At 39.5% G+C, this 122,417-nt stretch overlaps 2 protein-coding genes and 1 pseudogene across 8 annotated transcripts; all 3 read right to left on the reverse strand.

The window, feature by feature from the left end:
• Positions 1-19,731: 19,731 nt before the first annotated feature.
• TAF1 (TATA-box binding protein associated factor 1) lies at positions 19,732-84,130 on the reverse strand. 5 transcript variants are annotated; one of them, XM_016207399.2, is made up of 38 exons: positions 83,947-84,130; positions 82,835-82,949; positions 82,581-82,697; positions 79,021-79,140; positions 77,691-77,869; positions 77,100-77,318; positions 76,266-76,484; positions 75,714-75,921; positions 74,905-75,081; positions 74,423-74,550; positions 74,218-74,325; positions 73,923-74,096; positions 73,297-73,470; positions 72,956-73,060; positions 71,053-71,253; positions 70,744-70,885; positions 70,240-70,370; positions 69,602-69,682; positions 65,003-65,152; positions 64,711-64,830; positions 64,251-64,426; positions 63,455-63,633; positions 61,386-61,599; positions 60,745-60,910; positions 59,280-59,491; positions 56,584-56,692; positions 56,266-56,364; positions 55,091-55,268; positions 53,393-53,460; positions 52,161-52,283; positions 51,306-51,398; positions 51,139-51,223; positions 29,176-29,243; positions 28,620-28,736; positions 25,445-25,570; positions 24,772-24,928; positions 23,747-23,924; positions 19,732-21,605 (listed from the first exon to the last, which is right to left on the reverse strand). In XM_016207399.2, exons 1-38 carry the CDS (start codon positions 84,124-84,126, stop codon positions 21,380-21,382), a joined length of 5,622 nt encoding a protein of 1,873 aa, XP_016062885.1. In that variant the 5' UTR covers positions 84,127-84,130; the 3' UTR covers positions 19,732-21,379. The 5 variants fall into 5 exon arrangements, with proteins under 5 accessions (XP_016062885.1, XP_016062884.1, XP_016062882.1 ...); XM_016207398.2 differs by having other exon boundaries at positions 61,386-61,596; positions 77,691-77,932; XM_016207396.2 differs by having other exon boundaries at positions 77,691-77,932.
• Positions 84,131-90,575: 6,445 nt separating this feature from the next.
• On the reverse strand, positions 90,576-96,005 carry LOC107532889 (rho-related GTP-binding protein RhoG-like). Of its 3 annotated transcripts, XM_087813614.1 has the most exons (4): positions 95,759-96,004; positions 92,816-92,882; positions 91,791-91,880; positions 90,576-91,613 (listed from the first exon to the last, which is right to left on the reverse strand). In XM_087813614.1, exon 4 carries the CDS (start codon positions 91,595-91,597, stop codon positions 91,022-91,024), a length of 576 nt encoding a protein of 191 aa, XP_087669740.1. In that variant the 5' UTR covers positions 91,598-91,613; positions 91,791-91,880; positions 92,816-92,882; positions 95,759-96,004; the 3' UTR covers positions 90,576-91,021. The 3 variants fall into 3 exon arrangements, with proteins under 3 accessions (XP_087669740.1, XP_087669741.1, XP_016062891.1); XM_087813615.1 differs by lacking the exon at positions 92,816-92,882 and having other exon boundaries at positions 95,759-96,005; XM_016207405.2 differs by lacking the exon at positions 95,759-96,004 and having other exon boundaries at positions 92,816-94,025.
• Positions 96,006-97,883: 1,878 nt separating this feature from the next.
• LOC107532890 (NHP2-like protein 1 pseudogene) lies at positions 97,884-98,339 on the reverse strand (annotated as a pseudogene).
• Between the last annotated feature and the right edge of the window lie 24,078 nt (positions 98,340-122,417).

Raw genomic sequence — 122,417 nt, forward strand, 5'->3', positions numbered from 1 at the left:
ATGAATTGCAAATATCTTTTGCCATACTATGTAGCCTCATGATATCTTTTGATGAACAGAGTTTTTTTTTTGTTTGTTTGTTTTATTTATTTATTTTTTAAAAATATATCTTTATTGATTTCAGAGAAAGGAAAGGAGAAGGAGAGAGAGGTAGAAACATCAATGATGAGAGAGTCATTGATGGAACCCGCAACCTAGGCATGTGCCCTGGCCGGAAATCGAACCCCGATCACCTGGATCCTAGGTCGACGCTCAACCACTGAGCCACGCCCGGCCGGGCCAGAGTTGTTTTTTAAACATTGTCAAATATATCAAACTTTCCTTTATGGTTCGTACTTTACATTTTTGTCTAAGAAATCTGTCCCTAAACTGAGGTTATAGAAATATTCTCTCATATTTTTGTCTAAAAAGTTAAAAAATTTTGCCAGCACATCTAAGTCCTTAATCCATCCAGAATTGATTTTTGTGCATGGTAGGAGGCAACGATCTCATTTCTTTCTTTCTTTTTTCCTATATGGAAAACCAATTGTCCTAGCACTGCTCACTGAATAGTCCATCCATTCCCCACTGACCTGCAGTGTCGCTTGTATCTTCTAGGCTCTCTGTTCTGTTCCTTTGCTACCTTTGCCTATTCCTGTGACAATTCCAAACTCTCTTGATAATAGCTTTATAATGAATCTTGATATTTCAAAGGGGAAGTTCCACTTCCTTCATCTTGTTTTTCTTCTTGGCTATTTTTGGTCCATTTCTCTTTCATATAAAGTTTAGAATTGTTTTCTCAAGGTCTGTGAAAACCCTTATTGGAATTCTGATGGAAATACATTGGAATACATAGATCAATTTAGAACATCTTTATAAGTTTCCAATATTGAATCTTCCTATTCATGAATCTGGAATGTCTCTCCATTTCTTTAGGTCTTTAATTTCAGTAAAATATTATTTTCTTCATAAAGATCTCGAAAATATTTTATTTAATTTAAATTTATTCCTAGGTATTTTATTATTTTTAAGTGGTATATATATGTGTATGTGTGTGTGTGTGTGTGTGTGTATAATTTTAAATTAATTTTGTTTGTCCAATAATTTTTTAGGTCACCATGGATCTATTTCCTACTCCTACCACCCCACTGATCTCCCCATTGCAAAATTCAATGAATACTTCTCAGTTCTTACTTGACTTCTCTGTTGCACTTTAAATACTGATTATTCACATTCTCTTCTACCTATGACTTCTGGTAGGTACACTCTGAGGTACTCTAGCAAAACTCCAGTTCCTCCAACACACCAATCTCTTTTCTGCCTGAGTCTTTGATTTTCTGTTTCCTCCTGCCTAGAACGAACTTCCTTTGGCTCAATAAAAGGCTGGTTCTTTCTCATCTTCAAGTCTTAGCTAAAATGCTACCTCCTCATTATACACCTTCCTGTCTATCCTATCTAAAGTAGAACCATCTCTACCCCAACCCAGTCACAACTACTAATATATCATCTTTTATTTCTAACAGTTTGTGTGTTTTTTAATCCTCATCCAAGGATAGGTTTTATTGATTGTTTTTAGAGAGAGGAAGGAGGAGGAGGGAGAGGGGTGTGTGGGGGAGAGAGAGAGAGAGATACATTGATGTGAGAAACAAACTTCAGAATGGTTGCCTCCCACAGCGCAGCCTGCAACCTAGGTATGCGTCCTGAGTAGAAACTGAACCCACAACCTTTCAATGCATTGGACAACAGTCCAAATGAGCCACCCAGCCAGGGCTGTGTTTATTTGTTTACTGTATGTCTCTTTTCTACTATAATAGAAACTCCATGAGAAGAAAAATTTCTACCCATGTTTGACACTGCTATGTCCCAGTGCCTGGCACGTGTTAGGCACATTATAAATATTTATTGACTGCATGACTGAATCCTACATGCCGCTTTATTTCTTACCTCCTATAACAAGTCACTAAACATGGTTGAGTCTACTTGCTACATATCTCCCAAATATATCCCATGTTCTTCAACTCAGGTAGCACTGTTTTACTTGAAGTCCTCATCACTTTGCAGCTGAATTAATGCAATAGCTTTGTAACAAGTTGACAAAGTTTCTCTGGTGGTGGGATTACAAATTTATATCTCCTTTTTGCTTATCTATAACACTCTCACAATAATAATTTTTAAAAGTTAAAAAAACATATACTTTGTACAACAGGATTACTATCAGGTAAAATGTAATTGTGAGAAAAAAGATTGGGAGGTAATATGCAAAAATAAAAAAGGTTATTGTGGTGGGGGGCAGGGGGAACCGTTGCTGCACAGGGAAGGGAAGAAGGTGGTGCTTCTGCAGTGCCAGGACCCACTCGCCCTCCCCACGTCCTCGGGTCCCTGCAAAGCCGCCTCCAGTGTTGGGTGCTGCACATCCAGGACGCAGGACGCAGGCACCATGGCCTTGCAGCCGTCCCACTCACTGGATGAGGACAAAAATCTGAAGGGGTGCAAGCTATACATCCAGAAGCCCGGTGTTTAGCAGGTACTCAAGGACTGCATCATGCCCCTGTGCATCTCCAAGCCCAAGCACCCCATGAAGTTCCTCCCCGAGCACTTGGAAAAGCTGAAGAAAGGGCCTCCTGTGGAAATGGAGCCCCTGGCCCAGAGGAATGTTTATTTCTTCCATTTAAAGCAATCTCTTAAAAAACATTTTTGAGCAATGCATGCCTTTTAAAGAAAATTGGAAAAGTTCAGAAGCAGAAAGAAGAAATAAAATTCATCTGTCGTCCTCTTAAAAAACAACAAAAGAAAGTTTTTGTGTTAGAGTAGTGGGGTTATAGCTAACTTTTTTCTTTTACCAAAATTTATTTTCAGTATTTTTATGATGAAAGTATATGTTTGTTACAGAAAATTCTCTAAAGAAAAAAATTAAAAATAAAAGGAGAGGGAGAGAGAGAGAGAGAAACATCAATGATGAGAGAGTCATTGATCAAGCCCGCAACCGGGCATGTGCCCTGACCGAGAATCGAAACCTGATCGCCTGGATACTACTAGGTCGACACTCAACTGCTGAGCCACGCCCGGCCGGGCAAGACGAAAATTCTTAAGGCTCTTGATACACAGTGTCAAATACATTTCAGCAAAGTCATAGTAAGTTACACTCCCATACACACAGTTTGTTAGTGCCTGCTTTACCACATACTCATCACAACATTGTTTTTCACCCTCACCCAAGGATATATATATATTTTAATCCTCATCCGAGGATATTTTTTCCATTGCTTTTCAGAGAAAGTGGAAGGGAGAGAGAGACAGAGAGAGAGAGAAACACTGACGTGAGAGAGACACATCGATTGGTTGCCTCCAGTACATGCCCCGACCAGGGCCAGGGATCGAGCCTGCAACTGAGATAAGTGCCCTTGACCAGAATCAAACCTGGGACCCTTCAGTCTGTGGGCTGACACTCTAACCACTGAGCAACACCAGCTACAGCATATTTTCTAAAAGCAATATTGTGGCCCTAGCCAGTGTGGGTCAATGGTTAGAGCATCAGACCGGGCACCAAAGGGTCTTGTGTTTGATTCCCAGGCAAGGGCGCATACCTGGGTTGTGGGTTCACTCCTCGCCCCTAGTTGGGGTGTGTGCGGGAGGTAACTTAGGTCCATGTGTCTCTCTCACATCAATGTTTCTTTGTCTCTTTCTCTATCCCTCCCTCCTTTCCTTCCAGTCTTTCTTAGAGGCAATGGAAAAAATATCCTCAGGTCAGGATTAACAAAATAAATAAATTAATTAATTAAAATAAAACCAAAGCAGTATTGTGTTGGAGACTGCCAGTCAAGATGGCACCAGAAGTAAACGCAGAACTCACCTCCTCCTACAACCACATAAAAACTATAACTAAATAGAACAATCATCATTCAGAACCACCCAAAATCTGGCTGAATGAAAGTCCTACAACTAGGGAATTAAAGAAGAGCTACATTGAGACTGGTAGGAGGAGTGGACAGGCAGAATGGGCTGGTCCCACACCCATGTGTGGTAGATAAAAACTGGAGGGACATCTCAGCTACAGAAGTCCCCTATGAGGAGCGAGGGGTCCCAGGCCCACACTAGACCTCCCAGCCCAGGGCTCCAGTGCCAAGAAGAAAAGTCCTCACTTCTGTCTGTAAAAACCAGCATGGATTGAGGCTAAGGGAGATAGAGGGCTTCTGGAGTCCCAGGCAGTTCCTTTTAAAGGGCCCATGCACAGACTTACTCAGACACTCCCTCTGAGCTCCAGTGCTGAGGGAGCAGCCTCAAGGGCACCAGAGACATATGGGAAGGAAATGAATTGTTTGGCATCAGGACGAGAGCTGGAGGGGCAGCATTCTAGACAGAAGTGCTGGCAGAGGCCATTGTTCCTTTGATGAGACCCCCCCCACACACACATACCTGCCAAGATCCAGAAAGCAGGTGCCATATCTGAGACTCTATCACCAGGTTCACACTGTTTGCCCCACCCTGCTGATTCCCTGAGGCCCTGCCCCACCCAACTTTCAAGCCCACCACCCAAGTTGTTTCCAGTGTCTTTTCCATATCAATGGCCTGTCTTGGCTCAGGCTTCAGATTTTCCTAAAATCTCTCAAACAAGCAGGATCTAGATTCAGCATGCCTCATACCTCTTGCTAAGGGGTCCTAGGCCCAGCACTAGCAGCAGCTGACCTTGGTTCACAGCTTGGCCTCACCTAGACATCTCCAAGCCCAGCACAAGTAGCAGCCATCTGAAGATTGCTTTGTAGCTCATGCTGGGTGGCCCTAGGCAAAACACAGGTGGCAGCTGACCTTGGCTTCCACCTCCCAGGAGGCCCCAGAATCAGTGCACGCAGTGGACAGCTTCAGACTATGTCAAAGCACAACCACTTAACTACCTCCACAAGCAACACACTCAAGGGGCAGTCTCAGTGAGCACCAGAGCCCTGCTGAAGTAAGTCCTGCTCTGTAGAGTGTGCCCCCCACAGCTGATCCTCCACGATGGTCGGAGGTTGGTGGTCTTTGCAGCTTATTGGCCTGGAGGTAAATCCCTTCCCTTGACTTGCCAACAACTATCAAGGTTCAACTACAAGAAAAAGATGTACACAGCCCACACAGGGGGTGGGCAGGGGCACAGGCACACCTTGAGTGCCCAGCTTGGGTGATTAAGGAAGCTGTGCCACTGGACCCTTACACAACATCTATTACATTAGGCTACTCTACCAAGGCTGGGAGATGTAGCTGCTGTACCTAATACATAGAAAAAAAACACAGGGAGGCTGCCAAAATGAGGAGACAAAGAAACATGTCCCAAATGAAAGAATAGAACAAAATGCCAGAAAAAAAATTACAAAATGGAGACAAACAACCTACTAGATGCAGAGTTCAAAACATGGGTTATAATGATGCTCAATGAACTTAGTGAGAACCTCAACAGCATAAAAAAAAAAAAAAAAAGGACCAGTCAGAAATGAAGGATACACTAACTGAAATGAAGAATAATTAACAGGGAATCAACAGTACAGTAGATGAAGCCAAGAATCAAATCAGTGATTTGGAATACAAGGAAGCAAAAAACACCCAACCAGAACAACAAAAAAAGAATCCAAAAAAATGAGGATAGTGTAAGGAGCCTCTGGGACAACTTCAAATGTACCAACATTTGCATCATGGGGGTGCCAGAAGGAAGAGAGAGAGAGCAAGAAATTGAAAATCTATTTGAAAAAATAATGACAGAAAACTTCCCTAACTTGGTAAAGAAAATAGACCAAAAAGTCCAGGAAGCACAGAGAGTCCCAAACAAGATGAACCCAAAGAGGCCAGCATCAAGACACATAATTTAAATGCAAGTTTAAAGACGGAGAATCTTAAAAGCAGCAAGAGAAAAGCAGTTAGTTACCTACAAGGGAGCTCCCATAAGACTGTCAGATGCTTTCTCAAAGGAAACTTTGAAGGCCAGAAGCAAGTGGCAAGAAATATTCAAAGTGATGAAAAGCAAGGACCTATAACCAAGATTACTCTACCCTGCTAAGCTACCATTTCTAATAGGAGGACAGATAAAGAGCTTCCCAGACAAGAAAAAGCTAAAGGAGTTCGTAACCACCAAACCAGTATTACATGAAATGTTAAAGAGAATTCTTCAAGAAAAATAAAAAATATATAAAAAATACGAACAATAAAATGGCAATAAATACATATCTATCAACAACTGAATCTAAAAAACAAAATAAATGGACAAGTGTAATGGAAACAGGCTCATAAATAGAGAATATTTTGATGGTTGGCGATGGGAGAGGGGTTGGGGTAATCGGTGGAAAAGGTGAAGGGATTAAGAAATACTAATTGAGGAGATTCCAAGATGGTGATGGATTAAGTGGGAGCTACACTGACACTTCCCAGGACCAAACTGGAATTACAAGTAAAATAGAGAAAAACCACCCTGAATAATCAACTAAAGAATACCTGGAGAGAACACTTACAACCAAGGAGGAAAAGTGAAGACTGCACAGAGACTGGTAAGAAGTGCAGAGGCACAAAAGGGCTGGCTGGGCTCCCACAGGCAGCAGCTGAAGTTCCAGAGAGATATCTCAGCTATGGGGGATTCCCACTGAGAACTCTGGAGTCTAAACCCCAAGCTGGGCTCCCCAGCCTGGAGCACCAGAACTGAGAAAGGTACCCACATAACAACTGGCTGTGAAAAGCAGCAGGGTTTCTGTCTGCCAGGGAGAGATGGCTGGTAATCCAAGCACCCTCTTAAAGTGCCAACACACAAAATTTTGTGTGCAGCCACTCACTTTGGGCTCCGGCAGAGGGCAGAGTGGAAAAGAGCTGCGTGAGGAAAATCTAGGGATGCTGGTTTTGGGGATAGAGCTTGGAGGGTGGCCATCTGGATTCCTGTGCTGAGTCATTCTCTCATATGCAGAGAACATATTTTCGCCTGGGGAGGAAGCAATTGCCTCACCTGTTAGAAAACCTCTCGCCCCACTCTGTAAAGATTACACTTTGCTGTGGTCTACAGCCTGAGGCTCATTAAGAGACAGAGTAACAATGAACCTGAAGGCAGAGGAAGATCTCTGGGTGCTTTGAGTCTCTGCCTGATCTGCTTCTGGACTTGGGGCTTGGAAAAGCAGACCTTGATGCACATCTTGGTGCTTTCCAAATGCACCCAGCCCCAGAAGAGGGAGCCACAAGCTGTGGATCACTGATAGCTCAAAACAGGGTATTCAAGGCCAGTCACAAACAGCAGCTGACACTGGCCTGCACCAGAGACCCTCCAAAAAGACTGGGAGACTTAGCAGATCTACCTAAAACATAGAAACAAACCAAAACAGGCAGCCAAAATGGGGAGACAACAAAGAAGCTCCAAATTAAAGAACAAGAGAATTCTCCAGAAGAAGAGATAAATGAAATGGAGATAAGAATCTATCAGATATCAAGTTCAGAATATGGATCATAAGGATGCTCAACAGCATGAGAAAAGATATGGAAACTATGAAGGAAATTAAGAATGACATAGCAGAAATAAAGAATACATTGGAAGGAATAAATAGCAGATTAGAGGAAGACAAGGATCAGATCAGTGAATTAGAAGACAGGGTAGAAAAAAATCACTCAATCAGAGATCCAAAAAGAAAAAAGCAATTAAAAAACAGGAGAACAGTTTAAGGGAGCTGTGGGACAACATGAAACATAACAATATTCACATCTTAGTGCCAGAAGAGGTAGAAAGCAAGAGTTAGAGAACTTGTTTGAAGAAATAATAGCAGAAAACTTCCCTAACCTAGTGAAGGAAAAAGTCACACAAATTCAGGAGACACAAAGAGTCCCAAGCAAGAAGAATCCAAAGAGGCCCAGGCCAAGACACATCATAATTAAAATGCCCAAAATTCAAGACAAAGAGAGAATCTTAAAGGCAGCAAAAGAAAAGCAATCTGTTACCCACAAAGGAGCTCCCAGAGGGCTGTCAGCTGATTTCTCATCAGAAACTCTACAGGCCAGAAGGGAATGGCATGAAGTATTCAAAGTAATGAAAAGTAAGGATCTGAAACCAAGACTACTCTATTCAGCAAGGCTATCACTCAAAATAGATGGTGAAATAAAGAGCTTCTCAGACAAAAAAAAGGCTAAAAGAGTTTATCACCACCCAACCAGCACTTCAAGAAATGTTAAAGGGATTGCTGTAGTAAGAAGTAGAATGCTTGGTGAAGCTCCCCTGTGAAGCCGTCCAGAATGGGGCTTTTGTTTGCTGGGAGTTCTTTGATTACTGCTTCAGTTTCATCGGTTGTTACGGGCCTGTTCAGGTTTCCTGATTCTTCCTGATTCAGTTTTACATGATCTCACTCATATGTGGAAATTAATGAACAAAATAAACTGATGAACAAAATAAATCCAGAAACACAGAAGAATGGAACAGACTGATGAATCTTAGAGGGAAGGGGTGGGAGGATGGGAGAATGGGTGGGAGAGATTAATCAAAGAAATTATATGCATATAAGAAGTACAAAATGGCCCTGGCCAGTTTGGTTCAGTGGTTAGAGTGTTGACCTGAAGGGTCTCAGATTCGATTTCCAAAGGCACGTACTTTGGTTGCAGGCTCAATCCCCGGCCTTGTTGTGGCTGTCGGAGCACATGCAGGAGGCAACCAATTGATGTGTCTCTCTCACATCAGTGTTCTCTCTCTCTCTCTCTCTCTCTCTCTCTCTCTCTCTCTCTCTCTCTCACACCCCTCCTCCTCTCTAAGTTCTCTAAAAAAAAAAATCAATGGAAGAAATATCCTTGGGTGAGGATTAAAAAAAAGTACAAATTGGTTGTTACAGAATAGGGATGTAAAGTGCAGCATAGGGAATATAGTCAATAATATTTTAATAACTATGTATGGTGTCAGATGGGTATAAGATTTATTGGGATGATCACTTAATAAGTTATGTAATGTCTAACCGCTGGGGTGTATACCTGAAACTAATACAATAATGTATGTCAACTGTAATTGGAAAAAAAAATTAACATATGGGTTTTAGAAACAGATAGACCTGTATCCAAACCCCGGTTCTACCATTTATAAATATGTGACTTTAGGAAAGTCAATTATTCTCATCTGTAAAAATAGGCATAGTACCACCTACCCTTGGGGTTACTATGAGGATTAAAGAAGATAATGTATTAAGTTGAACCATATGAAATTGCCAATATTCAATCTCATTTTCATGTACAAAAATGTTTTTCATATGGTTCAACCTAATACATAAAACATGGTATGTCTTATTACATGGTGAATAAATGGTAGCTATTGAAATTATTATTATGGAAGCAGGATAAGAGAAATGAATAGCATGCTTACTGAAACCCCCAAAACTTAGAAGAAATGAGCAGAAATAATCTCTTGAAGAAAAACTTCAGGCCTTTTTAGAAGCAGTAGAGGCTTCAAGTATGATAAAGGTAAAAGAGTTATTTGTATTTCGTTTTTAGCCATAAGAGATACACACTGAAGAATTTACTGGCAATACATGATATCTGGGATTTGTTTTAAACTACTACAACACCCCACTGCAAGAAAGGAGATAGGACAGATGAAAGAAGACTGACAAAATGTTGATCGTTGTTAAGCTAGATGAGGGGTTCTTCTACTTTTAAGCATGTTTGAAATTTTCCACAGTAAAAAGTTAAAAGTAAAAATCCACCTTACTGTCCTGGTTCTCATGTTCTCCTCCCTGACAGAGCAACATCCTGATTATAATAACTTCTTATAGAAATCTGTCAACTAGTAGAGAATGCACTAATGAACAAATATAAGTACTTGCTTGTTTGTTAAATTTCTCATTGCTGATTAATCAATTAGTAGGTGTTCATTTCAGTTTGATTTAAGGTTTGGACACAGCTGATTGTTGAGACTGAGACCATGGGTTGGGATGAAGGTTAACTAATTAGGTGGTCAACTGGTCTTCCCGGAGTGGATGTACTTGCTTCTAATAGTTTTGCATTCACTGGTTTAGCAGCATGCTTACTTTTCTACTTGAACTACAACACTGGTAGACTGTGATTTAGGAAATGATGAGCTGTGCAATTAGAACAAGGGAAGGTCCATCTCCCTTTTCCTATTCATTATTATTGGTAATAATAAAACAATAGTTAACACACACGAGTGCTTGCTGTGTGCCAAACATTAATCTAAGCACTTTATATTTCATTTACTTTTTATGATGATTCTACTATCCTATATTTACAGATGAGGAAACTAAGGCACAGGGGACTTGTCTAAAGAGCTGGATTGAGCATAGAGTTTGGCTTCAAAGCCGTATTTCTTAGGCACTATGGCATATTATTTTAATTTGAAAACAATGTCAGAAGTCTAATTATTTAGTAAATCATGCACATGAGAATCTCTAGACTGTATTTAGGCTCCAAAGCACCATATTACAGACTGGGCAAATAAGCATATCCCTGGCAAAATGCACAAAGATAGCATATGTTCATGGAAATTTACATTTTGTAATGAGTACTGGGGGGAGGGGACAAAGCAGCATAGCCTCTTTGACCTATACGTTGAGAGACTATCTTCCAAATCTTGTGGCCCTATTTATAGTAAGGCTTGACACCTAGGAAAAGCTCTAGACAGTTCTCTCTACACAGCTCCGACTGACATCAAAAGCCGTTTAAGTGCTTAAAATTTTACTAATTAGAAGTTTGCATGAAAAAAATATAGAATTTATATGTTATAAAATGAGGAGACCTTGAAACCAGAAGTCAATTGACTAAACTGGAATACAAAATGTATATTAATTGAATGGATGTATTACTATGTAATAACTTCTAAATAAGGATTTAAAAAGTTATCATGCTAGCCTGGACAGTGTTGCTCAGTGGTTGAGTGTTGACCCATGAACCAGGAGGTAACCATTCGATTCCCATTCAGGGTATATGCCCAGGTTGCAGGCTCGATCTCCAGTGGGGGGCATGCAGGAGGCAGCTGGTCGATGATTCTTTCACCACTGATGTTTCTGTTTCTCTCTCCCTCTCCCTTCCTCTCTCTGAAATCAATAAAAGTATATTTTTTAAAAAAAAAATTTAAGTCATCATGCTAGGATGGAGTTAAAGAGAACTTCTGGCTTTATTGTAAGAAATTTCTTTGTCTTTCCTTTTCAAGAATTTAATTACATTTCTGGTAAACAAATTCTGCCCAGTCTGATATTTATTGCTCAAAGTTAGGAGAATCCATACTTATTTGGTGATCTGAGTTAAATCTGATAACTTATAATCTAATTTTAAAGTAAAAAAAATAAAATCATACGAAGAAAAAATAACATGAGAAGCAAACCTTTTAAAACACAAAATATATATTCTAAACTTGAATTTTGGAAACACATTAAGAAACTTGGAACAAAAGCTAAAATATTTAAATTACAAAAGTTAGTGCTAGCCCGGCTGGTGTGGCTCAGCGGTTGAGCATCGACCTATGATCCAGGGGATCACAGTTCAATTCTTGGTGAGGGCATATGCCTGGGTTGTGGGCGTGATCCCCAGTAGGGTTCGTGCAGGAGGCAGTCGATCAATGACTCTCTCAGCATTGATGTTTCTCTCTCTCTCCCTCCCCCTCTCTCTCCCTCCCCCTTTCTGAAATCAATAAAGATATGTATTTTTTTAAAAGTTAGTGCTAAACAAATTCTTATGCCTTTTTTCACATCTGCAATATTATAGTATTTGGAGCTGTAAATCATGCACAGAGCTGTCTAGAGCCTTCAAGTATTTATTTTACTTTTATTTGTGTCATAAAGTTTACTTTAAGGCATGCCAATTAAATTGAAAGGTTCTGTTTTCTGACCCTGCCAGGATGGGAGGTGAAGTCAACATGTAGCTCTGAAGCTTTTCCCCACCCTTTCCACATTTTCACCTGTATCAGTGGCTCCCCAGGGCACTGGCTTTCAGCCAAGGGGATAACTCTGGGTCGTAGTGGAAGCAAATCTGAATGTGGGGAAGATTAATGGGGACAATGCGAATTCCAAGTCTCTCAGGTAATTCTGACAAATCCTCCTCTATTGAGGTTTTCTACTGAGCGGGGAATGCAGAAAGACTAACTGGTGTTTGGAATTTAACATTAAGGTTTCACTTTCAGGAGTTAGAATTACTTAAAGTGGTCTAAATTATGAACTTTTGTTTATTCAGAATAGCTAACATTTACTGAGTGTGTACTATGTGTCAGGCACTGTGCTAAGCAATTCATATGGTAAATCTTTACTTCTCACTACAACCCTGTCAGATAGCTGAGGAAACAGAACCTTAGTTAATTGCTAAAGGTCACATAGTAAGTTGTAGAAGCCACAGTATGACAGTCACGCCTGTATCTGAAACCACCACACTACACTTTCTTAAGACACTTGGATCTGAAATGTGGGTTTTTGTTGAAATGTTTTTTTCCTCCACAAAGAGATTCTACTGGAATCTGGAGTTATAGCTGGCATTTAGAAGGCTGAAGGAAGTAGCATGAATTGTAAATTTACCTCAAGAGAATGAAAATGTGCTGCCCCAACTTTTCTACTGTACAAAACTGGCAATCCTAGTTTTAACTTGCTTATGACTTTTTTCTTAAGATTTAGGAGTATTTAAATTAGGCTCTATTGTGCCCCGGCAGGGTAGCTCAGTTGGTTAGAGCATCATCCCCATACACCAAGGTTGTGGGCTCAATCCCTGGGTCAGGGCACATATAAGAATCAACCAATGAATGCATAAATAAGTGGAACAAATTGATGTCTCTCTGGCTCTAAAATCAATAAAATTAAATTTCATAAAATTATGCTCTATTGTTTGAGACTCAGACACCTTTGGAGAACCTCTCTTTTTAAATTTGTTCCTTAACCAGGAGTCCAAGAAACACTTGATATTATATACAAAACCTTGTATATACATTTTTTCTGGGAGATTTCACAGCTTTTACCATATTTTCAAAATTGTCCATACCCCCTAAACAGGTTAAGATCCATTATCTTAACCATTGTTTGATAGATTGAAAGCTGTTTAATAGAGCAGAACAAAGGTAAAAGGTTGAAAATTCCTTAATGATAAGGAATTGGCTTTGAATTTAAGTATTGAGACCTAATTATCTTTGCAATATTGGAGAAACTTCATCAAGTTTTCTAAATCAAGTATTGGGGAAGAGGGGGACAGTCCTCCCTATCACTTGGGAGGCTTTAAAAATTCCTCCTCCCAGACTCTGATGAGCATCCCCACCACATCTACAAGGTACCCCCCTTGAGATCTAGAACCTTTGTTTGAGGGGAAGAAACAAATAAAAGACTGGTTTAAACTCTTGCCTTCATGGTCGTAAATAATATGTGCACTATGCTGACATTATTTTAAAAAGAGGCAGGATGTCAAAATTTAGAATAAAGAAATTTAGGAAGTTGTCTAAAACAGCCTCTAATACACTTACTGCTGATATACTTTCTTCTGATATATTTACACAGTTGGTAAAAGTGAAGCAAAATATATCTGGCACCCTAGCAATCACTTCTCATTTATAGTTTCCTTCCTAAGTATTTAACCTTTTCTCTACTTTTGAACATTTATTTGCTCTCAGTTTTCCAATATAGCTTTTTCCTCCCCTTAAAATGTTCCTGATTTCATAAGAAGAAAAAAACACAGGAAGAGTGAATAATTTTGTGATCGTTAATATGACATACCCTCAACCGACTAAAATGCAATTTTTTAATCCTCACCTGAAGATATGTTTTTTATTGATTTTAGAGAGAGGAACAGGGAGAAGGAGAGAGAAATGTCGATGTCAGACAAAAACATTAATTGGCTGCCTCCTGCATGCACCCTGACTGGGGATCGAACCCACAACCTGGGTATGTTCCCTGACCAGGAATCGAACCCACTACCTTTTGGTGTATGGTATGACGCTTCAACCAACTGAGCCACACTGGCCAGGGCTAAAATGTAATTTAATTGTACTTTATTATTTGACCACTGCTTACATATACAGGGTGGGGCAAAAGTAGGTTTACAGTTGTTTGTATGGGAAATAATACAATAATTAATAAATAATAATACAAGAATAAACTCTGTTTTACGTACTCACAAATGTAAAGCTACTTTTGCCCCACCCTGTATTATAGATAGCTGAGTCAAATTTTTGGTTGATAAAAAGTCTTACTTGGACTATGTAAGTGAGAAAGAAATAGGATATAAGCATACATTTTTTTTTATTGTAAACTATGATGAATGGATAATTCTAAAAGTTGTAATGTAGAGTTGATTGAAAACACTGGATTCCAAGTCCCCAAAATGTGGAAAATCCCAATCTATATAAGCAAAATTTAAAAGAAATTATTTTGAAAGTATTACATCTATTTAAACCAATTTGCCAAATTTATAATTTGTATGTAAACTGTCAGTTTATGTATATTTATAAATGAGATACATAATATTAAAGGTAATATTTTTAAATCCTTGACTATTAAGTTATTAGGAACCAAGAAGCCAAGAATAAACTTGCAATATTATATGCCTGATAATTAAAAAATTATAATTCTGGCCCTGGCTGGTGTAGCTCAGTTGGTTAGAGCGTCATCCTGAAGGGTCACAGGTTCTATTCCAGGTCAGGGCACATACAGAAGTTGCAGGTTCAATCTCTGGTCGGGCTGTGTGTGGGAGGCAACCAATCGATGTTTCTTTCTCTCTCTACCCCTCTCCTTTCCTCTTACTCTAAAGTCAATTAAAAAATTATAATTCTCCACTTCTTCTAAAGAACTTGTTTACCAAAGGATTATTGTTTCTATTATTATTTTAATGACTACCTGAATCAGAATTATAGATGTGTGTATTAAAAATGCACATTCCACCCTAGCCAGTGTGGCTCAGTGACTAGAGCGTAAGCCTGTGCACCGAAGGGTCGTGGGTTCGATTCCCAGTCAAGGGCATGTGCCTGTTTCAGGTTCACTCCCCGCCCCGGCTCTAGGAGGCAACCAGTCGATGTGTCTTTCTTATATGTCTTTCTTACATTGATGTTTCCCTCTCCCACCTCGCTCCCTCCCCTCTACTTTCTGAAAAAACAATGGAAAAAATATCCTCAGGTGAGGATTAACAACAAAAAATGCACATTCCAAGCCCAGGATTTTTAATAGGCAACCTCTACTCCCATTTTGATGTGTAAGAACAGCTGAGGATAACATTAAATTGGAAATGTTGCTTGATCAGTTTCCCAGACTTCTCAGATAAGAATCACTTGGGACATCTGTAAAATAGACCACCAGCCTTCTTCTCCAGATGCTCTGACTCAAAATAAATTTTTATTGATTTCAAAATATGTTTTTATTGATTTCAGAGAGAAAGGGAGAGGGAGAGAGAGAAATATCGATGAGAAGAGTCATTGATTGGCTGCCTGCCTCCTGAATGTCCCCCATTGGGTATGGAGCCCAAAACCTGGGCATGTGCCCTGACCGCAAATCGAACCATGACCTCCTGGTTTATGGGCTGACGCTCAACCACTGAGCCACACTGGCTGGGTGGAAGTAGTATTTTTTAACAGGCACACCAGCTGTTTGTCTTCAAAGTCAGGGAAAACAAGTTAGATCATTATATTTAGGCAAATATTGCACTGTAATACCTAAGAACCTGGAATTGCAAAAGCTTAAACTAATAATAGGAGAAACTGGCTATTTCTACACTAATGTAGAAAAAAAGCCAGCATTTTGGCAACACAAACCTGAGGTTGCCTTTTCAAGCTCTGCCCCACTCCCAATGAAAAGTTTCCCACTACTTTTAGAATAAAGACAAAACTCTTTATTAGAGTCTACAGTGCCCAGAGGCGTGGTTTGTCCCCTTTCTACTGTGCTTATATATATCCAATATCCATCTTTCTGGTCTTAATTTAAAGGTGGTTCTTCTCTCTAGTCCAAGGCTAATCCCTCTCTCCTTTGTGCTCCTGGAACAGGTTTCCTCATCTGTAAAATGGGACTAATAATACCTATCTATGATGGTTCCAGATGAAATGAGGTCAGGTAAGAAGAGCTCTACGCAGAGGCTGGCACACTGAATGATAGCTATTATTTAATCAAATCAAGCTCTTTCTACTTCCTCATATTCAATTCTTTAATCCACTTGCCAACTGGTTTCTGCTCCCACCATTCCAAAGAAACTGTTTTCCTTAGGCTCACCAATTGCCAAGTCCAAATGACAAATTTCAGCCCTTATCTGACTGACCTTTCTGCAAATATTGGCCCTTGCTAACCACTCCCTCCTTTGGAATTCTCCCTTGTTGTCCCTAAACAATGTATCTTGGTTTGCTCATACTTCTCTGGCTGGTCTTTTAAAGTACCTTTTGTGGCTCTTTCATTGCTTACCTTTTCAAATTTATAAAAAATGTTTTAACTTTATCAAAGTAATACATGCGTTATTTCTATGCAAATGACAGTCACTCAGCAAGGGCTTCCTGGACCATTACATTAACACCCTCACTCCGTACCCTCTCACATCACTGTGTTTTTTTTCCACAGTACTTGTCACTCTTATTTACTTGTTTACTGCCTACATCCTCCACTAAAATTCTTAGCTCTTCAAGGGAAGGGGCTATGTTTTATTCGCTGCTATATTTGGAGCACCTAGAATAATGTCTGGTACCCACTATGCTCAATCAATATTTATTGACTAATTGACTGAAATATCTCCCATATTTAATCTGTCACCTGAGTCTAATCTCCTAAATTCTCTCAAATCTCTGCCTACTGTTCTTGCCTTACAACTGACTCACATCTTGCCTAAATGACTGCCACACCGTCACCAGTCCTATCTTCCTACAATCCATATTCCAAACTGCTGCTAAAGTCACCCAAAGTCCTTCAACAGATCCCTATAACCTTTAGGATTAAGTCCAAATCCTTTAGGAAAGACTGCCATGCTCTCTGTGATCTGGACCGTAACTAATTCATTTCAGCTCTCACCAGCCCCTTCCATGTGCACCATGCTCTAACCACCCCTAACTATTTAGTCGCATGCTCTTTCCTCTGCCTGGAATGATGCCTTCCCTACCCCCAATGCCTTCTTTGTTTGGCTAACTCACACTAGTCATCTCTAAGAAGTTCTGTCTCCCATGGTTCCAGACTTGGGGGTACATGACCTCCTCTGTACCTTTATAGGAAAGTGCATTTATCATTTCACTTACCACACTCTTGTGTGGACCTGTCCATCTCCAACACTGTATTCATAGCACCCAGCAAAGTGCTTGGTAGAGAGTAGTCAAGAAATGGTTATTGAAAGGAAATTAACCAATCTGTCTCTTTTATCCAGGTCTTCATCCCAAACTGCTTTACCTTTTCTGCTTCTACACCCTGACAGCTGTGTTGCTAAGTACCTTTGGAGAAAATCACGTAATAAAAGTACATTGGTATCATTTTAAATTAATGGTCTCTAACCTCATTGGTGCATTCAACACTCAGCAATCCTTTTATAGATTCTTAGCTAGCCCCAGTTCCCATTTCCCTCCGTGACCATTTTAAAAAAGAAACAAACATGAATAGAAGGGTTTACAGCGAAAAGAACAAGCCCTCTACTTACTCTACCTCACAGGTGTTAACAGTTTTAATTGTATAGAGGCAAATCTTTTCTGTGAATATGCAAACATGGATTTATATCTTCTTTGTCCCCTAAACAAATGAAATTAAATGCTGCCTACCATTCTATCACTTATTTTTTCAAGAATATCTTTGAGGGTACAATGCTAAGTGAAATAAGTCAGAAAGAGAAAGAGAAATACTGATGGTTACCAGAGGGGGAGGGGGTTGGGCAGAAGGGTAGGTGAAAGGGGTGAAAGGGGTCAACTGCATGGAGATGGATAGTAACTACTTTTGAGGGTGATCACATCATAGTGTATATGGATGTTGAATTATGTTGTACACCTGGAACTATATAATAAAAATATTATCTTCCCATATTAGCACATATAGATTTTTCTCGTTTTTCTAACAGTTACACATTTTTTTTACTGAATGGATGTAGCACAATTCAACATTAGTGTTTCTGAGGGACATTTAGCTGACCACCAGTTTTTCCTTATCTCCCTCAGTATTCAAGCTCCCATCTCACTTTTACTTTTCTCACAAGGATGATCTTACCTATTTCTCACAGGAAACTGAAGCTATGAACAATGAACTTCTTTGACTTCCTATCTCCCTTATCTACACAGTGATCTGTAACTATTTCCATCCTTTTCTCTATCTCAGGGGAAAGATCTCTTCTCCTACAGGAAGGAATAGTAACTAACATTCCCTCCTGTTTTCACAGGTCTTTCCCACAATTGTCCTCTCACTTTTTTCTAACCTCTCCTCCTCTATTGATTTCCACCCTAAGCCTATGTAAGCAGGCTTATTTATCTTCCATCTTAATACTCTCCCTCTTCTATTCCTCACAGCCTAGCTTCTTGAAAGAGTAATGTATGATCTCTATCATCATTTCCTCGTCATCCACCTGGTTCCTCACCCCGCTGCTGACTGTTCCAACTTTACTACAACTCTACAACTGCTTTTGCTAGCTAAGGTCACCAGGGACCACCTAGTTGCCAAAATCCAAGGGCTGTCTCTCAGGATTCATTTTACTTCACCTCCCTATGGAATATACGTTGTCTTTTTTATGCCTTAAAACTCCTTCCTTGGTTTGAAAGGTATCACTCTTCAGGTTTTCCATTTCTTACCACCCCTAAATATTGGTCTTCTCCAGGATTCTGTCCTCCATGCTCTTCTGACTCTGCACATGCACCCTGAGTGATCTCACCTACTCCCAAGGTTGCATAAATCCTAAGCTTTATACCTATCATACTTTAAACTTACATACTTCCAACTGAGCTCAGCTATTTCTCCTATCTTCTACCCTCAACCTATTCAGAGAATGGCACCACCATTTAGCCAGTCATCTAAGTCAGAAATTCAGGTTTTGCTTACTTTCCATTATCCAATCGGTCACCAAGATGCACTTCTCATTCCCCCTACTGCCAATGCCTCAGTCAGTTTAAGTCTCCATTATCTCTGCTCTGGCATCACTCTTCCCCAGTCCATCCATTTTCATGCTGTGGCCAGTTATCTAAAACGAGCATTTGATCCTGAGCCTTGTAATCACTATACTACCTATGTTCTCTATATTCCACCCATGCAAAACTACTTGTTCCATGAACAGACTATGTAGTTTCATGCCCCTAAGCACTGTTCACTCTGCCTAGAATGCCCTCCTCTCTCCCCTCCCCTATGACTGTCTGGTGAACTCCTTTCTACTCGTCATGATCCATCTCAAAGGTCTCCTTCTGAAGCCTTCCCATTCTTACTCCATAAACAGAGTTGGTACCTCCTTCCTCTCACCACAGCCCCTTGTAAATATGTATTGTAATGATCACTTTTTATTAAACTTAGTTATTTACATATCTACCTCTCATTCTAGACCTAAGTTCTCTGCAATCAGAAACTATATTTTACTTCTGTATCAGCATCTAGCAGACTGCTTGATAAAAACAGGTAGCTTGATAAATGTTGAATGAATGCATGAATACCTTGTATCCATTCACTCTCCCAAACCAAAATTCTAAAAGCCACCTTCCATTCCTCGCCCTCTTCCACCCCCCGAAGGCTAACTGGTCGTCAAGTCCTATTGATTCTAGCCCCTAAAGATCTCTTGAATTCATCCCACTCCTCCAATCTTAATGCCACAGCCCTAGTTTGGGCTCCATTACTACTTACTTGAACTAGATTTGCTCCCCTCCAAACCACTCTCCACACTACTGCTTTATTTTTTTTTAAATTTTATTACAAAAATAATACATACTGTAAAAAATTCAAACAATACAGAAATAAAAGCACAATACCCCACCCAGCATACAATCATATAAGCCCCCTCACCTCCAATCCCACTCCCCAGAGGTTATCACTGTGAATAGTTTAGCATATATTCTTTTAGACCCTTTCCTTTGCACACACAAGTATATATAAACACATATAAATATACACACATGATTTTTTCTTTTACAAAAATGGGATCACACTTGTCAGATGATTCAATTTATTTCTTCATTCAATATACAGAAAATTTCTAAAACACAAACCTGATTATATCACTCCTCTAGAGCTCCTCATTTCTTATAATATAAAATTCACTCATTAGCATCAAAATCAAAGCTCCTGATATGCTTCCTGCCCATCTTTCAGTCTCATCTCTAACCATTCCAGCATTAAAGGACTGGAACTAAGCCACCTTAAATCCTTTCTGGAACAAGGCAGGTACAAACAAACAAACAAACAAACAAACAAACTAGGAACACACTCTGCCATTTCTAGACTTTGGCCTTTCACTTCATGTTACATTCTACCTGGACTTTCCCATCTGGCAAGCTCCTACTAATTCTTCAACAATCAGCTTAAAAATTACCTCTATGAAGACTTCCCTGACTTTTTCAGACATGATCACTCCTCTATTTTCCCCTATACTTTATATCCAGCTCTTTAATTGCACTTCTCTCACAGAACTGTAATGCTTTATTAACATGTTTTGAATTTCACTCCCCCTCCCCCAACTTGATGGTGAGCTCTTTGGGTAAAAAAGAATGTGTCTTACTTAGCTTTGCATCCCAAGGATCTGATCGAGTGCTTATGATGAAACAGATGTTCAATAACAAATCTGTTGAGAATTTTATGATTCTAGGAACACTTACTGAGTACCTAATATGCACAGAACCATATCCTAAGCATGAAAAGAAACAGAAGACACAGTCTTTGCCCTAAGGAACTTACCATTTTCCTACCATTTCCCGTAGGGATGGGGGACAGAGCACATTTACATGGCAACATATCACTTCTGACAAACAGGCTGTTTCAAAGATTTGTAATCATTTGCCTCAAATCCATTTAGGAACAAGGCATTGCATAATCAAATAAATAATAAAATAATGGGCAGTTTGTTCAATAGGTTTATGTGTTCAGTGTGGCATAGAGACCACCAGAAAGAACCCAATTCCCTGTACCAGCAGGGGGGCTGTCACCTGTTCCAGCCTGCTAGAAAACTGAGATGATACCATGCTTAGAAAATTTCTAATACACCAAGAGGACATAAAGTTAGCAGTCCTTTCATAATTTCTCCTCCTTCCCCAGGGAAATATGATACAAAGAGCAATAAATGAAGTTAAAGGCGGGCACTGAAGAAGGAGGAGATTGCTCTATTTTTATCGGTGGTAGGGGGAAGGGGTTGCTTGATTTTAATTCAAAGGGTGACATTGCCCCAGGAAGATCAGGAGAGGCGTTTCATTCATTATTATTTACTTACTATTTTTTAAAGGCTAAGGTGTTAATCTGGTGATTTCAGGATCAGACACTGTACAAATATAAACAAATTGAATCACCTAGGCTGGAGAACAGGGAAGGCTGACCAAGGAGGCCCAAAGGAAGCCTCATTCATCAGAGTCCAAGTCACTGTCCCCAGCAATGGAGTGGAAATCCTCACTGTCCTCCTCGTCCTCTGACAGGTGGACCTGGCTTAGCACGCTCGGCCCAGAGCGCTGCTCTTCCTCCTCCTCCTCATCTTCTTCCTCCTCTGATACCTCATACCCACCGATGCTGCTGAAGCTTGTGTCTTGGGTGTTCGACTTGGGATCAGGCTCCTCATAGCTCCCATAACTGAGAAGAGAAACATGTCATCTCTCAAGCTCGGGCACCATCCTCTAGCTGACCAGTCCCGTTCTTCGTGCCACCAAGGGATCAGCCCATCTCACCTCCCCTGGACACTAAAATGACTAGTTCTGGACTGTTTACAGGTCCCTGAGAGAAAAATGATCCTGCTCAAAAACATCAACTTGCCAACTGCATATACACAAGAACCTGAATGAAAGAAACTCCCCTATGCCTGAACAACACACTGGCAGCTTATGTGACCGTAAATACTCTGATAGCCTCGCCTCATAGTTTCATCTACCACTTATGGTTTCACTCATGTACATATCCAATTAGTCAACAGTCCTAAAGATTCTATCTCTTCAGTATATCTTGTCTTTATCCCCTTCTTTCCATCCCTACTCTGCATGCCTTGCCTTCGTCCTTTGTTATCTCTGGCCAGCACAACTGAAATCAGTCTTCATGCCTCTAGTCTTGCGCTCCTCCAATTAATTCTTCACACTTCTGCCAGAGTGTGCTTTATTTTTTGTTTGTTTGTTTATTCTTAATTTTAGGTTTTTTTTAAAAAATCACACAAATAATGCACATTCACTGGTTTAAAAAAATTAGAATATACAACCAGAAAAAAGAAAAAAAATCACCAATAACTCCACTACCCAGAAATAATCTTTTGGTATAGGATCTTTAGATTTTTTTTTCTATGCACTTCACTTAGATGTTTAAACATTTTTTATTTACAAAATTAGAATACTCTTTAGGAATCTGCTTTTTTCACTAATGATTATAATGAACATCTTTATAAACATACATCTACAGAATCATTTTTATAGCTGCACGGTATTCCACTGCATGGCTGTAACATGATTTATTTAACAGTCTCTCACTAAGACATTTAATTAAGCTGTCTCCAATTTTCCCACTATTAGAAACAATGCTCTGATAAACATCCTTGTACAAACATCCTGATTGAAGGTGTTTTATTATTCCCATAGCATTTCCTAGACATGAAATTTTGGGGCCAAAGGGGAGGCACACTCAAAATGTTTGACTTCTGGTCCAGCTCAGTTTCCTTCTCTAACCAGCTTCCCTACCCCACTCCTACCCAAGTCCCAGAAAAATCCTGTGGTTGCCTATCACAGCACTTTTCATGTTATATTGTGACTGGTCATCTGTTGACCTGTTTTAGGTTTCCCATTAGACTGAACTCCATGGAGGAAGGGAACACATCATAGTGACTTTTGTACTTGTGATAAATATTTGCTGAATGAATAAATAAAGACTCTAACTGCTTCCTGGCTACCTCTGGCTAGATGGAGCATATGTACCTTAAATCCAACATGTTCAAACACAAATTCATTTTTTCCTCCTTTCCCACCCTATCTAGTGCCTGTTCTTCCTCTTTCCTATCTCAGTGACATTCCCATTCATTATATACCTAATCTCCTTACTTCCTAAATCCAGTCGATCTACCCTCTAAATAGCTCTTGAGTATGTCCCTTCCTCACCCCTCTCTAACAGATCCCAGTTGAGATCCTTACTGTTGTCCCAGGTTATTTAATACACAAATTTGATGTTACTTTCTTTTCCTTAGATAATGATTCCCATTACCCCAAATCGAAGTCTTAGCATGCCATTTAAGGTCTTCTGCAATATAAAACGCTGCTATTTTTGGAGCCACAACTCCCAACAATCTCCCTTCACTCTAGAACATACTCTGTTACATTTCTGTGCCTTTGAACATGTTCCATCTCTAAGGATCTCCTCACCTGCTCCCACTCATCTACTATTCATCTTGTAAGGCCCAGTTCAAATGTCCCCTGTGAAACTTTCCCTGATTACTCCCAAGAAGGGTGAGACACTCCCTCCTCACTGGTGACTTGGCACTTTGTACTTAACTTATGCTATAGCACTTATCACACTGTATTTGTAATGATTTTGTTTGTATCAGTCTCTTCCACTAGACTGTGAGCTCCTCAAGGGCAGGATATATCTTGCTCCTCTGTGTATTCCCAAGGGCCTAGCACAGTGCCTGGCCCTTGTAGGCGCTCAGGAAGTGTTGGATTGATGAAAGTAATCTGACGCTGGGCCCTCTGACATCATAGCTGGGCACTGATGCCACAGCCCTGTAGCATGTTGCTGTAGATTACCTGATGTTGCTATCCTCCAAACCATGAGAAGCCTCCCCACCGTCTCCCTCATAGGACATCATGCTTTCTTCATTTTCCATGCCCATCCTTGTGTTCTCCTGAAGCATGCGGGGCTGCTTGGGTCTTATCCCACCAGATTCCACATCAGAGTCACTTCCACTTTCACTCAGTTGTATAGCTGTGAAAAGAGGCAGATTCTGAGATAAACCTGACAGAATTAACATCTTTAGCTTGGTCTTCCAAAACTAGTTACCCCACACATCTATACAGGCATCTTGCCTGGACTCCTCACCATGCCTAGGGTCAACACTGGCAAGACCTGTAGTTTAGAAACTGAATCCAAATAATCATTTCCCTTTTCCATCTCAGTCCAATCTGTTTTTCTCCTATCATCTCCTCTTATACTTTTCTCCTGCCATTGCCACAGATCCATAAAATACCTCAAAGCAGGATTTTTTTTCTTAATTTTCCTTCCCTATTGCCACATATAACACTTCTTTTCTGTTTTTATCAAGTATTCAAATCAAAGGTGCTACTTAGCCATTGCCTTTTCCACTGTCATTTTGTATCTCCTGTTATATTTCTTCGCTTCCTCTAAGGATAATGAATTTGATCAATCTATGAGTGAGTGCTCTATACTCTGAGGTCTATTAATAGGACTTCAATAAAAGAGCATATATGGCCCTAGCCCATCTGGCTCAATGGTTAGAGTGTCAGTCCGCAGACTGAAGGGTCCCAGGTTCGATTCCAACCAAGGGCATGTACCTCAGTTGCAGGCTCGATCCCTGGCCCTGGTTGGGGTGTGTGTGGGAGGCAATCAATTGTGCCTCTCTCACATCGATGCTCCTCTCTCTCTCTCCCTCCCCTCCCTCACTCTACCTTCTACTCTCTCTGAAAAGCAATGGAAAAAATATCCTCAGGTGAGGATTAAAAAAAAAGAGCATATGTGGCTAAGAGCTTCCTATCCAGTCCTGAGGGTGCTATGGTGAGCTACACAGGAACAGAAGCAAAGGAGCAAGACTTACCAGAGAAAGGATTATCTCCTTCTTCATCACTCCCAGCATCCTCCTCATCATCTTCTCCTTCAGACATAAGCAAATCCTCATACAGGACACTGGCTTGAGGCTGTTGCACAGTTCCTTCCTCTTCATCTGCAAGATCACCATCTGCATCTTCACCTTCCTGAGTAAGACCAGTTGGGGGTCAAAGTCCAATCAATCACCCAAGTAAAGAGACCAGAAGCTACCACCAGCCCCCTCTTGGTGCGTCACAAGAAGTAATTTTGGTGGATAGACTTGTTTAGCTGGTTCCAAGGATTAAAGTCAGACTGGTACTCACTATGGACACCCTCTGATATCACCTGCCCTGTACTGGCTGGGCTCCTAGCATATAAAGGTATAATGTAACCATAAGCTTTCTGTAAGCATACTACACTGGGACTGGAGTCTTAGGTTTCCCATCCTCCTCCTCATCATCATCATACCCATCAACATCTATATCAGAGTCTTCCTCACACAGCCTACTTCAGCCCTGGAGTATCATGTGACCTGCCACCATCCCACCTTGAAATCACATTCTCAACTGCATTCCCAGGGCCAAGGAGTTCAATTATCCTTGACACACATCATATATCACCACCACCACTCTTCCACTCCGAAGTATACTACCAATCTCACAAAGAGAAAAAGAATATCCTACCTGTGCCACCTGCTTTTCTGGAGTGGTAGTGGGAATATCCAGGACAGACATATTGCTCTCATCTTGAAATACAGAGGCATCTCGAGACATACTGAGGGATGTGTTGGTATCATATAAATCAGGAGGCTGTGGCACAAATCATACAACTTAGCTTATATTCAGGAAAAGGAGTAAGAATTACAGAGAACTCCCCTGTAGAGCACTCACTGCAGAAAAAGGTCATGCAGACCAATCCATTTAGTGAGAAAACAGCTTGAAATAACTTTATCGACAGGTTTTGGGGAATCCTACAAATGTTGCTCATTCTAGCAGAAAGCACCAAAGTTATGGAACAATTCTATCTCCTAACAGCCTTTCTGGTAAATAACCTAGTTTTTTCTAAGCCCTGTCTAATTGTTTTTAGGTCCAGGACTTCATACCATTGCTACTTTGATTGGTTTAGAAATATCTAATAGAAAATGAGATCAAGAAATTTCAATACCAATAAGAGCTCACTGGAGGATGCTATGAGGCAAAATGGTGTGGTGAGAAATCATGGGCTTTGGAGTAAATTGCCCTGGGTTTGAGTCCTGGTTCCACTGCTTGCTAGCTGAGTAACTTTAACAAATTACTCAACCTCTCTAAACCTTGGTTTCCTCAATTATAAAACATGGTTGTTGGGAGATTTAAGAGATATGTGTAAGCGCCTTACCCAATGCCTGGCATTCAATAAATTATAGATACCTTCTTCCCTCTCCTGAAGAGAACAAGGATTTAGCAAATGGACTTATTCAGTGACAGCAGGGCAGGAGGGACCAATAAAGAATAGGCTGGAGAAATAGGAAAGAGTTCTCTGAGGGTAGAAACATTATGCAGCTATTAAAAAATCATGTTTTCAAAGACTAGTAACTAAAATAAAGCACTTGAAATATTATGTGAAGTGAAAACAAGACCCAAAACCATCTTGGATCACTTTAAAAGTTTGTCTATAAACACACACGTGAGTGCATGCATGCACGTTCACACACATCAAAGATTTAAAAGAAACACACTAAAATGTTCACAGTGGTTAGTTCTTAGTGAACTTTATTTTAGGTAACTCATTTCTTCTTTATATTTTCCAATTTTTCCCAATGAACATGTTACTTTTATCAACAAAAACCCAACATATGTTACTTTGTGGTTTTTTTGTTTTTGTTTTTAACAAGCAAGGTTGACTGAGAAGAGGATTTGAGAGAAAGAGAGGCAAAACAGAATTTAAAGGATTACAGAGCAGATAAACTAATTATGGGATAGAAGAGAAAATCTGGGAATGAAAGGCTATGTGGGAAACTGAAAAGTAAGCAGTTTTAAATAAAGTGTTAAGCTGAATGTATGATGCAATACAAGCTAGGTGGAAATGGCTGAGTGAAAATAAATTATTGACTATCATCATTTAGAGCTGGAAGTAAAGTATGATTACTGTTATATTTCTATACAACCAGAATTATACTATGACAGGTTAAACTTATGCAACACTCTTTAACAACATTTGGGTTTGATAGTAGTAATGAGTAAGGACAATCGCTCATGTGCATCTTCTTCCTCAGGTTAAGAGGTAATAAACTGGGCTTATTATTTTAAAATTTGTATATATGAGTAAAGGCAATGATAAGAGGGTGAACTGGAATAATGAAGAGGCACTATCTACACTCTATTCTTTATAGAAGACCCTCTAACTGCACCAAACTAACTGGAGGGAGAACAGTTGGCAGGTTTTCTTCAGTTATTTGCGATAGTGTGGGAGGGGTAGAGAAGAAAGGAAGAAAACTTTCAGGTCTAAAGTTCTGACTCACCAAAGAACTAGGCCCATGCTGTCATAGACTAGAACAAACCATGTGCTACTTTGTGGCTAGAGTCTCCTGGGGAATGATGGCTAAAACCCAGGCTTTAGTTTATCAGAAAGCACCTGGTGGAAGCTGTAGGCCTATTAGCAAATAAGGCGTTCCTGGGCAACATCACTCACCCAAGCCCCCTTGACCCAATCTGCCCACACATTCCAAAAGCCTTTCCTTGTTCTGGGCCTAGAAGAAGTATCTTAGGATTCTTTACACATGGCCCCTCAGTAACCTATGCTTTGGAATGAAAGAGAGTAAAAGATAGATAGGATGAGTGCATGAATGAAATATAGACAGCAATAATCCAATGGAAATCATATAGGTTGCATTATCAGTTCAGAGCAAAACCTGAGTAGAATGAAAAAAGTTTTCCAGTGGGAATTGGGAAAATTTTGCATTAAAATATTTGGTTAAATTTGAAAAGGTCTTTGAAAATTTTGTATACAGCTTTGTACAGATAAGAAAACAAATATTTACTGAATGTCTACTTAATGTGGCAGGCTAGAATGAATTCATTTCACATTTATAATAATCTTGAAAAGTATATTTTAGAGAAAATGAAATTCAGAGAGGTTAACTTCCCAAGTTCACAAAGGTAGATAGTAGCAGAGCTAAGATCCAAACCCAGGCCTATTTTATGCCAAACTTCATGTACTTTCCACTTTTCCATAGTGCCTCCAATATAGAAACCAAGCAGCAGCTATATTCTGGTAAGTCCTATTCTTCAAATATGCCATCTAAGAGTACAGTATATTCAAAGGTCAGAACAGAAGCACTAAAAATTTCTTATTAATCCTACTCTCTAGTCTTTGGGCTTATAAATTTAAGATTATAAATATTACCTGTCTTCATATACGAAGAGAGAGTCAATCCAGGAAAATGGGTGACATCTGAGCTACACTGAGACACATCTGAGGGAATGAGTAATCAGGAACAATGTGGCCCATGTCTATAACTGAGAAGTCTATACTCTGGGGACATGCCAGAAACCTAATTCGTAGGCAAGGGAGCTCCAAAGACTCAAGAGGAAGGCCTCTGGCCACAGTAATCAGGAATCTGGTATTCCTTAATACTGCTTAAACAACTAAGACCCCATCCCATTCATTCATCCCACACCTGCCTCTTCTGAATTCAACAAGGCCACCAAGACCCATGGCCCTCACTCACCTTAGCCTTTGAGAAGACAAGAAAGCACACGAAAGGCATATGAAGAGGAAGGACAGAGAAGAAGGGTATCTCAGTAAATATATCTGTTAACAGGCTCCCAATTACCCAAACCAATAAAACTGTAAGAGGAGGTTCCTAGTCCTCAGACTCACCTGGGGTGTGTAAGGCCCTGGGGTCATTGGGTCCAAGCTTTCTAATTCTGCTTCTTCCAAAGCTGCTTCTTTAGCTGTACAAATATCCTTCTCAAGTTGAGTCAAATGCTCATCATACTGAGAAATACAATTAGTGAATTCATTCAAAATGTGTTTTAGGTACTGGGGATACAAAAGTAAACAAAACGGACAAAATTCCTGCATTCATGGAGCTTCTATTCTAAGGGCAAGACACATGATAATTAAAGTAAATAATTACAGGGTGTCCCCCAAAAAGGTATAGCTCAATTTTGAAAATGGAATGTATTTTAATAAACACTGCCTTTATAATTATTCAAAGCATGTGTATACATTTTTTGGGACACCCTTTTTAGCTTGTTAAAAACATTTAGTTCTAGGTAGGAAAATAAAGCAGGGAAGGAAGTAAAGGCTGGGTGGGGGGGACGACAGGATGTTACATTTTAAAGTAGGATAGGCAGGGAAGGCCTCCTTAACCAAGGGAACAAAGGGATTCCATAAAGCTAGATCCCAAGGGGACCTCCTCTTTACCACCTACCTCAGTCAATGTCTGGTAACAGACGTTCACAATCTCCTGAGCAGTCTTAGTATACTGACTTTCAGGCCCTATAAATGAAAAAAGAAAATGCCATTACCTTTGCAGACTTCAGTTCCAAAAATTGACATTCTGTAACCAGAATGTGTTCCATTATTATCCTAGATCCCAAATATCATGCTTCAGCTTTAGCTTGGACTCTTGCTTTACTTTTGAAGGTAGAAAATTTCAAACATGTTAAAAAACAAGGACACTAATATAATGAACTCCCATGTATCCACTACTCAGCTTCAGTGATTATCAACACATGGTCAATCTTGTTTCATTTAAACCTGAACTTTCACACTCCTAAATTATTCTGAAGCAAATTCAGCAACATTTCATTACGTCCACAAATTGTTCAGTATGTATCTTTAAGGACTCTTTTTAAAAATAGGTATGTATGGCCCTGGCCGGTGTTAGTCAGTGGTTAGAGCATTGGCCCAAGAACCAAGGGTCATGGGTTCGATTCCCAGTCAAGGGCATGTATTTGGGTTGCAGGTTTGACCCCGGGCCCCAATCAGGGCCCGTGTAGGAGACAACCAATCGACACGTCTCTCTCACATCGGTGTGTCTCCGTCTCCCTCTGTTTCTCTCGGCCCCCTCCCTCCCTCCACACTCTCTAAAAATCAATGGAAAAAATATCCTCAGGTGAGGATTAACAAAAAACAAAAACAAAAAAGTATGTATGATACTATAATGCTGTCAAAACGCATAGAATGTACAACACCAAGATGTAAACTATGGGCTTTGGGTAGTAATGATGTGTCAATGTAGGTTCATCGATTATAACAAATGCTCTAATGCAGGATGTTGATAATGGGGGAGGCTGTGCATGTGTCGGGGCACGCGGTATGTAAGAACTTGTATACAGGAACTCTCTAAACCTTTAGCTCAATTTTGCTCTAAACTGCTCGAAAAAATAGTCTATAAAAAAATCTAACTATATTAGACCTAAAATAATTAACAATTCTTTAACATTATTAAACAGCCAATCAATATTCAAATTTCCCATAATTTCATAAATGTTCTTTTACATTTGATTTCTTTGAATCATAACCCAAATAAGGCCCATACATTGCATTTGGCTGGTGTGTCTCTTTAAGATACGTTTACATATTAGGTGATTCTTAACTAAACTACATACTTCCCCATATAGTCACAAGTTACAAACTGGTGGCTTGTAGGTAAACCCAGTTTTGTTTGGCCCATAAAAAAAAAAAAAAAAAATCAGCCCAGCCAGGCGTGGCTCAGTGGTTGAGCGTCGACCTAGGATCCAGGAGATCGGGGTTTGATTCCCGGTCAGGGCACATGCCCGGGTTGCGGGCTACAGCCGATCAATGACTCTCTCATCATTGATGTTTCTATCTCTCTCTCTCCTTCTCCCTTCTTCTCTCTGAAATCAATAAAGATATATTTTTTTAAAAAATCAGCCTAGTTTGTGAAAATGATTGAGCCATACACCCATAATGTATACACTTTTTGTGTATAAATTATACCTCAATAAAGTTTTTTAAAATCTGAATTTACAACATTTAACAATTGAGAGATTTCATATAAAAACCCAAATGTCTAACTTCTCTTAAAAATTTAAAAATATCTGGCAACACAGGGTCAGCATTCCCACAAGGTACCAATTGGCTGGAGCTAAGTAACAGCTGCCCCTTTTAGATAAGGCATGTATTCTCCAGGTTACCACAGTCCCTACCAAGTCTGCTTAACTCACTTATGCCTGGATCCTGAAGGCATCTGAGTTTTTAACCCCTGTCTTAAGTGCTTTATAATATTCTTTAATAAACTGTTTATACACCTACTCATTCATAAAACATTTTGAGTACCTTCTACATGCCAGGCATTATACACAAAAATGAATAAGATATAGACCATAACCTCAAGAAGACAGACTATACACAAATAGAGAATACTATGAAAAAACACATACAGTGTTCAGTAGAGGCACAAAGGAGGAAGTGGCCGATTCTGGGAGGTAAGAGGGAAAGATAAAAAGGCTTCACAGAGGCGGTGATCACTGAGTTAAACCTACTGTTTATCATGACATAAAGGATAAAATATATACCACATGTGCATGTAAAGCTTTCATGCCATACCCACTTTGTTACTATATGAACAAAGAAGTCTCTTTCAGTTAAAACCTCTCACAAATACATGCCATAAAAGATGTAAAATAAAGCTGTGTCCTCAACACAATCTGTGCCAAATACAAATAAATCAGAAAGAAAATTAAGTCAAGCATCAGGATATTTAGGGCACATAAATACAGCCAGAGCAGGCCCACAATCAAGAATAGTTTGAGCCCAGCTGGCGTGGCTCAGTGGTTGCAGGAGGTCGAGGTTCAATTCCCAGTCAGGGCACATGCCCGGGTTGTGGGCTCGATCCCCAGCAGTGGCCATGCAGGAGACAGCCGATCAATGACTCTCTCATCATTGATGTTTCTGTCTCTCTCTCCTTCTCCTTTCCTCTCTCTCTGAAATCAATAAAAATATATTAAAAAGAATAGTTTAAGTGTCCCCGGTCAGTGTGGTCAGTGTGGCTCAGTTGGCTGAGTGTCGTTCCATGCTCCAAGAGGTCGCTGGTTCAGTTCCCGATTAGGGCATATGCCCAGGTTGCCGGTTTGATCCCCAGTAGGGAGTGTGCAGGAGGCGGCTGATCAGTGTTTCTGTCACCGATGTTTCTCTCTCTTCTCTCTCCCTTCCTCTCTCTCTCAAATCAATAAAAACTTATTTTAAAACAAACAATAGTCTGAGTGATAAGAAGACTGCAGCTCAAGTTTCTAGAGCTCTAATCTCCTAGGGCCAGTAGTAGGTTGGTCCTCAAAATACTGATGGAAACAGACTACAAAGGTTATCAGACAAGGTTTCATGTTGATAGTAATGCATGATGCTAGAGAAAAAGGCTGTATACAGATTACAGGCCTCCTTCACCAAGCCAGTACAACATCAACTTCTCACAGTAGAATGGCTCTCCTTCCTACAAGGACCTGTCTCACGGCTAAAATTCTAGACTACAGATTAAGAATTCAGCCCTTAATTTCCAAAATATACAAAGAACTCCTACAACTCAAAAAGACGAACACAAACAATCCAATTAAAAAATGGGCGAAGGACCTAAATTGACACTTCTCCAGAGGACATACAGATGGCCAAGAGACTATGAAAAAATGTTCAACATCGCTAATCATCAGAGAGATGCAAATTAAAACCACAATGAGGCATCACTTCACACCTGTCAGAATGGCTACCATCAACAAATCAATAAATGACAAGTCCTGGCAGAGATGTGGAGAAAGGGGAACCCTAGTACACTGCTGGTGAGAATGCAGACTGGTGCAGCCACTACGGAAAACAGTATGGAGGTTCCTCAAAAAATTAAATATGGAACTGCCATTTGACCCAGTAATCCCACTTCTAGGAATATATCCTAAGAAACCTGAAAAACCAATCAGAAAGAATATATGTACCCCTATGTACATAGCAGCACTACTTACAATAGCTAAGATCTGGAAACAGCCCAAGTGCCTGTCAGTAGATGAGTGGATAAAAAAGCTGTGGGACATGTACACCATGGAATACTATACAGTTATAAAGAAGGGTCTCTTACTCTTTGGGACAGCATGGATGGACCTGGACAGTATTATGCTAAGCGAAATAAGCCAGGCAGAGAAAGACAAGTATCACGTGATGTTACTCATATGTGGAATCTAATGAACAAAATAAACTGATGAACAAAATAAATCCAGAGACATAGAAGCATTGAACAGACTGAGGGATCTCAGAGGGAAGGTGGGGGTGGGGAGAGATTAACCAAAGAACTTACATGCATATATGCATAACCCAGGGACACAGACAATAGTGTGGCGAAGGCCTGGGGTGGGGGATGGGGGTGGGGTGGGGGATGGGTGTGGGGTATAAGGGGTCAAGGGGGACATCTGTAATACTTTCAACAACAAAGTTAAAAAGAAAAAAAGAATTCAGCCCTTACTATACTTCTCTTTTGAAACCTAAACATAAACCAACCCTTCAACACCCCAATGCTATCATTTACAAGACAGGGAAAATTTAGTCTTATACAACTGCCAAGTTTTCTTATTTTTTGAAGATGGAACCTCTTCCCTCCCCATTTTCTTTGCAACACACAACTCTAAAGAAATACCCACTAATAACCCCAGAATATAAAAAAATACACTTATGTACATAGCCGATACACTTGTTTATGTGCTTTGATTACTAGCTGTGTCAGTAATCAGCTTCTGACAGTCCATGCTCTCAAGAGTTTCAGCTACTTAACTTTATTACTTTAAGTATTTTTAGTGAAAGATGGTGGTGGAGTTGGCAAACCACTGTTACCACCACCGAAAAAGGACAAAAATACCTAGGTGTTTTATTATCTCTACCTATATCAGGAATTTTTGAACAGGATGGTAATGAAAGAGAGAGATCCATGAACCTCTTGAAACTGTAAACAAAATTCTGTATGTAATATAAATTTTCTGGGTACAAAATCTGTTTCTTCATCAGACTCTCAAAAGGGTCCATAACTACCTCCATAAAGATAAAAATCTTGCTCTATATTCTGAAGAATCAGGAGCTCACTAAAAGTAAGATAATCAGCTTTAGGTTTCACAGGTTAGGAACAGCCGTCCAGTAAAAAGACATACAAAGATAACAGGGCTGTGGGAATAATAAAAGTGCTGAGGCTATTTGTGGGGGACGGGGGAAAGAGTAGAAATTGAATTCCAATTTCCCAGTCCCTGAATGGTTATTATTATAGAAAATCAGAATTAATTTATAAAGAGTAATTTTCAGGATAACATGAAAATGAATATGAAAAATAAGGCCATCTATGAATGACCACTGTGCCCTACGGGAGAATAAGGTACTCATTTACAAAAAGAAGTGATTTTCTGAATATATTTTGATGTCTCTCTCTCTCTCTTTTAAAATATATCTTTATTCAATTCAGAGAGAGGAAGGGAGAGGGAGAGAGAGAGAGAAACATCAATGCGGAGTCATTGATCGGCTGCCTCCTTCTCGCTCCCGACTGGGGAATCGAGCCCGCAACCTGGGCATGTGCCCTGACCAGGAATCAAACTGCAATCTCCTGGATCCTAAGTCAATGCTCAACCACTGAGCCATGCCTGGCTGGGTTCTTTCTCTCTTTATTAAAACATGGCTAAACAATCACAAATGTCTTATCAAAAAAATATTTAAGTAAAAGAGAACACATGGACAACAGTGTGGTGACTGTGGGGGGGGGTGGGAAAGGGCATAGAGGAGATAAATGGTGATGGAAAAAATAAAATTAAAGTTTAAAATATATTTATTTATATTTTGCCTCATTGTAAATAAGAATTAGCAATAACCTAAAGTATCATATATTTCAAATCCAAATGTCCTTAAACAGCAGTAATTCCAATGATAGCTTTGCAAAGTTGGTATTCCACTAAAATCAAGAAAATTCATTTTGTCATTTCGAAGTTAATTCACCTCTTTAGTGATGTAAGGAGAAAGAAAAGTTACAAGCTTCGTGCTTCTAGTTAGAGAGGAAAGCAGTATCATTGCTATCTGAAAGGTTTCAGAGAAAAATACCAGTCAACGCCCAGCTGGCATGGCTCAGCAGTTGACTATCAACCTACGATCCAGGAGATTACGGTTCAATTCCCGGTCAGGTCACATGCCAAGGGTGGGGGCTTGATCCCTAGCAGGAGGCAGCCGATCAGTGACACTCTCTCATCATTGATGTTTCTCTCTCTCTCTCCCTCTCCCTTCCTATGAAATCAATAAAAATATATTTTTAAAAAATACCAGTTAAGATGGTAAGCAGTCTTGCACAACTAAGGAGAGAGGTTGTTTGTGATCACTTCTAAGCTTACATTTCCTTTGAGAACCTTTCCACAAATGCTAAAAATAACCTCCCTACTAAGAAAATGAGTGCTGTGCCAAAACAAGCATAAATAATCTTGACAGTGAATGAAGAGTGTGGGTGATATGCATGTATTCCAATGTAAATCATCAAAATTTAAAAATAAAATAAAATCTCAATAGCATTAGATAGCTTTTAAAAAAAAGCAATGCCAGATTTTAAAAGAAAAAAAAAAGACCAAAAAAATCTGCATAGCTAATTCTTAAAGAAGCTAAAATTACTAAATTTAACTATGCATAGTCCATAGATCCCAAAGAGGTAAGCTTGGGCTCTCTCAATTCTTATATATTTATCTCATACTAGGTCCAGGAAAGGTGAAAAGGGAAGTGAATATAATCTTTCAGACTGTAGCTAGGTGTTTTTTTTTAAAGACCTTTTTAATTTTTTTTTTTACATATATCTTTATTGATTTCAGAGAGAGAGAGAGAGAGGGAGAGAGAGAAACATCAATGATGAGAGAGTCATTGATTGACTGCCTCCTGCAGGCCCCCCGACTGAGGATCGAGCCCACAACTCAAGCATGTGCCCTGACCGGGAACCGAAACACAATCTCCTGGATGGTAGGTCGAGGCTCAGCTGCTGAGCCATACCCTGCCAGGCTGTAGCTAGGCTCTTTACATTATGTAGAATGTAGATCAAATTAAGATGTTTAGTTTCCAAGATAAGAGGTTTGATGTCTCACATCAGAGTAACAGAACCTTGCTCAGAATCTGGACTCCAAACTCCAGAAGCCAGAAACTATCCAGAAAGGAACTGGGGAAATAAATTTCAATGGGCAAGGGTAGGATTTATATTCAGGACCTGTCTGATAAAAAGCCCCCCAAAACCTAAAAACGCTTCTCCAGTTCCAAATGATCCACCATTTCATTTAGCAAAATAAAATATTATATAGAGAGCGAGAGAGAGCGCGAGAGCACACGTGTATGCAAGAGAGCCTTGGCTAAACACACTAATCTCATATACCTGTAACAATCAGAAAAGTAACAATATAGACACTTCAAAACAACTTTTCTTATAGAGTAACATTTATAATAGGGCTTGACTCTTCATATTTAAGCACTTAATATAAGCCAGGCATAGTGCCAGGGTCTGGTGATACAAAAATAACACAACAGAACAAATAAATCAAAAACCAAGAGGCAGGTCCTTGTCTGTGATGCCCTTCATGGTGCCACAGAAGATGCATATACAAAAACTCATAACATCAATGATGGACAAAGTACTAAGGGACTGTACAGAAAACGGCAACTGTGTCACAGAATGAGGTGGTGTTAAAGAACCTTTCATGGAAACTGTTCTTACCAAGTCCACAGTGATGTGCTTGCTAACTGCCAAATCCAGTGAACATGTTTCAGACTTGACCCTAGAAGCCCTGTGCTGTATTTACAACTACCATTCACCTCTTCCTTGAAACTCTCTAATCCTGTGGCTTCTATAGTGCACTCTCCACTCTTTCCTGGTACTGTACCTCTTTATCTTTGGTCACTAGTTCATTCAACATATACTATGTGTCTACTAAGTGCCAAGTATTATCCTAAGTGCCTAAGCACTAGGGAAATAAGGCAGAGTTCCTGTCTTTTGGAGGCTTACAGCAGTCACTTACTAGATTTAGGCCACTAAGTCCACCTGTGCACATTTTTCTGTCCACACTCTTCGCCCAACTTTACATGATAACAACTATAATAGCTTACACAGAATAAACAAAGCGAAAGTTAACAATGATTTATATTCCTCATGGTAAGGTTTTGTTTTGTTTTTCCTGGAACCAGAGTTGCCTTGAAACAAATCAGAGAAACTCCAGGGCTAAAAGAAAGCCTTTTTTTCTGTCTCCTTTTTCTTTTAATAAGTAATTATCTTTGTTTTCTCAAATTATATATTTTTTAAATGTGAACTTTGTTGTATGTAGCCTTAATATTTTCTGGTGCATACTTGTTTACTGGCATATTGTACTATCTCACTCACCTCACGTACGGACTTTTGGTGACATGCTTGCTGCTTATACCAGACTGCTGTATCACTATCTACCAGCTCAATACAGTACATAAGAGAAGACGGCTAGTTAAGTTATGGACTTCAGATGTCTATTCCCTAACAAATTTAAGCAGAAACTGAATTAAGCAATACAGCAATATTCTCAAGAAATAAAATGTCAAATGACAAGAACCATTGGGCAATCTACCTCTATTTCAGCCACAGTATTTTTTTTTTAAAAGTGGAAATCCGATTTAGATTTTCTTTCAGAAACATTCATAATGACATTCATTTAACTACCTTGCCTTTTAAAGCCACATATGAATAGATTTTACTTAAATAAAATCACATACTTACATGAATAAAAAATTGTCCATAAGATATTGTCAAGTGAAAAAGGAAAATTATAGAACAGAATGTAAATATATTACTTCTTTAGTCAAAAAAAGTATGTTATGTATAGAAAAAGGTCTAGAATGCTTCATACCAAACCTGACATTGGATACCCTGGAGAACAGGATGGAAGGAAAAGAACAGAGATATTTTTCTTTTTCACTTTATGCAATTCGATATGGTTTGATGTTTTAAAATGAGCACGGAATTTTTTTAAAAATATATCTTTATTGATTTAAGAGAGAAGAAGGGAGAGGGGGAGAGAGAGAAACATCAATGATGAGAGAGTCATCGTTGATCGGCTGCCTCCTGCACACCCCCGACTGGGGATCGAGCCCACAACCTGGGCATGTGCCCTGACCGGGAATCGAACCATGATCTCCTGGATCCTAGGTCGATGCTCAACCGCTGAGCCACGCCTGGCCAGGCCAGCATGGAATTTTTTATGATGGAAAATGTTAGTTTAAGTTATATACTTGAATTTTACAGAAATAATTTGGCAATGATTTTTAAATATTGATAATTCCCAGTGTTTGGAGAGGCTGTAGGAAAAAAGGCCTTCTCCATCATTGTTATTTTTACTATAAACAGGCACAACCTTGTTAGAAACCTTTCAGAACACTTATCAAAATTTGCTACAGAAATATTCCTACAAGAAAAAGCTTCTTGCAAACCAACATTAAAGAAATATTTTATAAATGCTCAACAGAGGGGAGAGACTCCAAGATGGCAGCAGATTAAGTGGAAGTTACACTAACACTCTCCCAGGAACAAACTGGAATGAAAAATAAAATATAGAAAAACCATCGTGAATAATCAACTGAAGACTAGCTGGAGAGCACCCTCATAACCAAGGACATAAAGGAAAGACTGGATAGAGACTGGTAGGAAGTGTGGAGGCGTGAGAGGGCTGGCTGGGCTCCCATAGGCAGCAGCTGAAGGTCTAGAGGGATAGCTCAGCTGTGGGGGCTTCCCACTGAGAACTCTGCAGTCTAAATCCCAGGCTGGGCTCCTCAGACCAGAGCTCCAGAACCAAGAAAGGTTCCCACATAGCTGGGCATGAAAAGCAGTAGGGTTTCTGTCTGCCAGGGAGAGAAGGATGGAAATGCAGGCACAAAGTTTTGTGTGCAAACACTCACCTTGGGCTCTGGCAGAGAGAGGGTAGAGCGGACTAGAGCAGTGTGAGGAGAACCTAGGGTTGTGGGCTCTGGATACAGAACTCAGAGGGCACCCATCTAGACTCCTGTGCTGAGTCATTCCCCCATAGTGCAGAGGACCTATCTCTCAGGCACATATTTACTATCCAGGCAGCATTTGCCCTGGGAGAGAAGCAATTGCCCCATCCTGTGGAGTTTCTACAGCCTGAGATTCATTAAGAGACTGTGAATAAGTGCTCAACAGAGGAACGGTTATACAAATTATGGTACATATAGCTATACTATGGAATACATTAAAGAGAATGATAGATATCTATTTGTGCTAAAGAAAGACAGGATCAGTAAATTCTGTCCCAAACTGATCTACAGGCTTAATTCAATTCCTATCAAAATCCCAGCAAAACTTTTTTATAGATATACACAAGATTCCTCTAAAATTTATGTGGAAAAGCAAAAGAATCAGAAAACAATTTAGAAAAATAAAGTATGTCAACTGTAATTGAAAAATACAAAATGAACCCGGCTGGGCGTGGCGCAGCGGTTGAGAGTCAACCTAGGATCCAGAAGATCACAGTTCAATTCCTGGTCAGGGCACATGCCCAGGTTGTGGGCTCCATCCCCCGTCAGGGGTGTGCAGGATGCAGGAGGCAGTCAATCAATTATGACTCTATCATTGATGTTTCAACTTTCTCTCTCTCCCTTCTTCTCTCTGAAATCAGTAAAGATATATTAAAAAAAGAAAAGAAAAATACAAAATGATTAAAAAAAGTGAGGGGGAAATTACTCTACCTGTTAAGACTTACTATAAATATAGTTCCAGTAATCATGTTAGTGTGCAAAGGGATAGATATATAAGATCAATAGAACAAAATAAACCCAGAAGAAGACCCATACACTCAACTGATTTTTGACAAAGATGCTCAAAGCAATTCAATGGAGTACGGATAGTCTTCTCAACAAGTAATAATGGACTAACTAGACATCCACGGGCAAAAAAAATGAACCTAAGCCTCATACTATATACAAAAATTATTTCAAAATGGATCATGTATTTAAATGTAAAACACTAAAACTATAAACTTTTCAAAGAAATTATGAGAATCTCTGTGACCTTGGGTTAAGCAAAGAATTCTTAGGCACATACTAGAAACACAATACATAAAAGAAAAAACTGACAAATTGGACATCATCAAAATTAAATATTTCTGCTCTTCCAAAGATACTGTCAAGAGACTGAAAAGACACAGACCGGGATAAAATCTCTGTAAAAGGACATATCCCTAAAACATATAAAGAACCCTCAAAAGTCATTATTAATAAGAAAATAATACAGTTAAAACTGGGGCCAAGAAATGAACAGACACTTTACCAAAGAAAACACACAGGTGGCAAATAAGCACATGAAAAAATGTTTTAACATTAATAGCCATTTGGGAAGTGCAAAGTAAAAACCACAATGAGATAGAAGACTAGGTAAAAATTTTTAAAGCAGCAGTAATACTAATTACTATAAAGAAACTGGATCTTTCCTACATTGCTGGTGGGAATGTAAATGGTACAGGCACTCTGAAAAACAGAGTATGGCAATTTCTTATAAAATTAAACATACAGCCAGGCCGGGCGTGGCTCAGCAGTTGAGCATCAACCTAGGATGCAAATCTCGGTTCGATTCCTGGTCAGGGCACAAGCCATGGGTTGCAGGCTCGATCCCCAGTAGGGGATGTGCAGGAGGCAGCCAATCAATGGCTCTCACCATTGATGTTTCTCTCTCCCTCCCTCTCTCTGAAATCAATAAAGATATATTTAAAAAAAATTAAACATGTTTACCATCACACTCTTGGGCATTTATCCCAGAGAAATGAGTATTTATATTCACATAAAACCCTGTATATGAATGTTCACAGCAGCTTTATTCATAATAGGAAAATACTAGAAATCTTGAATGTCCTTCAGTGAGTTGAACAAACTCTGGTACAATAGAACACTACTCAACAATTTTTAACAAATGAACTACTGATACATATAACAATTTGGATGGATTTCAAGAGATGCTTAATGAAAAAAACGTATTATTCTTTATCTAACATGCTCAAATGTCAAAACTATAGAGAGGATCAGATAAATGGTTGCCAGGGAACAAAGACAGTAGTGGGAGTATGTCAGGGGTTGCAGATACAAAAAGGTAACATCAGGGAGTTCTTGTATTAGAACTGTGACAGAACAGTTCTAAATCTTGACTGTGGTGGTGGTTACATGATGGTATAAAACTACATAAAACTATACACACACATGCACAAATGAATATACTTTTTTAAAGGTACAAAGTGTGTATGGTCTGTAATCTAGTTAATAGTAATGTACCAATATCAATTTCCTGGTTTTGATTTTTAACTACAGCTATGTAAAATGTCACCATTGAAGGAAGGGTACACAGGACTGTATTATTTTTACAATTTTTGAGACTATTTTAAAATACAAGTTTAGGATATATTCATGAGCAAAGAGCAAATTATAGAATAATTATAAAAATGGCAATTTTTGTAAAAAAAAAACACATAAATTTAAAGACACTATTTATGTGTAATTATTAAATGTTCTGTGTAAGTACAGAAAAAAGTATAGAAGGATATACACTGTTACCTCTGGGGAATGAAACTATGGGAGACAGTAATAGGAGAGTGGGCAAAAGCTTTCAATTTTAATTTTATATATTTATTGTTTGACCTTTTTATCAGAAATATAACTTTTAATTTTTTTTAAAACTGGTCTACCTGACAGGAATGTGAATGATAGGTTAGAAAGAGGTTAAGTCTACAGGTTGAGACATTAGCCAGGTTACTATTTATAATAATAATCTAGGTAAAATAGAATGAGGTCCTTAGTGATATATTGGAAGCTGGGGATTTATTCAAGGGGAATAAAGAATAAATGAGGTTTCCAGATGTAGTTACTGGGTGATGTTAGTGCCCTATTAAACCCAGATTAGAAACAGTAAAAGAGCAAATTGAGTAAAGGACAGAGGGAGAAAGTTGGAACAGAGAAGGAAAAAGAACATTTAGTTTGAGGCGTGTGTGAAGTTCCACTGGGACATCAAAGTGGAAATGTTCAGCAGGCGGTTGGGGATATTAGGTCTCTGTCCAGAATTGAGTTGAGTCATCAGGAAAAAGGTAGTGGTTGAAGTTACAGGAATAGGCAGAACATTATTCAGCAAAGGAAATTGAAAAGGAATGGGCATGAGGTAGAAGAAAAATAAGAGTTGAAAGTTATGAAGCCAATCATACTAGTTTCAAGGAAGAATGGTCAATGATGTCAAATACTGGGGTGAGGTCAAGATAAGGACTGAAAAGTGCCCACTAAATCTGGCAATTATGTGATCCTGTTCACTTGGTATGTTGGGCAGTGTAGAAGCCAAATTAGTGAGGCATGAATGGCAGGTAAAGAATAGGAGATGTTACATATCTATAAAAAAATTCTGATCCATGCTACAAGGTGGATGAACCTTGAAAACATTATGTTAAGTGAAATAAGCCAGACACAAAAGGACAAATATTCTATGTACTGTATGATTCCACTTATATGAGATACCTAGAAGAGGCAAATTCATAGATACAAAGTAAAATAGAGGTTACCAAGGGTTGAGGGAATGGGAGAATGGGGTTATTGTTTAATAGGTACAGCGTTTCTGTTTGAGATGATGAAAAAGTTCTGTAAATGGGTAGTGGTGATGATAGAACACTACTGTGAATATACTTAATGCCACTGAATTGTACACTTAAAGTGGTTAAAAGGGCAAATATTTTGTGTCTATTTTACCACAATAAAAACAAAAAAGTCTGGCTGTGAAGAGAAAGGATGACTGCAAGAGGCTGAAGCAGGATTGAGAGAGATTTTACTCTCTTCAATGATATAAGACTTGACCTTTATATAGGAGTATTTACATATTGGCCTCAATCTCAAGAGAGACATTGACAGAAAAAAACAATCTTTTTATTAACGGCCAAACTTACAGAGTAGTCTCATAGGATAAACTTAGAAACTAGTAGTCATGTGCTGCCTAACAACATTTTGGTCAATGATGAACTGAATATATGATGGTGGTCCCATAAAATTATAATGAAGCTAAAAAATTCCTATCACCTACTAACACTGTAGCACAATGCATTACTCATGTGTTTGTGGTGACGCTGGTGTAAACACACCTACTTTGCTGCCAGTCCTATAAAAGTATAGCACATTTATACTAATAGGCTATACCATCTAGGTTTGTGTAAGTGCACTCTATGTTTGCACAACGATGAAATTGCCTTATGATGCATTTCTCAGAATGTATCCGTGTTGTTAAGTGGTGCATGATTGTATACAGGGTGGGGCAAAAGTAGAATTGTGCGTTGTGAAATACAGAGTTTATTCTTGTATTATTTATTAATTATTGTATTATTTTCCATACAAAATTGTAAACCCACTTTTGCCCCATTCTGTACGTAAAAATGAAGTTTCTCTATGTCAGAAAACACTACAAACAAAATTAAAAGATTCCACAAAGGGTCCTACAATCAGAACAGCTATCAGAGCTAGCAGAGGATCGGGAGTTACTCGAACAAAAGTGGAAAAAACCTGCTTTGCAGATTTTTTTGGTAAAATTCTTTTACATCTCCTTTAGATTGTAGGGTCCCACTAAACATTCCAAAACTTCAGGCTCTCAGGTTTTATGACACATGACCTACCTATCCTAGATCCACCCTGAAGATGGCTTATTAGAGTTGATTTGGGGTTTAAAGAGCCCCAGAGGAGGAACTTCTTAGGCAATTCTTTGAGAAAAAGGATCTCATCATGAATAGCTCAGCATCACCTATTGGTAAAAACTACGCAGTTCATTTCAAATCTAATCAAACATTTAATAATTAGTAAGGCCTCTCTCTGCCAACTTATGACCCTATGGCTTTAAGACTGGCAAAAAGTTTGGGTTGTTTTTCAGAAGGGATTTCTTTACCTGTATGACTCTCCTTTCACTGTCATGGAATGTGTGCCTTTTGAAACTATTGCGAATAGCTCCAATTCCAAGTTTTGTGTTTCCCTGATTATTAATGTTCTTTTGAAATGTTATTTGAACATAAACAGAGCTCTGAGTTGGTTCAGTACCTATGTGGTAGCTGGAAGGCATAAGGGCTTGAACTCTATTATAGGGTGCAGTCCCATAACCACCACTTAAGTACAAGACTGAGTCCTCTGATATGTACTGCATACTTCCTGGTGCAGTTTTAAATGCAGTGTTCCTTACCTTCCACTTGTAGCCTAATGACCCTAATCTTAATGCTAGGCATCTTGACTATATATCTCATGGACTACATGTGTGATAATATATGATAAGTCAATGAAGGTACATAAAATGCTATGGAAATAGTGTAATATTATATGTGAAAGATCTGAAATAGTCAAAATAATGTTAACTAGAGATCCCATTCTACTAATTTTGGTTAGTAAAATTTTTTGAAATAAAAAATTTTAAAGTAGGGAACAGACTCTAGACTTTGTTACTATTACTTAAAAAAAGAGGCAGGTTAGTATCTGGCTAAATCATTAAAATTTGAAGCAAAAGTATTATTTTGTGTATAGTACCCAGTACTGGGCTGCCCAGGATTAGATGTCCTTTCAGTACAAAAGATGTCACATTTCATATCCTATAACACCACTAACACAACCCTATTAAGAAGTTTCTTATACCCCCACCCACTGGTTAAGGAAGGGTGATTCCAGCCTTATAGGCTCTTCACTGTTGCAATCAAATCATTACTTACTTGCCCTTGAAGAAAAATACCTCTACTTTGAGGCTTGTTTTCTACTATGCCAGAGGTTGATAACCAGCTTTCTTGGAGCCAGATTTGGCCTGCAGATAAATGTTTTTATTTGGCCCACAGAGTTAAACATTTTTAAAAATTATTTGCAAATATGTAAAAAGTGGGATGTAAAAATGGCACACCAAAAAGATCCAGATTTTCAGCTTCATGTGAAAAACAAAAATACCTAGACAGCACTGGATAGTCATTTCCTTAGGACAACAATCAGACTGAAGTACATGTCCCTTTAGATAAAATATGTACTGTTCCAGGTTACTACACCCTACACCTGGCCCACTTCACTCATTTATATTACTTGCCTGGCCCCTCCCTGTAGGTCACTTGAGATCTGTGCTCTTCACCTTTACTTACCACCACTAATCCACTCACATTCACCAAGGACTTCTGCACCTGGCACAATCTTCCTTTTGGCTCCAAATCCCTCCCATCATGGTAGGTTACTCTAATGTTCATATGTACTACCTATCCAAAATCCTTGCAAATCTTCTTGTTAATGGTTTGCACCTTTACTCCCAGCAAAACATATCCATGGCTATATCCAGAATGTTGTCTTTACTGACCTCAAGGATACTTACAGGCCCATTAATTTTTGTTTCCCAGTCTATCAAGCTTCTCTTGGTTTTAGTATCTTCCCTAATTAGCCCATATGCTTTGAAAACTAAGGTAATGTGCAGTATGCCAAAGTTAAGATACAGGATCATTGTAATGTATCTTCCTTCATCAGCAATTTTACTTGAAGATGGAGGTTGGGGGATATAAAATAATTTATTAAGAAATTTGCAACATGTCAAAGTACAAACAGAGAAGCCTAATACAAAATTTGCATAAATTTGAAGATAAAATATGAATTGCCAAAGAAATTTCAAGCTTTTGTAGAGCTGCTTTGGGATACTCTTCCAAACTAGAGACTTTGTATAGTCACAATCTTCTGCTATAAAATCCTTTGGTGAGAAAGTTTGAGTTCAAACTTCAACCTTTCTTTCCTTCTTGTTAACACCTTCAATTCTCAATCTTTCTAACACATCCAGAAAGCAAAATCCCAATCCTGAATCAATTCTGTCATCTGCCTTCTCAGTTCCCTAACTTGGTTTAATGAACACTGACAAAGGAAATTACACAACTGTGCCAATTGATGTTGCTATAAAAATTAATGGTGTCCAACTTCAGCTGGACCCTCAAAGGCTGCTCAACAGTTCTGAAATGTCCCCAAGTCAGCTCCATTTCAAATTTCCTACAACAGAGAATTCAAACCTTTATCTACATTTCTCTTCAAATTCTCTCTTCCACCATCTCACCCTCTCTCAGCATAAGACCCTGTTTCCTACTTTACTTACAGAGAAAATGAGAGGCAGAAACTTTTCTTCTTGTCTATCTTCCCACTTCCACAGGGACCTTATCTCCTATCCTTATTTTTCTTCTCTTTCGCCTATACAAAGTTCCCCTCTGTCCAATTGCCTTCATCCCCTTCAACATATTGATTACAGTCTTCCTTCTTCCCATCACAGGCAAATTTCAGTTTCCATTTTCTTACTTCCCATTCATTCATATCTTCTGCAATCTGGCTTCTGATTCCACCAGTTCACTGAAATAGCTCTTCTAATGACCATTTTCTTTCGTCTCCTCTATAGCACTTGACCTCTTCTTGTAGCTATTTTCCTCTTCTCTTGGTTTCCAGGACATTGCTCTCCTCTTGTTTTCCTTCTTTCATTCTAGCCACTCTCCAGTATTCTCTACCTGATCCCTTAAATGTTGGAATTTGTTGATTCTATTCTCATCCTACATTCTATCTTAACTAAACAGTGGTTTCTAACTTCTTTGGGTCACATACAACTTTGATAACCTGATAAAGCTTTGGTTTTTCTATCCAGAAAAACATACAGCCATATTTTAATACAGCATCACGTGGTTCAAGGAGTGTACCCTATTCTGTTTGAGCTCATCTATTTATATTTTTATATGCTGATAATTTGAAAGAATATTCATATTTACAGTACAAACTTTTCTTCTGAACTTTGAACCTGTATATAGCTAACTATCTACTGTAAGTCTTCACTCAGACGTTCTACCTCAACACAAAACACTTCTCCATAATGACTCCTCCTGTATTTCCTATATTAGTACATTGTACCACCAGTTGGCCAAGTCAGAATTCGGGATGTCATCAGATTTATCCATCCTTCCAAAAGTGGAAATTTGTTTTTAAATTACAAAAGTATCACGTGCTCAATTTTAAAAATTCAAGTACCTAAGTACAAACAAGTATAAAGTAAAAATTATCCTCATCTCTCCCTTTGAGCTAAACAGTGACTGATCCCTTTAGGTGGGGTATGTACTCTCCAGTTCATCAGTCTCTATATTGAGCCCATTTCACTCATTTATGTTACCTGTCTGGCCTCAATAGGACCTGAATTTGCAACTCCTTCCGTATATACTGTTGAGCAATCTAGTTTTCAATAATACATATAGAATATATATATTTTTAAGTCACTTTAATTTTTTTAAGTCCTCACCAAAGGATATGTTTATTGACTTGAGGGGAGGGGAGAGAGAAGAACATTGATGTGACAGAGAAACACTGATCGGTTGCCTCCCATATGCACCCTGACTGGAGATCAAACCCACAGCCTAGGTATGTGCCCTGACCAGGAATTAAACCTACAGCCTTTTGATGTAAGGGACAATGCTCCAACCGAGCAACCAACTAGGACTATACAGAATATATTTTGATATCAGCATATACGAAAACACTTTACTTGTTAATCTACCATTTTGATAGCTAAACTGTATTCCATCATATAGATGCATCATAATTTATTCAACCAATTTCCTATTACTGGATATTCAGAATGCTTCCACGTTTTTGCAGTTATGAACAATGTTGCAATTGCAAACCTATGTATATGTGTACATGTGCCTCTGAAAACTTGTATGGAGTATTCCCTGGAGGTAAAATTGTTTGGATAAAGGGAATGAACATTTATAGTCCTCTAGAAAGTCTGTACCCATTTATGTTTTCACCAACAGCATATGAGTGCTTGGCACCATCTTGAATTTTCTGTCCTTTATCCATCCCTCCAACATTCAACCATTTACGAAGATATCAATTCTACTTCCTCAGCATCTCCTTTTTAAAAAATTGATCTTAGAGAAAGGAAAGGGGGGACAGAGAGAGAGAGAGAAACATCGATCATTTGCCCCCCACAAACACAACAGGGGATCAAACCCACAACTTGGGTGTGTGCCCTGACCGAGAATCAGTCTTGGTGTACGTGACAATGCTCCAATCAACTGAGCCACACTGGCCAGAGCCTTCCTCAGTAACTCTACAATCTGTCCCCATCTTTCCATTCTTATTGCTACTTATCTTATTTCAGGCCCTCAGTATTTTTAACTTTGATTGTTGCGAAGTTTCTTTATTGGTATCTATATCTCATTTCCCTTCAATCTATTCTTCAAATAGCTTCCAGAATGATCTAACTATAATACCTGATATGGCCCTCTTTTTCTTTTTTAATATATTTTTATTGATTTCAGAGAGAAGGGAGAGGGAGAGATAGAAACATCAATAATGAGAGTCATTGATTGGCTGCCTCCTGCACACCTCCTGCCGGGGATCGAGCCCACCCAGGCATGTGTCCTGACCAGGAATCAAACCTTGATCTCCTGGACCATAGGTCGATGCTCAACTGCTGAGCCAAGCCTGCCAAGGCTCTTTTTCCTTTTAAAGGCTTATTGTGACATACTGCACCTTTCATTATTTGCCCATCTACCTTAAAAAACTCATCTCTTACACCCAAAACTAGCTCCTACTCTGGACCCTAGCCAAACTCAACTGCTTTCATTTCCCTATCCAAGGAACTCATCTACTTTTGCATTTGTTCTTTCTGCCTGGAACTTCTTCCCTACCCTTCTCCACCTCTATTGAGTTTCCTGTTTTCCATACCAGTAGAAAACTTGAAAAACATAAAAAAGATGAAAATGAAGATTATCTTAACCCTTTATTCTCAGAAATAATCACTATTATCACACTGATATGTTTCATTCCAATCTTTTACATAAACATTTTTTAAAGCATAACTGAGATGAAATAAAGTTTTGTGTTCTGCTTTTCTCACGTAACATTGGGAGCATTTTTGTCATTAGTTGTTGTTTTTTAAAAAAAGACCTTTCAATCTTTACATAATAATCCATCACACAGATGGCACAATAACTAAACATTCCCTTTAGATTAATCATTCAGGTTATTTCTCATTAATATAAATAACTTTATCATAAACATCTTTGTCTATATCTCTGATTACGATAGACTATCATCTAATCACCATGTGCTAAGCACTCACATTCGTATTTTATTTAATCCTCACAATAGCCCTCTGAAGAGAGTACTATTATTATACCCATTTTACATATGGGAAAGCAAAGGCTGAGTTACTTACCCAAAGTCACACTGCTATTAAGCAGTGGCGCCAATATTCAAATTCAAGCCTGCTGAACTATAAAGTCGCTTCGCCTTAACTATTTTTAAGTCTCTCAATGCTGCCAAACAGCTTTCCAGAAATGTCTTACAATTTTATACTGCCAACAGCAAAATGCGAGAGCACCTGCCTCACTAGCGCTGAATATTCCATTTTTTAAAAATTGAGTTCATCTAATAGGTGAAAAAAAATGGTACCTCTTAATTTCAATTTGCATTTCTTTGATTACCAGATGCAACTGAGTATTTACTCATGTTCATCAGCTATTTAATTTTTGTCTTCTGTGACTTGTCCATCTGCCCTCTGCTCATTTTTCAATTAGCATCTTCTGGGTTTTTCTTATTGCCTTACATAAGCTCCTCATATCTTAAGCCAGCATCCCCAGGCCAAGCAGCCTTTCTTAACACTCCTGCTTGCTTATAATTTGTTATAATCATTAATGAACATCTGTGAGCCTACCAACACATTTATATTACCAGATTTCTGGCTGATTAGCTTTACGTGTTTTCAGGAGACAATAATGGATAGATAACTGACCTGGAAAAGGACATTTCTACTCTCTAATTTCCAAAGCAATAAGGAGATCACAAGGGAGAAAGTATATTCTTTTAACCCAACCCAAATAGAACAAAAATGGAAGGCTCATCTCCCACCACTTCCCTTAGTGAAATATATAGGTACTAGTCAAATACAGTTACCCAAACTTGCCCTGTTCTTTATTTCCTCCATGATACTGAACATTCTGTTCTCTCTGCCGAGAAAGCAATTTCCTCATCTATCTTTCTGGTTGTCCCTTCCTTCACCTCCTCCTTCCAATTATCTATCCCTTCTATCTGGCGGACTTACAGCCATACCACTTGGGCTGCTGAATATTGCTGGAGAAAAGCCCTACCATCATGTGGATTTTTAACTGAGACCTCAGTATGCTAGTCAATTCTTTCAAATGCCCTTAGCATCCTCTTCTATTTTGCTTAATGCATTATATGGGATCATCATTTCACTACTTAATTCCTTCAATGTCCTCCCACCTAAGATAAAGTAAAAAACTTTTAAGTGTGGCATATGGCACACAGGCCCTCTATGATTTGACTCCGATGTACCTCTCTATATATAACCAGTCATTCACCAACATGTGCAGTGAAACTGCAACCCCAACAACTTGTTTTGTGAGCTGATAGTGTAATTTCAGGCCTCTGTGCCTTAACATACTACTGTTTTCTCTGCTACTAATCCTTTAAAACTCAGCTTAACAAAACTCTTTTCCAGAAAGCTTCTTCTAACCCTACTCTGATTTAGATACCCTGTTTCTGTGTTTCTCTGACATATCCTGCATGCATCTAGCATAATATTTAAGTTCCATAATTTTTCTTTCCTGTTTCCCCAACTAAACAATAACCAAGTTGGGGGCAGGGATCATATCTAATTTGATTTTGTATTTGTAGCATCTATCAGTGCCAACACATATTAGATGCTCAATCAATGTTTATTTAACAAGTGAGTCATTCAAAACTGAAACTTTTTAGTTTAAGAAGCCTTCCCTATCCCTTAGGTGAAGGTGCTACTTCCTCTCTAGTGCACTTTGTACATCCTTATAATATAGCCCTTGTCAAGCTGCATTTTTACTGTCTTTCCCTTTAATTGGACTGTGAATTATATAAGGACAGTGACTATGTCTTTCCTATCAGTAGATTAAGTAACTAGCTCAGAACCTGGCATATATTATTCAATCAGTTCATATACTGAACTCACCATGGTCTATAACTCACACATTTCCCTATGCTCCATCTAAGGGCCTGGGGCATACATGAGTTTTCACATCTCGTGGAAAGCAGTGATGACTCAAAGTCCAAAGTAATATCCACTTTTTTTTTATTCTCATCTCATTTTTCTGTACTTTCCAAAGTTTAAAAAAATAAATATGCATTGCTTTTTCATCATTAAAAATTATTAACAAAGTTTACAGAACACATACACTAAAATATGTGCCTGCTTTAATAAAAGCATAGAAAGATACTTGACTGATTTTGTTGACTATCACTGCTCAAGACTTCTTCATGTACTTAAATTTTAATAATGCTAACTAATGTTAGGTGGATAGATTGATGGAAAGAGAAAAAAACAGGGAGACATACCCACCATTGTACTTAACACTGTTGGCCAGGATAAGGTTGACATCATCTAGAAAGCTCTCTCGACTCTGATACTTGTGCTTGGAGATATTCTGTGATTAAAAGAATAAGGTACTCAGATACACATACAAAGTTACTTGATTCCAGAAAGACATCTTAGATCAAACCACTCACCTTACGTATAGTCTCTAAATCCATTGGACTGACAATCACTTTGTAATAATCTGGAACAAACTTCTTATTAACTGGGTGATGAAATGGCCAAGACTAGCAAAAAGAAAGAATGAGAAACTAAATAAAAATCATTCTTTATACTGGAGATTCTCAACCTTCATTGGGTTAAAGATATTCCTAAGACTCTGACGAAAGCTACTGACCCTTTTCCCAGAAAGATACATAATCACACAAAACCCTGTAGGTAATTTAAGGTATTCATGTATTCCTTTAAGGGTTCCTATGCCCTGAAAGAGTAAGAACCCCTGCTCCATACTCAATTAAAACTTCTTACTCCCTAGTCCCATCCAAAAGTTTTATAGCATTACATATATACAACATACGCCTACAACACAAAAGGAAACTTAGTTCAGAATTCCTAGGCAGGATCCTTACAACAAAATGGTACATAGAATCAACATGGTAGCCCTGTCAGAACGTTGCAAAAGACAAAAAAGGAAACAAAAGACAACAAAACACTGGGTAATTATCAAACTGTCATTTTTCAAGAAGCAACTCTATTTCCGAAGCTCCCATTAGCTGGCATACTAATTTCTCTCTAGGTCTACTCAGGAGCATTCAAATACTGAATGTAAACATTAGGAAGAAAGAACCGATGTCCACAGATTCCTGGCCTCTTTGATTTCAATAATAATGCACACATAGAGCAAAAAAGTCAATTTTTAAATTTATATGCCAGTTTGAATTGACAAACACCACCCTCCAGACTCCCCAACACACATACACATGTACACCCTATTGTCCTTTCCTTTCCCCTGTACTATCCTCACAATATTTAGCACAGAGACCACTTACATCTGGAACTGCCATCATTTTCTGGGTGACAATATTGTCCAGAATAAAAGAAAATGCCACTTGGTCATCATCATCCAACAAGGGATTGATAGCTTTCTCTAAGCGAGCCAATTTGTCTTCTTTCTGACATGAAACAAAGCAAAGGAAAGGCAGTGGTTTCCCTGACGTATGATCACCACAGAAAATTAAGGAAAACTTGAAAGTTCAGTTGTCTATTGCCCTTGTCCCAAAAAGTCTATGAATTGTCGATTACTCAGTTTCAGGCAGAAAGTCCAAATAAATGATATTCCAGTAAAAGGATCAAATAGATATACCAACCACTCCTTTAGTTATTCTGTATTCTACTCTGTGGATCACCAAAAATATACACCCCTGGGCATCAACACCTTAGCTTCCATAACAGAAACACCTTCACCAAGTTAGGTTTTAATATCACACTGTTTTTGCTATAAAGCTATTACTGAAAACACTGAACACATTACTGTTGATTAATGACTTCTGTGTAAGGAAATCTAAACCAAATTCATTTTAGACTGTACTAGGAAAAAGTTTACGTACCAACTGCTCCACATTCTCACCAACACTTAGCATTGTCAACCTTTTTTAAAGTCTTTAAAATTTTAGCCTTTCTGGTGGTTATGTAGTAGTATCTAATCATGGTTTAAATTTGCACTTCCCTAGTGATCAATCAAGTTGAGGATCTTTTCATGTTCATTGGCCATTTGATTATCTCCTCTTTTATGAAGTGTCTACTTCAGTATAAACATCATCATCATTACCATCATTGGATTTTTGTAAGCTTATAAGGTACCATGTTTTTTTTTTTGGTAAGAAGATGCAATACAGATTACTTTTTAAAATTTAAAATTCCTCCCTGCCAAAACACAGTCTCTTAGCTCCAGATGACTTCCTGGAAAGTCACTTTCCTTGACCCTTTCTAAAGAGATATTTGGGTTCTAGATTTCAATCCTAGTTCTACTATTTAACATTCATGATGCCCAGGAGAAGTCATTTTCTTCTATGGACCTCAGTTTTTCCAACTATAAAAGGAAGGAATTGGACTATATAATGTAATGTATAAGGTCCCTTCTAGACTCTATGTTAGTATGTTACTAAATATCTGCTACTCCCACATTTCTCTACTCTTCCTTCTGTTACATTCCCTACTTCCTCAACCCTGCTACCCACCCCCTTCTAATTCCACTGCCTTTCTCGCATTTTAAATGTCTCACCTCTTTGAGTTTTTCATCACAGAGATCCAGCATGGATTGAGAGATCTGGGTCAATGAATGCTTTGGCCCTAAATTATAGAGCAACAAGGAGGGATGGAACTGTTAAAAACAGGAGGCAAGAGCTGCCAACACTTCTCCAGACTTTTACATTTACTTAAGCACTGAAAATGTGCCAGGCACCAGCCTAGCTGCCGGGTTACACAGATATACCAGTCTTATCTTTATTTTTAGTGCCTAACAAATATTAGATACACAACAATGAATAAACAAATTTTAACTCTCTTCCTTGTGTATATCCACACATAGTAGTACAATTGTTGATACTGCTGTCTTTAATACCTTGAAAATGATACTATGGATAGGGAACGACGATATGTTTGATGGCTAAGGTGACCAATACATGATTTAAAACCTTTCCACACTTAGCATATAGAATTCATCACTGCAATTTTTGTTTGCAGAACTCAGTTTGTGATGTCCTCCCAACATATGGCTAATCCAAAGCCTTTCTCATAAAATAACCTCCATCCCACCTCAGACTATTACTTTAGTTTCCCTGAAATCTGTAACAAGAGCTTTAGAAAACTCTCAAACCATTTCCTACACTCCCTGCTTATGGCTGCCCTAATTTAAGCTCACCAAGATAGTTAAAACATTTTCATCTAAACTAATTCTGACTACTTCCTTTCAGTACCCTTTGCTTGGTTATCTGACTCTGTCTATTCTTTTGTGTAAGTGTTCCCCAGAGCCTAAACCTCTCAGCTCTTTTTTCAACCACTAATTAATTTAGCATTCATTTGTTGACTCATTCAACAAATGTTTAATGACATGTTCAATGATAAGAATAATGAGAAGATAAAACACTATTGCCCATGTTTACAGACTAGAAAACCGAGGAGGCTATGAGAGGTGACTCAATTTGTAAGAGGCAGAGCCATGACTCATACTCTACCTGTACTCTTAATTCCTAGTTACATACAAATCTGTGCTCAAGGATACAATGGAAACCAAAAAGTTTTATCCTTTGCATGCAGAAACTATATTGATTTCCCCCCTTTAAAGATTTCCTCCTCCTTGCCTTTCCAGCTTTTAAGCAAAGTGGACATATAACATCCCCTATAATAGATCTGTAGACCAAATCGAAGGTTCACACACAGCAAACATGGTCACAAGCACATACTCTGCACAGGTTCTATCCACATTGAATGTTTCTCCTTTTTTACACCTAGGCCCACTTCTTCCTCTCAGTACTCCCCATGTAATTGTTTCACTTCAACAGATAGACTCCAAATTCTGCAGAGGACACATTAAAAAGTGGTAATAAAAAGGAGTAATATACAATTGACCCATGAACAACTCAGAGGTTAGAGCTGACCACCCACACAGTTGAAAATTCATGTGTAATTTAAGATGGCCCTCCACATACTCAGGATTCCTACTGCCAGTTGATCCTTGAAAAACATGGGTTTGAACTGTGAGGGCCAATTTAAAAATTGCATATCAATGGACCTCCCGTTGTTGTTCAAGGGTCAGCTGTATATTAAATGACGAAAATGTGTACTACCTGATTTTCATAACCGCAAAATGCACTATTTTAGGACCTTTTCATCAGTCCAATCTAGTCTGAATTTATGACTAGTTGGGATGAACAAGGACCTGAAAGGCGATCTCTTCAGCCAAAGAACAGATGATTCTTACCATTGTAAGTTGCACTATTTTTCACAATGAGCTCCAAATGCTCTCTGAACTCTTCCCGAGATGGGTAGAGGCGTTTACGCACATTTTCACGGAGTGTCTGTAAGTCCATTGGTCGAGTAATAATTTTGTAGTAGTCCTTTACAACCTTTCCATTGACTGGAGTGTGGAAAGGGTATGTCTGTGCAAACAAGAACCAGCACCATCCATAAGCAAAGAACACTTGCCAGAGCCAATTCCTGAAGATTCTCTCATATCCTATCCGTCTACCTAGCCATCAACTCTCAAAGGACTCTTTCTAGATGGAGCAAATCTGACTATTTTCTCTACTAAACTATTTTAAATATTTAAAACAACAAAAAAGCAAAAACCTACATCCTAGCCCTGGCCAGTGTAGCTCAGTTGGTTGGACATCATCCCGTGTACCAAAAGGTTGCAGATTCGATTCCCGGTCAGGGCATATACCTGAGTTGTAGGCTCAATCCCAGGTAGGGGGCATGAAGGAGGCAGCTGATCGATGTTTCTTTCTCTCTCTCTTTCTCTCTCTCTCTCTCTCTCTCTCTCTCTCTCTCCCCCTTCCTCCCTCTCTAAACATCAACAAAAATATTTTAGCCCTAGCTAGGTGGCTGTTGGTTGGAGCATCCTCCTGTACACCAAAAAGGTTGCAGGTTCGATTCCTGGTCTAGACACATACCTAGGTTGCAGGTTTGATTGACAGAGAAGAGAAAAAAGAGAGAGATAGAAGGAGAGAAGGAAGGAAGGAGGGAGGGAGGGAGGGAGGGAGGGAGCCCTGGCCGGTTTGGCTCTCTGGTAAGAGCGTCAGCCTGCACACCAAAGGGTCCTGGGTTTGATTCCCAGTCAAGGACACCTACCTAGGTTGCAGGTTCGATCCCTGGCCCCGGTCAAGGCATGTGTGGGAAGCAACCAATTGATACACCTCTCTCACATTCATATTTCTCTCCCACTCTAATAAAAATAAAAAAATAAATCAATGGAAAAAATATCCTCGGGTGAGGATTGAGAGAGAGAGAGAGAGAGAGAGAGAGAGAGAACGAACGAACTACATCCCAAAGATTTAGTAGTTCCATGTACCTAGGACTATACTGTCCTCTATCTGTAATCACAGGCAACAAAGAGTCTTGACATCTCTACTGTAAACATGAATGAAATGAACTCACATTTGGAAGATCTCTCATGTCATTGATGATAGACTCCAAGATAGATGACAGTGTCACCATGGGGTCTGTCCGGCGCCGGTGGATGGACTTATGAGGTCTCTAAGGAGAAATAAGGAATCGGAATGCTTCTAGAGATTAAAAAACAATACCTTCTAGCTAGGCAAAGATATCTTAGAAGTCTTGTAGTGAACAATACACATAATTTTCAGGGCAAGGACAAAGGGAGAATCTAAGGTTATGTAGGAACCATGGCTTAGAGGGCTAGGGGAATCAATGAGGAGCTCATCTAGATCAGAAAGAAGCAATGCAAATACTCACATTCAAATAGTCACAGTGAACAGTGGTTCCAACTCGCCGTTTCTTCTTGGGAGGAAGTTGCTGTTTAGGGAACTTGAGAACCAGAGATTTTCTGCGAACCTCATCTGCACTGCAATCAATAACACTTTCATAGTGTGCAGTCCCTATTTCTAGTCCCCAGGAAAAAAAGCAACTACAGTAAAAAAGTCCAAAGTACCTAAGCATAAGCCTGGGGAAGAAAAAGCCAAACAAAAGGACAGATACCCACATCTAAGGCTCAGATCAGGCAAGGCCCCATAGGATCTCCAAATTAATAAAGAACCAGGCAAGCCACAATTTCACCTCAGTTTCCTATTTAGAAGATAAGGGAACTAGGCTAAAGGAATTTCAAGAATTCTTCTAGCTCCAACATTCTATCTTGGGGTTAAAGGGCTAGGAAACTTAACACACAGAATGGAAATAAGGAAGACATTAAAAACTAGTTTGTAGCCTGGCTGGGCGTGGCTCAGCGGTTGAGCGTTGACCTAGGATCCAGGCGATCGGGGTTCGATTCCCGGTCAGGGCACATGCCCAGGTTGCGGGCTCGATCAATGACTCTCTCATCATTGATGTTTCTGTCTCTCTCTCCCTCTCCTTTCCTCTCTCTGAAATCAATAAAGATATATTTTTTAAAAAAACTAGTTTGTAAAAAAAAAAAAAAAAATCCCAAAACTAGTTTGTGTTTCCCTCAATCATTAAAAGCCCATCCACCTTCTTCCCTTCCACTGTATGGGACTGGGATCAAGAGGACTGGGGTAATTCAATCAAGGATAGAAAAAGAACCCAAAACTAAAAAGAACCAGAAACAAATGAATATAATTGCGTATCAAATTTAAAAATAAACACAAAACCCTAGCGGGTTTGGCTCAGTGGTTAGAGCATTGGCTGTGGACTAAAGGGTCTCAGGTTCGATTCCAGCCAAGGGCACCCACCTCAGTTGCAGGCTCGATCCCCAACCCTGGTTGGGGTGCGTGCAGGAAGCAACCAATCGATGTATCTCTCTCACATCGACGTTTTTCTCTCTCCCTTCTACTCTCTCTGAAAAGCAATGGAAAAAATATCCTCCGGTGAGGATTAATAAATAAATAAATAAATAAATAAATACACAAAAAAAAATTCAAATGTATTTTGAATATAATACCCTGACCGCCTGGCTGGTGTGACTCTGGTTCAGCACTGACCTATGAACCAGGAGGTCACTGATCAATTCCCAGTCAGGACGCATGTGGGAGGCAACCAATCCATGCATCTCTCTCATACAGATGTTTCTCTCTCTCTCTCTCCCCCCTCCCCCCGTCCCTCCCTTCCACTCTCTCTAAAATGTCAATGGAAAAAACTATCCTAGGGTGAGGATTAACAAAACAAAAAGGGGGGGCTTTTCTTTATAGAATGCCATTTAATGTAGAAAGAATGCTACAATTAGGGCAAAAAGCATTGTTTTGCAACCCCCAATGTAACAACTGAATTTAGGCAATAATCATCAATGGATGCTAAAACTACTGAGAGAACAACTGTTAGGGATTAGGATATTCACCCACATGTTCATTACAAAGGGAAAAACATACCTTTATTATAGAGGAATCTGAGGATCATCACTTTAACAAGATTAAAACAGTAAGAAAATCTGACGTTATGAGCTTCCTGATGTGGTGTATTAAGTACATAATACCACCTCTGTAGCAACCTCTCCAAAGACTTTTAATCTGAATATAATCAATGAGAAAACCACCAGACAAATCCAGAATGTGGGATCTCTTATGAGACAACTGGCCTGAATTCTTCAAAAAAAGTCAATGTCATAAAAAACAAAAAAGGTGGGGAGGACAGTTCTACATTAGGAGAGACTCAAAATACTTAATGTCTGGACTGGGACTGGATCCTAAATTTGGGGAGAGGCAATATAAGACATTGAGATAACTAAGGACATTTGAGTAAGAACTGTATGCAAGATACTACTGAATTAATGTTAATTTTCTTAGGTGTAATAGTAAGTATCATGTTGTCATGTCCTATGCTAAAGAATTTATAAGTGAAATGTCATGATGCCTGCAACGTATTTCCAAGCAGTTCAGTAAAAAAAGTTTAACTACATAAAGAAAAGACAAATGCTAACAGTTGGTAAATTTAGAGGAATCTTTCAAATTTTCTGTAGGTTTGTAATTTTTAAACTAAAAAGCTAAGGGAAAACTTTTAATTTAAAAACTTTACTTCTCTATTACATTCTCTGAGGGCAAGAGATAGGTAAGTATAAGCATAGTTTATGTCTCCTTAATCTTTTGAATGGTCCATAATTAGAACATTCTGAGATTAGAGACCTTACAAATATTGAGTGCCTGGAAGTAGAATAGGAAGAACATCTACTATATGCCAGGCACTATGTTTATATATAGTCTCATTTTTATCTTCATAACTACCCTGGGAAAGGTGGTTTTATTTTATAAATAAGAAAACTGAAACTCACAAGTTAGGTACATGCCCAAGAGCAAGTGGTGGAACTTAGTAAGTGCTTTACAACAAAAATATTATAATTTTCATTACTGGAACAATTACGGAGGAAAATCCATCAAAGTTCCTATGCCCTCAGTTTCATGTCAGAGAACACATCATATCCATCCCTGCCAACCATCAGTATCACCAACCTCTAATAGATCTCTTTCGTGGTACTTCCTATCCCTTACCTCTCAATGAGCTGTTTCCCCAAGACAATCTTGGTCCCTTCAACCTTGATAAGTTCTTCATTATCATTATGAATGACTGTCTTTTCCAACTCCTCCTCCTGTTCCTCTGTCATGGCAACAGGGTTGGAAGGTGGAGCATTTGTTTGATAATAGAGGGGGCAGAATTTGTTTGTCCTCATGTGCCCAATGGCTCCACAAGCCCCACATTTCAGCTGCATGAGGAAAAATATCAATGTCAGAAGTAAGCAGGCTGCATGATGTTAGCTTTAAGAAATATATACAACTTGGGTAGTTCAGCCTATGATCTTTCTGGAATAAAACATTTAATTTCAATGAAAATTTTGTGTAGAAAAATAAAGTTAAAAGTCTGCTTAAAAAAATACATACAAGGCAAGAGAGAAACAAAGACAGGCTCAGAACTTTAGTTTGAAAACTGTTAAACACCTTCAACCAGAGGCATTGAACGAAAGTGCATATGTATGGAAAGGATACATTAAAAAAAATAGAACATTTCTTTAAAAATCAAGAAAGAAAGAAAAGGGAGAGGATTTCCACTCCCAATTTAAGTTGTAAACTATGAAAATAGTAAATGTACAGAAGAAAGACTGTTGGAAGCCCAAGGCTGCATTCAACAGCACAGGCAGCCAGCATGGGCATATTCCCAGCCCCAAGGAAAAGGCTAAATAAAACCAAGTCTCCGTCTCACTTTTGCTACTGACCCCATTTTCATCTTTAAAATGGGGTCAATACTATATCATATTTATGCAAGATCACATATAAGAAACGAACATTAAAATATTTTAATGACATGTTAACAGCAGTTTAGATTTGTTGAGAATTTTATAGTTTATAAAGTGCTTCCCACATATTACATCACTTAATATAACACTGTGAGATAGGTATTTTATAGAAGAGAAAACAGGTTTGAAGAGGTTATGGTCACAGACCTATGTAGATGGCAACCAGACCTGAATCCAGATCCTCTGTTTGCAAGTCCACGGGTCTTTCCATTGTACCACAGTTACCTCATTTTATGGTACACATTACAGTTACACTGCATAGTAATATCTGGAATCCTACCTAAGTTATGCAAAGCAACTTATATTTTATATTTGTTTCTGTTGCTTCTTTTAATACATAAAATTTAAAAACAAGATGTATGTACGTATATGTGTACATATGTACATAAGTGTACATGTAAAAAAATCCACCAAACTTATCTCAACTTCTAGAAAATATTTCCAATGGATGAGGTATGAAATGACACCCAATGGCACCAGATTAAGTCTGGTTGTGTTAGTACCAGTCATACTACTACTGAAAACACCCAAGTAGCCATGTCAATTCAGACTAGCTTTTGACAATACTGCCCTCATTATCGGTAAGGGAGGATCCAAAAGCTAAAGGGAAAGGTATGCATCCTTCCTTTGCTTTGTTAGTTATAATCATACCACACAAGACTTACTTTTAGGTCAGGACGCTCTTTCAATTTTTTTGGCTTTTTCTCAGGAGGACCCTTAAGCTTCTCCTTTTCCTGGTTCCGCTTAAGCCGCCTCAGCTGCTCTTGAATCCTCCGCCGTTCTTTTCGCATCTCTTCTCGATGCTGTTCATCAAAAAGGGCAAATTTTCGACTAAATAACGGGGGGGGAGGGGGGAGAATCACAGGATCATAAGCAAACTTAGACCAAGAAGTCTTGATCTAAAAGCTATAAACATCTCTGAACTAAAGTAATCCATCCATACTGAAATAAAAAGGGTTACCTGGCATTCCCATCTCCCCAACTCATAGCCTTTCAATTGCAGAATGGCACCTCTCTCAGAATGAGAGTAATCCCTAAGATTTCTGCCAGCCAACCAACTAACCAAAATGCAAAGGACCCAGGTAGAACTGAAAAAATGTCTTTGTTTTGTGGCAAATTTGGAATTCTCCCTGTGATTTGGCTCTACTCAAACCCAAAGATCTAAAAAGCAAGATGGCTCCCTATTAGTGGACTTCCAGGAACAACTATGCAGAAGCCTGTCACCAAAACTCAAGCACCCACCCTTACTCCCATTCCCCACCATTATCATTCTTAATCACAGTGGAAAGTAGTGAGACAAACTCACATGAACTCCTCATCTTTTGTGGTCCGTATGCGCACATAGGCGTCTATGACAGCTGGCTTTCGAACTGTCTCACAGCGAACATACTCTTTCCCCTCTTCATCTCGAAACGTACGATAAATCTTGAGACAACGGCCAGTGGCAGAAGAGTTAAGGCTAGTCACAGAAGCCGTGTCATCATCTCTGTGATTGTTTCCTGCCGCTGCTGAACCTGCTGCTGCAAGGCAGAAAAAGATTTCCACACATTCCCCCTACCACCCAAATGGCCATTTTCTTGGGGTTGAGTGAAAACCTCGAAGGTCAACATGCCACAAAACTATGGTTCTAGAGAAAGTGTAATAGTCTCCACCATCCCCCAAACATACTGATTTGTCCTTTCCTGACTTCATATTACCACTGCCAATGTTCCCATTTTTATAAGTACAAAGCTCTGAAAGGATTTCAAAGAACTACATATTTGTTATAGGGGACAGAAAAGCACTAGCTATACTGATTCCTCTGAGCAACAGCGCAAGAGGAAAAGTCCAAGCAGGAAGTAGTTGATTGAGCACAAAGAAAAACACCCAAGTACCCACGGGAAAAAATGTCACCACAGAAACAAATCGAGTCTTAAGGCCCTAGAGTATGCTTCTAAAACTTTAATATGAATGAATAAGAATCACCTGAGGATCTTGTTAAAACACAGTTTCTAATTCAGAAGGGTTGGGATAAGGCCTAAGATTCTGCATTTCTAACAAGCTCTCATGTGATGTAGATACTGCTGGTCCAGGAAGCACTGGTGAAAAGGCTTTATCACATCTTTACAAAGTAGTAAGAATAACAAAATTACACAAAGCTTTTACAAATAGAAGGAAACAAAGACTACTAAGAGTGAGAATAGTCATTTAAACCTCCATCTTTAGCCTTTATCCTCTCTCTCAGAATCTACAATCCAAGTTTTCCATTGCTTGTTTGACACCCATACTGGGAAATGTCATGGGGACCTCAAATTCCATACATTACACCTTCCCCCTTTTTTTTTTTAATATATCTTAATTTATTTCAGAGAGGGGGAGAGAGAGATAGAAACATCAATGATGAGAGAGTCATCACTGATCGGCTGCTTCCTGCACACCCCCGACTGGGGATCGAGCCCGCAACCCAGGTATGTGCCCTGACTGGGAATAGAACCGTGATCCCCTGGATCCTAGGCCAATGCTCAACAGCTGAGCAACACCCAGCCAGGCTATACCTTCCCTTCTTAATACTGCTTCTTTCTTTGATATGTACCACTTTAATCAATGGTACCACCATCTTTCAAGCAAGCCTAGAGTGAAATCTTAAGGTCACCTTTGTTTTTCTCCTCTTTTCATTCCGTGTCCGTAACCCAAACCAGTTCAGGCCTTTCTCATCCTCACCTTCAACTTCTGCAATTTTTGGTTGGTTATTTTTAACCCTTTCTAGGATCTAAAACTCCTTTGAGAATCTTCTGAAAGCCATGGATCTTCTCCTCAGAAAAGGCACATTTGCACAGAATTTTACATGTAATTTCAGAGGATTCATCCATGGATTCTTTTTTTTTAATTTTTTTTTTTTTTAAATATCTTTATTGATTTCAGAGAGAGGAGAGGAGAGGGAGAGAGAGATAGAAACATCAATGATGAGAGAGTCATTGATCGGCTGCAGCCCGCAACCCGGGCATGTGCCCTGACCGGGAATCGAACCCTGATCGCCTGGATCCTAGGTCGATGCTTAACCATTGAGCCACGCCTGGCCAGGCATCCATGATTCTTTATTAAAAACCCTTACCCTCTAGGATAAATGCCCAGAAAGCTCACTTGATGGACAACACTGATAGCTCTGGTTTGGCCAGGCCTGGCACAGACAGAAGTAATTAGTAGATTAGCAGTATCTCTTCAATTTGTGTCCCACAGACAAACCTAGTCGTTTTCTGTAATCTCTACCTCATCCACAGGCTTTTCTACACTTATCCCCTACTACTTCTGCCTCTGGTTTTGCCTCAGTTATTAGTCTGACGTTACTTATACTTTTCCTATCCTTCTCTTTTTTGTCTATGAAGCCACTACCCTCACCCAGTAGCATCCGCTGTAGTTCCTTCCGCTCCTGCTCCTCCCGTTCACGTGACAGCTGAGAGCTGGTTTTCTTATTCTGCAACATGTTCTCAATATTCTTTCCCATTTCTTCAAAGTCACTGTCTTCAGCTGAGCTGCTATCTGTGTCAGTTGATAAGACTTCAGTTGATGACAAAACCCTAAAAAGAGAAAAAAATGTTAAACTAAAACGAGGTTAAATATGAAAATGTATACAGCTGAACAAATACAGTTTTAGGCAAGAGTAGGAAATTGGAAAATCAACTTTAAAAAGGAATACTCAATATCCACTGAAGACATGGGACCCTACGAGAAAAACTTTACGAAATTTACCAAGACATTCAGTCAACAAGGCAAGTTTGAAATATGAAGTAGTTAGAGCATTTCATATTCAGGATTCCTGGAGAAAGCCCAATAAACAAATCAGCACATTGCTCATTTTTAATAGAGCATTACCATCTTCTCACCAGTAAGCCTTCAGAAAAAGCACACCTGTCCCCTATCACATTTGTGGCTGCTGCCAGGCCCAAGTAGACCACAAAGGTTGCCATGGAACCAAAGCTCAAACCTAGCACGTCTTGCCATTCAAAATCTTTGCCAAATTGCTTTGAAGGGGGTAGGTACTCTAGCAGTATTTTGAACAGATACCACACTGAAATCTCAGATACTTGACTACCTAAGTCACAGTATTAGGTGACCTCTTATTCATTATAAAATAATGAGTGTCTGTCCCATCCCCCTTCCAGCTTGGATTTTCTGCAGCACTAAAACAACATACTTGTTCTGTAGGTCAAAGATGCGTTGACATTCCTCTTTGTAACGTTCTTGATGCTCAGCCACAGAAAACCTTGATCCACGGGCAAATTTACTCATTGGCCCTTCCCCAGAGCGGGCCTGTTCTGTTGACATTGTGCGTACCACATCGATCACTTCCCAGCGGGACAATTTTTTAATCTACAAGAGAGACAGACATACACACACACACACATACATACACACATCATTCAGGAATCTCATAGAACAAACCAAGGCACAGAGATGGGTAGACAAAAAAATTCACTCGAAGCAGGTTAAACAGAAAGCTTTGGGAAAGTTAACTCCTGAAAAAGTATCCAAGATCCAGTCTGCTACAACCTACACCACAAAATTCTTCAGATAGTTCCTTACTTCTGCCTCCTAGCTTCTCCCTCTTCATACAAAGCCCCTAGGAGCATTTAAGTTTCCTCCTCCACACCCACCTCTTCCTCAGGCACGCCAAATTTACGCAGAAGTTGCTTGGCATTTTTCAGAGAGAGACGACGGAGGTCTGCATCTGTTCCTGTCACTGTCTTCTTCACTGGCTGAGGCTCCTTATCATCCTACCTCAAAAACAAAACAGGTAAGAATTCCAGTAAGTTTAACTCCTTATACTAGGATCTAAGTTCATCCTGTCAACTTAACTGCTTTCCAGGTCCTCCATCCCATTCATCTCCACTACTTAATCTCCATTTCCTCCTCCCTTATTTTCACCTTCTAGAAATTCAATCTCACCTTCTGCTGTGTTGGTTTGTTTGGAATCTTCACATAGGAAAATCCTTCACCACACCCTGTGGGATCTGCCACCCCAGTCACCTCCAAGAGACACTTGCCCTTCATGGCAGCAATGAAGGCCCTTGTGGTGTTCCAAGGAGCAGTGCGAACCTGAGGTAAAGAAAAAGATCCTGAAGGCTGCAGGAACCTTTGCTGTATGTCTAGTCATACTTAGATGGTTGGAATGACTACAATAACGTACAACTTGATGCTTTCTTAAACTGTCTACAAAGTTCAATAGTTATATAGCACTACCCAGTACTAGCTTGCTGTTATTCTTTCCTTTGGCACTTAAATCTTGTTATTAAATAGAGGTCAAGATCTCAGACAGTAAGACAAGAAATACACGAAACAGTGATACCCTTTCAGCACCATATCCCCTTGGGCTTTTCAGACAGTGTTGCCCACACCCCTTCATGATGTGCAAAGAGGTGAGTTATACTGGTGATTTCATTTGATTGTCTGATTGATCAAATGACTTTAGAGTGACCTATATAGTCTCATAATCAGATGATAAGCATGCTTGCTTTACAAAGCACTGACCCCAACCCCAGCAGCACTAAACCAAAGTCCATTCCACCTCTGCCATTGTTTCAGTCAAAAAGGCCTGTCCTCTCCTGGGACCCTAAATAGTGCTTACCAACCCCACAAAATAATCAGGGAATTAAGACAAGGGGAATGTGCTTGTCTACACAGGTCAGGAGTACACGATTAACTAAAAAGTGGCCAATTCTCTATTCAAGATTCAGTCTTAAAGGCCATTCAACAGAATTTTTAATCTCTGAAATTCTTAGACATCCAGTCATTTTTCACTCCAATGCTTCTTTACTCATTCTGTCTCACCTAATTTACAATCACTCACTCAGTTGGCTGATTGACTATCTACCATATGCAAGCCCTACTTTTTCATGGACCTCATATTAGTGAGGAAGAGGCAATCAACCAACCAAATTCAGCATCGCATGATCAGTGTCATGATAGGAAAGAAAAAAGTACTATGTGTACACAAAGAAGGGGAGGATGATGATCCAATCTGAATGAAGGGTGAGAGTGAGGGCAAGAGTTAGGGAAAGCTTCCAAGAGAATGTAACTTGTAGATGAAGGTCAGATGGTAGAAGAGTGGAGAGAAAATATTCTAGGCAGAGGGAAGAGTAGTTATAACAGAAAGAAATTTAGGAAACAGGCCGAGTTTTAATATGTTTGCAGCTTAGCGTACAAGATGGGCAATGACAGAAGGTGAGAGGAGGTTAGAGTTATATACATGACCCAAGTCATATAGATCCTTGTAAATCATGTTAAAGACTTTTTCCTAAAAGGAAAAAAGGCTCCAAAGGATGTCTTTGGGCAAGAAAGTGATATGATCAAATTTTCCTTTTAAAAGATCATTCAACTTTTTAACAAATGGTGCTAGAATTATTGGACATTCATTCATATGCAAAAAAGAACCTTAATCTATACCACGTACCCTAGCTATACAAAAATTAATTCAAAATGGATCTAAACGTAAGATCGAAAACAATAAAACTTTTAAAACAAAACACAAGACAAAATCTTTGGGACCTTTCTCAGATATAACACCAAACCCAGGAGCAACAGAGAAGACTGACAAGTTGGACTTCTGCTCTTCATAAGACACTGTTAAGACAATTAAAAGAAGAGCCACAGGCCCTTTCCAGGTAGCTCAGTTGGTTGGAGTGTTGTCCCGATATGCCAAGGTTGCAGGTTCGATCCCCGGTCAGGGCACATACAAGAATCAACCAATGAATGCATAAATAAGTGGAACAATAAATCGATCTCTCTCTGTCTCTCTCTCAAATCAATAAATTTTTTAAAAATTTTAAAAAAAGAAGAGTCACAGACCAGAAGAAAATCTTTGCAAATCACATACCTGATAAAAGACTCAGACCTAGAATACATGAAAAACTTTCAAAAATAAATAATGATAATAAAACAAACTAATTAAAAATAAAAATGGGCTAAAGAGATGAACACTTGACCAAAGAAGATATATGGATGATAAATAAGCAGATGAAAAGAAGCTCAGCATCCTTTCCCATTAGAGAAATATAAATTAAGACTACAATGAAAGACCACTTCACACTCTGGGGGGGGGACATAAAAAAAACATGGAAAATAACAAGTGTTGACAAGGATGTAGAGAAACTACAACTCAAATACAATGGTGGAAGGAATGTAAAATGGTGCAGCCACTGTGGAAAACAGCCTGGCAGTTCTTTCAAAAGTTAAACATAGAATTACCACATGATACAGCAATCCCACAAGAAAAAAGGAAACATTAAGTCCATACAAATATTTACACGTGAATATAACAGCAGCTTTGTTCATAATAGCCAAAAACTGGGATCAACCAAAATGTCTTTCCCATGGGTTATTAAACAAAATATGGTACATCCATACTTTGAAATACTATGCAGCAATAAAAAGGAACAAACTATCAGTACACACAGCTTGCATGAATCTCAACGTAACTATAAATTTAAAGAAGACAGAAAGAATACATACTTTCAACAAATGGTGCTGGGGAAACAGAATATCCCCATGCAAAATAATGAAGTTAAACCTTTACCTTATAACATAAAAAAATTTAACTCAAAATGAATCAAAGACCTAAACATAAGAACTAAAAATATAAAACTCTTAAAAGAAAACACAAGGAGAATGCTTCGTGATACTGGATTTGGCAATCATTTCTTAGATATGCAACAAAAGTAAAATTAGATAAAATGGACATCAAAATTTGAAAAAAAAAATCTCTGCATCAAAGGACACAACAGAGTGAAAAGACAACCTACAGAATAGAAGAAAATATCTGTGCCTCACATCTATTGAGAGGTTAATATCCAGAGCTCCTAGCCCTGGCTGGTGTGGCTCAGCTGGAAGGAACATCATCCCATACACCAAAAGCTCACAGGTTTGATTCCTGGTCAAGGCACATACCCAGGTTGCAAGTTTGATGCCTGGTGGGGACGTGTATGGGAAGCAAGCAATCAATGTTTCTCTCTCGCATTGATGCTTTTCTCTCTCCCTTCCTCTCTCTCTAAAAATCAATTTAAAAAAAACTCCTACAACTCAACAACAAAAAAATGGGCAAAGGACTTGAATAGACACTTCTCACAAGATATACAAATGGCCAACAAGCACATGAAAAGATGCTCAACGTCACTAATTAGGAAAATGCAAATCAAAACCCCAATGAGATACCACCTCACACCCTTTAGGATGGCTACTATCAAACAAACAAACAACAAATAACAAGTACTGGCAAATGTGTGAAATAACTAAAACTCTTACATACCATTGGAAGGAATGTAAAATGGTATAGATGCTTTGAAAAACAGTATGGATATTCCTCAAAAAACTAAAATAGAACTGCCACATGACCCAGTAATCCTACTTCTCGGTATATATGCAAAAGAATAGAAAGCAGGTCTTGAATAGATATATGCACACCCATGTTCATAGCAGCACTATTCACAGTAGCCAAGAGATGGAAACACACATCCATCAATGGGTGAATACCGTAACAAAATATGCTATATACATACAATGGAACATTATTTAGCCTTAAAAAGAAAAAGAACTCTGACACATGTTACAACACATACAAATCTTGAGGATACTATACTACAGGAAATAAACCAGTCTCATAAAAACAAGTACTGTACGGCACTAGCCAGTTTGGCTCAGTGGTTAGAGCGTCAGCCCATGGACTGAAGGATCTCAAGGGCACGTACCTCGGTTACAGGCTCAATCCCCGGCCCGGTCGGGACACGTGAGGGAGAGGCAACCAATAGACTTTTCTCTCTCTTCCTCTCTAAAAATCAATAAACTATTCTTTTAAAAGAAAAAAAAGTTCTGGAGATTGGTTGTACAACAACATAAATTGCCTGGCTGGCCGTGGCTCAGCGGTTGAGCATCGACCTAAGATCCAGGCGATCGGGGTTCGATTCCTGGTCAGGGCACATGCCCGGGTTGCGGGCTCAATCCCCAGTCAGGGGCGTGCAGGAGGCAGCCGATCAATGACTCTCTCATCATTGATGTTTCTATCTCTCTCTCCCCCTCTCCTTTCCTCTCTCTGAAATCAATAAAGATATATTAAAAAAAAAAAAAAAAACAACACGAAAAAAAACAAACCCCAATGTAAATGTACTAACACTTCTGAACTGTACACTTAGATTAAGATGGTAAATTTTATATGATGAATATTTTGCCACAATTTAAAAAAAAAGGGTGCATGCTATGTAACTCCATTTATCTAAATTCTAGAAAATGAAAACTATAGTGACAGAAAGCAGATCAATAGTTGTCAGGGTACAGGGATGGTGGAGATAAGAGAAAGGGATTTCAAAGGGTCACTAAGAAACTTTTGGGGGTGACAACACTCGTCATGAGGATTTCATAGACATAAACATACATTAAAACAACAAATACTACACTTTAAATATGTGCTGTTTATTCAATGTCAATCATATCTCAATAAAGTTGGTTTTTTAAAAGGATAAATGAGATGTACTAATAAAAATTAGTGTAAAGCTTTACCTCATCATCAATCTTCATCTGGAAATCTTCTTCATTTTCTTCTTCTGGAGCAAAAAACGACTTCTCGCCATAGCCAGCATCCTGGAAGAGGACAATTCCACTCATAAATCAATCAATAAATTAGAAACACAAGTTTCACTGAATATAGAGTACAGAATATCAAAGCACATTTTTGCATACAGAATAGATTTTGTAGTTTTTGCTGTATCTATCACCATTCTACACCCTTAGCTAGATCTTTCATATTTTGGCCTGATAAGGATACTGTGCTTATTTAAAACACATGTGCAATACCACCATAATCTCAGTCCACCTGGAAAGCTGTGGAAAACACCTGAGAGGTACTTTCCCTGCTTACATACCTGTCTTGTAAAGAACAGTTTAGAAGTCGCCACCCAATGGATGAGCAACCGTTTTCAAGGCAAAACAATCTGCCCTAAGTCCCTCATTAAACCTTCCCACTGATATTTAGCTATACTGTAGTTTTCCCCAGAACCGATGTACCTCATACAGCTAGAATTTTTAAATAACTGGTAATAATCTAGTAACCATCATTTCTAAACCAGTGAGAATAGTCTTTATCCTCATCTCGGAAAAAACCCACAGGCAAAGGCAGTGCCCAAGAGGAAGATATTCACCTTTAGTCGCTGCTCTGCAGCTATCATGCTATAATAAGCACAGCACTGCTCTGGAGACACCATAGCTCTGATCTCCTCTTCGGTTGGTAAACGAAAATCAGACTTCAGCACCCACCAATTTGAGTCCATCCCTAGAAAAGATAGAATGAGACTGTTCTGATTTCCAAACGCCCTTTTATTGACAGCAAGAGATAGCAAACCAAGACTGAACCAGGCAACATCCTAGAAGGTACCAGGTCTAGCCACAGTTAACCTGACTAGCCAAGAAAATCCCTGCTGCTAGGTTTCCTACATCTCATATAAGACACCCACCATTTTTAATTTCCTGACAGGAAAAATCAAAATGCAATCACAGCTTCCATAAGTGAAAGATCTGCTACCTCCTCTTTTTGATGACTATAAATTTCTATTTTATTAGCTGTATCCTTATCCTTTAACTGAAAGCCATAATTCCTTTTCTTGGAAAGAGGCAGAAAGGACAAATAATCAGTCACAACTGATGACCTGTACGTTTGAAGTCAGCGCAGAGCTTTAGCCTCTTCCGGATGCTGCTTTCTGAATGAGAAGGAAAGGCTTTTTTTATATCTTCCATTCGGATCCGCCGTGGTCGATCTGTACTCTTCCAGAAGAGGCGGTAAATAAAAACCTGCCCAATAAACCAATTTTTTTTTATGTGGCAAAGTAAAAGATAAAAGTCACCAGGGCCCCTCCCCCTGCTAAGCCCCTATGTGTTTTGATCTTTCCTAATGTGCCCCCCAATACACATACCCTTTTATGTGTATCCTGATCCCCTCCCTATCCTCTCTTTCTTACCTGGAGAAAGTCTCGAATATGTGTATTGGCCCTTTTGGAGTTGGGCCCAGGAACTTCAAACAAGGGGCACTGCTGGCCAACCACAAAGATATCCACTAATTCCCGAATGTAGTAACCTTGCCTTGTCCGAATGATAAGGAAATCAGTTTCTGGCATCTTATGAAGATAAATTGGGGCACGAAAAAGATTGTTCTCAAATGCCTAAGGAAAGTAAAAACACAAGTTTCTAAATATATATAGAAACCCTAGGAAATTTAGTCAACTAATGATAAAGGAAAATCACAGTAACTTCCTCTCTCCATCCCCATTATTCCATCCATCCAGTAATATAAACAAATTATAATATGGACTACCAAATGGGATTAGAGAGATAATTTTCCCTCACTGGCTATTTTAAAGAGTAAGTAGTAGGGAAACTAAAGGATATGGACTCAAATGACATTGACTGTTCTGCTATTATTCACTTGCATGATGTCAGATAAGTTAGTATCTCTGAGCTTAATTTTCCTCATATACAAAACTAAGATCCCTGAAATGCCTAACACCTCGCCAGATTGCTATGAAAATTATATATGAAAATCACTTCAAAAACTAACAAGTACTATACTAGCTACCCTAGACCCCAGCATAGACCCTGACATAATACAGGTGAGGTCAAAACATTTGTTAAATAAAATTCTTAAAAAAACAACTAATGAAGTAGAAAGTGTGCTAGAGAAGACATTGAATGCATAAGATAAAAACACTTGAGCTTGTTTAAGTACCAGCCAGATGGGGATTACCTGTTACAAGCAGCCTGTGATTCTAAGGAAAGACTTCTCAGAAAATCAGAAAAATGGACAGAAAGAAGAGCTTCAATATATGGTTGTTAAAAAAAAAAAATCTAAATGTGAAATGTAGAGAGAAAAAATTACAGAAAGTAAAAAAGTATCTTTAAGAAACTACAAAAGTAGCCACAAATGAAGGGGGTGGATGGGTAGAAAATCTCAAAAGCAAGTTACAGGGTAGGAATGCCAGGAACAATATAAAAACAGTACCCAAAATATGGTGGGAAATGGACTATAGATATAAAGAATCAAGAAAAAAAGACTTTGCAGATGCTTTACAAAAATAAGTGATAGTAATAATGAAATAAACTCGGTACAAGGGAGGGAAAGTGGTTAAGGTTGCTAAGAAAAATGGAGAGGAAAAAAGGAAAGTGCTAGAGATTTCCTCACATCATACTTCCCCTTAATATGTAACAGCTAGGTTACCAGAGGGCCTCTCTACATCCATCAGAAAAAAGGAGTTAATAAAACAACACTTTATTATGGCTCAGGTGTGATTCAATAAAAAAAAAGACAACTAATACAATCAAAACATGCCACCTTTACACATACAAGTCAAAATTAACTACAGTCAATCCAAGGTTGACTTCGCTAGCCACCCAAATGCTTCTGGAATTCTTACCCAGTGTGGCTTTTCAAAGAACTATTTTAAGTTTAGATTATGAATAACATAATTAAGTGTCAGTTTTATTATTTTTTTAAATGTCTTTATTGATTTCAGAGGGAAGGGAGAGGGGGAGAGAGATAGAAACATCAATGATGAGAGTTACTGATTGGCTGCCTCCTGCACGCTCCCTACTAGGGATTGAGTTGGCAACCCGGGCGTGTTCCCTGACCAAGAATCGAACCTCAATCTCCTGGATCATAGGTTGATGCTCAACCACTGAGCCACGCCGGCCAGCCAAAGCCAATTTTAATAAAAAAATCAAAAAAAATTTGGGGGATGATAATGATCTTCCCCATACTTAGTGTATGAATAGTATCTCAATCAACTAAAATTGCTCCATTCTGAGCTGACTAGCTACTCATCTATAAATTTCCTTAGGAAAGAATTATAACAGAAAAGAATTCCTCACCTGCAGCAACTGGCCAGGATGGAGAGAGCCCAGGAAAGGAGACGTATGACAGTAAACAGTTTCTCCATATTTACAATCTGGGGCTCCAGGATCTTTTCCTGGTTTCTATAAGGAAAACAGCAGACCCAGACCCAGTTACTACCACAGAATATAATCAATAAGCCTACACAAAATAATCCATGAGCATGGTGTTTTACTAAAATTACAAACTACAAAAAAAGATACCATTCCTTTCTCCCAAGAAATTTAGTGTGAAAAAGTCCAAACGCATGTTCACAAATTATCGCTGGATACCTAACTACAGCTATATATTAATCAAGGTTTTATGAGCAGAGACTTACCCGTTTATAATAGTTTTTTATCTTGGTTGCCATGCCAACCTGCATCATTAATGGTCCATTTTCCTCACTGTATTCTGCTAGAATAAGATCTCCATCTTTGCCTGTGAGGTCCTGAGGTGTGCGCATAAAGAACATCTCTCCACCACCTGAAGCTTGCCTCTCTTGTTCTCTCATCTGCCCAGAACAAAGAGAATACAGTCCAGCTGCTCATAGGACAATAACTACACATTGATGCTGTTCATTCCAAGACAATGACACCAAAAAGTTTTACCTTGCCTTTTCTTCAATTTCATTGCAAAAAATTTTCAAACACATCAACATTCATTATCCCACATCCTAGATAGAAATGTTTATATTTTGACCATGTTTTACCTGTAACTATCTCTCTATAGATTTTGCTGAACCATTTTTGAAAGCTGCAGTCATCATGACACTTCACGCTTAAGTATTTTCACATGCATCTCCTAAGAATAAGGATATTCTCCTAAATACCGACAACATTCTATCGCATCTGAGAAAATAAACAATAATTCCCTAATATCATCTAATATCCAGTCCATTTCCCCAATTAATACTTTAATGTTGACTTTTAGAGCTGTTTTTTTCTAACCAGGGTTCAATCATACCTTAGCCTTCTTTTTTATGTGCTTTAGCAAGGGTTGGACTGAGTGGGGACCTGGCTGAGATAGGGCCCCAAAGGAGTACTTCTTCAGAGGTGGGCGGTGGAACTGCCGGAGTTTGATAGGCCCCATATGGGTGGGGAAGAAGGGCTGCCGTAATTCCACAGCAGGAATTGAGTGCTAAGACAGAAAATACAAGAATTCAAATTAAATACGAACTCCAGTCTAGGCAATGTTGACTCACATGCCCCATCAGAACAAAGCAATGATTCCCATCCTCCACACACAAAAATGCTTTTACCTGGATGATATTTCCTCCAAAGGTGCCTCGAAGACCCTGTTGCTTGGGGTAGTAATATTCATCATTGGAGAGATTCCATGGGTCTTTCACTTCTGGCTGAGACATGTTCTAATGACAGGTCATCAAATAAACCTTAGTCAGATTCCCCTTCTCCATTACCTTTCTTTGTTCTTCTAAACACTAAGACCCCTTTCCCTTCACAGACCTGCTGTGGTTCCTCCTTGATGACTCCTGTTTTCCCTAAGAGAATTCGACTCTTCTTCAGAGATGATTCCTTTTTACTCTCCTTGGAGGGGGAGTTAGATGTAGCCTCTTCCTTCTCATCAGGAATTTCTGAGGATGAAACAGTAACTCTGAAGTTGCTATCCCTGAAGACTCACCTTTCCTACTGATACCTTTGCAGTTCTGAACCAGATCTCTCACCCCACCCCAGAACATTTCTACTTCATGATTCACTCTAACCAAACAAGCTATACTCCTGACATCTCAAAGGTACTACTTACCTGATGTGTTTTCCCTAAACAATAGTTATTAGAAACTGACCACCATAACTTTGCTCTCTCAAACTGCTACCTAGAAGCTTCTAGTCTTAACCTTCCCAAAACTTCTGATCTCTTCCTGCTCCTTGACATTAGCTGCAAGCTGTCAATTATGAAGGAGTAACACTGGCCCCTGACAGTACCATACCCAAAATGAGGTTCTCATCATTGGGATCAAGTGTCAAAACAGGAGGATCCAACAGCCGGGGCATGGCCTGAGCATCCCAAATGATGTTGTCCTCCCAGCGTCCATATACCAGATCCTCATTGTCAATGGGAAAAATGGAGTACCAAGGCTTGTCATCATCCAGGGTGGCTGCAAAACCTACTCAAAACAGAAGAAACACTCAATAACAGACAAAACAATTATATTCCTTTCAATCATGATTCTAGCAAAAGAAAAAGGAGCAAAGGTTAGTTGAGCTAATCATGTGACTGAAGTGTTACTCACATTACTGAAAAGAAACCTAATAGATACAATGTATTTCTCATTTTAATAAAATGTTGCAAACAAAAATTGTTTACTGCAGTATTTTTTGTAATAGTCAAAACATGAATGACCAAATGTTTAATAAGGGATTGGTTAAATTATGGCAATAAGTAATATGGTAAAATATGCTAACAATGGTAGTAAATATATTAGAAATATAATAATTATTGGTAAATTATTAAAACATCCATATAAGAATACTATACAACCCAGTCAGCGTGGCTCAACGGTTGAGCACTGACCTATGATCCAGATCGTGGTTTGATTCCCGGTCAGGGCACATCCCCGGGCTGCAGGCTCTATCCCCAGTAGGGGGCATGGAGGCAGCCGATCAATGACTCTCATCATTGATGTTTCTATCTCTCCCCCTCCCTTCCTCCCTCAAAATCAATAAAAACATATTAAAAACAAAAAAAGATTACTGAGATGAAGGGCAGTTGCTGGGCACAGCTGGCAAGAAAACATACCTTGCTGAACATTGTAAGCCATGGCATTCCTAGTCATGCTGGAAGGAAGCCAGCCAGCCAGGCTTGCACGCTGAGGTTTTGTTCCTTTGTGTTTGACATCCTCCCCGTCCCAGATGATATCATCCTCCCAATGCAGTTGTGTCACCATCAGGAAGTTTTCATCGGCCAGAAGATCAGTGCCACTGCTTTCCTCAAGTTTCCTTAACTCCTGTAGAAGTAGAGAAAGACAACAAATCCCTGGTCACTGTTCAAAGTTCCCACTCCAAATCCCACATCAGATACATCAAATGTGGTCCTTAACTTGAGAGTAAAAACCTGATAATGAAGAAATATCTGCCTCCTCCTACTCCTAGTCTAGCATTGCACTCATTTCACAAAAAGAATTCTTACAATGGGGCCTAGTTACCAGGGTGATATACCATACCAAGTAAAAGGCTTAGACACTTAAATCTCCCACCAAAGAAACCCTACCCAATATCTTCCCATTTTAAAAGTAAAACTGATAGGGCAATGGGCACACTGATTCTTTTCTTACATACCAGTGTTCCTTACCTCCATAATTCTACCTTTTATCACAGGTTCATGGTCCATCTTTCTCAGTTTGAAGCCATAGTCAAACCCACTGCCATCTTCAGGGACACCCAGCATATCATACCACAGTCGGGCAGGACCATAACGCCACTCAGCCACTCGTGGTTTGGTATCTGTGACTTTATCTATATCTCCAGTAGATTGGGAAAACTTGGACTCCACAGGAGCCATCATTGTGATCTGCAACACATAAAGAAGTAGAAGGGGAGGAGGATTTCCTAATCACAGATGTCTAAGGCTATAGGGAATTTTTTTCAGAAATATATCTTTACTGATTTCAGAGAGAGGAAGGGAGAGGTAGAGAGATAGAAACATCAATGATGTGAGTCATTGATCGGCAATCTCCTGCACGCCCCCTACTGGGGATTGAGCCCACCACTTGGGCATGTGCCCTGACTGGGGATCAAACCAAGATCTCCTGGATCATAGGTTGGTGCTCAATTGCTGAGCCACACCAGCCAGGCGGCTATAGGGAATTAATAGGCAGGAGGGGAACCTAGAGGAGCCATAAGGATAATTCTTGAGCAGGACTGGTGTCAGAATACAAACAATGAAGGTATATCATGGCACACTGCTTATCATTTAAACTTCCTTATTCATTAGTGTGTATATTACCATTTGCCTGTCCCCAATACTTTTCTATTATGATAGAGAAGGGACAGTCACTGGGATTGAACTCATGATTATTCAGATAATCAGCACAGGACTCTGCCTGATTTCCAATTTAGACATGAGCTAGGGAGAACTCTTTTGTCCCCCTCGTAGGTGTTAATCCCAGGTCTCTATTTTGCCTACTTCATCATCAGAGAGACACTGCTCTGGAGGTGGTGGTGGTGCATAGTCGTAGTTCCACAAAGACTTCTGGTTGACTTCTGATTCTACGGAGCACTCCACCTCCTGGATCTGCTCTTCCTGTATCAGCTCACGGTGCTTTTTTTTCCTCTTTCTCCGAGCACTCCGCCAAACAGAGGGGACATTCTTCCCTGGTCCAAAAAGACGTAGGAAGCGTAACACCTAGAACACAGAACATGTTACTATGTCAGAGACTCAATGTCAGATAGAAAATAGCAATGTCTGAGTCTGGAAATTCCCTTGAGGAGTCTACTCAACTGTCAGGGAGGGATCAAGGAGTACTGAATTCAGATTTATAGTATCTATCCTAAAAGTAAAGAAGTATCCCTTAATAATTGGGACTAGTTCTCTTAAGACAACAATGACAATTTATATGATAATCACACATATTACAATGTATACAACTTTTTTAAGACGATACAATGTCATTGAATAGGGAAATCTTTAGATCTTATCCATTCTATATTCAGCATTTTAACAAAGAACTCAGTACTTAGGTCAGTGGTTTTCAATGTAGGTATTCTTAGAAAGTACCTTCCCAGGCCGAAATTCTGGGAAAAGTTCTGTGACACTCGGCAACAGCTTGGTGGCATCATGCTGCATAATCCCAGCCAATGGTAGGGTCAGCTTTCCATCCTCACATTCTGCCTGTGTTGCTTCCTGAGGTCCCATCTCAGATTCTGAGTCAGAGGAACTACTGAAGTCCACTTTCTCTGAGGCCAAAGAGGAAGGGGCAATGATGGAGGGCAAGATGATGCCTTCTCCATCTTCAGACACTGCAACAAGGAAGAAAAACCCCCTTGGCATGTAACTGTGATCATATTTCCTCAAATTCAGCCAACACCCACTCCAGGTACTATGCATGGCTCAGTGGCAGGGGATATAGTTCCAAGCACCCAAATTACTAGTAGTATGCAACCCAGAAAATTCATTCCAACTCAGTATCTCCCCACTATCCCCAACTCACCTTGTATCTGGTGCCCTAGGGTTGTGATGAGAGAAAACAAACACTATTACTACATTTACTACTTTCTGTAAGTATGTCAGGTTAAAGGAATATGACCAATAGCAAAATTATATAACACTTTATACCAGTCAGGCCTTATTATGTCCGGTTCAGGTACCCATAAGCTGGAGAATTCTTTTAGTCCACAAGATAATGAGATTATTTAGCACAGAATAAGATCTATGACATAAAGTGAACAAATGCTATTTAGCCTGCAGACGAAAAATGAAATGATTTAAAGCTCTAATAGGAGGAATTTAGATTAACATAGCCTCAAAATGCAGGAGGATCAAACACACTGCTCTGCTCTTCCCAATCTACTGCTGCAGACACAGAAATAGGTGAGAGGATCCCTGAAGACCCTGCCTTTGAAATCTCTGAATCTGGTAGTTGGCTCTGTATGATTCATACACATAATAGGGAGCCTTCCCTATTTAATCATTTCTTTTCAAGAGAATCATCTAAACAGGTAGCTTCCAAATACAAGTATGGAGATCAGTTGCTTCAGAAATTACTCTGGGGATGCTTTGAAATTCCTGGGGTCTAACCCAGATCTTCTGAATCACACTTTCCAGGGGTGAGTCAGAAATATGTATTTTTTAAAGACTTGCAGTTATTCTGATGGGCAGGCATATTTGAGAACCAATGACCCAAACATTTTCTTGAATGCATGCTAAAATACCGCTGTCAAACATTTTAAAAGTAAAACTTCCCTTTAATACATTAATTTGAAAATTGTATGAATCACTTCTGGAAGTTACAGCCTTTCCCAGCAACTTAATTTTTATGTGTGTGCCAAAAGCCTGGACTTAGGAATGGAACTTGCTCCTTAGATAAAAGTAGACAGTCTCTGCTTACCACTGATAATAGCATCTTGGTCTTTATCCTTCTTTAATGGTCCTGGGGGTGGAGGTGGAGGAGGCATCAACTTGCAATCAATGTCTTCACAATCAGCATCATAGTCATCATCATCATAATCTACTGAAACCAAGGGGATCTCCTCAATATCCAGAATGTCAGAAAACAGCCCTGAGCTCCCTTGTCACTCAAGGTTTTAAAGTACCACATGAAGCACTATACAAATCCCTTAAGGACACACAGAAGATGCAGCTTCTGCCTTCAGAAAGAGATGACATTGTAACACCAAATGCTGTAACACTATGTATACCTCATACAGGAGTTAAGGGAGCTCCCAAGAACTGCTTGAAACCTTTGTGCCTGGCTCCTGATCAAATCCTATTTTATTTTTTATTTTCATCCTGCTCAATCTCATAACTGAATTTAACATTCTCTATCAGTTAGTTTCCTTGAAGACAGGACTTTCCTCTCACCTCCCAAGTCTTTGACACATTTTTTTCTACCTTCTGCAGTTTGTTATTCTCTTCAATGACATCACTCAATACTTGGTCCTAAACAGTTTTTATTCCTCTACACTGTCCATTCCCTTTTCTCAAGAATCATCTTTTCCAGATTTAACCCAAATCTATGTCTTGCCCTGATATACCCCCTCTACAATTGCAACGCATGTTCTGCTGCCTAAAGAACCTTCCCACTCAGATATTCAACAACTGCATCTCATATCACACTGAAATACCCTTCACCTCTTTTAAAATCCCTTGTTACTATCAATACCACCTCCATCCTCATTTTCTCAGCTTATAACTTTAGTCTCCTGTCTCCATCAATCTCTTACCCCTAACACACCTTTTCCAATCAATCATAAAGTCATTATAACAACTTCCATTTATTGAGTTCCCATAACGTACTAGGTATTTGTAGCTATTTTATCCATAATCATCCCAATAATGCAGCAATGTAGAATTATTCTGAGATATAGAAGTTAAACAACTTAGGACCATATGGTTTTAAGCGAAAAAGTCAGAAATTAAGCCTGATTTAACAACAGAGCCTGTACTCTTTTCAACACATTTCCTTACTCACCAAGTCCTACTGATCCTTTATCAGCAACTCTCAAGCTTGGCCCTGCCTATCATTTTCTGCTATTGTCACTCTACTCTAGATCTTAATAACTTTACATCTAGCCTGCAAGAGCAGTCTATAAGTAACTCTGCCCCTTTACTCTTTTTCTAACCAAATCCCCAAAGCATCAACTATCACTTTTTCTTTTCCTTTTCATTTAGGAAGGCAACTAACATTAAGGTAGATCTATCGTGACAGTGCATTATGTAGGTACTTTCACACCACGTGATAATGAACTTAAATTCCCCCGAAAACCCTATTAATAAGGTAGGTACTATCTCCTTTATTGCAGACAAGAAAACTGTGGTATTATTACAAATGAGAAGTCCAAACCTCAGAGAATGAGCAACTTTCCCAGGGTCAAACTAAATATGGAATTGAGATTTGAACCTATGATATGCTGACTTCCAAAGTCCATTTTCTTTTCATTATACCACTCTGCCTCTTACTTAACAATCTGTTGGTTCACAATCCTTTATGGTATCAAATCCCAAGTAATACATACAAAAAGGTGCTATCAAATAGCTCTATCCTTGGTTCTTGCTATTTGGCAGTATGTTTCCCATTCGTTTCAAGAAAACCTGCTGGTCAAATCCTCCCCCAAACACAATACTCGCTGATTTCTATTTTCCAAATGTTTGGACAAGCCATGTTTCCAAACCAAAATGCCCTGCTGCTTCCTCTCCATCAAACCTTGTCTTTCAAAATTTTACTTAAAATTCACCTCCATAAAGCGTTTTCTAATGACCTCCACCCACTTCTAATTATTCCAAAGAAACACCCCTGTAAATCAAGCTGTGAAGGGGCGAATGCCAGGGAAGGAAGAAGCTAAGAGCATAGATGAAGGCATCCTCAGAAGACAAGGGAACTTAGAAAAGAACATCCCAGAGTAGCTACCTAATGCAGCATCATCCTTTCCAGGTCAACTCATAAAACCCAACTACGAAACCCTCACCTACCCTCTTCTTTACCATCCCTAGCCAAGACAATAAGCCCAAACCTGAATAGTACATCCTCTGAAAATCAGAACTGCTACCACCTTTCCCTTAGCCTAAGTTAGGATGCTCAAAAATAAGTTATACTATTTGACTTAGCTATTCTGGCAGCTCAAAAATAAATATAACACTCCTCATGGAAGCATGAGCTTGTAGCTGGTTTATGCCTTCTCATGATGAATAATTTTGCTTTCCATTCATTTATCCCACCTTCCCCAAATGATAATATCCCTGAAGATAAAGCCTGTATCTTCTATTTTTCTGGGTTACTTTTTGTGCATGTGGTACAGTTAACTCTCTTTATACAAGCAGCACTCAAACCCATTAACTGGCCCTGAAGAAACTAAGTTCAAGTATTTACCAAGGTTTTATCTACAATTCTCAGCAGCCTGAAATCTAATTCAAAGAGGTGGGCAATGAGCAACTTCATATAAAAATTTCAAGCAGCGAGAGGTAATGTGGGGCTATGGAAAAAATGAACTATGACCTAGATTCTATACCACAGAACTGAGCTCCTCAAGGTCAGAAAGTGGATTTTATTATCTTTGCATCATACTGTCCATCACAGTTTATAGTGCATGACAGGTGCTCAATGTCTAATAAACTGAACTGATGAATTAGTCAACGTCTGCCACTAGCTAACTGTAGAACTTTTGACAAAGTTCAAGTTTTGCAAACCTATGATGAGGTTAAGAATAAATAATCAGCCCTGGCCAGTTTTGCTGAAGGGTTCCAGGTTCAGTTCCGGCCAAGGGCATGTAGTTTGGTTGTAGGCTCGATCCCCGGCCCGGGCAACCAGTCGATGTGTCTCTCTCACATCAATGTCTCTGTCTGCCTGTCTCTCTCCCTCCCCCTTCCACTCTCTCTGAAAAGCAAAAACATGGAAAAAATATCCTGGGGTAAGGATTAAAACACACACACACAAAAAAAAAACTTAAAATAAATAATCACTAAGACCCCTTCCAACTCTGACATGATTCTATAATATAGCACCTTATATATGTTGTGAGTAAGCATTAAGTGCACTGTGTCAGCAAATAGGTAGTGAGTGATTAACAGAAGTTGAGCCAATAAATACATACATTTATATGACATTGTAGACTTAATCCTTCCTTGAGGACAGAGTTTAAATAGCATCTAAAACAGTGCCATGAACACTGTAGCTACTAAAATAGATGATAAGAAGGAAAGCATTATCATCCTTACTTGGCACTCATCAAGAATTTGGGACTAACCAGTATGAGAAATAAAAGCCTGAGTATGGTGACATACTCTGCCCCAGAACATAAAAAATAGCAGCGTTCAGAACTGAGCTAAAAAAGGGAGCTAAGTAGAACAAAGACACAGAGCACGAACAATGGCAGAAAGCCTACATGGAAACAAACTGGACTACACAGCAAGAAAGTGCACTGGAATGCTCTGTTGATGACACCAAAGAATCACCTGAGTGGCAAAGGGGTTGCAAGCTCCCCATCGTCTGCTGGTATCTTCGACTTTCATCTTCTGCTACCTCACTGATGTCTGAATAGTCCACAGCATCTTCTGTGCTCCTGATCCATCCTATAAATAAAAGGGGTGGGGATAGAGCTCAACAAAGAGCAAGTAATTCTCATTCCCTTAGATAATTCCCATCAAAAAGTACAGGTACAGTAGTGGCTAGCCTCCTCCCCCGCCTTGCTCCCCATGACCCACTTCACCTTCATCATTTACCAGAGCACCGTCATTCCCAGTCAATTCTTCATTTGCCGTGAGTTCAGTGATCAGGCTGCCCAGACCCAAAGCCCCCAAGCCTGCCAAGTGCTTCTTACACTCCTGAAAAAGGGACAGCACCAGAGTGGAGGACGACAACTAAACTCAAGCTTCCCACACTACAAGGCTTATTTCCCTGGTCCACAAAGCTCTAAGTACACATGAAAAATGACTATGCTGCATGCTAAAAGGAGCATCCATCACATTAAAAACTGTAAGGTAAATCTTCCACTGAACTCCATGGCAATCAGACCTTTATTAGCATATATCCAATTTCATCACCATACTTTAAAGTAATATAAGAAAAATAATTCAAAGAACCACCACCAAGACTAAATGAATGGAACAGTTCTATGAACAAAGGCTAAGGCAACTGAGGTCAGGTTGGATTAAAGAAGGCAAGGCAAGAACCTTTTTTACTAACTTGCGTGTGGTGCAGGGAAGGAGAAATATTGGTCAATATTTTCTCCAAGAGAAAATGAACCTAAATCCAAGTAGCTGAGTTACAGTTGGGCATAGGAAACAATTTCGTGAATGTCAGGGAACACTGGGATAACTATCTAAGAGGTTCATTGGGACCACAAAAGGTCTGATGGTTTGAACATTCACTGTCATAAGAACTGGGGCCTGAACCACATGATCTGTTGCGGGTTCTGTTCATTCCTCTAGCTCTAGAGCAACTTCAGTCAGAAATTCAGGCAGATTCAAGAATCCTCAAGAAGGTTCTCATAGAGACGGTTTGAAAGCAACCTCACTAGGGGCTAAGCTGCTATTTTTCCTAGTGCCTGATCAGGTGTTATTTCCAAAGCCACCCACATCAGCGCCCGACCTTACGGGGGTTTGCCTACCATTGTCTCTGCTCCCCACCCTCGCCCAGAACTGAGCCCCTCACTCTACGTTACTGCACGATCTACTAGGAAGGTATCTGCTTGTCGTTCCCTCTTCTCTTACGCCACATCGCCCTCTGTTCTCGGATCCTAAGCACCCTCTCCTGTCCTCACTCCACTTCCTCCCCTTAGTTGCACCACTCCCAGCCCTACTCCCAAGCCCATCCCCTCACATCGTCCAAGACGCTTTCCCCCTCCAGCTGCCCAGCTCCATTGATGTTGCCGAAAAGGAAACCGGTTAAAGAAAATGGGCCGCCTCCAGTAGAATCATCATCGCTGTCCGTGTCTGACATGATGGCGGCCGCGGTACCCGCAGCAGCTGCGGGAACCAGCAAATCCCTGCTTGGACCCATGTACCGGATATACGAACATTAGTCGCCCAGAAGTGACTCACTGTGCTCCTTGACCTTACCCGCCCCTACCGGAAACGGAATAAGGGGAAAAAAAAAACAACCACACACGGAAGGGCCGGCCTTCCTACGAGAAAGTAGAATTGGTGTTACTACTTTACTAACGGCTCTTGATTCGACCATACGCGATCAGGAGGCTGGATATGTAGAAAGCGATTGGTCAAAGAAAATGTTCGGTCCTGCCCCTTACGCTTACCTGCGCAGGAGCATTCTCATTGCTCCGGCTCTTCCACCAATCGGAAGGAGTAGTCTGGGTCACGTGGGCTACGTCAAGTCTCACGTCACAGTACATGGAAGTAAGGATGAGAATTGGTCTTCCTTGTCTGGTGTGTGCTGTTTCTGCACTCAGTCCCAGAGACAAACAGGCCGCAAGTTGCACTGCCAAAGGTACTTTTGTTAGTTGTTTTAATTGACATTTCCCCACACAAATGTATTTTCCCCTCCGTTTTATTTGGGGAAATGTGAAAGTAAAACGAGTAAAATGAGCAGCTGACCCTTCACCTAGATTCACAATTGTTAATATTTTGCCGGGTTTTTTCTGAACCATTTGAAAGTAGGCTACTATCTGATACCGTGATTCTTCACGCCTAAAAATAACACATTTTTCTACGTAACCACTTCACCATTAAAACATCTTTAAAAATTAACATTAAATCAGTACCAGTTAACATACAATTCTCATTTAAATTTCCCCAATTGTCCTCTAATTGGAGCATTTTACATTTCAATCCACGACCCACTCAATCCAGGTTCATGCATTGCATTTGGTTATCTCCCTTTAGTCCCTCAGTCAGCGATTTTCTTTGTGTTGCATGACACTACCGTTTTGGAAGAATCCAGGCAAGTTGTCTTGAAAATGTTCTATATTCTGATTTTGTCTGATTGTTTCTTCAAACTGATTCAGGTTAAATATTTTATCAGGTACCGGAAGTACCAATATGGGTGATGCTAAATTTGATCACATAAAAAAGAAAAAATCGTGACCACCAGATCTCTCCATCGCAAAGTCACGTTTTTCCTTTTGTAATCAGTAAATAGTCTATGGAGTGATACTTTGAGATTGTATGAATATTCTGTTTCTCATAGCCCCTGCACCCAGTTATATTGGGAGAGTCCAAGAGGGTGATTTTTCTAATTTTTAACTTCCTTCCACATTTTTTAACTTTACTTTATCAGTAAAGAAGAACTAACCCCTTTTATAACCTTTCTCACATTTTTAATGTGTTATAATCTAGCACCATCATTATCCTTTTTGATGTTTAAGACTCTCTCCAATTTATCCAATGGGAACCACTTTACTCTGGCTCCTGTGTTCTTTCCACACGACCCACTAGTCTTTGAACACATATTTGTTTTTTGGCACAAGACGTTCCAGGCTTGCTTTGTACATTCTCTGCCAGGACCTGAAATAAGCCATTTCTCCAAGGAGCCCTAGTTCCTTTTAGTGGGGAATGGTATTTAGAAACTGGGGCATCATTGCTTGTATGCCCTTTCAGTGGAGAGAGAGCTAAAAAAGTAATGAGTTTATACTAATAGCTCCAATTCAAATTCAATACCACAAGGTTCTCCCTCACTTTGCTGTTGTCATTAATCTTCACTGGAGGATACTTTCTCCATTGACTTTTTAGAGCGGGAGGGAGGGAGGGAGAGAGAGAGAGAGAGAGAGAGAAACATCTTTGTGAGAGACACATTGGTTGGCCGGGGTTCAAACCCAAGACCCTACAGTCCACAGGCTGATGCTCTAACCCCTTAGCCACACTGGGCATGGCTGGAATATGTTTTTCGTTTTTTTAAATATATCTTTATTGATTTCAGAGAGAGGAAGGGAAAGGGAGAGAGAGAGAGAAACATCAGTGATGAGAGAGTCGTCATGGATCGGCTGCCTCCTGCACGCCCCCAACTGGGGATTGAGCCCGCAACACGGGCATGTGCCCTGACCAGGAATCAAACCACGATCTCCTGGATCCTACGTCAATGCTCAACCACTGAGCCACACCCAGCTGGGCTGGAATATGTTTTTAATGTACCTTATACTGCCTCATGGATCCTTGTGCTTGAGGAAAAGCAGATACAATGAGAGGTAGGTGGAGGCTTGTAGAATGTGACATGGAAGGGGACTTCAGATACTATAAATATTAAAGATGCCATTCTTAACTCAAAATACAGTTTTACATAGACTTACTATATGACCCAGCAATTCCATTCATAGGTGGAATTAAAAACATGTCCACACAAAACCTTGTACGCAAAAGTTCACAGCGGCATTATTCGTAATAGCCAAAAAGTAGAAACAATCATATGTCCCTCAACTATGAGTAGATAAAATATGGTATATCCATATAATGGAATATTGTTCCGCAATAAAAGGAAATGAAGTACCCATTTGTGCTACAAAATGGATGAACCTTGAAATCGTTATGCTAATTGAAGGAAGCAAGTTCCAAATGGCCACATTTTGTTTGACTCCATTTATATGAAATGTTCAGAGAAGACAAAGTAGATAAATGGTTGCCTGGGGCTGGGGAGTAGGAACAGGGATTAACTACAGGAAGGGTCTCTTCGGGGTGATGGAAATGTTCTAAAACTGAACTTTAGTGATAGTTGCATGACTTAAATTTACTAAAAATCATTAAATTGTACTTTGAAATGGGTAAATTTTATGGTATATAAATTATACCTCAATAAGGCTATTTACAAAACAAAACATGTTTTTGCTTTTCCTTACTAGTGCATTTAATAGTGCACCAGCACTATACTGTATACAATTACCAGCCAGGATTAGTTAATTTTTATAACAAACAGAGGAAGAATCATTTCCTGAGATAACTGGGAGAAGCAAAGAACATTAAATGATATGTCTTATTTTTACGATTCCAGCCCCTAGTACAGTAATGCCTGTAACAGTAGGAGCTTGATAATTGTTTACTGAATATACTATAATAAATGAGAAAAATCTCCTACAGCAAACTAGTCATCAGTGAAAACCAGAAAATGAAGCTAAATGCTGGGGATGAGGGGCGGGGGCCAGAACTAGAGAATCAATGTTAGCAGGGCAGGCAGTTCCCTACACTGATTGTCTGATGTAGAAAAATAAGTACAGTTACACATAGGTACAATGTTCAGTACAACAATTACAGTTATTCTGTCCTTTGCAAGTTAAAAATCATTTCAAAGCCACTCAGAATGGGAGTAGTGGTGAGGAATTACTTTGCTTTTTAGAACGCAACAGACCCAATAAAGTCAAACAAATTTATTACCATCCATTATGAATAACTTAAAAGTGATATTAGCATGTTAGTCTTCATACAAGTTCCTTTTAAGTATAAAAAGATGTCAGTGCATGCTTAGGATCATCAAATCAGCCCAATACAAAACCACTCTGTCTTGCGGCTCACACCTCCATTTGTTAGAGGACACAAGTTGCCCAAACCAAACCTAGGCTTACATTTGGGAATTGGCCAGGCAAAGAACAGCAAGGGGCACTATTAAAAGCCACTTAGCCCGGCTGGTGTGGCTCAATTGGTTGAGCATTGTCCCAAGCACCAGGAGGTCACTGGTTCAATTGCCATGTCAGGGTGCATGCCCAGATTTCGGGCTTAATCTCCAATAGGGGGTGTACAGGAGGCAGCCAATAAATGTTTCTACCTCTTTTCTCCCTCTCTGAAATCAGTAAACACATTTTCTAAAAAGCCACTTTAAAATATTTCAGTAGCTAAACAAAGTTCCCAGAAACATAGGTGACAGCCATTTTTCTAGCCCCTTTCACCATGAAGTCCTGTGAGAACCCCAGCAGCATCAATCAGAACATCCCGAGACTGGAATACATGAGCAATAAGTGCTTTCATTTGGCTGCCTGAGGGAAAACTCAGGCTCTACACAGGGCAAAGGGGCACTCATGCCCACAGTTGACTCTTCTAGTCACCATACTTCTATAACAGCAAAGCTACTTTCCAAAGTGCTCCTGTGTCTTAGTTGAAGAGGGCCACCCTCACTCTCTTCCGGTTAATAACATATTGTTCATAAAGAATCCCTGCCACCCCACACAGGAAGCCCTGGGTCACCCAACGTGAAACAATACATTGAAATTGAGATAGACGGCACATGCCAGACAATATTATCCACCCTGGCTCCTCCACAGCTTTAGACAATCAACTGGTGTAGAAATACCAACAAAGTGCTATATGAAGTGGAGGGTACAAGTGATGAAGGAAAAGTAAAACTAAACACTTGAGTACCTGGTGAGGGAAAAAGGAAACCAGAAGAAAAAAAAGGAAGAATAGAGAGTTGACATAATCTTCTATCTTCTATCAACATTTGATTTCTCCTTGACCTCCAGGTTCCAGATTCTCAAAGAGTAAGGTTGCCTGATTTAGCAAATAAAAATACAGGATGCCCCCATTAAATTTGTATTTCAAGTAAAAAGCAAATAATGTTTTAGTGTATGTCCCAAATATTGCATGATACATACAAATAAGTTATATGTAAAAAATTATTTTAATTTTTTAAAATTTAAATTTATTGGGGTAATATTGGTTAATAACATGTTTCAGGTGTACAACTTTATAATACAACATCTGCATACCCCATTGTGTGCTCACCACCTGGTCTAGTCTCCTTCTGTCATGTAAAGTGTCACTGTTTTTTCTGGCAACCCTATCCAGGAGGTTCAGTTAGCCTGAGGCTGCTCTGATCACATCTCCTTGACCTCCAGGTTCTAGATTCTCGAAGAGTAAGATTGTCAGAAAGCCACAGCAAGACTATAGCAGAGCAAAGCATAGACACTTCACCCACCACAGGAGGAGGTAGGGAGGTATGTGATCCTTTTAGCTGCCAAACTCAAAAACCCAATGTTATTTTGGCATGAAGAGAGGATATGTATACAATGGAGTTGTCAACAGCTAGCTGCCAGGTGGAGAAGTAAGTTTTTCTTCATATCAAAAGGTCAGAAATACAACTATGGAGAAGTGGGCACACTGGGGGAAGGAATCTGATTCATACTGCCCCAGGCTGAGCAACTCCAGCCCCGGGCTGGAGAACCAACAAACTCCAACTCTCTTGAGACCTCACAAGGCACACGGGGCTGAACACACACACACAAACACACACACATCCCCCAAGATGTACAGAGGAGGGAAGAACAGGAAGAGAGCAAGGTAGCTTTTATAGTAACTCGGGAATGACAGCAAAAGAGAAGTCTCAGAATCACAAAACTCCCTCACAATGACTGACAACATTTTGGTTGGATGGTTGGTTGGTTGGTTTTACTTAGGGGGTTAAGCTTCAGTGGTAGTTCCTTTTTTTTTTAAATCCTCACTGGAGATTTTTTTTTTTTTTCCCATTGCTTTTCAGGGAGTGGAAGGGAGAGAGAGAGAATCATCGATGTGAGAGAGAGACATTGATTGGTTGCCTCCCGCACATACCCCAGTGGGGCCAGGGCTTGAGCCTGCAACTGAGGTACGTGCCCTTGGCTGGAATCAAACCCTGGACCCTTCAGTCCACAGGCCAATGCTCTAACCACTGAGACAAAGCAGCTAGGGCCTTCAGTAGTAGTTCCTTAAAATGAAAGGTGACGAAGGAAAAAGCCACACAGAAGCCTCAGAGGCACAGCTTTTCAGAGGGATTGTTAATTCCACCTCACCAGGCCCATAGTGCTATTAGAATCTCATAGAAGATCTGACCATCAGAACCCACATCCAATGCACTATCGTGACCAGGTGCCAAACCTAGCTTCTGAGGATGGAAGAGGAAAAATAACAAGTCTGTGACTGACATTACTTTCAAAGGCATGAAGAGGGCCACATTATGCTTTTTTCCCCATAGCCTTCTCCATGGGAATTCCTAGTTCCTACTAACCCAGCATCTCTGAAACTGTTTCCAGAGATATTAATAGGTGTTGCATAAGACCAAAAAAAAAGTTCAGGAAATGTTACATACTTATTAAAAGTTACAGATTCCTGCAGTAGAGGAACCTCTTCATCTTTACTTAAATAGCTGGTCCCTGACTTATATGACCACAGAACCCTTTTAAGGAACATCTTTTACCATGTCACAGAACTTTGGAAAATACTGCTTAACCAGTTTTGCAAAATGTCTCATCTCAAAATTGGGAGATATATGTCAACATTGGGAACACCCAGGAATCACACACAAATTGGTTTTCAATAATGCCTTTGCTGGTGTTGCTCACTGGTTAGAGCATCACCCAGCAGACCGAAGGGTCATGGGTTTGATTCCAGTCAAGGGCACATACTTGGGTTGCAGGTTTAATTCCTGGTCCTGGTCAGGAGGCAACCAATCGATGTGTCTCTCACATTGATGTTTCCCTCCCTCCCTCCCTCCCTCCCTCCCTCCCTCCCTCCCTCCCTCCCTCCCTCTCTGTCTGAAAATCAATGGAAAAAATATCCTCAGGTGAGGATTAACAAAAAAAATTCTATCAGAAAGTTTAAGGCAATGATTGGAAAATTGGAAAGCCTTGTCCTTCTGTGAGGCACTTGCTAAATGGTAAATACAGCCAAGAAAGCTGAACTTTAAAAGCAAACAAGTAAAAGTCTACAAAGAACTACTTAGTTGTAGCCTGGCCAGGACAGGAGAGAACAGTGCTCGGTGGTGGTTCTTTTTACCACTTTGATGGGACACACACACACTTAAACTTCCTCCAAAAGGTTCAGAACAAACTGCAAAGCAGCCATGTATGTCTTCGTTCCTCCAAAAGCCTAGTAGCTGGGACCCTAGGGTTTCCAGAAGAAGAGACATATGGCTCTGTGGGCATTGTTAAATGCTGTCAAAAGAGTCCCCCCTTATTCCCCTTGTGTGAAGTCCCAAAGTACCACTCCGAAAGCTATAAGAGGACACACTTTTTGGTGATCTTCTTTGTGGCAGGGTAAAGCACAGCACGGACAGCTTCTGAAAATACCTCGTGTACCCCATCCTGCATCAGGGCAGAACATTCCAGATACTTCACAGCCCCCACCTGCTTAGCCAGGGATGTGCCTTGCTGAGGAGTTGTGGGCACTAGGCTCTGTTCCTTCAGCTTCTTCACTGTCTCAAGGTCACTCCGCAAGTCCCTCTTGGTGCCTACCAGCAGAACAGGTACATTGGGGCAATGATGGGAGACCTCTGGGTGCCACTTATGCCTCACATTGGCATAAGAGGGTGGGTTGCCAATGGAAAAACAAATGACAAAGATATTTGTCTGGGGGTAGGAGAGAGTTCTCAGTCGGTCATATTCTTCTTGACCAGCTGTGTCCCACAGGTTCAGGCTGACGATTTGGCCATCCACAGATGTCTGGGCACTATAGTTGTCAAAGACAGTGGGGATATACTCTTCAGGAAAGGCATTTGTTGTGTAACTGATGAGGAGGCAGGTCTTACCTACAGCCCCATCTCCTACAACCACACATTTGATCGTCTGCATTCTTCCCTTTGGAGTCCTATGTATAAGAGAGAAATGAAGAATGTTCCCAGATGCTTGGTTAATTAAGGGAGCCTAAGGTCATAAATGTTTGTCTCGAGAAAGAGAATAGGTGAGACCACCCCCTCCACTGCTGGTTCCCTTCACACTATAGAAGAATCAGCTGGGAAAGGTGGTATAGGGCAAGAGCTCTTACCGTGGACTGCAAGAAGATAGGCTTCAGTAGGTCCTAAAAGTCGCCTCTGAAGTTGTGTGCAATCATATGTATGCACATAAGTGAATTTTTCTGGAAAGAAGATCCAAAGTTATCAGACTCTTGAAAAGGGCTGTGAGCCAAAAAAGATTAAAAACCATTCATATACATAGGTATTTATGCTACATTGTCATAAAGTCTGAGTATATTGTACCAAAAGTGCTAAAATATAGTAGATGCTCAATAAATGGTAACTAATTTTTTAAAAAGTATAGAAAGAAGGTTCCCAAAGTTGAAACAAAAGAAACAAGGCTCTCACCTTGGGTCTGTGGCTATAAACTCAGCAAAGGAACCTCTGTTCCTGAAAAAATGACACTACTGGAATGAAAGGTGGGCCAGTCAGAATCAGTTGTATAGAGAAGTGGTTAAGAGTCCCAAGCTCTGAGGTCAGACCACCTAGAGTCAAAAACCAGTCCTGTCTTATCCTAAGCCTTGTGAACTTGGGAAAATTTTTAACCTGATGCTTAAATGAAAGAATGCAGGTGCAGTAATTGTTAGTGCCTGCCACATAAGAAGTACTTATTAAGTTTTAGAAGCTACTATGTCTACATATTATTTTATTCTGCTGGGGAAGGCAAAAGTTCTGTAATGTGATTACAATGCTAGACAAGACGGGTCTCATCCCTTCCCACCTTATCTGAGTAAAACTACAGGTCACAAGAGCACCATACTCTTGTCCATTTCTTCATGAATAACGTATTTGGAGGTTAATGGCATGGCACAGATGATCTCCAAGAAGCATGTTTACTATGAACTCCCGTGTTTAAACACCCATATTAATATCCTGTCAATGTCCTACCTGTCCCCCCAGCACTCCAGTTTCTTTAGTTTCTTACCTATTGCCCTAATTTCAAACCCAATCTTTATAGCATTAACTTCTTCAAGTGTCAGAACATGAACGAAAGGGGATAAATTGTCATATGTATTTGATTATAGAAACAAATATTGAGAATCAATTAGTTCCTCACCTTGGGAATTTGAGAGAATAGACACATCCCCCATCCTGTTGTCTTATTGGCAAAGGTCTGTATTAGGCTCGTATCATAGACAAAAACAAAATAAAACAACTCATTTTGGGTCATGGTAAAGAAAAGTTGGCCTTCTGAGTATGCTTCACACAGATGAACTAGGGGTAGTTCTCTTTCCACACAGCCAATTCTGATCAGGGAAGCATTCCACCTAGGAGCCTTGGGTAGCACAGGTCCCACAGCTAAAAGTCCAGAGCGCAATTCAGGACTAGTAGGCTACCATCCCAGGGTATTCGCTGACCAGCAGCTCTGTCTTTTTCCATGTAGGAATAAACATAAGGATCAAACACACATGGTCAATGGAAACAGGACAAAGTTACTATTACATTCCTTGAGAATAGCCTTCCATGACTTTCCCAGTCTGGATTAATTCAGTTTTCCTTTGAATTCCTATAGCAGTCAATGCTTGTACAACTCATCTTCTCAGCTTCTTCTAGGTATCATCCAGTGTCAAACATCTCTGCTCAAAGTGAGTGCTTTCAGGACAATAGTGCATCTAAGGGAGTTGCAGAATCAGAGCAGAACTCTTGGGCACAAAGACCACTTTGCACCCCAAGCTCAGCTCCTCATCTTTATAACTGAGAAAAGGCATCTACATTGATTTCTACTTGTTTATATCTACCAATACTCCTGGTATATATGGCCTTCAGCTGGGCACTCAAGTCCCACTGATGGCTGAGGGCCTAGATGATGAAATGCAGCTAGAACATCTCGGGTCTGAAACAAAACTCAAAATATTCTCACCCATAACAAGCTCTCTGTGAAAGGGAGGGTTCAGCAAAAGCCCTAGGTATTTTGGGAGGCTGTTTGGTACAACTGACTCATTTATTCAGCCTGCATGTTCATTATAATATTTTATCTACTTGTGTATATGTTTAAAATTCTCCACAGTTAAAAAGTTTTAAAATAATACTAAAAATACATCCAAAATAATTGAAAACAGGATCTTGAAGAGATAGTTGCACACTCATGTTCATTCCTTCACTATTCACCAGTGCCAAGAAGTGGAAGCAGCCTAAACGTCCATCAATAGATGAATGGATAAAGAAAATGTGAAGAAGCCCGGCAGGGTGTGGCTCAGCGGTTGAACTTCGACCTAGGATTCAGGCAATCGGGGTTCGATTCCCGGTCAGGGCACATGCCCGGGTTGCGGGCTGCAGCTGATCAATGACTCTCTCATCACTGATGTTTCTATCTCTCTCTCTCTTCCTCTCCTTTCCTCTGAAATCAATAAAGATATATTTAAAAAAAAAAAAATGTGAAGAAGAAAAAGGAAACCTTTTCACATGCTACACCATGGGTGAACCTTGAGGACTTTATGCTAAGGGAAATAAGCCAGTCATAAAAAGCCGAATACTGCATGATCCCTATTATATGAGGTATCTAGAAGAGTCAAACTCACAGAAACAGCAAGTAGAATGAATGGTGGTGGCCAGGGGCTGGGGGAGGTGGAAATGGAGAGTTGTTTAATGGGTAGAGAGTTTCAGTTTTGCAAGGTAAAAAAATTCGAGATCTGTTACACAGCAATGTAAACATAGTTAACACTACTGTATATGTAAATTGGTTAAAAATACTAAAAATAAAACTTTTTTAAAGGGTTGGAATCTCTGAGAGAAGGCTAGGAGTTAGAAGAGAAAGGCAAATATTCTATTCATCACCTATATGAGAAAAGCTTGTTTACTTCAGTTCCAGGATCCAGCACAATACTGTTCCCTCCCCATCACCACCACTATCCTCACTGTCCCAAGTACTACTATGGGCAATGAACTGCTAGGAGGAACTAAAAAAGGGTAGAAACAAAGAAAAAGAATGCTAGAAGCTTACCATCGTGTGGTAAAGGCAGGACTTACAAAAAGGCAAATAACAGTACACAGTAATGCATGGCTCAGAGAGGGGAAAAAGTTTCCCTATGGGGAAGCAAAGGGAAACTAAAAATTGAGAGCCTGCTATAGGCATTGTGTAAAGTACTTGCACCCATCTTTTCTTATTTTAACCTCGCAGTAGCCCTGTCAAGTAGACATCAGAGCAGCTCAGAGATCTTTAGGATGCCTCTAGGACTGGAAATTGGGAGGCCTGGAGCTGCAGGCACCAGCACCCCAGAAGGCTCCCTTCCACGTTTGTCATTCACTGTTAACCTTGGAATTACAATTTCTTCTAAATCTTCCCGTCTCATCTGACAAAACATCCTTCTTCACATGTACAGTCTGCGCAGCAGTCAATTTTCTCCTAGGTTGGACATGCAATATAAAAGACCCATAACAGTGAAAACAAGAATGCAGATCAAAGCACTACTGTTTGTGGCTCATTCTCCTCGAAGTCTCACCCTTTCAGCAAGTCTCAGTCTAATCCACTTGAAAGCACTATTTCTCAAGCCAAAACAATTCAGAAGACCCCCATTTTTATTTACTACTTTCTGCAACTTAGTTATTCACTAAATCAGGGGAGCTTTTTCACATTGAACACTGATTTCTTTGGTTCAGGTGCAGTCAAAGAATTCAGACACCTGGGGCCGAAGGAAGCCCTGTGAACACTCCTCAACCCGGAGCCAGGAGTGACTATTCTGTGCCTGGCAATTTCACCAGAGAGGCAATCCCAGTAACCCATCAATAGCCACCACAAGCCCGCTGGGCACATCTCTCACATCCCTCTCCACCAAGGGTGGTGGGTTCTGGGGCTTCATCTGGACTCGAGCCTGGGACAGAGGGGTGCCCCACATCAGATTCACAAATAGAGCTGACTCACCCTTCCCTGTTACACATACAGCCCACGCCACCCTCAGATCTCTTCCACCCGAGGAGTGACTCATATACTAAGGTCCCAGGGACTGGGGGACTTGAGAAAAGAGCGGAGGTGGGCACCACTTGGGGGTTCTCAATAGATTACCGGGCCAAAGTGGTCGTTCTCCTGCGAGGTTCAACCGCCGCTAGCAGAGCCTCCCGAAGTCTCTCGCTCAGCTCTGCCCGGGCGGCAGGCTCAGCGCCACATCCGGGCAGCAACCGAGTCCCATGGCGTCGGGCCCCGAGACCTCCTGGGAAGTGGAGTTCTGGGGCCATCTTCGCCGTCTGCAAGTCACAGGATCCTAAACTACACCTCCCGGTAATCGAGGATTACTTACATCCTGACCCCAGGACCAGTTTCGCGGTTGGAGGATCCCCTGGCCTCACCTTCCCCTTGGCAAAGTGAGATCACGCCTTCCTTCCTAAGCCTCTGGTTTTCCTCAGGGCCAATATTAACATAAAGAGGCAGTCAGGGAACTGAGAAAGTGTTAGGAAAAATGGAGCTGATACAAGAAAATGAGGTAAGTGAACGAATTAGGTCACCATATATTAGTTTGCATTTTCTAGAGTTTTATATAAATGGAGTCATACAGTACAAGCTTTTTTAAAACCATGTTTCTATTGATTTTTTAGAGAGAGAGGAAGGGAAAGGGGGAGAGAGAAAAACATTGCTGAGAAACATTGATCAGCTGCCTCCTGTACGCCTCCTTCTGGGGATGGAGCCCAAACCCTGGGCATGTGCCCTGATGGAATCAAACCTGCAAACTTTTGGTGTACGGATGACACTCCAACCAATTAAGCCACCCAGCTAGGGCTTTCCTTCTTCTTCTTCTTTTATTAATGGAGTTTATTTTTAGAACAGTTTTAGGTTCACAGCAAAGTTGAATTGAAAATACAGAGAATTCCCACGTATTCCGTAACCCCTCATGCACACAACTGCCCCCATGATCAGCATTCACCAGAGTGTGGGCACATTTGTTACAGCTGATGAACCTACAATGACACATCGTCATTATCCAAAGTCCATAGTTTACATTAGTGTTGTACATTCTATGAGTTTTGCCAAATATATAATGACATGTATTCACTATTATAAAGGCATACAGAATAGTTTCACTGCCCTAAAAATCCTCTGTGATCTGCCTATTCATCCCCCTCTTCCCTCTAATCCCTGGCAATCACTGATCTTTTTACTGTCTCTGAGACAGGCCAGAAAGCCAGGACAAGTGAAATAGGGAAACTGAGATAGTTAAACAAAATGGCAGAGCAATTTACAGCAGATACAGGTGATCACCTCCCTAGAAGTAGCATCTAGGCCTGTTGTATTTCAGCTCTGGACCCAGAAAAGCAGCAAAACTAGGTGGGCGACACCAGGACCAGCTGCAATGACTAACCACCCCCTGCCCTGACACTGACCAATCTATGGAGACCATGACCCCGAAGGAGCACACCTAAACTGGTGAATATTCTGTTGAAACCCTCCCCTGAGACCTCCCCTAAGATTCCCGCCTACAAGAAAGATAAAGCCTCAAGACAAGGACCCAGCCTGTGCTCTCCCTCTAGGGAGCAGCCCCTGCCATTCCCTTTCTCCTCTTCTCCCACCTCTTCCCCCACAGGCATGCATCTCCTAAACCCTAAAGAACCCCATGAGGCTTGCAACCAGGGGAGCAATGGACAGCAGCCCCTTGTCCCATGCTAACCCCTGAACCTGACCCCAAGGCCCCCTTTTCTCTGACTTTCCAGAGAGCTAGGGCAGCCCAGCCTAGGCTCTCCTGTTGCTTCTTCTGTGCTAAGCCTTTTCTTGTTTTACTGTCCCCAGCTTTAATAAACCTTTCCTCATAGTCACCTGGACTCGTGTTGTGAAATTTTTCCTGCACGAAGTCAAGAACCCACAGACTACTGGCTGGGCCTAGGCAGATCCGCGCAGGGCCAGGTCCCATGTCCGGTAACATCTCCACAGTTTTGCCTTTTCAAGAATGTCATATAGTTGAACATTTGAGATCTTGTTCCCTTGCACATGTCAGTTTGGCTCAAATAAACTCTTATAAAAATTCTCAAAAAAAAAAAAAAAGAAGAATGTCGTATACTGTAGTTGGAATCATAATATATAGCCTTTTCAGATTGACTTCTTTCACTTAGTAATATGCATTTGAGGTTTCTCCATGTCTTTTTTTTCGTTACTACTACAATATTTTATAACAACAGAAGGTAGCTGGAAATACTACATGCTAACACAGACAATATGATACACAACCCCAGGGGGAGGAGTCAGTGGGAGAGCATGGCAGAGACCACCGGTTTAGACTAAGAGCCTTTCAATGGACTGCTGAATGGACTGGATCTGCTGCTTCAGCTGTGAGCCTTCTTTGATGGTGATAGAACAGGCAATCACAGGCCTGGAGACCCCACAGGCCCACACCAGTGGCTGCTTGGAGCGCATGAACATGTAGGGCACATTCTTGTCTTCACACAGCAGCGGGAGGTGCAGAATACTCTCCAGTGGCTCTGCATGGGCAGCCATCACAATGAACTCAGAAATGCCTCTGTTCAGGGTTTTGGTGGCCTCATTGGCTCCTTTCTGAAGCTGCTTGTAGTTACATGACTGCTGAACGAGGTCCAGCAGTTTTTTGGTGAGGTGGGCATCTGCGAGAGGGTAGGCCTTTTGGATTTACATCATCCTCCGACATGGCTGCAGTTCCCCGGTCTCGCATCTCCGCAAGAAGCACTGCCGATGTATGTCAGAGAAGGAGCACTCCACTCTCGCTCATTTCTTTTTAGTGCTAATATTCAACTGTCTGAATGTGCCACAGTTTATTTATCTGTTCACTTACTGAAGGACATCTTGGTTGCTTCCAAGTTGGGGCAATTATGAGTAAAGTGCTATAAACATTCAAGTGCAGGGTTTTATGTGAACACAAAGTTCTCAACTCCTTTGGGTAAATACCAAGGAGTGTGATTGTTGGACCTATGGTCAATGATCTTTTAAAAAAAACAAGCTTCATTGCCTTGGCTGGTGTGGCTCAATTGGTTAGGCATCATCCCATGCACTAAGAGGTCACAGGTTCAATTCCTGGTCAGGGCACACGCCCAGGTTGTGGGCTCAATCCCTGGTGGGGGGGTGTGTGTGTGTGTGGGAGGCAGCCTATGGATGTTTCTCTTTCTCTCCCCCCCTTCCTTTCTAAAATCAATAAAAGCATATTTTTTTAAAAAAGCTTTATCAAGATATAGTTTATATACCATAACTTCATTCATTCTGAGTGTACACTGAAATAATTCTTAGTAACTTTACAATGTTGTGCTACTATCATCACAATCTAATTTTAGAACATTTGCATCACCCAAGAAAAGATCCCTTAGCCCTGGCCAAGTGGCTCAGTTGGTTGGAGCATCCTCCATACACCAAAAAAAGGTCTTGGGTTCGATTCCCAGTCAGGGTTTTGGGTTCTATTCTGGTCAGGGCATGTTGGGAGGGGAGGTGAAGAGGAGCCGAAAGGGGATGGAGGAGGAGGGCAACCTATCTATGTGTCTCTCACACACACACCAAAAAAATCCCTCAAGCCCAGTTGTAGTCACTCCCTCTTCCCAACCCCCAGGCAACCACTAATCTACTTATTGTCTCTATAAAGTTCTCTTTCCTGACAGTTTCACATAAATGGGATAGCACAATATATCATCTTTTTGTATCTGGCTTCTTTCACTTAGCATAATGTTTTTGCGTTTCCTCCATATAGTAGCATGTATCAGTACTTCATCCTTTTTTATTGAAGAATTGTCTTTTTTCTTTTTATTTTTTTTCCTTTTTATTTTTAAAATATAGCTTTATTGATTTCAGAGAGAGGGAGAGAGAGAGACAGAAACAGCAATGATGAGAGAATCATTGATTGGCTGCCTCGTGCACGCCCCGAACTGGGGATCGATCCCACAACCTGGGCATGTGCCCTGACCGGGAATCAGACCGTGATCTCCTGGATCCTAGGTCAATGCTCAACAGCTGAGCCATGCCCAGCTGGGCTGTATTTTTTCTTTTTAAATCAAATTCTAAAAGAGGCATGACATTTAAAAAGCTGATTTAAGTTTATAGTTTGATGACTTTTGACAAAATGTATGCACCCCTGTAATTACTACCACAATCAAGACCTAAAGTTACTTGTACCCTTTTGCAGTCCATCCCTACCACCCCTAGTTCCAGAGGATCACTGTTCTGCTTTCTGTCACTAAAGATTAATTATGCCTTTCTAGAGTTTCATATAAATAGATTCATACAGCATGTACTCTTTTATGTCTACTTCTTTTGCTCAGCTTAACATTTCTGAGATTTATTCATGTTGTTGGGCATAAAAGTTCATTCCTCTTTATTGCTTAGTGGTATTCAATTGCAAATATATATAGCAATTTGCTTTCAATTTGGAGCCATAATGGATAAAGCTATGAATATTTGTATGTAAGACTTTTTGTGGATATATGTTTTCATTTCTCTTGAGGAATACCTAGGAGAGGAATTATTGGGTCTTTGGGTAGGTATATGTTTACTATGTATATTTAACATTATAAGAAATTACTAAATAGTACACCAGCAGGGCTGAGTGGTTAAGCCAAGAGGTAATGGTTTGATTCCAGGTCATCAATGTTTCTATCTGTCTCTCCCTCTCCCTTCCTCTCTCTGAAATTAAAAAAAAAAAAAATAGTACACCAAAGTTGTTGTACCATTTTATACTCTAATTCGTTAGAGTCCCAGTGGCTCCACATCTTCACCATCACTTAGTTTTGTCAGTTTTTTTAATTTTAGCAATTCTAGTGGGTATATACTGGGATTTTTATGGTGGTTTTTATTTGCATGCTTAATGGTTTTGATACCAGACACAAGGGGTCCAAGGCCACCTGTCACCACTTGAGCCAAATTAAGCATAGACAGGGTTGAATCATATTTGAGCTTTTATTCCAATAATGCCGGCAAAATGGGAGAGCAGTTGGTCACCCTGGAAATTCTGCTCTGACTCCCCTTGTCAGTTGGTTGATTATATACCAGTGAGGGAGAAGATAACTACATGCAGCTGCAAGCTACAAGTATTAACAGAAAAAGGGGAGGGGAGGGTCTGCAGTCTGGCCTTCAGGAGCTCCAAGTCAATAACCAGGTGGCTAATCTTCTATGATGTTACAAACAGCTCAGCCTGTTCCTGGGGCCAGAGAATGGTCAGTGTTCTTGAGGCAAATTCCCTAAGGGGGTCAGGGTCTGGGCACAGCAACCAAATCAAAGCATGTCCTGTCCTTGGTCTATTCTCAAAATGTATTTATTTTCTGAGTAATGGACCCACTTATCTTTTTATAGCCTTGTTTCACCCTCCAGTTTCCCAGGGTCTGTAAGAAAACTTCTTATCTATAGTTAGTAAGGTGAATGATTATTAAACAACTGTGGCTCTATTCTTTTTTTAATTTTTATTTATCTTTGTTGTTGAAAGTATTACAGATATCCCCCTTTTGTTTCCCCATTGATCCCCTCCCCCCGCAAGCCTTCACCACACTATTCTCTGCGTCCATGGGTTATGCATATATGCATATAAGTTCTTTGATTAATCTCTCCTCACCTCCTGCCCCACCCCCACCTTCCCACTGAGATTCATTAGTCTGTTCCATGCTTCTATGTCCCTGGATCTATTTTGTTCTTCAGTCTATTTTGTTTATTAGATTCCACATATGAGTGAGATCATGTAAAAGTGAATCAGGAAGAAATGGCTCTATTCCTATTACATGCCCTTCCCCACTATCAGTTTGAGCAGCTTTTCATTTACTTAATGGTTATTCATATATCTTTCTTTGTGAAGTGCCTTTCAAATCTTTAGGCCATTTTGTGATTATGTTGTTTTCTTATTTTGTTGTAAAAGTTCTTTATAGGTTCTGGATACAAGTCCTTTGTTACATATGTATTGTGAATATTTTCTCCCACTCTGTGGCTTGCCTTTCATCTTCTTAAATGAAAGAGCAGAAGTTTTTAATTTTGATGATATCCAATAAGATCTTTCTTTTATGCTTAGTGCTTTTTTTTTTTTTTTTGGTCATCTCTTATGTAAGAGATTATTGCCTATATTCTTGTGTATTTTATAGCTTTTGTTACTATTGTGAATGGAATTTCTTTTTATAACATTTTCTACTTGGTTACTGCTTATATTTAGGAAAGTTATTGATTTTGGTATTATATTTTATAAGTGGCCATCTTGCAATGTAGACATTTTTGTTGTTGTTTAATAACTTAAAAATTTATTTCTTGGATTTTCATATCAACTAGAAATAATGACAGTTTTGTCTTTACCTTGGCAATATTTATACCTCTTATTTTTTAAAAATAAAGATATAGTATATTTTTTAATATATCTTTATTGATTTCAGAGAGAGGAAAGGAGAGAGAGAGATAGAAACATCAATGATGAGAGAGTCATTGATCAAGCCCGAAACCTGGGCATGTGCCCTGACTGGGAATCGAACCCCGATCTCCTGGACCCTAGGTCGACGCTCAACTGCTGAGCCACGCCCGGCCGGGCTCAACCAAATTTTTAAAGAATTAAAACCAATCCTTCTCAGACTCTTCCAAAAAAGTAAAGAGGAGGGAACACTTCCTAACTCATTATATGAAGCTAGCATCATCCTAATACCAAAGCCAGACAAAGACAGCACAAGAAAACTACAGGCCAAGATTCCTGATGAACACGGATGCAAAAATCCTCAGAAAAATACTAGCAAACTTATTTCAACAGCACATTAAAAGGATCATATACCACGAGCAAATGGGATTTATCTCTGGGATGCAAGGATGGTTCAACACATGCAAATCAGTCAATGTAACATGCCACATTAACATAAAGAATAAGAATCACATGATCATCTCAATAGACACAGAAAAATCATTTAATGGAATCCAAAACTCATAGTAAAAGCACTCAATAAGCTAGGAATAAAAGGACACTTCCTCAACATGATAAAGGCCATGTATGAAAAACCCACAACTAACATCATACACAATGATGAAAGACTGAAAGCTTTTCTTATAAGATCAGGAATATCCTTGCCATGTCTATTCAACATAATAGTGGAAGTTCTAACCAGCAATTAGGCAAAAAAAAGAAAGAAAAGGTAACCAGGTTGGAAAGGAAGAAGTAAAAGTATCTCTGTTCACAGATGACATGATCTTATATGTAGAAACCCTAAAGATTCCACAAAACTGCTTTGCTAATAAACAAATTCAGCAAAGTTGTAGAATACAAAATACACAAAAAATCAGTAACATTTCTATACATTAGCAACAAAAACCATAAAACATTGCTGAACTAAAGCTGAACTAAAGAAGACATTTAAAAAATGGAAAGATATCCTGTGTTCATGGATTGAAAGACTTGATATCGTTACAGTGAAAATAGTCTTCAAAGTGATCTACAGTACAGATTCAATGCAATTCCAATAAAAATCCCAGTGGAATTTTTAAAAATTTGTCTTTATTGTTGAAAGTATTACAGATGTCCCTCTTCCCCCTCCCCACTGATCCCCTCCAACTGGCATCCACCCCTGCCCTCCCCCCAGCCTTCTATACACTATTGTCTGTGTCCATAGGTCATGTGTATACGCATATAAGTTTTTTGATTAATCTCTCCCTCCCCCACTCCCCACCACCACCTTCCCTCTGAAATTCATCAGACTGCTCCATGGCTCTATATCTCTATCTATTTTGTTCATCAGTCTGTTTTGTTCATTAGATTCCACATATGAGTGAGATCATGTGATAGTTGTCTTTCTCTAACTGGTTTATTTCGCTTAGCATAATACTCTCCAGGTCCATCCATGCTGTCCCAAAGGGTAAGAGATCCTTCTTTTTTACAGCTGCATACTATTCCGTGGTGTAAATGTACCACAGCTTTTTTTTTATCCACTCATCTACTGATGGATACTTGGGCTGTTTCCAGGTCTTAGCTATTGTAAATTGTGCTGCTATGAACATAGGGGTGCAGAGATTCTTTCTAATTGTTGTTTTGGGTTTCTTAGGATATATTCCTAGAAGTGGGATCACTGGGTCAAGTGGCAGTCCCATTTTTAATTTTTTGAGGAAACTCCATACTGTTTTCCATAGCGTCTGCACTACTATGCATTCCCACCAGCAGTGCACTAGGGTTCCCTTTCCAATATAATGTTTTTTGAAGAAATAGAAAAATAGATCCTAAAATTCATATAGAATCTTAAGGGATGCTGAATAGCCACTGAACTGTACACTTTAAAATGGTAAATTTTATGTTATATATATTTTGCCATAGAAAATACAAAAAAGAAGTAACAAGCTAAAGGAGAAACTCAGAAAATATATTTCAACCTATATGATAAAGGCCTGGTTTTTGTAGTATAAAAAGCTTTTACAAAGCAGTAAGAAAAAGATAAATAGAAATAGAAAACTAAGCAAAGGACACGAGCAGTATACACACACATGTGTGGGTGCCCCCACCCCACACACACACACACAAAGGAAATACTTGTGACTTCAGCATATTAGAAAGCTTAACCTTATTCATGATAAAAATTGTGTTAAAAATATGATACCACTCTTTTCCTATAAAAATGACAATAACAGAAAGTCTGATAATGTATTGTTTTTGCAAGTGCGTGGAGGAACAGATTCATATTTCGTTGTTTGGTTGTAAATTAGTATAACTTTTGGAAGACACCTTGTCAAAACATTTTAAAATTAAATATGCGCCCAGCTGGGCGTGGCTCAGCGGTTGAGTATCGACCTAGGATCCAGGCGATCGGGGTTCGATTCCCGGTGAGGGCACATGCCTGGGTTGAGGGCTGCAGCCGATCAATGACTCTCTCATCACTGATGTTTCTATCTCTCTCTCCCTCTCCTTTCCTCTCTCTGAAGTCAATAAAGATATATTTTTTAAAAAAAGTAAATATGCCCTTAACCTATGGACACAGACATTGGTATGGGGAAGGCCTGGGGGTGGGGTGGATGCAGGGTGGAGGGGATCAATGGGGGTAAAAAGGGGACATCTGTAATACTTTCAACAATAAAGATAAAATTTTTAAAAAGTAAATATGCCTTTTTTATTGCTAAGTAACAGAAAACCCAACTCCAATAGGCTTAAACAATAAAGAGGACTTATTGGTTTATACAACTGCAAATTCCAGGGGATGAGCAGGCTTTGCAATTGGTTTGATTCCATGGGTCAACAATATAACCAAAGGTCTCATTTTCTTACATCTGTCAGTTCAGCCTTCCACAGTGTGAGCTTCAAGGTAAATTCGACTCCCTTCTTGGTAGCAAATGGGCTGCAGCATTTGAAGGCTTCGCATCAGCCATACTACATTGTCCAAAAGAAGAGACAAAGCTGTTATCTCTCTCAGAAGAGCAAAGAACAAAAACAAACAAAAAAACTTCTTCCCCTAAGTACCTCAAGAATCATTCTCTAATATTTCACGAATTTGAATTGGGTTAGTGGCCCATTCCTGAACAATCTCCTTGACAGGACAATGGTATGCATTGATTGGCTAAGGCTTGGGTTGCTCAAACCAGTCACTGAGGTATAGGGCAATGGACTTACCCTGATTGGGTTACATGGTGGTACCACCTGCCAAAAGCTGGGGATGAGATCAATTATACCACTTCAAACTTTATAACTGCCAAACAATGGGGAAGACACAGAATGGATGTTGGGCAGGAAACCACATCAGCCACAATATACTTTGATCCAGCAACCATACTTCTAGTAATTTATCCTACAAATATACTGGCACATGTACACAGATAAGTATGATCAAAGAGGCTGTTTGTTTATAACAGGAATATTGGAAACAACTGAAATGCCTTGATCTGGTTAAATAAATTATGCTGTAGCCATATGAAAGAGTAAATGTACTGATATGACACAATCTCAGAGATATATTAAATGAAAAAAAGCAAAGTGAATAGCCTGCTACCATTTGTGAAGTAAAAGGGAGAAGAGGTGGATATATAGATATTGATATATTTTTAAATGAAAAAGGGAAACTCCTGTTTTCATCAATAACCAGACCAGATAGAGATACCCAAACACATGTGCACACACATATACATGCCTATGCTGTACATTACATCCACATGACTCGTTTATTTTATAACTCACCCTTGTGGTGCTAGAAATGTTCTGTATTTTGACCTGAGGGGAGGTCACATAGGCATATCCTCACGTAAAAATGTGTACTTAATATTTGTGCATTTTACTATATGTAAGTTACACCTCAATAAATGAAAAGAGAAAAGGAGTAAGGTAAATTCTATAGTGATATGAAATGAATTTAAAGATATATTTTAAGTGTGTATAGAGATCTGTATATCTCCACCTATGCACACATATATGGTGCACTGGCAGAAAAGTAGGGGAAACAATGAATAACTGAAACTCTACTGGGTAAGTGCTGGAGCAGACTTTTGCTCTGAAGTCATCTGATCCCTGGTAGCCTACAGCCTAAGTTTTAAAGCTCGTGCTTAGAGGTGATGTCTAATATGACATCTAATTCGATGCCTAATTCAGGAGAAGAATAAAGAAAACAGTGGAGCAGCAATATTTGAAGAGAAAAATAGCTGAGAATTGAAAGATACCAATCTTTAAGAGTTAGGAATTCCAAACAGGAAAAGGAAGAACTCCCCACCCAGACACATTGTAGTGAAACTTCAGAACATTAAAGGTATAGTCCTTATTTGGATCCTGTTTAAAAAAACTAAAAATAAACAAACAAACATTTATGAGACTATCAGGAAAATTTGAACAGTGATAGTACATTTGATGATATTAAAGAATTGTTAATTTTTTAGAGGTGGTGGTTTTGTTGTAATGTTTAAGAAAAGTCCTTATATTTTAGAGATATATACCAAAATATTTATGAATGAAATGAAATACTGGGATGTCTGATGTTTGCTTCAGAATAACCTTGGTGTTCAGGTAGGGGAGCAGAGGTTAGGGGAATATAGCAGATGAAACAAGATTGGTCATGAGCCCTGGTCAGGTAATTCAGTTGGTTTGAGTGTCATCCGAATACGCCAAGACTGCTGGTTTGATCCCGTCAGGCACATACAAAAATCAACCAATAAATGCATGAATGGGTGGAACAACAAATCAATGTTTCTCTCTCTCTCTCCTTTCTAAAAAATTGATACATTTCAAAAAAGGATTGGTCATGAGTTAATAATCATTGAAGCTGGGTGACAGGTACATGGAGATCCAGTATACTATTCCCTACTTTTGTACTTTTGAAATTTTTCATAATGAAAGTAGGGGGAAAAAAGAGTCAAAAAGAAAAGACAGATTACCTACAAATAAATGACTGTCAGCTGATTTATCAACCAAAAAAAAAAAAATCAAGGTTTAGAATAATGTTTTTAGTATGTCACTGTTTGTGTAAAAAATGACATATTTACATATATGCTTATATTCACATTAATTTATCTCTGGTAGTTCACACAAAAATTGTTAATAGGAATTGCCTCTTAGTAAGGGAACTGGGGAATAGAGGTGGACAACTCTTCATGTACACTTTTGTACTCTTTAGATTTTTTACCTTGTGCTTATAGTACCTTAAAAATATTTCCTCAGTAGGCTAGGAACAGAATTTTATAACTTGCTAAAGAATATAGAAAACTGCAGCAATCATCATACTCAATAGTGAAATACTAGTGGCATTCACCTTAAAATCAGAACAAAACAAGAATATCCACCTGTTTTTACAACTATTACTCAGCATTGCTCTGTAGGTTCTAGTCAAAACATCAAGACAAAAGAAGATAAAAGTTATAAATGTTGTAAAGGAAGAGTCATAAAATGTCCTTGTTTATATATAATATAGAGATAATCTAAGAGAATAAACTGAGATACTATTAAAATTAAACAGGATCTATAGAAAAACAATATCCAATTATCAAAATGGAGAGAAAAAAATCTCGTTTACAGTAGTGAAGAAAATGATGGGAATAAACCTAACATAAATGTACAAAGCATTTACATGAACAAAACTACAAAATATTACTAAAGGCTACAACTATGAAGATATGACAAGTGGATAGATGTACAATATCCCTGAAGGAGAAGTTTCATAATTGGAAAAAAATCCAAATAAGTATAAATTCCCATAACAATCTCATTGGGAATTGGGGGGATAGGGTGGGAGAACTCAACAAGTTGGTTCTGAATTTCATATGGAAGAATATACAAAAAGAAACCTTTAAAAGAGATGAATAAGGAAAGACTTATCTCCCAGATATCAAGTTATTATATAAAGCTGTGATATGGTTCAAGAATAAACAGATCGCCCTGGCCAGTGTGGCTCAGTTGGTTGGAGTATATTCCTGTGCACCGAAGGGTCACTGTTTGGATTCCCGGTAGGGGCACATGCCTGGTTTCAGGTTCAGTCCCTGGTTGGGGGCAAGTACTAGAGGCAATCAATTGATGTTTCTCCTCACATCGATGTTTCTCTCCTCCACCTCTCTCTCCCTCCCTCCATTCCTCCCTCCCTTCTTCTCTCTCTAAAAAAATCAGTAAAACATATTCACAGATGAAGATTACAAAAAATACAGGCCTAGCCAGCACAGCTCAGCAGTTGAGCATCAACCTATGATCCAGAGTTCGATCCCTCTCCCTTCCACTCTCTGAAATCAATAAAACATTTTTTAAAAACACAGAATAGACAACGGATCAATGGAATTGAATAGAGAGGCAGTTACAGATGAAAATTAAGTATATGACAAATATAACATTTCACATCCCTATGAGACACCTCTAAAAGTACACTAAAATAATACATAAAATATGTGCAAACCCAAAAGACAAAAAGTTCTAGGGGTTCTCTAGAGGCAGGAAAGCCATTTGAGAAATGGTAGCTGAAATAGTAGCTGAGACATGCAGACAAGGATACAGATGAGAAGGTGCCATTTTACCAGTAAAACTATAGAAAGCTCCAGGATCCAAGACACCGGGTACAGCAGAGGATGGGCATGACACATGGGGGCTGAAAACAGAGTTTAATTAAAAATCTGTACATGAATATTCGGTTAAAAAATCTCATCCTCTCCTACAATAAAAGGAAATGCAAAATAAAAATGAGATTATTTGTACATCTGGTTGGGGAAAAAGTTTAATTGATAGCATAAAGTATTGATGAGGGTCATGGGGAAACTGGTACCTCATACACTGTTGGGCAGCCATGTAAATTGGAACAGCCTTTGTGGAGGAAAATTGAGCACTATCTATTAATATTTCAGATATGTTAGAATGTGTATGTCTTCTTTCAAGCAACTCCACCTCTATGAATCTGTCCTCAAGAAATATTAGCACAGCCCTGGCTGGTGTTGCACGTTTGATTCCTGGTCAGGGCACATACCCAAGTTTCAGGTGTGATCACAGGTTGGGGCCTGTACAGGAAGCAACTGATTGATGTTTCTCTTTCACATCAATGTTTTGCTCTCTCTCCCTTACTCTCTCTCTAAAATAAACAAAAACATATCCTCAGGTGAGGATTAAAATATATATTACCACAGCCCGGCCGGGCGTGGCTCAGCGGTTGAGCATCGATCTAGGATCAAGGAGATCGGGGTTCGATTCCTGGTCAGGCTTCATGCCCAGGTTGCGGGCTAGGCAGCTGATCAATGACTCTCTCATCATTAATGTTTCTCTCTCCCTCTCCTTTCCTCTCTGAAATCAATAAAGATATATTTAAAATATATATGTGTATATATATACACATATATATGTGTATATATATGTGTGTGTGTATATATATATATATTGCCACAAATATTGAAAGATATTGTATAATGATTTTCATTGCTGTATAATTTGTAATAACAAAAATTTGGAAACAACCTGAGTGTTCATCAATAGGGGAAGTTAACTAAATTATGGCATATCCATATAGTAAAGTACTATACAGCACCAAAAAGAATGTCAGAGATCTATACATATTTTTCTGAGATGTATACGTATTTTTTTGTCTTCCCTGAGGTGTTTTTTTAAATTTATCTTTATTGCTGAAAATATTTCAGCTGTCCCCTTTTTCTCCCTATTGATCCCTTCCACCTTCCACCCCCCCCCCCCAGGCCATCATCACACTATTGTCTGTGTCCTTGGGTTATGCATATAAGTTCTTCAGTTAATCTCTCCCCACCCACCCCTGCCTTCCCTCTGAGACTTGTCAGTCTGTTCAATGCTTCTATGTCTCTGGATCTACTTTGTTCCTCAATTAATTTTGTTCATTAGATTCCACATGGCTTATTTCTCTTAGCATAATATTCTCCAGGATCCACCATGCTGTCTCAAAGGGTAAAGGATCCTTCTTTTTAACAGCTGCATAGTATTCCATGGTGTAAATGTCCGAGAAGATGCTTGATATGATTTCAATCTTCTTGAACTTGAAGAGATTTATTTTGTGTCCTAACATGTGGTCTCTCTTTGAGAATGACCCATGTGCACTTGAGAGGAATGTATATTCTGCACCTTTGGGATGAAATGTTCTGAAAATGTCAATTAAATTCATCTGACCTACTGTGTCATTTAGAGTCACTGTTTCCTTGTTGACTTTTTTGTCTGGAAGATCTATGCAGTGAAGTCAGTGGGGTGTTAAAGTCCTTACTATGATCGTATTGCTATCCATCTCTCCTTTAAAGTCCTCCAGAAGTTTTTTTCAGCTTGTGTGAATCTTTTGTTCTGAGGTGGGTATCTTGAAGACAGCATATATCTGGGCCATGTTTTTTTGTTTTTGTTTTTGTTTTTTAAATATATCTTTATTAATTTCAGAGAGCGGAAAGGAGAAGGAGAGAGAGAGAGATAGAAACATCAATGATGAGAGAGTCATTGATTGAGCCCGCAACCCCGGGCATGTGCCTTGACCGGGAATCGAACCCCAATCACCTGGATCCTAGGTCGACGCTCAACCGCTGAGCCACGCCCGGCAGGGCGGGCCATGTTTTCTTATCCATTCAGCTACCCTATGTCTTTTGATTGGAGCATTAAATCCATTTACACGTAAGGTGGTTATTGATAGGTACTTATCTATTGCCATTTTAATTCTTTATGCCTATGTTTTTCTATTTCTACTTCTAATTACAGCAGTCCCTTTAACATTTCCTGCAATGCTGGTTTGCTGGTGATAAACTCCTTTAGCCTTTTTTTGTCTGGGAAGCTCTTTATTTCACCATCTATTTTGAGTGATAGCCTTGCTGGATAGAGTAGTCTTGGTTTCAGATCCTTATTTTGCATTATCTTGAATACATCATGGCATTCACTTCTGGCCTGTAGAGTTTCTGATGAGAAGTCAGATGACAACCTTATGGAAGCTCCTTTGTAGGCAACAGCTTGCTTTTATCTTGCTGCCTTTAATATTCTCTCTGTCTTGAACTTTTGGCACTTTAATTATGATGTATCTTGGCGTGGGCCTCTTTGGGTTCTTCTTGCTTGGGATTCTCTGTGCCTCCTGAACTTGTGTGGCTTTTTCCTTGACCAGATTAGGGGAGTTTTCTGCCATGATTTCTTCAAACAGGTTCTCTAACCCTTGCTTACTTTCTACATTTCTGGTACTCCTATGATGTGAATATTGTTACATTTCATGTTGTTCCACAGCTCCCTTAAACTGTCCTTCTGTTTTTCAATTGTTTTTTCTTTTTGGTTCTCTGATTGAGTGATTTATTCTACCTGGTCTTCTAATTTGCTGATCTGATTCTCAGCTTCCCCTAATCTGCTGTTTATTCCTTTCAATGTTTTTTTATTTTTTTAATTTCTACTATGTCATTCTTACTTTCCTTCATAGTTTCCATATCTTTCTTATGCTGTTGATCATTCTTATGATCAGCATTCTGAACTCTGTATATGATAGATTGCTTATCTCCATTTCATTTATCTCTTCTTCTGGAGAATTCTCTTTTTCTTTCACTTGGGTCTTGTTTTTTGGTCTTCCCATTCAGGCTGCCTGTTTGAGTTTGTTTCTATGTTTTAGGTAGATCTTCTAGGACTCCCAGTCTTTTTGGATGGTCTCTGGTGCAGGCCAATGTCAGACGCTGTTTGTGACTGGCCTTGAGTACCCTGTTTGGACCTATCAATAATCGGTGGCTTGTGGTTCCCTCTGCTGGGGCTGGGGGCATTTGGAAAAGACCAAGTTGCACACTAGAGTCTGCTTTTCCAGGGCCCAGGTCCAGAAGCAGATCAGGCAAAGACTCAAAGCACCCAGAGGTCTGCATCTGCCTACAGGCTGATTAATGAGTCTCTTAACGAGCCTCAGGCTATAGACCACAGCAAGGTATAAACTCCACAGGGTGGGCAGAGAGGTTTTCAACAGGCGGGGAAATTGCTCCACCCCAGCCCCAGGCAAAAGTTGCCTGACTGGTATAGGTCTCCCTGAGAAAGATGACCTCTGCAGTATGGGGGAATGACTTGGCACAGGAATCCAGATGGGTGCCCTCCGAGCTCTATTTCTAGAGCATGCAACCCTAGATTCTCCTCACACCTCTCTAGTCCACTCTGCCCTCTTTCTGCCAGAGCCCAAGGTGAGTGGTTGCACACAGAACTTTGTGTTGGCCTTTAAGAGGGTGCCTGCATTTCCAGCCTTCTCTCTCTGGCAGACAGAAACCCTGCTCCTTTTCATGGCCAGTTGTTATGTGGGCACTTTTCTCAGTTCTGGTGCTCTGGGCTGGGGAGCCCAGCTTGGGGTTTAGACTGCAGAGTTCTCAGTGGGAACCACCTACAGCTGAGATATCCCTTCAGACATTCAGCTGCTGCCTGTGGGAGCCCAGCCAGCCCTCTCACGCCTCCACACTTCCTACTAGTCTCTATCCGATCTTTCCTTTATGTCCTTGGTTATGAGGGTGCTCTCCAGCTAGTCTTCAGTTGATTATTCAGGATGGTTTTTCTATATTTTAGTTTAATTCCAGTTTGTTCCTGGGAGAGTGTTAGTGTAGCTTCCACTTAATGTGCTGCCATCTTGGATTCTGAGAGGTCTATACATATTAACATGGAAATACCTTCAAGGACTATAAAGTGACATGCTTAAAGATTAAACAAGTTACATAAAAATATTACCGAATGATTCCAGATTGGTATGTAGGTATCCACTCAGACTTTTACTATGTCTCTACATGTTATATGCCAATATATGTTTACAAATGCATACAAAATGTTTGAAGGATACTCACCAAACTGGTAACAGTGACTTCTTCTGAGTAATAAATTTAAGGGTTCAAATATTTTGTTTTCCATTGTATTCACTTCTGCAAGTTGTTTTGTAAAGGCGAAGGAAGCTCATACCAGAAAGTTGAATATTTAAGTGTCATATTGATGTAGACAATACTCAAATCTATCTTCAGTGCTAGACTTTTCTCATGAACTCAAATTCTGTATTTACAATTAACTGCCTGCTAGCATTTCCACTCATGTTTTGCTATTATTTCAAACTTGTATCTAAAATAAAATTCATTATCAGAATATCCAAATAGTATTAGTTCTAGTTCCTCATTTTTCTATTTCTGTTAAAAGCACTAGCCTTCTACCTGTTACTAAAGCTTGAGGCCTTGGAGTAATAGTTTTATAACCTTCCCTCCCCTATCGGAAAAAAATGCAAGTCCACGGTATTTTTTCTTCCTTTTAAATAATATATTGCATGTCTCTTTCCTGTCCATTCTTTGCCACCCTAATTCAGACCCCTCACTCAACAAATACTTGTGAGTACATATTATGTACATACTAGGCAGTTTTAAGTGATGGGAATAGTGCAGAAAAACATACTTATATACTAGTGAAAGAAAGAAATAATGTACAAGTGAAAATAATTATGCAATAATATTGTTAACACTTTTATAATGCTTATCCTGTACCAGGCATTGTGCTAAGCTCTTTTAATACATTAACTCATTTAATACTCCTAATGACCCTATGATATAGGTACTGTTATTAATCCCATTTTATAATTGGGGAAACTGAGGCACATAGCTTTTAAGTAAAGTCAGATAGTAAGTGGAGGAATCAAGATTTGAACCCAAGCAGCTTGATGTTATAGTTTGTTCTCTTAACTGTTAATGCTATATTGCTTCTTATGTAGGGAAACCTCAGTTGATATGGGCTATGAGAAAAATCAAACTTGGATAGTACATGCTAATTTAGATAGCATGGTCAAGAAACGTCTCTCTGAGTCCTGGCCAGGCTCAGTAGATTGGAGCATTGTGATGTGCACCAAAAGGTTGCAGGTTTGATTCCTGGTCAGGACGCATACCTAAGTTGAGGGTTCGATCTCCGGTAGGAGCGCACACAGGAGGCAACTGATCCATGTTTCTCTCTCTCTCTCTCTCTCTCCCCCCCCTTTCCTCTCTCTTTAAAAACAAAAAATATATCCTCAGATGAAGATTTTTTTTTTTTAAAGGCCTCTCTGAGAGGTGATTCTTTCCTCTCTCTTTAAAAACAAAAAACATATCCTCAGATGAAGATTTTTTTTTTTTAAAGGCCTGAGAGGTGATTTTTGTATGGAAGAACTGTTTCTCACCGTGGATCTTGCCAATTGCACAGGCATCATGCAGTTCCTCTATATTTCCTGCAAATTGGCAACTGGATCCAAAGACTAGATCAAACTCAGGTTCCATCCCTTTGGTATGCCTTTAGGATAGACATAATGTTTGATGTCTCTCTTTTTGTAATCTTAAAAGTTGTTGATGCTTACCATCTATATCTGTTTATCAAGGGTTGCAGAATGGTGATAGTCTAATTTTACTATTATTTTTTATTCATTGGAATAGTTCTGTAAAAAGACACGTCCCCTCATCCTACTCTGTTGTTACCTAAGTTCATCTAGGAAAGGCAGGATAAATGCTCGATTCTCTCCCTTTATTGATGCATTTTCAAGCTAATGAATTGGTTTATCATGAGAGGTGATATCTGAGCTGAGATGTGAATGACAAGGAGGAAGCTGGGTATTCAAAGACCTGGAAGAAAACTATCCACAGGCAGGGGTATCAGATAGTAAAGAGGCATTGAGGAAGAAGTGAGGTGGATTAAGTTCAAAGACCACAGGAGACCAGCATGGCAGTCCTGGCCAGACAGCCCAGTTGATTAGAGTGTCATCCCGATACGCCAAGGTTGCGAGTTCAATCCCTGGTCATAAATAAGTGCAACAATAAATTGATCTCTCTCAAAAAAAAAAAAAAAAAAAAATCAATTAAAAATTTTTTAAAAGACCAGCCTGGCCAGATTACTTTCACTCCTACCTGTGGAACTATCTTGTTATAGACTGAACATGTCCCCCAAAAATTCATATGTTGAAATCCTATCCCCCACTGTGATGGTATTAGGAGATGGGGCCTTTGGCAGGTAATTAGGACTAGATGAGGTCATGAGTGAGATTAATGCCCTTATAACAGTCATGACAGAGATTGCTTTCCCTGCTTTCTCTGCAGAGGACCTTCACCAGAACTCAACCATGCTGGCGCCCTGATCTTGGACTTTTAGCCTCCAGAACGTAAGAAATAAATTTCTGTGTTTATAAACCACTCAGTCTATGGAACTTTGTTATAGCAGCCAGAACTAAGAACTATCTCTTAAATTCATTACTCTCTCCTCCACTCTTTTTACCACACCAACTTAGTCTGAGGTCTCATCTTTCTCCCCTGGATCACTGCAATTATCCAACTGGTTTCACTGTCTCCAAGAAGTTCTTTCAACCTACTCAGTTAACTCCGTACTCACCAAAAGCTTGCAATTCTGTGTATAATTCTTTTTGATGGGAATGCATCTGTAATTGTATAACAGATATCATTGGTAAAATAAGATTCATTTATTAGAGGGAAGTGATTGCTTGAAAGTATTGCTGGACACCAAAGAGCACAGGCTTTGTGGTCAGACTTGAATTTGAGTCTCAGATCTGACATTTGATAAGTATATGACCTAGAGAAAATTATGTAACCTCCCTGAGCTTCAGTTTCTTCATCTATTAAAAAAATGATAATAATGCTTTAATACACAGTTGTGAGAATTAAATGAGAAAATATATATATTTTATATACATATTTATATATACACACACACACACACACATACACACACACACCAGATGGAAAGAGAAAAGAGAAAAAAAAATATGTCTTTATTAAAGTGCTTGGATCATAGCAAAGCCTCAATAAAGAGTAGTTTCTTTAATTTTTAAATGACTCCTTATACCACCCTGGTTGGGTTGCAGGTTTGATTCCCGGTCAGGGCACATGCAGGGGTCATCTGGTGAAAGCATGGATGGGTGGAACAACAGATCTCCCTCTCTCCCTCTCCCTCCCTCTTCCTCTCTCTCTCTCCCTCTCTGTGTGTCTCTCCCTTCTCTCTCTCAAATTTGTAAATACAAAAATTTTTTAAATGACTCCTTACACCATGCCTCTTGCAGAAGCTCCAGTTTCAGTGATAAATTCCACCTGCTTAAAATCTCGGTTATTGTGAAGAGCCATCCTGGAGTCATTTGAGAATATCCCAGACCTAAGGACCCACTGGGATCTTAGAAGAGGAAGTTGACACCACACCCCTCTAGCCTAGCAGAATCCCTTTGACAAGCCTAACTGGAAAGCAGCGAGGCTCTTGATTGATCAATGGTATCTCACATTGATATAATGCTTTTCCAAAAAACTTTTATGTTTCTGATCACATCTCTACCCTCAGTGGGACTCTTCATTTCATTCAGATCAATAATTATCTCCCAGTTACACCAGATTCAGTGTTACTGTCTCTGAGACCCCTGCCTCCACTGTCCACTTTCTTCCTTTCTGCTCCCAAAGTCCCAGAACACTGCTAGAAGGAGAACCAAGCAGACCAGCATGAACTCATGCTGTCCAATTTCAACATGGCCCTTGCAGCTGCTCAGCAACCCTTTTATTTGTCTCATACATTCCCTGGCACTCCCCACAGAGGCTGTTCCAGACCTTCCTCTTTCTCCTCAAACTACAAATTCCACTCTCCATGCTTCCACTTCCACAGACTTCATATTATATACTTTCATCAGATGAACTGTCCTTCCTGCAACAAATCAGTAATATCTTTCTCCCTTACAGCCCTGTCCTCTGGCTATCCAGTCTCCTTCATGGGAAAGCAATCAATGATCTCTTATTTATCCTTTGAGAGAGATTTGATGACTCTACAAGCAAAAATACAGAAAAAAGGGAACTTGCACTGGTTATTAAAGATAAGTAGAATTTGGATAGGTGGAGAGAAAGGAGACAATATTCCAAGCAGAGGAAACATCCTGGGCAAAAGTGCAGAGGTGGGAATGAATAAGATATATTTAGAAAACAGAGTATAGCAAATAGAGTAATCCCCTGAGAAATAATCCCAGCTGCTGCCTCAAGTGCTACCTCTCCTTTTCCAGTTCTGACTTCAGCCTGATCATTCCTTCCCTGCCTGTCCTGCTCTACATACCAGCAGAGTGGAAATCTGACACGACATGGCCCCTCACCCGTCCTATCTTGCCTGGACTTCTGTTACTATTTATTGAGCTTTGACCCCAACCATCTGTTTCAGTCCTGATAAAGAGGTCCTAGCTCCTTCCTGAGTCACTCTTCAAGCTAGAAGCCTTCCATTTCTTTTGTCATATAGGCAATTTCCTCACACCACTAAAAACAAGACAATAAATATAGAAGTTGCATTGTACAGATGTCATTGATTTTACCAATATATACAAGAGAGGTCAAACAGGTAAACTATACAACAGAGATGTAATCAGCAAAACCCAGACTGTGTGAAACTACTGAAAAACAATCCAATTTCCTGGACAGTTATAAGGAAAAGAAGAAATGAAGGAGAACCTTTAGTTAAAAAGTGAACATATAATAGGTATCCACCAATCACAATGTGTGGACTTTATTTGGATACAGACTCAAACAGAAAAGCTGTAAAATCTTTGGACATTTATGAAACTATTGGAAATTTAAATATTGACTTGGCACTTGATGACATTAAGGAATTATTGCTTGTTTATTTTATGTGTGCTAATGGTATTACACTTGTGATTTTTAAAAAAGAATGCTTACCTTTTAAAGACACATACTGAAATATTTAGGTATGGAATGATATGCCTGGGATTTGCTCCAAAACAATATGGGAAGGAGGAAAGAGATGAAACAAGAGTACCTAAGAGTTGATACTAATTGAAGCTGAGTAGTAAATGGAGACTCATTATATTATTGTCTACTTTTGTACATGTTTTAAGTTCTCCATTAAAAGTTTTAAAACAATGTTATTGAATTGTCAAGCATCTGATGAAAGTGTGTGTTATTCTGAAGGAGTGAAACAGAAGGAGCTGGAATTTGAGAAGAGGAAGGTCTGGAACAGCCTCTGTGGGGAGTGCCAGGGAATGTATGAGACAAATAAAAGGGTTGCTGAGCAGCTGCAAAGGCTAAGTTGAAACTGGACAGCATAAATTCATACTGGTCCACTTGGTTCTCCTTCTAGCAGTGTTCTGGGACTTTGGGAGCAGAGAGAAAAAAGAGTACAGTGGAGGCCCAGAGACAGTAACATTGAATCTGGTATAACTGGAAGATAATTATTGATCTGGATGAAGTGAATGGTAAAGCACCTAGGAATCCCACTGAGGTTAGAGATGAGGTGATCAGAGAGTAAGTGGAAAAGTATTATGGGCTTCGCTGCTTTCTAGTTAGGCTTGTCAAAGGGACTCTGGTAGGCTAGAGGGGTGTGGTATCAAGTTCCTCTTCTACGATCCCAGTCTTCAAACAGCTCTAGGATGGCTCTTAGCAATAACTGAGGTTTTAATCAGTAGCTTTGTGACCTTAAGCAAGCTGTTTCCTTTTTTGAGCCTTGGTTTCCTCATCTATAAAAATTTGGGGAAATACCTACTTCACAGAGCAGGTGTCAGGATTAAGTGAAATAATGTGGGTAGAAGTGCCTAACCCAGTGGTATTCTGTTCATGAGACTTTACTCCCTCAGCAGGTGAATATAATATCTATCAAACCTGAAGCTGATGCAATATTATGGTGAATATGTTATCATTTTATAGAATAGCAAAACCTGACTGTCAATAAAATGCTATTTTCTTTCTGAAACATTATAAAATTGGATATTGGAGATGTGTCCATCCTAAGAAAAAAGCACCCCAACTTTCCTAATAGTCTGAGGTGAAAGCTTTTGATGAAGAGAAAGAGGAGTAGTAGTACTAATAATAGCAAATACATATATAGTACTTACTATATGCCAGACACTGTTCCAAATATGTGCTAGCTATTAGTACTATAGTACACAGATCTGGACCTCAAAGGAAAGATATATCCCAGAGATAAAAGTATGTGAGTCATCTGCATATGGGTGGTATTTGAAATCATGGGCATAAATGAGAGTGTCTAGAAGAGTTATATATGAGAGAAAGCCTAGGACTGAGTCCTCAAGAACTTCATAATTTTTTAATGGCCAAGTAGAAAAGGAGGAGCCTGAAAAGGAGACTAAAAGGAATGGTGAGATGTAGGAGGACAACCAAGAGGAGCGATGGGTCACAGAAGCCAGTGTATTTCAAGGAAGAAACCATCATTGGTGTCAAATTTTACTTGAGAGATCAAGCAAGATGAGGACTAAAAGTATCCATTGGATTTAGTGACTTGGTGGCCAATGGTGACCTTATCACCACAGATTGAGGGGGTTGGAAGACAGAATGAAGAGTGTTGTGAAGGGATTAGGAAGAGGGAATGGAAAAAGTAGTTATTTCAAGGAGAGAAAAGAGTTAAGTAGCAGCTAGAGAGAGATGTGAACTCAAGGGAAATTGTTTTTGTAAGATTGGAGAGACTTGAGCATATTTAAATGCCAATGAAAATATCCAACAAGAGGGAAAGATTGAATAAACAAGAAAAAGAAAGGATATTAATGGTATAAGGTTTCTGGGAAGGTGTGAGGGGTTAGGATACAAAGCACAGTAGGAAGAAATGAGAAGTGTAAAATAAGATAGAGAGAGGATTTGTGTTAATATGAATATATATATATATATATATATTTATTTATTTATTTATTTCGTGGTAGGAAGTGGTGGATTAAATTAGATAATGCATGCAAAGTACTTAGCACAGTGTCTGGCAAGTTAGTTTGTATCAGAAATGGTAGCTATGGTTATTGTTGTTGTTATTATTAATGTTATATACCTGCCTGAAAATTTCTTACATTTTAGGCTTTGGGCTATGTAAAATGAGCTAGTACACAACTTTATTAATGCTGTAAATTTGAAGTTTTATATATCAAGTTTATGTACAACAAGGGTTACTTGAACTTTCTGATTCCTCACCTCCATCCTCTCCAGGATTTCTGGGTAGTTGCTGGTCCCCTGATTTTGATAAGAAGATAGAAAAAAATTTGTACATTTAAGATTAGTGCACTTGATGTGTTCTTTAATAGGCATTTTCACTTCTACATATTTTTTAATGTCCACCAAAGCCCCTCTGGATGTTAACTCACCCATGGAAAAATGACATTAAAAGTGAACTGCTGCCAGGGTTAGAAAAGATCTGAAGGGTTCAGTTTGAGAGGGAAATTTTATTTGCACTTCAAATCCAGAGAATGAGAGCAGAGAACTGTTGAATATCCTGGTGGTCCAGGAACCCCCTTTACCTCTGATCTGTAAGGTATTCCAAAGCTCGTTCCCTAATATCCCCCAATTTTGCCTCAGTCTCCAAATTCTCAGCCACATATGCTGTGATCCTTTACCTTTGTTGCCCATGTCCGTTCTCCCACCCCTATCTTACTCCTAGCTCCCAATGAGACCCTATGTTTCTTGGATCTGAACTGAGAAGGGAGGTTGCTATGAAAAGAACTTGAGATCATCTGAAGTTTGGTAAGCTTCTTAGTTTGATGTTTCTTGGAGTCTGAATTTCTGATTCTTGGCCATGCTGTTGAGGAAGTAAATTTGACTCAAGGGATACTTAAAAGAGAGTATCCTCTGATTAAGAAACTACATTTAAAAAGAAAAAGCCTAGGCCAGCCGGCGTGGCTCAGTGGTTGAGTGTCAACCTATGAACCAGGAGGCCACGGTTCAATTCCCGGTCAGGACACATGCCTGGGTTGTGGGTTCAATCCCCAGTAGAGGGCATGCACGAGGCAGCTAATCAGTGACTCTTCTCATCATTGATGTTTCTCTCTCTCTCTCCCTCTCCTCTCCTCTCTCTGAAATCAATAATATATATATATATATATATATATATATATATATATATATATATATATATATAAAGAAAAGAAAAGAAAAAGCCTATAATGCCTTTTTAACGCTCTTTTAAATCATGTTAAAAATCCTTGATCTAGAATTTTAGGCTCCTCCCAATCTAACCACACTCCATTTAACTTTTTTTTAAATAGGTCTTTATTGATTTAAGAGAGAGGAAGGAAGAGGGAGAGAGAGACAGAAATATCAATGATGAGAGAAGTCACTGATCAGATGCCTCCTACACGCCCCTCACTGGGGATCGAGCCCACAACCCGGGCATGTGCCCTGACCGGGAATTGAACCTCGATCTCCTGGATGATAGGTCAGTGCTCAACTGCTGAGCCATGTAGGCAGGGCTTCATTTAACTTTTTTGTCCCCTCCCTTAAACATGCCTTCTTATATGTTAGCAGTGGTTACAAACAGCAAAGGGACTAAGCTTGGAGAACATCTGAAGAGGAGCATTTACTTTTTACTCTGCATACTTCTGCACTGAGTTTTTCTACAGTGGCAATGTATTACTTTTGGAATTAAAATTAAAACACGAAAAGTAAAACAAAACATCTTCTTGCCCCACTCTGGCTCTCCCTCTCTTCTATATCCATCCAAATTTCTCATTCTTCAAATTTCCATTCAGAATGTATTTCTTAACTCTCACACTTATGGTCAATTGATTTTCAACTAGGGTGCCAAGGCAATTCAATGGGGACAGAAGATTCTTTTCCAAAAAATGGTGCTGGGACAACTGGATATCTATATGCATAAACGTAAAATTGGACCCCTTACCTCATAACACATACAAAAATTAACTCAAGATGGGTTGAAGACCTAAATGTAAGAGCTAAAACTAAAACTCTTATAAGAAAACATAGGAGCAAATCTTCATGACCTTGGATTAGGCAATGGTTTCTTGGATATGATATCAAAAGCATAAGAAACCAAAGGAAAAATAGATAAACTGGACTTAACAAAAATTTAAAACTTTAGTATAGCCTGGCTGGGCATGGCTCAGTAGCTGAGCATCGACCTAGGATCCAGGCGATCGTGGTTCGATTCCCAGTCAGGCCATACACCAGGTTTGCGAGCTCGGTCCCCAGTTGGGGCCATGCAGGAGGCAGCCGATCAATGATGACTCTCTCATCATTGATGTTTCTGTCTCTCTCTCTCCATCTCCCTTCCTCTCTCTGAAATCAATAAAGATATATTTAAAAAAAACAAAAGAACTTTTGTGTACCAAAGGATACCACTAAGGAAGTGGAATGACAACATACACAATAGGAGAAATATCTGACAGGAGACTTGTCTCCAAAATATACAGTGTCCCAAAAAAATGTATACACACTTTAACAGCTGATAGCTCAATTTTGAAAATGAAACATACTTTAATAAACACTGCCTTTATAATTATTCAAAGTGTGTGTATACATTTTTTGGAACACCCGATATTTAAAAACTCTTACAACTCAATAAAAAGACAAATGACCCAATTAGCAAATGGGCAAAGGATATGAATGGGCATTTTTCTAAATAAGAGACAAAAATTACCACTAAGCACAAGAAAAATAC

This window comes from Miniopterus natalensis, chromosome X (genome assembly GCF_054644295.1).
Source record: "Miniopterus natalensis isolate mMinNat1 chromosome X, mMinNat1.hap1, whole genome shotgun sequence".
NCBI classification, from domain to species: domain Eukaryota; kingdom Metazoa; phylum Chordata; class Mammalia; order Chiroptera; family Miniopteridae; genus Miniopterus; species Miniopterus natalensis.

Bases quoted from the DNA above. Each gene is read 5' to 3' on its own strand.
- TAF1 (XM_016207396.2), bottom strand. From the start codon at position 84,126: ATGGGTCCAAGCAGGGATTTGCTGGTTCCCGCAGCTGCTGCGGGTACC. The intron at 51,399-52,160 runs GTAAGTGGTCTC...TCTTTTTGCTAG, and splicing joins AAATGATGGCAGTTCCAGAT to TCTTGGCCATTTCATCACCC. The intron at 24,929-25,444 runs GTAGGATATTCT...GGTCTTACTCAG, and splicing joins CAGAAAAGCAGGTGGCACAG to GAAGGTGAAGATGCAGATGG.
- LOC107532889 (XM_087813615.1), bottom strand. From the start codon at position 91,597: ATGCAGACGATCAAATGTGTGGTTGTAGGAGATGGGGCTGTAGGTAAG.